This window comes from Gavia stellata, chromosome 13, assembly GCF_030936135.1.
Source record: "Gavia stellata isolate bGavSte3 chromosome 13, bGavSte3.hap2, whole genome shotgun sequence".
NCBI lineage: Eukaryota > Metazoa > Chordata > Aves > Gaviiformes > Gaviidae > Gavia > Gavia stellata.
The window spans coordinates 1,168,285-1,307,434 of NC_082606.1; the positions used below are offsets into that span (position 1 = coordinate 1,168,285).

The following is a 139,150-nucleotide window of genomic DNA, read 5'->3' on the forward strand; positions in this document are numbered from 1 at the left end:
GCAGAGCCGCGACGGCCTTCACCTCAGCGGTAGATCCGGCACCGTCTTCCCACCACATCCAGGCGGTGGGATGACACGGTTCGGGATGGGGTGGGGGACAAGCGGAGGAGCCTGTGGGGCTCCGAGGGCTGCGGTGAACGGGTCGCGCCTCACCGGGATGTGGGCGGCGAGCGGGGTCTGTCCCGGCCCTGGCAGCGGGCAGAGGGGCGTGCTCGGGGCTGAGGGAGCGGCGGCGCCTGAGGAAAGGGCGGGAAGCCCAGCGGCTGCCGGGGGGGCGGTGCGTGCCGCGGCCCCGCCCCTCGCGGGCTATAAGGCGGCGGGGCGGCAGCGGGCGGGAGCGGGTCCCGCCGGGGCGGCTATGGCGGCGCTGCGCTGCCTCCTGCTGCTCCTGTGCGGCGCCGCGCTGGGGCCCGCCGTCCACCTCGACTTCGCCGAGCACCGCAGCCAGGCGGCCAAGATCAAGGTCAACCCCCGCGGCAACCTCTGGGCCACAGGTACCGGCGCGGGGGGGGACGCCAGGGACACGGACACGCGTGTCGTGCGGCAGCCGTGGGACGCGGGCTGTGTGGGGCAGGGCTCCCGCCCGGCGCCCCTCTGCCTCCCTGTGGCCCCTGTCGCTGCCTGTGGGGAGCCCCCTGCTCCTCTCGGTACCCCACAGGGTGGAGGGGGTGCTGGGAGACTTGGGCTCGGCAGGACCTGTGGCGGGCAGGAGAAAACCAGGGCAGGGATGAGGCAACCTCCTCCCACGTCTCTTGGTGACAGGTCCAGCACCTCTTTCACCCCAGAGATCCCATCAGCGGGAGCGGGAAGTTTCCCCAAAGTCCCGTGTGGAACGAGGACCTGGGATTTCTGGGTTTCTCCTCGCTTTGCTGTACTCAGCTCATTTAGGCATTAGGTTTGCTCGGTGGTGCTGCTTGTTGAGTCGTGCTGGCATGAAGTAGCAGGTAACAGCTTAACCGGAGCCCCAGCCCCTCTCCCCTGGGGCGCTCGTGCAGACACACAAGTGCATTCTATCGCAGGTCACTTCATGGGGAAGAAGAGTGTCGCGGGCTCCCCTCACCTGGAGTCGCCGGAGGAGCCTGCAGTGCCCATGGTCTTCGGTCCCTCTCTGAGAGCCTTGCTGGAGGACATGATGGAACTGCTTACCCGTGAGCTCCTGAAAATCCTCTTGCAAGAGAGACTTTTGGATGAGAACCAAGGAAAATACGACCTCACTGACCAGGTGAATATTGACTAAGATGGAGGGAGATGCTCAGAGCAGGGAGGTGGTGGTGTGAATCTGCAACAGCCAGCCTTGCTGGAGATGGGAGCATCTGCACGGCTGCTAGAGGTGTATTCTCTCTCTTTTTGCTCCAGTTAACCCTCCTTAAACTACTTCTTAAGACCAGTCATAAAGGGGCAGAGGAGAAGTCTCCTTAGGCTTGTGTCTGGCTGCACAATAGCTAATAGTCCCAAATGCTTGGCTAGGGTGTGAGGACAAGCGACGGATGCTGCAATGGAGCTGTGGCAGTGGTTGATCTCCAGCCCAGGGGTTGTTAATAAGCATCTGGGTCTTCATCAGCCAGATACAGAAGAGGGCAGCTGGCCGCTGTTGCTGCCGTGAAGAAATGTCCCCTTTTCCAGCCATTGCAGGGACAGGGAAATCCTTTCTCCCTTCTGTTTCTGTAGAGAGAGGCCAAGAGGGACGTAGCTCCATACATGAAGGGAAAGGATTCTGTCCCGCAAAGGGGTCTTGGGCTTCTGATGCCCCCGTCTTGGGTCTGTGTCACTGTGGTCAGGATCCCTTGTTACTGAGGGGCACGTAGCTTTCTTAGCTTGCCTTGCAGAGAGGAGGTGTGTGTTAATCGTACTGCTGCCGAGCGGGTCTCGGGGAGCAGGCAGGAGCTCTGGTAGTCCCGCTGTGCATCAGCAGATCCTCACTCCTCGATGTGGCTTTTGCCTCAGAGCTTACCCAAGTCCTAGTGGAAAACCTGCCCCTGGGAGCGATGCATGCACACAGATCCTCACACAGGACGTGGAGGTGGAATTGCTCGGTCCGTGTGGCTCTGCTTGTCTGTTGCCTCATGCGTGCTTCCCTGGTGTCTCGCCCTTTCTAGTCACTGCAGGAAGTAACCGAGAGCCTAAAAGGGATGAAATCCTCTTAGGTGGGTCCTATGTGTGCTGTCGCACTGAGCTGCTGTGCTTGAGGAGCTATCCAGTAACACTGCACGCAGGTAAAGCTACTTCTGTTATCCAGGTTTAGGCAGTGCTTGCTCCTATTCTTTGCTTTTTTTGGGAAGGCACAGGTGGAGCAGAGTTGCAGGTATGTGAGCCTGAGTGGCACTGATTGTTCAAGCGCCTTCTTGACTCGGTTTCAGCAGACTAAGGTAAACTGAGGCTTTCCTAGAGAGCTGGTCCCATCAGGATAGAGGGCTTTCCACCATGAAGATACAGCTGGGCATGGCTGAAGACACCAGCCCACCCTGCTCCCCTTAAGATGCTGTGTGCTGTGACCACTGCGCTGCTGCAGCTTTTGCTTCTCAGATGCACCTGAAAGGGAGGAGAGGGCTGTGAAGGTCCTGGACCATTCTCCATCCTCCCTGGGGAGCCTTTGAGGAGGAGGGTATTTACTGCATTAACTGCCTGAGATGATGGGAGAGCTGGTGGATGTGATGCCCTCCCTTGTTTGCCAAGATGTTCGTGAGCGTGCGGTGTGAGTTCGATAAGTGATCCTTGTGGCTCTCTCTCCTCTGTGTAGGTAAGTTGCACGGTCACTGCTTGTGCCGCAGATGCGCTCAGGGCAGCCTCTGCCCAAGCACTGGTGCTGTGTCTTGGGCTGCCAGCCAGGTGCTGGTGCCCTGCCAGCACTGGACATCAGCCTTTGGCACGTGTGTGCTGGGTGTCAAAGCTCTGCTGCTGGAGGGCGATTTGGCTCATGGTCAAGCAGATGCTGGCCAGCTGTCTGCCTCACTGCCCCGATGCCTCTCTGGTGTGAGTTGGGATGCCCTGCACACGTGTGGCATCACACCTCACCTTCTCCCGAAGCCTCTCCCCTCTCCTTGGCCAGTGCCCTGGCGTGCCAGCTGTCCTCTTGGTGGCAGTGGAGACTTTGCTGCGTGACAGGTCTGGTTCTACCCTTCAGGCACCTCTGAGCACCTGACTAGACTTAACTCCTGCCTTCCAGCTCCTGTCTTTGACACCTGTCCCCCAGGGCATCCTTGCCTCTGAGCTGCTGGTTGATATTACAACACTACTTCTCCCTGGTGCCTTTGAGTGCTGCCGGTGTTATACTTTTCTGTGGGACCTTATTTTTTCCTGCTCTTGTGGGTGACATGGTGCCAATGCAAATTCCTGCCACCCTGACAGCTTTCTCCCTCAGTGTGACTGTTGTTGGACACCTGGGGTCAGCACCCAGCCTGTGCTTGAACCGATCCGTGTGCCATGTTTGCCACCTGCCTAACCAGCTGTTTAATAGCTCTGCTCTGTGAAACTCTGTCCACCCCCTGCTTAGGATCTGTCACTTCCATCTCAACTTGGTTTAGAAAAACTAAGGTGCTTGCTTCTCCCTTCCTTGGGACCCCCTGGTCAGCAAGGCAGGAATTAACGTGCTCTCTAAGTGCCGCTCTGCTGCTCCAGCACACGTGCTGTGCTTTGTGGCAGGATAAGTATTGAGGGAACTTGACTTTTATTGGAACAACCCAATGGGCTTTTCCTTTTCTGAGGGTGTCACTGATCATTCACAAACAGGTTCGTTCTTTCTGTGGGACCCCTCTAACCATTAAATATATCCCAGGGCTTAGTCTTTTTGCTTGCTTTCTGTTCACGTGGGTTAGTCCTGCCTGCTGCCGTTGGGTTTTGTCTCAAGAAGTTTCCCATCCCTTTGCAAAGCGGGAGCCCATGTGCTGCTCCATGCTTGTGATGGCAGAAGTCGTGCAGAGCAGAAGGGGTTTGCAAACAGGAATTTCTGTTTTGTCTTTTTAACCATGTGTGGCTGGCAGGGCTTGGCTCTCAGCACACTGGGGCTTCCTGGTCTCACCCTGTTGCTGTGTGTGACAAGGATTTGGCTGGCATAGGAGTATCATCCCCATCCTTTGTCATCTTCTTGGGTGTGTAGCCGTATTTCTCCAGGAGACAGACAAGGGTGAGACCAAGTGTGTGGAATGGCTCCAGGGGTGTGGGGAGAGCCCTTCTGCATGAAGGCAGATGCTGCCCTGCGTAGCTCTGGGACCTCTGGGCAGTATGCGATCCCACAAAATCCCTCTGTAACTCTTCCCTGCTGTGTTTTGTGTCTCTTTTTGCCTTCTCGCATAGCGCTTTGCTGAATCAGGCCCTGAGGCTGCTCTTGTTCCTGAAGCCCAACCCAGTGGCTGCTGTCTCAGTGGGCTGGTGAAGTTTGCCTCTGCTGTCTGTCAGCTGTGGTCCAGCTGTTGGAGCACAGGATGGGAGGCAGGAGCCAGGCTCCTGACTCTTCCCTTCTCGTGTGCTGTCGTAAGCCACCCCTGAAAGTGCCATCATGGTCCAGCATGGGACATTCTTCCCCGTGGTACCCAGCAGGTGATGTTGGTGGAGGCTGTGTATGGGACCCAGTGTCTCACCGTTGTGCCTTTTCTTATAGGAGACAGGGCTTTTAACAAAGGTGCTGGAGAAGTATTTTTCAAACTGAAGAAGCACAGCCATGGAGGATGAGGTCTGCAGGCTCGGCCATGCATGGCAAACGGAGAGCATCGTCCTTGTGGGTTACTGTAGCAACATCACTTTTATTTATTCTTTCTGTAATATTGTTAATAGTGATTACTTGTATGAAAAGCAGAACCTCCCTGTATATTTCCTGTATGTTTTCTGCTTTCTTGATGTCTGATGTGCCCCTGTGAATAAAACCGTCTCTTTGCACAGACTAGCTCAGACTTTTCTGTGGGGGTGGGAAGGCAGACCCCCAGGTCTTGTGCAGGAAGAATGGGGAGCAGGAGCAACTTGTTGGGGGATGGAGGGAAGCTCTTGACCCTCAGCAGGCAGGAGGGGCTTGGATTCAGTCCCTGCAGCCTCTGCTCACTGAAGGAGACCCTAACTGCTGCATGACAAAACTACAAGCTTGCATGAGCCGATCACACCATTCACTACTGGAGCATCTTTATAACCCTCTCTGCTGGAGAGATTACCAGCAAACCCTCCTGAAAACAAAAAGCATCTTGCTCATGGCATTGCTGGGTTTTCTGGTTCAAGCAGGGTCCCTGCCTCGTGGGACCCCAGGGTTTACTACAGGCTCATTGGCCTTGGCTGGACCACCTTCTGCTGTTCCTCCTGTGCAGGTGCTGACCATTAAACACTCAGCCTGTTTATGTGCCTACTTTGGGATGATTGCTTGGTGAACCTTCACCTTCTGTGTGTAGTTAAGTGCTCAGATAGGCAGAGGTACAGCCCTGGGGTCCTCTGTTGTGCAGGAGAGCTGAAGAGGGGCACAAACAGGGGTTGCCCAAAACGGGTGACGGAGCATAGCCCTATGAACAGGCTCTGGTTCTGCACCTTTTGAAAGTGCTGCTCATAGATACACCCTGCGTTCCCCAGCCACCCCTTGGGATGTCCCCAGGCAGAGCTAAACCCAGCAGCAGATCCCAGAGTGATGCCATAAATGAAACCATAAGCTTCCCACACCCTGCTTCCCCTGCTACTGATGTTGAATTCAACCTGAACCTTTGAGCTCCTGCAGGGAGGAAAGCCCTTCTCCCAAGAGTGACAGGAGCCCAGAGCCACGCCAAGCCAAGGGATGATCCAGCATCTCAGTGTGCTGATGACCAGTGGAGGGGAGAAAGCCATGGTAGGAGGCCTTCCCACCTGGCTCCCTATCACTTCAAGGATGGCTTGAAGCCCAGGTGGTGCTTTATGAATATGTTGCGCCTGCAGGAGCTTAACTCATGAGCACGGGAAAGGCAGTGGCAGCCCTAAACTCTTTTCTGGGGAGCTGCAGGAGAAAATGGCTGGTGTCCATCCCTGGGCAGATGTGGGACATGCAGGCGCAGATACCGTGGCCCGCTCACATTACAGCACAGTGCTGCCTCCTGCCCAGCCCCAGGCCTGGAGATGCTTCTGAGAAGATGGTATGGTGCTGCGAACCCACTGCCAGTGTCACAGGGTGTTCCAAGCCAGGTGAGAGCTGGAGCCACTGGTGTAGGGCACAGCTGGGGACATCACGGGATCCCCGGGTCCTGCTTGGGGCAGGCTGGCAACTCTGGGAGTTGCAAAAGAGATAGGTACTGCAGAAATATTGTGTGACGGGGTCACCACTCCTGCAAGCTTAACCTTGGGGTGCAGGCCTTGTTGCGGGCACAACCAGCATTCATACTGCTCATGTTTGCAAAAAAATGAGCCTGCAGGTTATTTGCAGAGTTCCCTGTCTGCCCAACTGCTCACCTGTCCCCCCTCTTGTTCCCTGCATGCCACTCCTGGGTTTGCTGGCAGCACTTACCCAGGTGTTGCCAGCTGGGAACGATGTGCTTCAGTAATAGAGACCCGGCATCCCCCGTAGAGCAAACGCAAACCCCATGCATTGGCCTCCCAAGCCTACAGATCTTAGACCAATAAATGAGCATTTGTTTTCCACTTACAGCCCGGCTTTTGAGCCTTTGGAGTTGGTGCTTTCTCAGCTATTCGAAGGTTGGTTTTGGTGGGTAAAACCCAAACGTCCTACAACTAGTTTGCCCCGAACATTGGCTTCAAAACCTGATGCTCCCCATCAAGTGCCCCAATGCTAGGGCCCTTCATCCTTCAGGAGAGCGGGACCAGGCTAGGAGGGAGTTTTCCAGGAGGCACGTGATGATGATTCAGATCATGCCAAACCTCCCCTGCCTCACTGGAGCAGTTGCATAGCTGCAGCCCCTGGGGAGAGCATCGCCTCACTACCGCTTGGAGCCCTCCCAGGTTCTCCAACCTGCCAGTGAACAACCCACCTTTAGCACCACAGCAGCCTCTATTCCCTTCTTGTGTGCTTCATGGTCTCCTACCCACCAGCTTTGCTCAAGAGGTGTCCCACTGTTCTTCTGCAGTCACTTGTGCCCAGGACTGCAGGAAGCCTTCCTCCAACCTGTATTTTTTTGCCCAGGCTTGCTGCTGTGCTCTGGGAGGTGGGTGACCCCCAGCTCGCCTTTCATTAGCTGTAGCAAAGCCTTGGCTTAAAACTAATTATAAGCAAGAAAAAATAATGACAGAGCGTATTGTGTTTGACACTGGAGCAGACCAGATGCCTCTCAGCCGGCAGTGTGATGGACTGACAGTCTAATGGTATTCCTGACCTGATGTCACGTCATGGGACCACCAGCTCATGTCCCAGGCAAGCCCATGGGAGGGAGAGCAGGTTCCTGAACATCACAGCAGAAACCTGCCATGAGATACCTAGGGGAGATCCTCATTCTCCCACCCACCCAGCAAGAACCTGTCCAACTGCCTGTCTGCCTGTCCCCCGTCTCCCCCCACCGCTATCTTGTGAGTCAAGATAAAGATGAGGAGGTCACTTGGTAATTACTGTCATGGGCAAAACAGACTCGACTTGGGGAATTTAACTTAATTTATTGTCAATTAACGTAATATAAACATTTAAGTACTGACTCATGTTTTGGAAACAAACAAAAGCCCCCAGGCATTTTCACACTTGGGGAAGTACCTCTCCTCCCCTTTGCCAGGCTCAACATCGCTCCCAGCAACTCTCCTCCTCCTTGTTATCACTGCAGGTTACACTCAGTCCCCTTGGTGAAGCAACAGGCAAGGGGTTGCAGTCAGGCCGTAGTCGTTTCCTCTCTGCTGCTTCTTCCTTCTTGCTCTTTTCCTGTGCTCTGCTGTGACTGCTCAACACTTATGTCTTCCTTTAGGGGTGTACCTGCTCTGTCATGGGCTCATCCACAGGCTGCAGTCCCTTTTGGGATGTATATGCTGCAGCGTGGGTCCTCCATGGGCAGCAGTCCATTCGAGGGGTGCCTGCTCCACCATGGAGCACCGCTTCATCCTCCTCCTCTGAACTGCTATGTAGACCACTGGAGCAATGTTGGCCCCGCCTGAGCCTGAGCCACATGCTGCTGAGAAGCAAGGTGTCCAGCACCTGCCTTGGACACCATCCTAGAAGCATAGGATAACTCAGGCTGGAGAGGACCTCAGCAGCTCTCCAGTCCAGCCATCTGCTCAAAGCAGGGCTCAGTTCAGGTTACTCAGGGCTTTGTCCCTGTCAGGTCTTGAAAACCTCCAGGTATGACAGGTAGGTGACCTGCTCCACTGCTTGACTGTTCCAATGTTTCTCCTTGTCCCACAGAGGCAAGCAACCACTTAAGCCCAAAACCCCCAGTCCTTCTTCAATTTAAATTACAAACTGAGAGGGTGAGGAAAACTTTTGAGGAATACTATTTTTTGGCAATTTGCCTGCTCTGCCCTAGCATCTGCCTTTCTGACATTTATCTGCTGGTCCACAGCATGCACAGTCTTTCAGCACAATGCCCTATCACTCACCAGGTCATATTCTTTAGGGGTTTCCAGGACCAAAGCTTTGTGTCCAGGCTAGGGAAATGAGCAAATTCTTCAGGTTTCTTTTTTTTTTTTTTCAGCTCTGCATTTGTTCCCCTTGCTGCTCTGGTTCAAGGCTGCCCCTCCATGCTGCTGCTTGGACTTAAGAACTTGCTCACAGCAGAGCTTACTGCTTCTGCACACCACAAGCGGAGATGCAACGAGGCCACTGACTCAACTGGGGTCACTGGGACGACTTCGCTGGGGCACACAGACCACTGCAGAGCAGAACTGTGGCACAGATCCTCAGAAACCATGACAGTTCAGAGCACGGACATCTGTGATCGTAGCTGGTCTCCTGGACTTCCCCCACAACCTGTGACCATGGTTTGACCCCAGTCACGGGAAAAGGATGTGAAGTGAGATGAGAGAAATGGAGACAAGCCACCTTCACCACTGACATTTGTTTCTGTTTAGTTGTGGGACTTCCCCATGAGGAGGAGCTGGCTCAGAGGGATGTTTGTGAAAGTTGACTGCCACCACTTGGTGTCATTGGTGTCCCAGGCTTAGTGAAGTGCTTCCTGTCATGCTCATTCACACAGGACTGGCTCTCCTGCTATGCCCTCAGCAAAGACATTGGGCCCCAGGTTGGTGTGCTCCTTCCTCTGAGGTGTCCTGAGACTTCTCTTCCATAGGAGACCAACAAACAAGGCAATGAGGAAGGGAGAGATGGAGGCAGAAAGGAAATCAGGTTGCCATCAGGAAGCAAAATAACCTTAGTCTCCTAAACACCTTTTCCAACCCCCCGTGCTCCTCCAGGGAAAGCTCTTCTTATCCTGATATGGACAGCAAAACCTGACCTGACTAAGGCAAACCCAACCAGCACAGAGGCTGAGACAGCCTGAGGAAGTGGGTCTCCAGAGCTTGGCACCCCTATTGTCTTGAAAATTAGTTCCAGGTTGCAGGGAGCAGGGCATCTTAGTGCAGAGGAGCCAAGATGAAATGCAATGTAGGGTTGCAAACCATCTGGATGCTCCATCAAGGATACAGAGACCTTTTCCCCACGACGGGACCCAACAGCTAACTGTAAAGCACTGGCAGCATGGAAAGAGGGAAGGGATACCAATGACACAGAAGGATCTCACATAATGGCAAACCGTGGGCGGAATGGATGTGTATCCTCAATCCAGCACTGGTGCCTTCAAAATAGTCAGGCCCCATCATATGTGCTCAGGTGGCCAGCTTGCTTTGTTCAGCTGTAGGTACTGAGGATGGGGTCTCCTGGGAGAGGAAGAGAAGGGAGATCTAAGCCATGTACCAACTCCCCTCCTTCCCCACCCCCCCCTGCCCTGAGCATGGCAGAAGCACTTTGGAAAACATGGATATGGGACCCTGTGGTGAAGCATTTCATTGCATCAGGGCCTTGCCTTCCGGCTGAGCCCCCCAAGAAGGGAGTCAGCTAAAGATGAGCAGGAGACATCCTCTGGTAGACAGTAAGAGGCCTGACAGAGATCTGGTACCTCCATGGGAACCTCAGAAGTTCAGAAGGAGCTGGCAACAGCTCCCCAGTTTCACCTGGAAATGAGAGGGAGCCGAACTCCCCTGGTGAGACCACACAGACCTTGTCATCCAACCTGTTCTCACTGCTCACCGTCTTTATGGGAAACTCTTCTCCTCACCCTCTTTCTCAGCCCAGGAGATGCCTTCTGCAGTATGAAATGACTCCCCAGTGTTTCTTGTCCCAAGCCAGGTCTTACCACAAGAGATGTGCTTACCCTGGCCCCAAGCAAATGCCTTGTTCTGGACTTGGGTGGACTGTGGAAGCAACTACGAGGACATCATGGAACATGTTGTCTTGAAATCCTGCGATTTCTCCTGCTGTGAATAACCTGGGGAAAGTGGCAAAAGTGCTTGACTGTGTTGGGAGAATCACAGTCTGTGAGGTCTCAGGGCTGTGCCTGACCCAAGGTCCCCAATGTGACCCCACTCAGAAGGAGATATTTTTACAGTGTATGCACACCGAATGCTGCTGCTTAAGTCTGGAGAAATGGACCATCCCAGCTACAGACCCACAAAGCCTTTTTTTATGGGCTTTCTTTGCAGCACCTGTTCCTGGCAGACATGAGATGTTGGTCTTCAATAGATGAAAACAGTTCTAGAGCAGCAGGGACGAAACCAGCCATGGGCTGGATGAGAGCTCTCCTGCAACAGAACCCACTAGACGGGACTCCAAAAATCATCAGGGTGATGGAGTGCAGGGAGAGGAGGTCTAACACAATCTCACTTCCATTTTGTATTAGTTATGATGCATTTTTAACCTCCATATGGTGCTGAGAACCAGCCAAGGACTGTAAGAGGAATAAGGTATTCATATATTAATTGGTTCTTCAAGCTTGTGGTGTATAAAATATATCGAGCGGGCTAAACGTGACATAGCACTGGGAAACTGCTTTGCACTGGTAACAGCTCCTGGAGCATGTGCTCCCGCTGCGCTGCAGAGAGGAAGGTGCCATAAACCAGCTGCTACCAAGTCCACCTGCCAACCTTTGGACTCCTTGTACAATGCTGAGACTGTGCTAGGAGTTGTAGAGCTGGCAGAATTGCTGTGTAATTGATGGTTTTTATAAAATGTATGTAGCTTGGTACTGCAACGCCAAGGTGTTTTCCCAGTGTGGGAAGACAATCAAAGCGGTAATTCAGGCAAGTCCCCTTCCTGAAGCAGTAGGCAGAGGTGGATACAGTAAGACCCCTTCCAACTCCAGGTAGGATCTAGAAAGAGTGAACTTAGGACATTCCTTTCTTTCCATTTCCAGCTCTCAGTGTGCCCGTGGTCTTGGTATCCCCCACTCTCTGATGCGCAGAGGAAGACCTTTGCCTCCAGGAGGAAATCTGTACCTGTTCTGGGTGTTTTCAAGCCAAAACCTGTTGCACAAATTGGTGCAGGGTGGAGGCACTGAGGAGGGAGCCACCAGCCTCCAGCATGCCCTCAGGGAGCAGCTCCAGCCTGGCCGTGCTGCTGCTGTGGACAGGAGCAACCTGCTCCAGGACCTGGATGCAAACGCAATGGGAAGGGAAGGGCTAAGAGAGCTCCCAGCAGGGCAGAAGGACTTGTGGGAATACATATCTGGGACTTGGGCCAAGGTGGACTCTATCTCTCTTGTCTGGGAACATCCAGGTGGCAGTGCTAGACCTCAAAGACCATGTCCTTCCATGAAGGGTCAGCTTCCCAGGTTCCTCACCTGCCATGTGCCCTTTCTCTGGAAGGATGGGAGACACATGCCCTGAAAGGTTGTAGCGAACCAGCTCTGCTGGGTGGTCTGTGAGGCTGTGGTAGGAGGAACAGAGATACCAGATTTGTATAAAAGCTAGTGGGAGGACCTCTGAAGGTCTCTAGTTCAACCTCTAACTCCCAGCAAGACTGTCAGCAACTGCAAGACACTATCCCAAGATGATGCTCGGTAGGACAGGACCACTGCTTGGGAAGACCTCAGCACCCCAACCCACAAGTCCTTGTGAAACCCAAAGCTGGTAGAGAACACGCACGGGAGACCCGGCCACCCTCAGATCTGCCTTGGGTGTGCCATCCACCACAATGTTTGTCCTCCTGCTCCAAGATCTGCAAGCTCATCCCCAGCAGGACGTGGTCCAAGTCCAAGTGGAGGGACTCTGAGTTTATAAGAGAACCTTGGAGGGCTCTGGGACAGCCAGGGGGTCTTGCAAGATCAAAACCGGTTAGAAGGTGGTTCCACACGCCCTACAGAAATCTGCGCTAGTTCTGGCTGGACTGAACTGTTTGTTGCACATAAGCTAAGGCAACCCCATCTCTGCTTGCAGATTACCTTGACTCTATGGATATTTTTTTTTTTTTTATATTAAGCAAGCAGTTCGTTGTAATTTATCTTACAATATTTCTGCCCACAGACTGTGGAGCAGCCCTTGGATCTTTCCACCGCTTTTCAGACAGATGCACGATTTCTCATTACACCATGTGCTCTTGGCACTTTTGCCTGGATGGAATAAACAGATCTTCAAATGATCTTCCACCCACAGCCAGGATACGGGGTGCAGAGTGCCTGTGTGACCTCAGACACAGGCCTGCATCGCAGTCCAAGGTGGGGTAGCATTAAGTCACAGAATCACAGAATCACTAAGGTTGGAAAAGACCTGTAAGATCATCAAGTCCAACCTAAAAAAAAAAACAAAACCAAAAAAAACCCCAACCAAACCAACCAACCAAACAAACAAAAAACACAACACACCAAAAACCAACCCACCCAACACCACACAGCACCATGCCCATCAAGCCACATCCCACAATGCCACATCCACACGCTCCTTGAATACCTCCAGGGAGGGTGACTCTACCACCTCCCTGGGCAGGCTATTCCAATGTTTCACTACGCTCTCAGTAAAGAACTTTTTCCTAATATCTAGCCTGAACCTCCCCTGGCACAATGCACATTGCTCTGTGCATTAATTTCAAGGCTGGCAGGGAGACACTAGACAGGAGCTCCATGGAAAAATGTGTATATCTCTTTAATTAGGCCTCTAATGACAGCGATTACAAGAGAAAGCTACTCTCTAAGTTGCAGCCTGAGATGAAAGTGCCAATTACCACGCAGTGCATCATTAACAAGCCCCAGCAAAGCCTGGAAAAGCTCAACTCGCTGATAGTTACGTCAAACTGGCAGGAATGGCTGTTATCTGCAGGGACAGGGTTTCCCAAGCTGGGATGGTAAAATCCCTGATGAGATTTGTCCCAAAGGCTAATGCACTTGCCAACACTCATGCTGGGGCAGGAGAGCTCTGTCAGATGGGCGGGACCCTCAGGGATGAGGCTGGAGAGGCAATCTGGGAGCTCTTTAGTGGAGAGGCAGCATCTCTGACATAGCTGCAAGATGGGAGGTGATGTCCTTCCCTTCTCCTCCGTTCTCCCAGGGCATCAGAGTACCCACCCAGACCCTCCCACACTCCGTCCCCATATCCCTCTGCTCCAGCAGCTGTTGCAGAGCTGCAACACTGGGATCAGGGCAGCCTGGAAGGGGCACTTGGGGTCTGTGAAACAGGAGAGAAAGGCTGGACCTGCAGCCCCTCAAACAGGCTGGGCAATCACAGCAAGGGGCACGATGCTTGGGAAGGAACAGGGACCAGCCCCAGCCCCACATCAGGGTGTCCCCTTCCCTGTCACAGGCACTGGTCTCAGTGCCCACGGGGTCAAACACGGAGTCTCTGGGTGGGATGGAGATACTCAGGAGGGCAATGGGGCAGCTGGGTTTCTGTCCCCTGGGTCTTTGAGAGCACATGGAAACCTGCAACAGCACTGGTAGGAGCTGAAAGCCTGTTTGGGGCTGGGAGCAAAGACCATCAAGCAGACCCAAGTAAGATGCTCTTCCTGGCATGTGCCTCTGAAGGTCTGGGCCACAGGAGACTTATTCCTCTCCTACCTGATGGGTCTTGGAAGGAGCAGAGGGCTGAACACTCAACACAGTTTCTGGATGAGGATTTGGCTAAAACCCTTCCTATTTTAATTCCCACTAGGATGATGGGCGGCTCCTGCTGAGCTCTGCCTCCATGTCCTGGCAGCCCTCTCAGTCAACCCTGAGCTGTATCGTCATGAGATATGAAACTTCCAAGCAGAGCTGGAAAAATAGATCCTTCTTGCAAATATATCTAGAGCCAAACCATGGCCACAGGACCATGAATGTCTCTGCTCAGCTAGGTGGAAACTGGCCAGAGCGGGTCCCTCCACCCTTCCTCCTGTCCCTCCCTTCAAGCTGCTCCATCATGGGTCATTCAGCTGTTGCGAAGAATCCTGGGCCAGGAGCGGCATCCAGGCGTTGGGATGGGACACTGGATGGGCTTCAGCACAACAGAGACCCAGCCTGAGCCCAGCTGCAGCATCCTCCACACCAGGCACCCGGACAGAGGGGTGATGGGGACAGCCAATGGGGCAGGGTGACACCTGGACACAAACACCACATCTGTCCCACGGGCACTGATGGATAAGGCAGAAATCCTCTGAGCAAAGGGCGGCCTCTCAGGGCTCCCGCTCCATCCCCAAAACTGCCTCCCTGCCCAGGCATGTCCCTGTGCCTTCCCCGCCTTGGCTCCCGGCACCAATAGAGACGGCGGCTGATCCAACACTGCGTGACTGTTTGCGCAAGAGGTGATGGGTGCTGCTCCCCTTGCCTCCACCTCCCTCAGGTGACCTGGATTGTGTGACTTATCCCATTGAGTGAAGCAGAAACTTCCCGATAAAAGAGGGCTGCCCAAGCGAGGGCAGGGTGCTGACAGTGGGAGCAGCATCCTGAGCATGAGGCTGTGAGCTCCTGGTGAGCAAGAACAAGTCCCCAGACCTGTTCCCTGGAAACTGTCCAATGAACTACACACCATTACTACCTGCAGAAATAGCCAGAAAGTTAAAAAGAGAGGAAAAAACCCCAAACCCCAGTTATCATCATGGCCTCAGGCTTTCTGTAGGACCTCTTTGTGGATGCAGAGTGCTTTGTGAGGGGTAAATCCAGCAGTTTTCCCACACTTGCCAGCCCACTACCCCATCAGCACCCCAGGGAAGTGGAGCATCCCCCCACCACCATCGTGCCCCATTTCCATCACTGCTGGGGACAGAGGAGGGAATCAGAGCAGCCCTGTGAGCTCCCCCGATGTCCTGGCACACAAACGCTGTGTTGCTGGGCACCTTCTTTACAGAAGGAGGCAAACTTCCTCCCCCCTGCTTTCATTTTTGGCAATAGGGCATCTCCCCGAAAGACATGTTTGTGATGCTCATTTGAACAGCACAAAAACAATGGTGCCTCCATCTCTTCCCCAGACAAACCCCATACATTGGTTTGGCCAAGCCAGTGCAGAGCCCATCCCTCCGCTGCCTCTCCCAGCTCCAGGGAGTGTAAGGAGTGATGGTCTAATCCCTAGTCAGACCACTCCTCATCCCACATACCACCTCACATCATTGCATCTTCCCCACCTTACTTAATCTCAGCGCACTAACCAGGCTCCTCTTCGGTTATCCCTTTCCCACACTGGAGGGAGAGGTATTTCCACCTTTCCAAGAGGTCCAAAGCCCCACATGTGTCCACATGATTGCCCCTGAGGAGCTGCACCATTTGCTGTGAAGTCCGTGCCTCCCTCCGCTTTGCAGACGCTGCCAGAGCTGGAGCTGACGCCACATGCCCGGCATTGCCTGCACCAGCAGACACCTCTGCAGCACAGCTCTGCACACACGTTTCCCAGCCACGTCACCCTTGTCACCCTTTATTTATTTTTTTTAAACAACCCCTGGGGAGGGATTCAGTGTTCAGACTGGGTAGCACCAGTCTGGGACTTGAGGGGAAATGGCAAAGTCTTTGCCCAGAAATGCTTTTCTTTCCTGCTAGGCATGAATTAAAACTTCTGTTTACCTCCCTCTGCCAAGGGGGTGGGAAGTACAACTTTTCGGGGCACCCAGCCAGACCATCCGCTGGAATGCAGAAAGAAATTCCCAGGGGATGGCAGTAGTTGTGCCAGCTTCAGAGGGAAGCCCCCAAACATAGGTCAGGAGAGTGTTTCTGACACTCTGGGACCTCTCAGCATCAATGCAACTTGCTTCAGGGAACCAAAATGCCAAACAATGAGAGCAAACCCCAAAAGCTTGAATTTCCATGATCTCCACACCATGGCCAGGTTAGTAACCTGAGCATCTTCTGCATAATGGGGCTGGGAGCCCCTCTAGATCTGTGCCTCTCCGCTGGTTCCCCCTTGCCAGCCAGTGTGTCACCTTGCCCAGTGACCGACAGGTCGGCTGGGACCTTCCCAGGGAACCTACCTGGGGGATGGCATCAGGAGCAGGGTCAGCAAGGAGACCGTGCAGCCACAACCCATGCTAGATGACCTCAGCTGGGATGTTTCCCTGGGCAGTGCAGGTGAGGGCTTTGAAGCCGTCTGCTGCTCTCCCCAGCAGGCTCCTGAGGAGCCTGGCAGACCCAGTGTCTTCGTGCCGTAAGGAACAGCTGGACTTTTCACCACTCTGCAGGAAAGTCGAGGAAAAGAAGGCAAAGCCCCCCGGGATCACTCACCTCTGCAACGCTGCACGGCACCTTGCCAGCCCGTACCTCCCTTGCCTGCCCTTGGGCCCAGCAGGAGTGCCGGAGGGGGCTGATCAGCTGTGGGTAAGGCTGCGCCATCCAGCCACCTCTGGAGGCGGGCACCATAAAAAACACTGGGAGAAATACAACCGTGACACGCTGGGTTGGCTTCTCGCCCGCAGCCCGGGAGGCAGCGTGGGCAGGGAGGCAGCATCCCAGAGCACGCCGCAAGTCTGCACAGCAGCCAGCCCTCAGGATCGGCCGTGGCACAGGTAGGCTCAGCGCGGGGAAGGGGGCATGGGTGTTTTCTGCAGCCACTACTGGGACAGTCCCTGCTCCTGAGGGATGCTGAGCAGCTCTTTCCTAGCATGGAAGTGCCTTGGCCCAGTGCCTTGGCAAAAACCACAGCCAGCTTCCTGAGCAGCATCCCTCCGCCCGCAGCGGCACAGCGTTGCCTCCAGACGGCTCCTGGGACAGAGGGTTGACAGGTGGTGATTGGCACCCTGCTGCCAGGGACAGGCAGTTTCTCTGTCCCCTCTGGGTTACTCCTGTTTCCTTGGACAGCAAGGAGTTTCCTCTGTCCAGGGCTCAGCGAGGAGCAGCCCAACAGGGCACAGCCCATGTTTGTGCAGTGATTCACCGAGCGCCCCGAGCACAACACCCACAAGTGAGCACAACACCCACAAGTGGGAGCCAGGCTGTTTGATAAAGAGCTGAACCAGGGAGGGTGGGAGCACAGGCAAGAGACCAGGGGTCAAGAACAGGCAGAGGAGGGGAGCGAGAGGCCCAGCGATGTGTGATGTCTTGCTGTTGCATCTTGGGGACAATCTGAGCATTGCAGTGGATGCCCCGGTGACTCCAAAACTGCTTTGCTCTGGGATGTACCCTGGGGAGATGGAGGGCTCCCGTGGGAGATGCCTGAGCGTAGGGCCAGATGCGAGACTGCAATGTGCACGGGCACTGGAGATGCACGCATAGCTGTGCCCGGGACAAGCAGCACACTGGCAAGTGGGCAGGAGATGGCTCTGCAGAGAAGGCTAGATGGGGTGGAAATGTGGAGGTGATTTTCTCCCTGATGTCTCTCTGAGTGCCAAATTCCAGCCCTCCTGGGCAGCAGAATGACGCTATGGAACGGCTCCTTCCCCTTCTACCCCGGCGCCAATGCATGCTTCCCCTTCGACACCGCCCTGGCCGTCATCATCTCCATCTTCCTCTCTGTGTTGGCCACTTTCATCATCATCCTGCCAGGGATCCGAGGCAGGGGGGTAAGTGGAGGGGCAGGGGAGCTCAGACCTCTGGTTCCTGCCCTGTTCATCCCACATGCCTCCTCCTTCCCAACCTCAAAAACAAACTTGGGGAGCAAACATGCCCACAGGTTCATGGCCAGGGCTCCAGGATCTCTAGCAAACCATGGGGGTGAGCTCCAGCCCAACCCAGCATGTACCCCCATACTGGAGACACCAAACTCCACCATCCCAAATTTATGAGGCGCCCAGATCTGAGCTTGGCTGGATTTCGCCGTGAGCAAGCCCAAGCGATTTCGCAGTAGTGGAAAAACAGGGCGAGGCTCAAAGAGCTCGCTCCACCTTCCCCGAAACCCCAATAATAGAAGGAGGTGTGCACTATGCGTGTCCCAGCACTGCTCACGGGGGTCTGCATGGCCCACAGACCTCGCTGTGAGCCCACCGCTCGCACGCTGTGTGCTTGTTGCATGTTTGGCTTTGCAGTGAGGCTGGCCGAGAGGCGTCTCCCCACCAAGGGTCACACTGCGAACGTCTGGCCGATGCTTTTGTCTCCACCTGTGGCCAGCTGCCAATAGGTCCAAACACGTGAGGTTTGGATAAGTGTTGGAATCCCAGCTCAGGACTATTAAAGGGAGTGTCTCCATCCTCCTTCCCAGAAAGGGCATGGCATGGCTTTCCCAAATGGGCTGTCTTGACCTTCTTGCTCTGGCTGGATCTCCCTTCTGCCTCCCCCACCCCATGGCAGGGATGACCCAGCCACGTGTTCCCCCCCCATGTCACCCACCTGCAGAGCCCATGGGGTGACTCCCAGGGGAGACAGGCCTGTTTCTCATCGACTGTCATTTCTAAATGACATGCTTGGTGCTGAGGTCCCCATGGCAAAATCTGACTGAGACATGGACCCCCCTCTGCTCACCCCTCACAGAGACTCTTCTGGTTCCTGCGGCTGGTGATGGGCCTCTTCGTGGGAGTGGTGGTCCTCAGTGAGTACTGGGGTCCTGAGGGGGGAAGCTCAAGGATGCCCAAGACACAGGGGATGGAGAGCCAAGGTGAGGGAGGGTGAACAGAGCAGCCAAGCACCAAGTCCAGCCCGCAGGATGAGTGGGGAAGACCAACGCCTGTCTTTGTCTAGGACCTGGTTCCAGCAAGTGGTGGGAGGTGCAAGTACCCATCTATCTCCTCTCTGAAGGCTGGCAGTCATATGTGCAGACCACCTCCAGGCCCATCACCGAAAGCCCACCGCCAACTGCCAGGGGACTCAGACAAATTGGCAGGTGCTTAGATGAGGACCAGTGCCTAGGCAGTGCCAACACATCAGCCCCATTGCCTCTAGGGCTAGGGACAGCGCTGGGTCTGGGGAGAAACCAACCCAAGTGGGGCTTTCAGGGTCATGGGTCGGGGTTGATGTTGGGAAGGACATACAAGACTTCTGCTCCTTGGGGCTCACAACCCAGGCCTTGCCCTTGGGATGGGGTAGATGATGCTGAGGCCATGGTGACCATCATGACTAACCTTTGAAGTCTTCACAGCCATACAGTTCACCAGGGACTGGGAGACCGGCTGGGTCACAGCAAACACCTCCTACAAGTCCTTCAGCCGTGCCCTGGTGAAAGCAGACATTGGGCTGCACATTGGCCTGGCGGGGGTGAATGTCACACTGGTGGGTGAGTGCGTATCATGACAGGAGGGGATTGGGTGCAAGTTTGGCACAAGTTTGGCAGCTGTGCACCTGGGTACTGAGGCTGTGGGCCCTTGAGCCCCCACACCAGGAAGTCTTGGAGCTGCCTCCAAGGCTGAGAAAGGTTCTTAGTCTTCATCATCTGGCAGGAAACCCAGTGAATCAGGTCAATGAGACCATCAACTACAACGAGCACTTTGCCTGGAGCTTCGATGCAGACTATGACCACAGCTATGGTGAAAGCCTGGAGAAGGGGCTGCCCAGCCCCATCCTCTATGTGGCAGAGAAGTTCACCACGCAAAGCCCCTGCGGCATGCACAGGCAGTATCGCATCTCTGGCCACTACGCATCCCTCACACTGTGGTAAGTTAGAGCAAGAGGTCAGCCCTATCTCTGCTCAGTGGGGAGGTGGAAAGAACCAGGTAGAGCAGAGGGAGCTTGATGGAGCCACCCTCTTCCCTGTAAGGCCATGCCAAAGCCTTGGCTGGTCTCTGGCACCTGCCCTTCTGCCAAACCAAGGATGTTCATGCTTCCTGGCCTGCCCGTCTCCCCAGAGTCCTCTTCTGTGTCCTCTGCCCTGATGTGCAAAATTGCAGAATTATTCTTCATTTAAAGGAAAGCAGATGCAACTGTGTGGGGCTTATGGTGCAAGGTCTTTTCCCAAGCAAGATGCGGAGCCCCAATAAGACCAGCGGTGTGTGGGGGTTCCTCTTGCATGCCCAAAAGGACATGAGACCTGCTGGTGGGGAGTGGGAGGGACTGTCAAAAGGGTGCTCAAAGACCGTCTTGCGGTGTAAAGATGAGAGCCTTTGTGTGTGTTGTGATCATGGAGGCTCAGAGCATCCCCACGCGTCTCAGAGATCATGGGAAAGGCACTGCAGGGAAGAGTAAGTCTTGCGATTCCCCCTATGGGTGTAGGCTCCAGGTCCCTGCTCACATCTCCTTTTTTATTTTCAGGAAAAATAACTAGCCCTGTCCAAACCTTCCTGCTATTGAGAAGGAGTATTTCAAGGCAGGGATGTTGATGTAAACTTATTTTTTGTTACTATTCTTGGAATCAGAACAATTTGTTAGGCTTACCTCCCCAGCAAGCTAAACCCAAACCCCAAGCACAGGGCAGGGCTGGCAGCTGGGTTCACTCCAGGTGCTGAATCAGATGTGGGCACGGCTTGTGGTGTGGTTCTCCAAAAAAAGGTCCCCCTTGTTGCCATTCTCCCTTTGAACTAGTGGGAACTGCCGGGGCAGGGGGTGGGGAGGGGGTGGGGGGCAGTTGTGGAGGACCGCAAGAGTCAGAGAAAGAGTTAATCTGGAGGCACCTCCAGAGGTTTCTACTCCAGTCCCCGGCACAGAGCAGGGCAGACATCAAAGCCATATCAAGGTGCTAGGGGTTTGTGACGTTCAACACTCAATGTCCTCAGGCATGGATATCCCTCTCCACCACTGCAGGACCGGTCCCACAGCTCCACCATTCATGCAGTTACAGAATCGTTTGGGTTGGAAGGGACATTCTTAGACCAGCCCACCTGGACAAGCAAGGCCAGAGAGAGCACGTTGCCTAGGGCTGTATCCCTCCAGTGGGATGTGGAGAGGAGACCCTGAGAAGAGGCTCCAAGCATGACACTTTCTGTTCAGTTTTGTGGTCCTTTCGCAGGATGGCCTTTTGCACGTGGCTCATTTCCATCCTGTTGTTCTCCATGCCTATCCTGCTCTACGGTGGCTACATGCTCCTGCTCACTGCTACGCTGATGCTCTTCTCACTGCTCTTCTTCTTCACTGCGAGGAACACCCCAAAGTGCCCTATCCAGTTTGGCCCAGCTTCTTTGAAAACAGACTATGGTGGATCCTTTTGGCTGACATTAGCAACAGGTGAGTGCTCAGCTTGCTCCTGGGGCTTTTGTTCTCCATCCCCGTGGCGATGATGCTCAGTGATGCCCCAACAGTGCCTCATCCCTTCTGTCTCCATGGCTGGTGACAGAAAATGATTTTTTTTTTTTTTTTAATGGCATACGAGAATTTAGGATAGCATCATCGAGATTGGGCAAAAAAGAGCTGAGCAGCCAGGAGATCTGAATGGCCAAAGTTATCTGCATGGAGGTGTGCCCAGAGGAGTGCCATGAAAGTCATGAACCGCAGAGTCGGGGAAAGACCAGACCTGGAAGGACCCTCAGGGAGGTTCTCTCTCCAAGCCCTTGCCCAGAGCAGGGCTAACCTCAAAGCCACATCAGCCTTGTTCAGTCTGGTGGTGGCTGTCCCCATGGCTAGAGATCCCCTCTGCCTTTCAGGACCTGCCCCACAACTGTCCCACTCTTGGGCAGCAATTATTTTCTTTTATCCAACCAGAATTTCCCATGTTACAACTGTGCACCTCCGAGAAGAGACTGGGTCTTTTTCAGTAGCAGATGATGGCAATTAAGTCCCCCTGAAGACTCCTCTTTTTCAGGCTAAACAAGCCCAGCTCCTCCAGCCTTTCCCCATACATAGTGGGCTCCAGCCCCAACTCTCTTGGCCATCTGCCCCAGTTCATTGACTTCTCTTTTGTACTGGGGAGCCCGAACTGATGGCAGAGTCCAGATGTGGAGAAGGAAACAACACCTTCCCTTGACCTCCTGGGTGATGCCATGTGCCGTTGGCCTCCAAACCCAGACCTGGGTCTGTCTGGGTCTAGGACACAGCGGAGAAGAGGTGCTAACGTGTCTCCCCATGCTGTGCATTGCAGGGCTGCTGTGCCTGCTGCTGGGGCTGGGCGTCATCATCCTGAACTCCGTGCAGCCGGAGAAGCTGAAGCTTGTCTTTAACCTGGACGAGGGAAAGGGAGAAGAAGAGAAGGTGTGGGACAAGTCCTACCCACCAGCTGAGCCCAACTCCTCTGCACACGATGTGCTGATGGTCCCCCTGGGTGAGCTTTGTGAGGTGACAGCCACCCAGCTGTAAGGCACTGGAGGGAGGCAGGGCAAAGCACGAGGACATCCCTCCTGAATTCACGTTCCGGTCCAACCCCCCTCAGGGACCCAGGTGGGAAGAGACACGGCAAGAGCCGGGTAACAAGAACATCCAAGTCTGAAAAGGTGTCTCAAACACAACAGTTTGCCCCCATTTTTTTTTTTTGCTGCTGTTGTACTCACCAGCAGCTGGAAGAACTTTTTCGGTGAACAGAACCCATGCCCCATCCCTGGCTGTCCAGTTACAGGCACCGGGCTACTGCCCTTCCCCTTAGTCCATCCCCAACAAACCCTGAGAGTCCTCCCTAAGATGCAGAGACTAAACCAGAACAAAATGGAGAGAAACTAAATAAATGCAGAAGCATGGATATGAACTAAAGGAGAAGCAGAGCCCCCCCAAAAGGTACCCCCACCCCAAAGGCCTCTGAGAAGTCCCCTCTGCCTGGGGATGCTCTTCCCATCAGTGGTCAGGAAGACGGAGCACAGCTGTGTCACCGGGGTGCCCTGTATCCAGCACCATGTCTTGGTCAGGGGTGAAGAGCAGGCTGACAAAGAGGCCCACAGTGGTTGGAGGTACCGGACTTTGGAGACATCCTGGATTTCAGACCCATCCTGGCACCCCACAGCTCAGGTTCGATGTGGGTCTGAGGTGCACTGGGCTGTACATTGGGCTGGAAACGTCACGGTCAGGGACCTGGCTGGTTTGCCCCTGCTTCTTAAAGTGCTTAGAAACACCCCAAACCACAGCCACCAGCCTGTGAGTTACTGGTGCTCTCACAGCCCTCTGAAAGGAAGACAAAACATTTCGGTGGGAGGGAAGCAGAAGAGTAGATGGGAACGGGGGTGCTGCAGTGCCCCGGAGAGCGGCTGTAATCAATAAGCAAGAGGTGAGCCTCACACCCAGTCCGTGAGGCTTGGTTTCCTCCTGCTCAGCCATGGAAATACACGTGTCGTGGGGCACATGGCGCTGAAATCCTGAACGCCCAAGGTGGATGCAGCTGCCCACTCCCAGTTGCTCACATCTAGCAGGTACCTTGCCCACGCAGGGAGGGAGGGAGCATGTTTCAGGTTTTCACCCCTTTACCTCTGTGCAGGTTTTGCAACATTTTTTTTTTGTTTTGTGCTCTCTCATTTTCCCCTCTATCTCAATAAAATAAGTTGGACCTGGTCTTTCTTGTGTCTGTCGATAGAGGCATGCCTTTGAGGGCTGGCAGGCTGGGGATGCTCTGTTGCTGCGACATGGCGGCCACAGGGAAGGGAAGAAGGCAAAGGCAGAGCCCTTTTGTGGTCCCGTATGGGGCATCTTACCACAGCTAGTCGGCGCAGGGCGATAAAGGCAAATCAACACGCACTAAATAGGATATCGGAGCACCCCCAGGCAAACAAGCAGGGGGGATATGGGAGGACTTTAGCTCCTGGAGTGACCCTGGGCATGTGGAAAGTTTGATGGGAGCAATTCCCCAGCCCAGGAAAGAGGTTTGCAGAGGGACCACCATGGGGCAGGCCCTCTGGGGAGGGTGTGCTCAGACATGGCATCCTGCCTCATCCCATTCAGGATGGAAGAGCCTTCAATGAGGACCTGGAGGACCCAACAGGCATTTAAAAATAGGTTGGAGCTGAACTCCTTGGGCTTGGGAGACCTCATCCAGGATGTTCCCAATGGCATCGACCAGGAGATGCTTCAGCCTACAGATGAACTAGACCCAAGGTGCAACAAACTCCTATTTATTGACTTGAAATTCAGCCCTCATAAACCTCTGCCTCTCCCTGGTGTGTTCCCCCTTGCAGCCCAACCTGGGGAGCAGGGGAGTGGGCAGCTCTGCTGCCTGCTAGATGGTATGGTGGCTGCATGCCCTGGTGCAATGAGTCCCTCCAGGCATGGGGACCAAGGTCCTTGCAGAGCCCCGGGCTGTGCTCTCCGAGAAGCTTCCAGTGTTTGCTCCATTGCTGGCGCTGACTCTCTGGTTAGATGCCAGATTCCCTGGGTAGCGTGGGACCAGAAGCAGCCTGGGCCGAGAGCCAGGGATTTAATGGCAATTATTTTATGTCTTGTTGTCCAGCAACGGATCAGTCCAGCGAGGAAACTGAGCCGGGAGCTGTGGTGGACAGAGGAGGTAGGACCTGCAGCAGCACAACGTGGAGGATGGTCAGCCACAGCTCTTTTAGTGCATGTGAAGGAGGTGCTATGACAACATGTAGTGAGGCAAAGTGATCACTCAGGAGCAATGGCCCTCGTGTGTGCACCTCCCTGTGGTGGCAAGGGAAGAAGTCCTCCACCTGCAAATCTCCTTGCAGGTGGCCAGCCCCTGTGACGCAGCCAGCCCCTCTTGTCCTGACTCCCTGCTCTGCATAAGACACAATGCGTGAAGGGGTCTCTGCATCCCCCATCATGCCATTGCCACTGCCTAGTTGGCCCCATGCAAGCCCTGCTGCAGAAATCCTGGCCGTCCTATGTTCGCTAGGAAGCGGGCAAGACACACAGAGATCTGGTGTCTTTGTGCTTCAAACAGATCGAATTTTATGTTTTGTTTATTATTTGGGCTCACGGCCCTGTATATCTGGTGCAACAGGCCAAAGCTTTTCTTCTGGTGAGGATGTGACTGGGGCGCAATCGTGCCCAAAAGCAGGAGATGAGGCTGGAGAGTGCCAGATGCAGTGGCAGAAAGGGTGGGAAACCTCCCAGCCTCCTATGCTTTCAGCGCACTGGATCTGTCCCACACCAGCCCCAAAAACTTGTGGTGGGTTGTAGCATGTTCCCATGGTGGCTCCTGACCTGACACGTCTGGGTGCAAGGAAGACTCGAGAAAGGGATTCTCCTTTTCCTGAGGGAGTTTTGTTGGTTTAATCTTATGGCTTTTGTCCTGCCGCTTGGCTAGTTAAAGTCCTTTTGAGGCTCTCCTACATCCCTAGTCCCCATAACAAGGGTTTCTCAAGGACTCACCTTGACACATGCCAATGAGCCGCATCCTTCCTTGGGGGCACCTCTGCCAGGGCAGCTTCCCCCATGGGAAGGATGCATCTGCTGGGGGCTTGCAAGCAGTCACCTGCGGATAAGCCTCACAGCCCCTGCTTAAGAAACTAGCCCCCCAAAATGCCCAAAGTGTTTCAAAGGAGCATGTTTTTAATAAAGTTTTATTGAAAATAATAGTTCTTGCCCATATCAAATCACATTAGTGCAACACAAATATCATATGAAAGAAATAAGTAACTTAACAGCGAGGGTCTTTTCTCAGAAAGAAAAGAGCCAAAATACTGAAATTATGTCCTTTACAATTAATTGGGCTGAAGATGCCCACGTCTCCAGCATTCAGATATGGCAATCTCCTTGGGCCAGCCCATGGAGACTTCATCAGGCTGGTGGGTTTGGTGCCAGAGCCCATCTTCTGTTTGTAATAATGCAGCTTGATGCACTTCATTTCTCACCTTGGCTGGGTCTGGCTCCCGGCCTCAGGCTTGCGTTTTGTGGTGAGCCCAGCCAGCCCAAGCGTGCTCCAGCTGGACAGGGGTAACTTCATTCTTCCCTCTCCTTCCTTTCCTGTGGCATCTTTTTGGCCCACACTAGGCTACAAGTCTTATCTAATAAATCCCAAGTTTGAAAGTGAAAATAATCACATCACCACATTCCCCGCCAGCAAACTCCATCGCATGTTTATTCAGTCTTTATTTCTGGAGCAGCTTTTCTACTCTAGCTCATGCAGTATCCAGCCCGATGGAGTTTGGGGTCTGTGCCTGGCCTTCCTAGGTAAGCCTAAAGGTCTACACTAAACATCAGTGCTTGAGAAAGAAATGAGCTGGTTTAACCACTGGCTTTTTGGAGTCATGGGTACTCCCCATGAGAAATCTCACTAGTGAGCTCAGTTTCTGGTGTGGGAACTGGCTGTCGGAGACTCACTGCACCAAGCTGTGCCGGGGCATGGAGCAGGAAGGGCATTTCTCCTGGGACAGAGATCCCCAGGTGAGTGTGCAGCTCAAGTCACTGGAGCTGTGAGCTGCTCTGATTGCAGCCTGCCAGCTCTCTGCAAAGCCTGCCCTTTTTAAGAGGGCACGGTCAGGGAGATACAGTCTGCAAAGGTATTTCTCAGCAAGTACTTATCCCAACATGGACTCATGCACTCTTCAAAGGCAGTTGGATGGGGAAATGGGTCTCCGGGGACATCAAGAAGGGTTTGTCCTCTGCCCTTTCGGGCCCACCTTCAGGGACGGAGTGGGAAAAGCTTTCTTCTAGATGCTGTTGGGGTTGAGTGTGGAGGGCTGAAAAGGAGTCAGTCCTTTGTTCACAAAATGAGGGTTGACATACACTTCAGTCATCTCCTGGTACTCCTCTGCTTTGTCCTCACGAAGATCAAAGAAAGTTTTCAGTAGGTCCAAGTTGAAGTAGTGCAGTGCGACAACAGTGATCCCAGCCACAAAACAGAGCAAGCCTGGAAGACAACGTGCTCTCTGAGAGCATTCCTGTAAACACCAGCACACTTCCCTCCCCACACCCCTCCTCTGATGGCCCCTGCCAGGGGACAATGCCTTCTCTTATGGAAGATGGCCTTCTACTGTATGAGGTGGCTTCAGTTGCTGTGCTGAGCATCTTAAAACCCTGGCAAGTGATCCCCATCTCCTTGCATTACTGCACCTCAGGGAATAAAAATCCCTCCATCACCCTTCAGATGGGGATGGTGCTCCCCCTTCTGCCAGCCCTCTCCACGTCTCTGCCAGGATCTGCTTTGCCAAGGCACAGACGGGGGCTCTGGTGGGCTCCACTCCCCGAGCTCTCTCACTTGCACTTCTGGGGGAGAAGCCCTGGGACTCCTGCACACCCACAGGGACAAGGTGGTGTGCCCTGATGTAGCTTGGTGTCCTTACCAATCGCTAGCGTGAGCCAGAAAGATCCCCCATAGCCTGTGTGCAGGATTCTGGTCCCAAACTGGATCGGGCACACCAGGCAGTTCCTCACGGTGGAGAACGAGAGCAACGAAAAGATCATGAAGGCCCCTGTGACCAGCAGCATGTAGCCTCCATAGACTAGGACGGGCATGGAGAAGAGTATGTTGGAGATGAGCCAAGTGCAAAAGGCCACCCTGGGGACAAGAGAAGACCAACGGATGAGTTGTGCAAGTGCCACAGACTAGGGCGCTCTATGTGAGGCTCTCCATGTGGGAGGAGGAATCTGGGGTCCAGGTTGCATTGCATGAGGCCAAGAAGCTCAGTGGGGAGGCTGGAGTGACCCCGGGCCACCCAGGCTGAGCGAGCAGATGTGCAATGCTCACACTACTACATCCAGAGGCCAGAAACCCAGATTTTCTCTTCCCTTTGCTCAGTCCATAGACCGTACCAGCCTCAAGGAGGCCACGGCAGCCCTCAGTGTATCTAGACTATCTCAGCTCCCTGCCCTTCCACGTGTGGGGCAGTGTGGACCCCAGAGAGCAGCACACAGGACTGGGATAATTGCAGAAGCAGGCATAAGTCATTTGGAGCAGCTCTGAACTTGTCTCAGGAGCTGGGTGACAGGGCAAGCTTTCAGCTATGGACCAGGAGCTCTTGCTCCATGGTACCACCAGGCCCCTCTCCTGACTCCTGCATCCCTGCTCTCAAACCCAGCCCAGGGGGAAGAGCGCTGCAATGATCCTTGCCCTCCACAACGCATGGTAGAGGGGAGCATCTCCTGACAGCCATGGACCAGCTCTCCCTCAGCCCAAATGAGCAGTAACATGTCACTGCCCAGCAGATCCAACTAAAGAGTCGAGATTGACCACACAATAGCAGCAGCATCAGTTTCTCTTCATCTGGTCCCACTCCCAAACATTAAATACCCTCACAGATGGGGATGGGAGAATTCTGCACATACCCGTGGGCCTCTCTGGCCACCAAGGACAGCAGCTCCAATTCCCTCCATGCGGATGGACCCCTGCCGTCATCACCACCTCACGGCAGGGTTCTGTATGATATTCCTCTCTCCCGTGCCCAGCCCTGGTGATGTTGCCCAGCAGAGAGAACCAGGACCATCCCTCTTATCTGCTCACCCCAAGGTGCCTACAGGGCCACTGGTTTGACCACAGACCTTGCAGAGGCCCCTCCACACACATGGCTTTCCTCCTGGGAAGGGCAGCAGAGCCTCTCCCATGTCCTTGCATCTCCCCTGCCTGCACCAGGAGATAAAGGCTCACCAGAGAGTGGCTGATGCGTAGTGGCTGGAGATGCGGTACTGCCTGTGCACGCTGCAGGGGCTTTGCGTGGTGAACTTCTCCGCCACGTAGAGGATGGGGCTGGGCAGCCCTTTCTCCAGGCCTTCACTGTAGCTGTGGTCGTAGTCTGCATCAAAGCTCCAGGCAAAGTGCTCATTGTAGTTGATGGTCTCGTTGACCTGATTCACTGGGTTTCCTGCCAGAGGGAGAAGACTGAGGTCCTGCTGTGTCCCAGCAGCCTGGGCACTGCCAGCCAGGAGCACGGGCACCCCAGGGACAGCAGGGTCCCAGGAGCCTCCACGCAGACCAAGGCCACCCACAGAGCACTTGGAGGCCTCCTGGGGCCATGGACACTGCAGAGCTGCAGATGGGGACATCAGACTCACCCAAGAGTGTGACGTTCACCCCCGCCAGACCGACATGCAGCCCGATGTCCGCGTTGACCAGGGCACGGCTGAAGGACTTGTAGGAGGTGTTTGCTGTGACCCAGCCAGTCTCCCAGTCCCCCGTGAACTGGACAGCTGCCAGGAAAAGTAAAGCTGGGGTTAAAGAGGGGCCAGTCTCAGGCTTTGCTGTGCTCAAGGGGGATCACAGGCGAGCACAAAGAGCACCGTTCCCACCGTGACACTGCAAGGGAGTGTAAGGAGGGCAGGAGAGCTGACTCAGCCACCAGGACGTGCCTCAACCAGCTCCCACGCCCTGGCAGAGCTCATGTCCTCTCCTCGCTGAGCATCCACTCCCTGGATCCAGGAGCGGGGGAGCTCAGATCCCCAGGGACCAACCCCGCGACCTGATTCCTCCTTGGGCATCCTCTCCGGGACTTCCCTGCAAGCTCCCCACCACGGCACACACTGCAGCCTCCGGGGACAGGACTCAGTAATGAGCTTGTCCCTCAGCCTCAGGAACAGGGGTGAGTTTCATTGCCAAATATTAAGCTGCCTAGATCGCACTATTAGTGAATAGTGAAGACGACTGTGAAATGGAGGCGGTGGAGAGGAGTGGCAAGTGCCATCACAGCTCTGCCAGCCATTTCAGCTGGGGTAAAAATTTGAAACATTTCCGGTATATGCTTTTTGGAACAAAGTATCCTTTCCAAAGTCCGAAGACTTTCACTTTGTGGTGGGCTTAATTTTTCAGCACTGAGACAAGCTGAAAGTGAAGGTGATGATTTAACCTCAGGCTGAACAAGACCTTTTAAACCTGCTCGAAAATAAGTTCAGCTGCTGAATCAACTTGTGAGGGCACTGATCCAGTAGCAGCTCTGCAGGAATGTTATCTAGCTGCAGGGTCGAGTGTGCCCCACTGCCGCTAGACAGGAACCCTGATGCTGACTTTAAAACAATTAATTCCTCCTGTGTGCCCAAGCAGCATCGTTAGGAGAGCAGTGCTGGATGGCTTTCCAGGGCTGAGCTGGTTAAGGCTGTGGAGCAAGCCCTGACCTCCACCCCTCTGCCATCTCCATCCTAGTACCATGTTCCTGGGCAGCTCTGGTGGCTTCTCCCAGGACCTGGACATCCCCAGGTGGAGGATGACCACCGCAGGCCAGACTAGCCCTTGTGTCAGCCGGCAGAGTCCCACGGCTGATCACAGCCTAGATATCTACTTCTATCGCCTGGTCGAATCGGGGTTTGAGTCATTTAGGTTGTGCTTCACCGTCCCTCTCCAAGCAGTCTTGTAATCTGCCCTGTCCTTTGCAGCAGGAGAGTTTCTTTGATTTAGGGTCAGGGCTGGTTGCTCTCCCCGTGTAGTGTCTTCTATCCCCTCAGTTCATCTTTTGCTTACACATCCTGTTGCCCTGTCCGAGTTGGAAATCCCACAGCCTGGTTTCCACCTCTAGTCCCATTTATTACAGAAGATAACCTGGTTTCTACTAAATCAAATCCTCTCCTTCATCTCGTCCTGCCTTGCTCCTTGGAAGGTTTTTACCCCGACACACACACTTCCCTGCCTATGTTTTATTTTGACCTGCTCTCTACGTCACTGCAAGTCTCCTCTCACCCTCCAAACATGCCTGGCTTCAGCCCGAGCTGCTCAGCTGTGCGGCGGGCAGCTCGGGAGGGCTTGCACGGCTGGAGGAGCGTGGGGCTGAGCAGCCCACCGGAGCTGGAGGTGTTCAGCCTCTGTGGTGCAGTTATAGCCAGCAAAGCTCACTCTCGATTCAGAAGTGACCACGGGCACCTCCAGGTGCTCTCAGCCCCCATGCCAGGGATGTGGGGGCCCTTTTGGGAAGCTGTGTGACTGCTTTGCAGAGCAGGGGTCGGGCAGACCCTGCAGTCAGCCTCAGCCAGGCCAGAGCTGTGACCACCAGTTCACATTTCCCAGAAATAGACCCTACCCCGGGGTTTAATCCTGCCCCTAGACCCACCCTCCAAGGGCTGTGCAGCACCTACCGACGATCACCACTCCCACGACGAGGCTGAGGAGAACCCGGAGCATCCAGTACAGCCTCTGCAGGGAGAGAAGTGGGACATCAGGCAGGGCGGAACAGCTCTGGCTGTCCTCCCGCCTCACCCCAAACCAGCCTGGAGCGTCCCAGCATCCAAAACATGGCGATCAGATGCTTATCCCCAGGGAGAGGGGTCACGCACCGCCCGTCCACGGATGCCCGGGATGATGAGCAGGAAGCTGCAAGCAAACGTTAGGAAGACCACGATCACTATGATGGTGCTGACATCGAACACGTAGGCCTTCCTCTGCTGCGGGTAGAAGGGGTAGACGCCGTCAAAGAGAGTCATCCTGTACCTCTGGCAGCCTGCGGGAGAGAAGCGGTCACAGCGGGGACCCTGCACTGCCCTGCCTGGCTGCCTCAAGCCCGTGGTGGCCAGCCCCAGCTCAGCTCTGGAATAACCAGCTGCAGGAGGTTCACCTCAAAACTCCCCAGAGGCACAAGGAAATGTGATGCTGCAAGGAAACGGGCAGGTCAAAATACTCCCCAGCAGGGAAACACATCAACCAAAAAGCCCTCGGTGGAGGAGAGGAGGTGCCTGGGGCAGGGCTCCACCAGCTTGGAGGGTTTGTGGCAGCCCAGGAAACCACGACCTGCTGTCCAGCTGCAGCTTGAGGAGCAGCCCAGACCCAGAAACCTGTCGAGCAGCTTCCCCAGGACAGAGCTGGGTCTTTCCCTCCAGAAAAAGCAGCCAGGGCTTTCCACTTTGTGGCACACTCTTAGAGGAAGCCCACAAGCCGTCCACCACTGGCAGATGAAGCCTTCCTCCAAAATAACAAGGAACCACTGAGAACATCGATTTCATAGTAGCAAAATTATCCCCAGGCAGGGGCCATCGTTGCCAAGTGGAACAAAGCCCACCACCCCTATTTCCACCCCCTCTCCTCGAAGAGGCTTTTCCCCAGGAGCTGCAAAGTACAATCTGGGTCCAAGGAGCACATCTCAAACATCAGGAGCACATCTCAAAGCTAAAGGAAACTGAGTTACATGAGACAATGAAGTGTGTAATTCCAATAGACAGCTTTGAATTCCCACTGACACTTTTGTTCTAGCAATTACAGAGCTTCCCCCATTCCTGGGTTAGATCTTTTCTACCAAAACTGATTACATGCTTAGTCTTTTTATTTTGCTTATTTAATAGCATCTCTGCATGTAACTACCCCGGGAAGTCTTCTAAAGTCAGGGAACGCCAGAGCTAATATGACTCATGACCAAATACAATTTCATTCTGTCCCTGCATGGAAGAGTTGATTTTATTCTCATTTTCTGAAAACAGTATTAATGGTATTTTTTAGGTAAGATCCAACCCAGAGCAATTCAGCCACAAAAATGTGGGTCCCAAATCCCTAAAAGTGGGTGGGGATTACAATAAGTATCATAAACAGTTTTCCTGGGCAGCTGAAGTCACTTTTCAATGCATAAAGCAATATCTGGTTTCAGAATAATTCTCCTTCCAGTAACCCAGGTCATTACAGCAAACAGTTTAATGGAGACCAGGTTTTTACCACTGGCTGACAACTGATCTGGACCTGACCTTATCTTGACTCTCTGCTCCGGACTAACAGATCTATCATGTGTCCTTACAAATCTTGTTTTGGGCTATTTCCCCGGAAAGCCCAGCCCAGAGAAGGGCAGCCTTCAAGCACCATTCCTGCTGTGATTACCTGGCAAGCAAGAGCTGTAATTGAGTCCTGATGCTACAACGTCAGACTCAAGTCCAGCTGCAGGGTCCCCAGTCCAGCAAGCGTGCCCACAAACAGTCTGAGCGGCTGGAAGAGAAGAAATGAATAAACAGTTTAGCCTAGGACAAGTTAAATCCTGCTCGCTTGAATTCTACTGGTTTCATTATATCTTTGCCCAAATTTCATATGAGATGCGACGAGGGAAGGAATGATTTCCAAGTCTCTATTCACCGAAAAGCAACTCTTCACAGCTTAAAACAAATCAACAATACATAACAATTTAAAACCCAGAATATAACATGAAAAATGTTGCCTTTTAAAATAGAAATTTAACTTTCAAACAATATCAAGGGATGTTTGCATTTCTCCTACACTTTGCAACTTCTGGGAATAGTTTTATAGAGAATTTCCAGGGAAACAACTCTTTCTGTTGCGGTCTGCCCAATCTTGCTCACTTGATTACCCTGCACAGAAGATCAGCTCCTTGGCATTTTTGCAGCTTTGAAACAGAAAACTGGTGCCTGCAGCTCAGGGCAGGAGAAACTGAAGTTATTGCACTTTGGAAAACATCCTCTATGCAGAAGCATGGCTGTGGCCCTAGAGCCCCTGTGGTTTCCTCTGTCACAGTGTATGGAGAGGGAAAAAGACTAGAGACATCTTCAAGGAAAGATCAGTAATTTAGCAGAAATGGACAACTTATGTTTTGTTTAAAATATTCTGGACTGGCAGGGGAGAAGGGCAAAGGAGGCAGAAAGTGTGCCCAAACCTCAGCAGTTTCTGAATCACAGAATCATTAAGGTTGGAAAAGACCTGTAAGATCATCAAGTCCAAATCTGTTTACAGAAATCCCATTTTCCTGCCCCAGAATGAATCAAGCTGGAAGGGACCTTTTGGAAGTGCCCAGCCAAAACCTCCTTACGGCAGAGCCAACAGCAATCCTAGACTGGGTTGCTCAGGGATGTGGATTGGTATTTTCCATTGAAAGAAGGGAAATCCTGTCCCCTGGAAACTGAACGATCAGAGCTGCAATTCAGGGATGGGGGGGACTCCCTGAGTTTTCCTTCCGCTGTCAAAGGGTCAAATCAGGATGGGAAAAATCACTGGGTTAACTCAGGATGGAGATTTACCCCCCTTGCCTGGCCGGGACCACTTGCGCAGGTTAGGCAGCCTCCGGGGGCTGCTCCCCGGAGCGCGCCAAGGGCCGGGGCAGGAGCGGGGCGCCCCGCCGGGGGGCGCGGCAGGCGGGCAGCGGGGCGCGGGTGGGGCGGCGTGGGGGGCGGCGGGCCTTTCTGACCTACCGACCTACCTACCTGCCGGCGGTGGTGGTGGCGGTGGCGGCGGCAGCGGCGGCGGGGCTCGGGCGGCACCGGCCCGCGCTGCGCTCTTATAGGCGCCGGCGGGCGCGGAGCCCTATGTAAATGCCGGCGCGGCCCGCCCCGCCGCACTGCCCGCCGCACCGCCGCGCAGGTGAGCGCCGCGACGGGGGGCCGCGGACACGCGAGTCCTCGCCTGCGGGGGGTGGGATTGTCGGGGCACCGGGGCCACGTGTGTCCCCGCTTGCGTGGAGGTTGGGGGATCGGGGCCACGCGTGTCTCCTCTTGCATGGAGGCTGGGGGACGGGAGCCACGCGTGTTCCTGCTCCCCCCGCCCTGGGGACGGGGACCCAGGGCCATGCGCGCTGCTACCTGCGGGGGGTCGGGCTACGCGCGTTGTCGCCAGCGGAGGGGGCAGAGGGTCGTGCTACTCCTGCCTCCTCCTGCCTGGGGGACAAGTTGGGATGGGGCCATGCGTGGGGAGATGGAAGGGGTCGGGCCACACTTTTCTGTGTGATGGGCAGCGTGGGAGGGGACCATGTACCCCCCACACACACCTGTACCCCCCCCCCCCACCTGCATGGGAACCAGGGTGCTGGGCTACTGGTGTCCCCATCTGCTTGGGGGACAGGGCACAGGGTGAGGTGGGGGTACACGTCCCCATCTGCATTGGGGACCAAGGGGCCGGGGCCACTTGTGTCCTTGCCTGCTTGGGGCACACACCCCCATGGGGCACTAGGAGGTTGGGGCCACCCATGTCCCTGCCTGCACGGAGGACTGGGGGGGTGTCCAGATCATGTGTGAGGACAGGGTGGGATGGGGTCATGCATGTCCTCACCTGCAGGGTGCAATGGAGCCACGCACATCCCTGCCCGTGAGGGAGCAGGGCCACAGGACGGAGTGGGTTGGGACTATGCATGTCCCTGCCTGCATGGGCACAGGACATCGTGGGGACAGGCTGGGACCCCTTATGTCCCATCAGGGGAGGGAGTCCCTGCTGTGCACTGTGGTGGCACGGGGGCATCTGGCCCCAGGGGTGTCCCCAGGTGGGAAAGCTGGGGACACCACTGATCTGTGTGTGCATGCTGTCCATAGCGTATGCACATGTTTAGGATTTTCTGGATGACGTCCAAGGCTGGAAAGATGCAGCCTGTTCTGAAAATCCAGGACTGGCTGGCTGGTGGGGTAAGGTGGCAGTCCCCGAGTCTGTCCCACCAGCACTGGGCAGAGCTAGAAATAAGCTGTGACTAACAAGGACCATAGGGCTCAGGGTCCAGGCTTCTTGAATGCCTTGAAACTGCTCTTCTCTACCTGTATGGTCACACTAAGTTCTGCAGTGGGGCTGCTGCTCTGTCAGGATGCTAATGTGTCCCACAGTGCCAGCTGACATGTGGCTCTGGGGAGAGCTCAGGAGACATTTGGAGGCTGAAGCTCTAACTTTAGGAGAGCCAAATCTGCTGAGATCAGGTGGAGCGGGGGATCCTTGCTCTGGGGGAAGTTATTTGTTTGCACTCTCTGCAGCATCATTTTTGGAGGGGTGCGAAACTCCAGGCCTCAATAGGGCACAGGGAGAAGACAAGGCTGGGGAAGCAGGTGCTTGATTTCACTAGGTGCAGAGGGAGGGAATGACTTTCCAAACGTGGCACAGGGAATCTGTGGAAAAACAGAGACTGGAGGGCTCATCAGACCTTACAAAATTCCTGGAAAGCTTGACAACTAATCCAAGCTTGCGAAGCTTTCCCTCAGCAAGCTGCACTATGGGCTTCCAAGGTCAGTCTGGTTTCATTACGTCAAGGAACACCCTGGGTGGTTTGTGAGATTTGGGAGGCAGGTGTGAGAGCAGGGGGCTCTTTCTGGAGAAGCCTGGCAACTGGTCCTCAACGCTCAACATGGGAGAGCACACTGGGGAGTGTGAAGCTGGACCTCTCAGGTGAAGCATGGGAAAGAAGCTTGTGGGACAGCTGAGTGCTGCTCACGAGATGCCCGTCTTCCTTGAGCATGAGGTCCCTAGCCCAGATCTGTATGTTCCTCTTCTTGAGTGCATCCTGTAAGGACTGTTGAGACTCAGCCTTGCCTGTGAGGAGGTTCCCAGCAATAGCTGGAGAAGGTTTGATAGGCAGGGGAGACATGGCGTCAATGTCTCCTCATGCCTTTACAGACCAAGTTCTGCCAGGGAGAGCTGCTCCTGGGGAAAGGAAATGGGTCTTGAGGTTTGGCTGGGAGAGACAAACTGCTGATGTGCCCAGTAAGTTGTAGGAAGACATAAACGCAGTGTAGAGGCATGGAAGAGAAGTCTGTGGTCCAACCTACTGCTTCGAGCAAGACCACGCTGTCACTGTATCTTGTTGGCCACAGTCAAGGCTGGAAAGCCTCTGGAGACCCCCCACAGTCTTGGATTGACTAGGCAGTAAGTGGGTTTTCAGTGCAGGGCCATGGAGAGTTGAAAAGTGCATGAGAACTGGCATGTCATGGCTTGGGTCAAGAGCAATTCCCATATCTGAGGAAATGGTAGGTTTGCTCAGTGGCAGAAGGGATTTTAAAACACATTTTCTGCTGGAGGCCTGCGAGAAGACCCAAAGGGAAGGGGGTGACATGCTATGCTGTGACTGTGGTGATGTGCTTTGAGCCTTGGCTTTGCCCCACATTTCCTGAGCGACCTTGGTAAATCTTCTGCAGCACCTTCAGGCCTCAGCTCTAGATGGGGGTTGCAACTCTGTACATTTTGAGTCAGCTGGAGATAAATCTAGCTGTGCCTGTGGGGACTCCCTTCCTACAGTGCGGGAGGTCGCATGGACCTCTGTGCGCAAGAAAACCACAACTGCTGAAGGTTGCTCGGGGTATCTCCAGCCACCCAGCCCTCCACATTGGTTTCAGCAGGGAACAGGCTCTTTCAATGGAGAGAGCTTTCTTGTAGGAGAGTCCCATGTGGTGACAGTGACTGTGCTCTGATGCTCCTGGCAGAGGTCCTAGGCATCTCCATGCTTCACCCATTGGCCAAACTTTTGTGTTCCTCCTATGGAATGGGGCCTTCGGAGCCTCTGGCTCCCACCAGCTGCACAATCCAAATCTCGTATTCACAAGACCATGCTCAGCAGAGGGCTGTGGGATGGAAGACCTCTGGGGCCCCTTCCACAGGAGCATGCTCCAGGAGGACAGGAATGGCACTGGGTGACCAGGGACACCACCCAATGCTCCTTTCGACAGTTCTGAGGCTTTCAGCAGCCCCAACTCCCATGTGCATGGAGGTGAGGCCAGAACCAAAAATGTAATCAGTGAGAGGCGTTTCAACAGCGGTTTAATGTTAAATCCATGTTACGGAAAGCTAACAAAGCGGTTTGCCTGTAATAATGTTTTGTGAGGTGTAGAGTGCAGGTGAGCTGTTATGACGGAAGAGGAACATGGAAATGTCACTTCTGAGAAACAGCTTGTTTTCTAATGCGAAAGGCCAAAAGTACAGAAATCTCTGGCGGAAGGGAAGTAACACAGGTTACATGCTATGCTCACAAGCTGGCAATGAGTGTTCAGTTTTATGAACACAACTAATGTGAGCGCAAATGACAATATTTAAATCTCAAACCACTTCATTTGCCAAGTGGATAGTGTATTTAGTGACTCACATTTTACAATTTGTGCCACTGGTAGTTATAAAGTGAAAAATGCCCGCTGCAATTCCCAGTACATCAGAAATAAAACCTACAGAGCTGCTGGCAATGTGTAAGCCTTTGTGAAATGATACTTTCTTTAAGTTTTGATTAAAACAATGAAAAAAAGAAACTAAAAGCATCATTCTGGCTTGCAACTGAGCGATGGAGGAAAACCTGAAACCTGTGCAACGCCGCATCTCTTGGCAACACAGCTCCTCTGAAATGATGCTAGTCTTTGGATACACACCCACAGTGCTGGAACAAGGGACAAAGAGCCATACTTAGTGGAAAACCCTATCTTGGATTTAAATCCAAGTTTGGCATTCCTGTGCACGGCAAGCCAGCGGCAGCATTGTATCATTTATGACCAAAAAATGCAGCCTTCGCTGTTCATGGCTGGGAATCCCTCTCTTCAGTCAGGTGTTGGCTGGGGTTTTAAAGGTTCAGGTCCCACTGATGAAATTTGCTGTGGATCCAGGATCTTTGTAGAAAGTGAGATGGCAAAGCATCATGAGAAAGGCTGGTCATGAGAGAGTGTCGTTGAGTTAGGCCAGAGGTGATCAAGAGGTCTTGATCTGCAGCATTAGCATACTTTGGGGCACCTGACTGCATGCTGAGGCTGTTCCCATCATGTTCACAGCTGGATTTTGCTTGGATGGGACAATGCGCGTGCAAAGAAATTGCCAGCTGAAGTGTGTCTGTTTCTGTAATGAAGAACGTGTTTCTATAACGGAGCTGGCACAGCTTAACATCTTCCTGCTGTGGATCGTGAGTTGTGAACCTACAGCTAGGGTACCCCGAGGCAGGGGTACTGGTTCTGCTCCAGCAGAAAGGTCTTCTCAGGCCAGTTGGCACCTCCTGACAGAGTTTTCCCCAGGGTGATGGGGTCTCACGTGTCCCCTGCCACCTTCTCACAGCCCAAATCAGGAGATACTGCTGATGGATGAGGATGGCAGCAGGGTTTTACCAGGCAGCAGAAATCACAAGAAGGAGCTGAGATTATGGTCTATGCATGTTCGAAGCCTGCAGGAGCAGCCCAGCTCCAGCTCCCTCCTTATCCTCTCCGTTTGCAGGTCACTGCTTCCAAAGACCCAGTGGCCAATGCAACCCGTGGAGATGATGTTGAGTTTGACTGTGGTTCTGCTGGTGACGTGGACCTCGGGGAGTAAGTACAGTTTCAGGGAAGGGGATCCAAGGGGAGATCCTGGAAGTTTCTGTCCCTCAGAGGAGTTTCCTCTAACTCATGGGCATCATATCAGAGGTGGGGATGATTCAGTTTCTGATAAGATAAGAAAAAAATGGTTCAAAATGCTGAACTTGCAGAGCCTGCAGGTTGGGAGACTCACCTAATGATCTTTTTATGTGTACACAGCTTGTAACCAGGAACTGGAGCTTCTTGCTAGTATTATAATAAAAGCAATAAAAATTAAAACAAAGGAAACAAATTATATATTTATTGACAAAGGCTAATGCTGATAATCAATGCATGGAGGAGAGCACAACTGCAGTGTCAAGGCCTTTGCTTGACTCACGTGGACTTTGTGGGGGTCAGAACTAAGGAGAGGCTTCTTCTGATACAATGAGACAGAAGGAGGAAATGAAGATCCTTTGGGAGTAGACTGGTGGGGGTGAGAAATTGGTTTGGGGACATCAGGATCACAAGCATGAATTTCTAATTTTAGACATTGCTTATACCTCAAAAGGAGTGCAAAACTTGTCTAAAAAACTGTACAGAAAGTTTCAAAAAGAATATGGGAAAACATCACAGTATAAATATAATTCTGTAATGGAGATGCTCTTTTCATGCATTTTTTTTTTTTTGCTGCTCACCAAGTGGGTCTGGTCTATTCCAGGAGCCCAGGAGAGCATCTCCTGGGAGGTCCAGCGCTACGACGGCTGGTACAACAACCTGCTGCACCACAGCCGCGGATCGGTGGGTGAGTGCCAGGCCTGGGGATGGGGATGGTGGGCCAGGGTGAGCTGGCACTTGGGCATCTGGCTCGTTTTACAACTGAGAGAGAAACGCTTTCTGACTTCAGCCTGAACCAGGCAGGTGACCAGGCAATGCCACCTCCAGTGGCCCTGAGAGGTGGCTGTTTGCACTGAAGGTAGGTTCCTAGATGCACCCAAGGGCCCCGTTAGAGCAGTCTGGAGGGGCCAAGCAGCCCAGCTTTGTCTCCCATGTCCTGGCTTTGCCACTTTTACCTGTTGCCCAGGCACCGTCTGCAGGTCGCCCTGGTGTTGGATCAGTCGCAGAGCAGAGCTGTGCCTTTGCAGGGCCATTCAAAATATCCAAGGTAGGGAGGACCCAGCTCTTCCCAGCAGGCATTTCAGTGATAGTCAGGGATCCCAGAGCTGGGAAAAGGCATCTTTAGCCAAAATCAGCATGCCGTTCAAGCAGCATTCAACACATGACCAGAGACAGAAGAGTTCATGGTCCAGGCATGCTGGACCTACTCCTTTTCTGCTCTGCACAGGACAGATATTGTGCTGTTGGGCTGCTGTGCAGCATGTACTGGTCTGTACTGGGACAGGCATGTGGGATTTCCCTGTGCCAGTGGTGAGCTGCTTTCTTATGCCTACAACCAGCCCATGGGCCCACCTCTGGGAGATGTCCCCGAGCCAGGGACCAGGGCAGATCAGGCAGGATCTTATCTAAAATATTAAATATTACAAATCCTCTTATTTCCTGCAGCCTAGATTGGTCGCCTACACGGTGACACAAGGCGCAGTGGCAATTACACATCTTCCTCTGAGTCCAAATGGCTCTCCAACATGACATGTCTCATCAGCTCTTTGGTTACACCAAAGCCTGTCAGGGAGATCCAGCAGGTCCCTGGCAGACAAGATCTCCCTCTTCCAGAGAAGACGGCTCAGACCTTAACATTTGGAAACAAATCTATGGAAACTAAGCTCAAAACTAAGTCAGTAATTCAGGATTTCCCCCAGCTCTGGGGAGCTCCAGCAAATGAAGCCCTCAACACTGGTGAAGAGCCTTTTGAAACCAACTCGCTCATCAGTGAGAAAGAATCTCCTGCCTCTGGGCTTTTCAATTATGGGACAGGCAGTGTGTGTGAAGGCAGGGTGTTTCTCTCTCATCTTCTCCCTTGTCTCTCTGCCTCTTTGGCTGTTCCCTCTCCTGTTTCCTATGGTGTTGGCAATCACCATGCTTGTGTAGGATTGCATAGTCAACATGGACAGCTTAACATCAGTTACCCATGAGAGCACACCACCCCAGACCTCCAGGACGCAACAGGAATGCACATGGACCAGAGAAGGACAACTGGAAGGGAACATGCCCATGGAGGATCCCTCCTAGTTTTAAGAGGACTGATCCCAGTGTTGCAAGAAGTTTTGGGTGTTGGTACCAAAACTTGCATGTTCTTGGCCACTATAAGCATCTATGCCATCCTCTTGCTCTCTTCTGGGACACTCACACACGACGGTGTACCACACTATCTCTGTGTCTCCCATCTGTTGGGTGCTGCTGGACCCATGCTGTGTCACTTTGGTGCCACAGGTGCCAGGCTGCTGCGTCTCCTGCCGGCCAACTATGCGGACGGCGTCTACCAAGCGCTGCAGGAGCCCCACGTGCCCAACGCTCGCCAGCTCAGCAATGCGGTGGCACGGGGATCCTCTGGGCTGCCCTCCCGCAGGAATACAACTGTGCTGGCTGTCTTCTTCGGTAAGAGCTGGGGCCTGGCACTGGGTGGGAAAATGTTGGTTTGGGTGGAAAAATGTTGGTTTCTCGTACCCCAAGGCCGTGTGTTGGAGCAGTCCTCACCCACTGCTTCATAGCAGACCCACACCCAAAAGATAAAGCCTTGGGTATCGCCATACCAAAGTACTGTCCAGCCAAGAGAGTTTGCATGAATTTTTGATGACCTTTGGCAGTTGCCGCAAATGCTGATATTTGTCATTTGGGAACTTCCTCATTTGTTTTAGCAGTAGCATTACCTCGTTGCAAAACACCTGACAGGTGTGATAAGAGCCACACCATGAGTGATTGCTGGGCAGAATAGCTGCAAGTCGGAGCAGGTTTTGCTGTCACTCAGGAGCTCAGCAGGGTCTTGGGTCTCCAAGCCCAGGGATGTCTGTCTCTGGGAAATACCCTTGGCTCATTGAGAAAACTGGCTGAACTTGTCAAAGAAGTGGAGACAATTAGCTCCCTGTACAGCTTAAGGTTCATACACATCCCCAGACACCCAAGCCAGGGTGCTCGGCCACAAGATGGGCCACCGGAGGGGCGGACACTAGTGCGGTACCATTTAGCTTCTCCCTGGAAGTATTTTTTCCCATTACACCAAAGCTCAAATGGGCCCACAGCATCGGCAGCCACTGGGCCTAGCATCAGCAGGAACGCTTGGCCTTGAGGGCCATAGGCAAGGAGGAACTCAGGGAAATAGTGGCTAAATGCAGAGCCTTGATCTTGGTGAAGTTGTGGCCAGCGGATGGTCCAGCTGCCAGTGGTCTCTGAACATCTGCTGGCTGAGTTTCTCCACCCTGGTCCCTGAATGACCCTATTCTACTCATGAGGTCTGGCCAGGGGCACCTGGAGCCCTGTTCCTGTGGACTGGAGCTCAGCACATCTGGGCTTCAGCCCAAAGTGACTTTTTCAAAGTCATGGAGCAAACCAGCAGTGAAGGCAGGAAGGAAACCACTCATGATGCACAGGGTGATTCCCTCAGCCCACGTACAGCTCAGCTGCTTACCATCACGTCCTGCTCCAGGTGCTGGTGGTAGTCCTCCCAGCTGCTGACCATGCTTGGGTCTCTGGCAGGTTTCCATGTGCTCTCAGACATCCTGGGGATGGAGAAACCCGGCTGCCCTGCTGAGTTCCTGAATATCCACATCCCATCCGGAGACGTCGTGTTTGACCCTGCAGGCACTGGAGACGTGGTCCTGCCCTTCCAGCGCATCCACTGGGCAACAGAGACGGGGCAGAGCCCCAACAGCCCCCGGGAACAGGTAGGTAGCGTTTCCTTTGCTCTTTGCCTTTTGGCTAAGTTCCTCTTCACCCAACACTGGGGTCTGTAGCAGCCAAGACAGTGTTTGCAAAAATAAAAGGAGAGCACTGCTGTTTCCTTAAAAATATATGTCTCTCAAGTGTTTGAACCAATTGCAAATGAACCCAAAACACAACCTCCAAGGTAGTGGTTCACATGGAGCCACATTTGTTGTTGCTCAAGGTCAGTGCTTTTCTTGGCCAAAGAAAATGTAATTACTCTAGATCTGCCTGTGTCATCTATTTTAATGCAAATTGAGTATCTTGCATGGTTTATGGAGGGAAGAAAAGGAAAGGGTAAAGCACGAACATTTGCAAACATTGGCTGCCAAAGTTTTTATCACTTCAGTCAAATGAGCAAAGGTAGGGCTGTCTGTATCTGGTGAAACAAGTGATAACTGGAGCCTTTTTGGTACAAGTGTAATGAACTTCCACAACCAATTTATACACTTGTGCCGCTCTAGAAGGTCAGTAACTATGACACATTTTTTTAGGCACCAACTCTTATCTTTAATAATGCATCACAAAAATGAGCCGGTACTGTCATAAAGTTGTAAACTTGTAAAGCTTCTCTGAATTTCAGTCATCTTGGAAAAAATCCAGATTTTCCCCCATTTTCTCCGTATATTGCTGTGCTGAGGCTGGATGTGTTCCCAAGCCCATGTGCTTTTTCCTTCGTGCTGGAAAGCTTCCCAGTCAAAATCGCCAAAGCAAAATACCCCCCTGAACCTTTCATGTTACAAACCATGATGAGACCAGATTAGCAAGTCATGTTTTTAGCAGCATTTCAAACCTTAGGAAAATGAAAACTCCAGCATGTTTTCAGATTAAAAAGGATGTTTTCATTAAAACATTTGGCAGCGGAGATATTCAACATGCTGCCAGGGCAGTGGGACTCCCTGCTGTGAGGACAGCGGTCCCCAGAGGGGAAAGCTCCAGCGTTTCCAGTTTCCCCAGAGATGGGTTTAGTCCCCTTCTAGCTTCGTCTTGCCCACATAGGATTCACAGATGTCTGCTTCTGGGCATAGCTGAAAATAATTGGGAAAAAAACCCCAAAATGTACTTTTGAAAAATCTGTACCTGGTCTTTTTCTGTACCTGGCACTAATTCCTGCAGTTTGCATAGAGATTGTCAGTATATATTTTCATGCTGATAGCTCTTGTTAAAACAGGGGATGGGATGGCTGCTTTGCAAGACCAGAAGGGCCGAGTTGGGGTTTTTCAGACCTTTTTTTTGCACCTTTCTGACAAGACCCCAGTGCCTCTGAATGCCTGTTCTCTGTGCCTGCCCTAGACGAACGAGGTGACGGGCTGGCTGGATGGCAGCTCCATCTACGGCCCCTCGCACTCCTGGAGCGATGCCCTGAGGAGCTTCTCGAGGGGACAGTTGGCTTCAGGGCCCAGCGGGCACCTCCCGAGGGAGACGGATGGGAGGGTCCCCATGTGGAAGGCACTGGATCCGTCCACAGGACAGGGTGGTCCCCAGGGGATCTATGGTAATGGTGGCATCCTCAATGGGTTTTCATATGCTTGGGTCCATACCTTGACCGCGAGCAGGGGGAGCAGGAGGTCCCTGGAGCTGAGCCCAGAAGGGACCCCGGGAAAGGGCAGGGGGGGTGCAGTGAGCTGGGACACGTGGGTCAGGAGTCCTGTGGGAGAGCAGGCAGTTTCCCAGCCCGAGGGGGAGGAAGAAGCGTGCCCCAGCAAAGGCTTCCCAGCAAAGACATGCTGTGAACTTAAGGTGCCGCAGCCCCGGAAGGCAGCGGGTCATTTCCCACCCAACACACAGAGACCAGCGGGTGCTGGTCCCTCTGATCTGAGGCGATCTCCTCTGGGGAAAGGGGCTGCTGCCAATAAAAACTTGCTCAGCTTGTTTTGAATTCCTCACCTGCCCAACCTTTGGTCCGTGCTGGGGGCCCAGTGCTGCTTCTCACTCGCTCAGGCTGCTTGTCTCCCTGGGGAGGAAGGAAGGGCAAGGGGACAAGGGGATGCTGGGCTGCAGCCACAGGGCTGGGGATGCTCCTCCAGCCACCAGCAAAGCTAGACCCAGTGGCGGCATCCCCCACTGATGGTCCTGGTTGCTCTTGCAGACCTGGGGAGTGCCTGGGGGAACGAGAACCCCTTCCTGCAGGCTGAGAGCATTGCCTGGTTTCGGTACCACAACCACCTGGCCGCGGTGCTGGCGCAGGTACACCCCACCTGGTCTGATGAGGACATCTTCCAGCATGCTCGCAAGCGGGTCATCGCCACCTTCCAGGTGAGGGATGGGACCCCCCGCCCCGGCTCTGTCAGGACCCCCAATACGCTCCCCGGCAATGTCCCTGACCCAGCTCCCCTGTGCCCTAGAACATCGTGCTGTACGAGTGGCTGCCAACCCTGCTGGGGAGACCCGTCCCGGAGTACAATGGTGAGGGGCATGGCGTGTGATGGAGCTGCGGGGTGTGCGGGGAGCAGGGGTGGGGGGACCAGGGGAGCCAAAGGATGGAGCAGGAGAAGGGGCTTCGCCCACTTTCTCTCCAGCTTGGGTGCTGGACTGTGGCTGCTGCCCCGCAGGTTACCAGCAGCACCTGGACCCCAGCCTCTCGCCAGAGTTCGTGGCAGCTGCGGGGCAATTCCTGGCCACCATGGTGCCACCAGGCGTCTACAAGAGGTAGGAGCAGCCCAGCAGGGCTGTAGGAGAGCAGTGCCCATGCCAGGGAAGGAGATGCAAAAGATGGGGATGGTCCCTGTCCCTTCCCCGGCATCCTGCCCCTCACTGGGACAGCCGAGCCCTGCCAGCTCGGGACAGCCCTGGCCGGGAGCTGTGGGTCCAGCCCTTCTCTGCTGTTCCAGAGACCCCAAGTGCCAGTTCCAGAAAGTGTCCGTCCCCGGTGGCTCATTCCCAGCAGTGCGGCTCTGCAACAACTACTGGAGCAGAAAGGTAGGGGGAAGGGAGCGTGGGGGTCCTGAGGGTGTGGCAGGCTGGATGGAGGGGCTGTTGCGAATCCTGATTTAGTATCCTGCTGAGTACACCAGTTTCTCATGAATCCTGATTTTGGATCCTGCTGACTATGCCAATTGTCATGAATTTAGATCACTTAAAAAATCATCATCAAAGCTATCAGCGAAAGTGGTTTTAATATGATGTCATAAAAGTGTGACTTAAAGTTCGGTGACAAGGTTCACTCTATTAGTCACTGCATGGAAGAAACATACAAACGAAAATTGAGTTACACTCGAGTTAGAATGATTCGCAGAGAGACCACGGACACAAAAGGGTAAGGAGGACCCTCCCGTTGAGTCACGAGGTTCAGGGTGGACCCCCTTGCTTTCTAAACTCCTTCTCAGAGAGGAGTCTAGGTGTGGCTAGGTCCAAACCTAGTCTCAGACTTGGTCAACGGTTTATGTCTAAAGGAATATATATGCAAAGTTTATGTAAAGTTTCATTAGCATCATTTCAACATGCAATAAAAGTTGCCAAGGCAAAATCAAAGTTACCATACTACAAGGTTTTGCACAATATTGGTCGCTTACCAAAGATCTGCCACTGGTAAAAGGTCTGTATGCCTCAAGAAGCAACCTTGAGAGGTGTCCCAGCTCAAGGGGAGATCGTCACCATGCAACCACGCTGCCTAGCAGGGAGAGCTCAAAGAATGCTCACTTAGGCCACTTTATTTATGGAATAAAGTGGTTGGCTCGTAGTCAAATTACATGCAACGGGAAAGGTATGCATGAGGTTCCTTGTACCCACAACTTTCTTTGTTCCTGGATAAATGAGTCTTGGAAAAGCCACACGTTAATCATGTGTTAATTGCATGATCGGTGTTCCAAGCTCATATGCATCGATGCTCACTGTGTCGCTCTGCTTCTTTGTGGGTTTTCAGAGAACAGACTGAAACCAGAGGAGTTCATGGCCTGGCTACGGCTCAGGCCTTTACCTCTTCTGGAGCCTGCACCAAACCACCACCAGTCTGATCAAGGGGTTGAGCACACCCCTCACACTCCACCCTGTGACTACAGTCAATCCACTTCATTGACTCATAGAGTGGTAGTACGATTACCTCTTGCCTCTATGTCATAAATACGTGGCATATTGCAGATCAGTGGTAAGAGTCTAATTATTTGATAAGCTGTTTAGTTTAAGTGTCACAATTAATGTTAGTTATATACCATTTCACGTACAGAATCAGTTGATTGTATACATTTTACATGCTGGATTGATGTCATTTGTTTGAAGTTTTGCCAAACTTTGATATACAGAATTATTGTAAGCAATAAACATAATAAGGTCAAAACGAACAAAACTGCAACTGGATGTAGCATCAAATTCAAAATTCCAGTTGCTGTTGGTGACCATCCAAAAAGAGTTTTTTAGTTAGGATACTAAATCAGGGATTCACGACAGGGGCTTCATTCCTTGCTTTACATTACGGAGGACCCCACAGGGAGGTGAAAGGGAAATTGGGCGCACAGCAGGACAGCCAACCAAGGGTTGTGAGATCCTCCCCATCCAGACATCCTCAGATGCTACCTTGAGCCACGGCAGGCTCAGAGCTCAAGGTTAAGCTGACGTGGAGAAAATGAGCGTGGAAGAAATCCCTGGTACCCCTATGCCCAGGGTCTGCACCCCTGTGGGCACCAGTTCAGGGGTGTGGGGCTGCCCCATGTCATCAGACCTGCGAGGCATTGCCTGCTCTTCCCTTCTCCCCTCAGAGCACCAGGCTGCAGCAGGCAGAGGATGTGGACGTAGACAACCTCCTGCTGGGGATGAGCTCACAGATTGCAGAGCGGGAGGACAACATTGTGGTGGAAGATCTCCAAGGTCTGCACTTCCCTGCACTGCAGCTGGCGCGTCAGTGGGGGACCCTCTCTCCTGTGGCTGTGTGGGGGCCAAGGTGGGGAGACAGATCCCATTGCCACCACCATCAGCACCCAACATCATGCTCAAACCAGCTTCAACCTTGTTAATGGAGATGCAGAGAAGCTGCAGGGCATGTTAAGCATTTTCCTGGGACAGTCCTGGCAAGGTCATGGGGATGATCTCCATGTTCAGCGTGGCCCACGGCAGAGGCGTGAGGCCAGCCTGGCAGTCAGGGTGGTTGGGGTTGCTTCTCTGTCTCTGCCTTGCCATCACCACGGCTTCAAATCCATTCACAGATTACTGGTACGGGCCCCTGAAGTACTCCCGCACTGACTACGTGGCCAGCTGGCTCCAACGCGGACGAGACCTTGGCCTGCCTACCTATAACCAAGCCCGTGAGCGATTTGGGTTGGACCCTCTCCAGAACTGGTCAGACCTTGCCCCACACCTGGAGCAACAGGTAACAGGGAACTGATCTGGGCATGGAAAGTGTGTGGGTCAAAGGACATTGGGGCAGTCCAGGGAGTAACCGGCTTCTCCAGCAATGTAGGAGAGGGACATCAGTGCGTATCCTGCCCTAGCTGATTTTCATGCCTGCGGGGCTGTTGCATTGGGGTAACTGTATAATTACATGGCATGAATAAATATATCCTGCCCCAGTGCTAAGCTCCTGTGCTGCTGGGTACTCTGCTCCTCCTGGAGCTGAGATGCTCTGGGAGTGAGGCTTAGTTGCTCGAGTCCAAACCATGAACTCAAGGCTGCATGGGGCTGAGCAGCCTCCCAGACTAGAGACATGTGATGCCTGGGAAATGCACCTTCCTCGCTCCTCCTGAGGCTTGCCAAGACTTTCTGAGGCCCTGGCAGAATTCCCTCTGCTTATATGTATGCGGTGGGGGTTTCTGGCCAGGTCCTGAAGAATGTCGCTGCTCTGTATGCCAACAACACGGCTGGGCTGGAGCTGCTCCCCGGAGGCATGCTGGAGGTTGATGGGTCCCTCTTCAGTTCCATCATCCTCGACCAGTTTGTGCGCCTGCGCGATGGCGATAGATTTTGGTTCGAAAACACCAAGAACGGGTAAATACCTCTTCCCTGTATGGCACACCGAGCAGGCTGCGCACTGCTCTGCCAGCCCCAGTAAGACGTAACAACTGGGGCTGGAGGAAAAACCATCCTCCATCTTCCTCTGTTCCTAAAACTGCGTGGGGAGCGAATCCCTCCCGCTGCCAGACAGTGACACCCAGGGCCACCGCTTGGCCCCACATCTCTTTCCCCAGGCTGTTCACAGCAGAGGAAACCAGGGACATCCGTAACACCACCTTCCGCGATGTCCTGGCTGCCGTCACCCACGCAGACCCCACAGACCTCCAGCCCCACGTGTTTGTCTGGAGCGAGGGTGAGTGCAAACAGCAAGGCTCAGGGAGCAAACAGCACCAACGAGTTAGGGAGGAAAGCAGACCCATCTCGGTGACACAGCTGGTGACTCAGTGACACAGGGAAAGCATCCAGCTGGCAGTTTCTCAAGCCTGACACCTGCTATGCCCCTAAGCCAGCAAAATGCATGCAAAATGCAAGGGTTGCTTGTAAGCAAGGTGGGCAGCGCTGATGTTGAAAGTGGGCTGAAGACCAGGCATGTGCGTTGCATGAGTCTTGGAAAGATTTCTGGGTACAAAAATTCAACTGATGCCCTGAAAGGTCGTGCTGGGGTTAGAACTTGGCCTCTGCCTACTCCATGGTGTGTCACGCTCCTCAGTGACATGTCCTCTAGCTCCTTTTATATACAAGCACACACAGGTCTGCAGGTTAAACTGATGACTCAAAAGTGATGAAGTTTGCAGATGGGTTGAGCTTTGCATACTGTAACTGTGTAATGTTTCCTACTTTTGCCTTTAATTGCATCAACCCCTGAATGTGCCCTGGGTGCTGTACCACAATGCACACTCCTGCCTGGCTGCTCCGCCAACGGGGCTGTTGGTTAACCAGGGCTGCTAGAAGGGCTGCCCAGGCTTTCCTGCAGATGTGGTTGCAACGGCAGCATGAACTGCACCAGCCAGATTTCAGCCCAGGGAGAGCTCAGGGCTTGCGTCCCAGCATGTTTTGGGTTCCCAGCAGGCTAGGAGCAGCCTAGTCCTGTGCTGACATGCACCCCTCACCCTGGTGCCCTCCTGTGCCGTCCTTGAAATGAGCTTTCCTCTCCCCACCGAGACCCCAAAAGAGTCCTGCTGCCATGCTCAGGGTGAGGTATGGCCAAACACACCAGTATGCCTTTTCCTCTCGTGATCTTGCCACACCCTTCCCATTTACCAACATCATTTTATGTGGCATACATTCCAGCCTTTGCAAGGTGTTTTTGTTCCCTTGGCATACACTCCATGCAATTGCACCAGGAGGACTCCCTGGATTTGCAGCATACGGATGAGCAGACGCTGTAAGCCCCAATTTGCCATGGACCAGGGTGCTTCTTGCTCAGCCCATCCCATTGGGAGAGGTGATGGTGCTGAACTCCCAGAGTGCTTGAGTCCAGCTCTGCACTTGGTTTGCTGTGGCAGGCAAAGGTTCAACCCGAAAATAAGGGTTGTCCCCTAAGGTCCTGAGTTTAACTCAAGCATCCCAGTTTTGCAGTGCTCCCTGCCTCACTCCGCAATGAACCCCACCAGCACCTTAATGCAGAGGTAGCTGGGGATGGTGGAGATGAGAGGGGTAAAAGGTCTGTGACGCTCACTGCCTGTCTCCCGCCATGCAGGGGACCCGTGCCCCCAGCCCCAGCAGCTGACAGCTCAACACCTGGCCAACTGCACGCCCATGACCGTGCTGGACTACTTCGAAGGCAGCGGCGCAGGCTTCGGGATCATCATCGTTGTCCTCTGCTGCCTGCCTTTAGGTTTGCTGCTCCATTTCTTTGCACATCTCCTCTTCCACCAGAGAAAGTGGCTGAGTGCCCATGGACCAAGCACCTCCCAGCAGGAGCTGCTGAGACTTGGCCACTCTTGAGGTCCTTGAGGTGGCAGGGTCCTTGGGCATCAGGTGGCAGCAGGGCTTTCATGGTGCAGCCCTGCATTAAATAAAACCATGTAGCATTGAACTGGGGGTGATGGGGAAGAAATAAACCCCTATTTGCCCCAGTCATACAGGTGATGCTGCCAAAGTGGGAAGGAGCTTTGTGATATCTCATGCTTTCTTCTGCCATGTTTTCCCAGTGACTCTGTTTGTTGCCTGGATTGTTGCCTTTCTCCGCAAGAGAGATTTCAAGGAGCTGCAGAAGAAGCAGGGCTCCAGCGTGCGGAGGGAGGTGACCAGCGAGGCGATACAGGGTGAGGCAGCACTGTTGGTCCTGCGATGGTGTCTGGTGATGCTGCTGAAGTCAGGGCACATACTGAGGCAGGGCTGGACTTGGAGCTTATATCCAAACTGTATATAAGGGGAAACTATTTCTCCAGGAGGATACTCAAGCAGTGGAGCAGGTAGCCCAGAGAGGTTGTGTAGTCTCCATCCTGTCCAAGACCTGACTGGATAACACCTTGAGCAGACTGGCCTGACCCTGTAGCTGGTCCTACTTCAGGCAGGAGGCTGGGCGAGGGACCCTTCCAACCTGAGTCATCCTATGACCCTCTAATTACAACCCTCTCCAGATCACACTTTATCTGAAGGAAACCTGTGTAGAGCAATTGCACCAGTAACTCCAGGACAGGGACTGTATCTCCTTGTCCTGGACATGGAAAAGTCCTGCCTCCCTGCTCCATGGGCTGTACTCCTCCACTGTCCATATGCTTGAGCTCTGCAGTTGGGAGATTGTTGTTTTTCCCTTAACATGTGTCTGGTCATGCAATCCCTCCCAAGCTGCATCTCAGTGAAGGAGGTGCTGGGATGACTAGGAGCACAGATGTGCCTTTCCAGCTGAGTCCTGTGCTCTCTCCCACCAGCCATGGAGTGGCACGGTCCCAAGACAGACACCTCTCCCGTCTACATTCAGCTCCAAGCTGACAAAGTGCTCAAAGTGCTGGATGGGAGAGGGTCTGTGCTCCGGAGCATCAGCCTGAAAGCCCATCAAAGGGTGGAGGTGATCCTCTCTAGCAACAAAGGGAACAAAGCTCTGCTCCTGAAGAGCCCCAAGGAGTACGACCTGGTGAGTACCATGATGCCTGGAGTATGATACCTTCCCCCAGACCCTCCACCATCCTCTGCCACTGGTCGCGTACACACTGCACCACTTAGTCCTGGGCACTGGGAGCAGCGTAGGTCCCTGAAGGTGGCTGTGGCCTCAGGAGAACCACCAGGTCCAGCTCGTACCATGGAGCGACCACTGTGGTGAAGAGCAGCAGCACTCGCATCCCAGCTGAGCCTCTGCTGCTCACAGCCATTCGATGGGGTCTTTTGCAGGTGCTGCTTTTCAGCGAGGAGGCAGAGAGGAGCAACTTCATTGGGAAGCTACGAGGCTACTTGGAGGAGAGCAGCCTTGATCTGCATATGTCTGAGATGAAGGAGCAGAGCCTGATGAAACAGGCAGTCACCCAAGAGCAGAGAAAACAAATTCTGGAGACTTTCTTCAGGCACCTGTTTGCTCAGGTATATAGAGGTGTGGCAGGCTCTGATGCATGGAGGAAGGTATTTCTGTATTGATTAAGCAATGAATGTTGCCGCTGTTGCTCTCCGTAAGAGGTGGTAAGCCATGCACAAGGATGTCGATACTTTCAGGACCACGGGACATTTTCCCTTGCAGAAGACAAAGGGAGTTCTGCCGTGGTGATATAAGCGTCTAAAGTTGCAAAGAGACTTTTGGATGATGTAACCGAGGTCTCCATATGGTCAGTGGTGTTTAGTGTGAAAGTCACATTGTGTAGGAGAGACACGGGACTTCCCCATGGTATCTGCTGTGTGTTTTGTGCCAGGGGAGCCACCGGTCTCTGTGCAATAGGTCAGGCAACCGAACACTAGCCTTCTGCTCTGCCAGCACTCATAGGATTTCTTTTGTGGGACACAACCTGCAGGTGCTGGAAATCAACAGGTCCGATGCTGGCGAGCTCAACTTCGAATCTTCAGAGAAGGCAAAGGAGTCTCTGACATGTGAGCTGAGCAGGGCTGAGTTTGCCGAGGCCCTGGGGCTCAAAGCCAACTCCATGTTTGTGGACTCCATGTTCTCCCTGGCTGACAAAGACAGCAATGGCTACATCTCCTTCCGGGAGTTCCTGGACATTTTGGTGGTCTTCATGAAAGGTGGGAGCTGGAGCTGGTCTTCATCTGTTGCCCTAAGTCCTGTTTCTAGGCCCTGGCAATGCCAACAGCAGAGTGAAGGACAAGATCCATCCAGCAGGTCAATCTGTAGGCACTTCTACAGATTAAAATTCCCACCATTTAGGACAGCTTCAACCTGAGTTGTGGGGCAGTGACAATGTAATTATGTTTTCTGTAAGACTGTCCATGAGGGGAGCTATCTCAGAGCAGTGATTTGCTGATCTGTCACCACCATAGATAACTCTGCCCTGTCTTCTGAACGGACCATGCATCCTGTCCTTGATGATAACAGCCATATCACGTATCATATCTGATCCGCCCTAAATGAGCACTGGAAAGGTAGATTCATAGATGGAGGTGGTGAATGCCAGATTCAGTCAAAGCCATTCCCAGAAAAATCACTGCTGTGCAAAAGCACATTTTGAGTTTGCAAAATAATGCACAAGAAAGAATGTGTATCATCTACCTGATTTTTTACCTTGCACTTGAGAAAGTCAAGCAGAAGGGCAGCACGCTGTTCACATTCGGTCACTATTCAAGCTGCTATCAGTATGCTTTCAGCCTTTTCAGAGCTGGGTGAGACTTCACTGCTGCAGGTCCAGACTCTCAAAGACAATGTTTGAAAGCACTTTTGCTGATGAAAATAGGATCTTGTTCTTACTTCGTGTCTCTCCCTCCCCACCAGGGTCCCCAGAGGAGAAGTCCAAGGTGATGTTCAGGATGTATGACATTGATGAGAATGGGTTCCTCTCCAAGGAGGAGTTTCTGAGGATGCTCAGGTACTTCTCCTCATCTCTCTAGATGTTTTCACAATGTCTGGAAACATAGATGTCTTCAAAAGCAGCTCCCAGTTTCTGTGCTTTACTCACCAAGGGTGCTATGTGAGAGCCCATGGGCTCAACACTTGCAACCAAGAGCCCATTTCTCCTGTGAAACTGGCCTGGGGCTCTGCCCTGAGTTATTTGAAGGACTCAGTCTGAGGTCCTCTGAAGTTCCCATCTCCCCTCCTTGCTCCAGGTCCTTCATCGAGATCTCCAACAACTGCCTGTCAAGAGACCAGGCAGAGCAGGTGACTGAGTCCATGTTTCGGGCCTCAGGATTTCAGGACAGGGATGAGCTGACATGGGAGGATTTCCACTACATGCTGCGGGACCATGACAGTGAGCTTCGTCTCACCCAGCTCTGTATCAAAGGTGAGTGGGCAGGAGCACTGGGTCACCCCAGGCCCTGCAGGTCTGGAGGCAATGGGCAGCACCCAATGCATAGCTCCCAAATCTTGTCCCATCAGTCTCTCCAGCCCAACTGCAGTAATGGGGCTTCAGCTGTCGCTCCGTGTGCGATGTGTTTGGGTCAGCTCAGAGCCTCTCCTCACCCCAGCCCTGCCCAGGGGAGATGCTTAAACTCTGTCCACCACATCTCACACACTCTAAACAGCTGTTTGTCCTTTTGGCTCCTGAAAGGTGTCCCCGAGGTGCTCAAGCAAAACCTGCACAACCGCGTCTCCTTCATAAAAAAGAAAGAGCCAAGAGGGTAAGCTCTCCTCCTTAGTCTTGCTGCTGCTGCTATTTCTTATTCTCTTTCTGACTGGATGCACATCCATCTTTCACCTCAGCCCCCTCCAACAAATGGTCCCACCAGGTGTTTGCACACCCAGTGCTGGGGAAGGGGGATGACCACGCTGGGACATGCCCATGAGCAAGCTGGACGCTGCGGTGGGGCTGTTGCCCCCCTCCCCTGGCCCCCAGACAGGCAGAGGGGAGCAACCGCCTCCTACAGAGCTCCCGTTGCATCCACTATGTGGGGATGGGAGTCCTACCTTGCTTTTCAGAAGGGTTATCTTGAGTAAATCCAGCCTGTGTACTATGCAATTAAAGTTAAAGCAAGCAGGCTTGTAAGCAAGAGCTGGATACCTTCTCAGCTGAGCCTGAGATGTAAAGTCAGGAAATGGGTACAATTTCGGCAAGCCCTTCATGAAAGTACGGCTTTGGGCTAGACATAGCCAAAGCTCTATTCCCAACAGTACCATCTCAGAGGAGGAGAAAGACCCAAACCAGGACACTGTGAGTCACTATGTGGAGCGAGAAGGGCAAGAGCTGAGGAAGAGACCAGGCAGAAAGTGAGTACACCCTCTCCTCGCCAGGCACACTTCTCGAGTTTGGGTTCAGCCTGTTTGCTGTTTCTCATGTCTCTGTGTCAGACTGGGTAGCCCTCTGGTCAAATGGCACTGCTGCAAGGAGCCAGCACCCCCGTGACGGTGGTGCAATGTAGGGAGGGGAGGCGAGACGGTCCCTGCAAGAGATGTCCCAGCCCAGGCAGGCACATCACAGCCTCTCGCTAGCTGAGGAGCTACGGGAACAGCCCTGTCTTGGTGGGGACGGTGCTGTAGCTGGGTCTGGGTGATGTGCCTCTATAAAAAAAATGAAGCGGCCAACTCCAGAGACCGGGATAGTGGGGTTTGGAGGGTGTGTCTTGCCTGCAGAGAGGGGCTTTGCTGGCAGGTCCTGCCTGTGCTCCTCTGCCCCTGGGGATGCTGCTGGTTCACCTGTGGACTGCCTGCAAGAGCTGCAGGAGAGACTTTGGTCCTCGCTGCTGTGGCAGCAGCAAATATTTCTACAAGGAAGCAGTTAAGTGGTTGTTATTCATGGCCAGAATATCCTGATTTGCCTTAATAACTCCCAGGTCCTTCCCCTACCCTGGGATCAGTTTGGAGGTGTCATGGTTTAACCCTAGCCAGCAACTAAGCACCACACAACCACTTGCTCACTCCCCCCACAGTGGGACGGGGAGAGAATCAGAAGGGTAAAAGTGAGAAGTCTCGTGGTTTGAGATAAAGACAGTTTAATAGGTAAAGCAAAAGCCGCACATGCAAGAAAATCAAAACAAGGAATTCATTCACTGCTTCCCATCGGCAGTCAGGTGTTCAACCATCTCCAGGAAAGCAGGGCTCCATCATGCGTAACGGTTACTTGGGAAGACAAACGCCATCACTCCAAATGTCCCCCCCCCTTCCTTCTTCTTCCCCCAGCTTTATATGGTGAGCATGACATCATATGGTGTGGAATAAGCCTTTGGTCAGCTGGGGTCAGCTGTCCCAGCTGTGTCCCCTCCCAACTTATTGTGCACCCCCAGCGTACTCACTGGTGGGGTGGGGTGAGGAGCAGAAAAGGCCTTGACTCTGTGTAAGCACTGCTCAGCAGTAACAAAAACATCCCCGCATCATCAACACTGTTTTCAGCACAAATCCAAAACATAGCCCCATACTAGCTACTGTGAAGAAAATTAACTCCATCCCAGCTGAAACCAGCACCAGAGGGTTGAATATTACTGTGAAAATTATCTTTTACAGTTCTTATCTATGGTTTCATTTATGAGTCACTATCTGCACATTTGTTATCAGCTTTCAAAAAGGTGTAGACTGCAGGAAGACCTGAGATCAACTGCTGGCGCTGTGCTCTCAGGCCACTGCTGTCACTAGTGTGCAGAGGTGGTTGCAGTGCTGTACAGGGAGGAAGACCCAAATCTGGGCAGCATGGCCCTGAGACATACCTTGCCAGCTAAACCTTGAAATGGCACCATCCCTCCTCCTTTTGTCAGGGTCAATCAGTACCAACTGCATTTATACACTGAAGCGCAGCGGAAGAAGTACGAGCGGAACAAAGTTCAGCAGAAGATCCAGGAGTTCAAACGCTTCATTGAGAATTACCGGCGCCATATCGTCTGTGTGGTCCTCTTCTCCGCCATCACCGCTGGTGTGTTCGTGGAGAGAGCCTACTGTGAGTGCCCGTCCAGCCCTGCTGCCCCAAATGTGGAGGGGTGTGTGTGCTTGGCTCCTCAAAGCTGCTGGTTGCATGGGGCTTGCTGGGGTATGAAAGGTCCCGGCACAGCTTTGGGCAACAGTGTTGGTCCTCCCTTGGAATAACCAAAGGATTACTGAGGTTGGAAGGGACCTCTGGAAGGAACTGGTCCCATGCCCTGCTCAGAGCAAGGCCAATTTCAAAGCTGAATCAGGCCGCTGAACGCCTTGTCTGGGAGAGCTTGAAGAGCTCCGAATCTGGAGATCCCCCACCTCATTGGGCCTGTGCTAATTTTGACCATCCTCCCTGTGAAGAGTTTTTATTTTACAACAAACCTGAGTTTCCTTCAGTGAAACTCGTGCTGTTGCCTCTCATGCTTTCACTGTGCATCTCTGAGAAAGAGTTTGGCTCTCTTTCTGCTGTAACACCCATTAAGTGGTTGCAGACAGCCACAAGGTCTTCCCTGACCCATCTCCTCCAGCCTGAACAAGCCCATTTCCTTCAGCCTTTCCCCTGCGTGATGTCCTCCAGCTCCCATCCACCCTGGTGGCCTCCGCTGGACTTGTTCCAGTTTGTTGATGCCTCTCGTATTGGGATGCCCAACAGAGGACACAGTACCAAGTGCAGTTTCACAGTGCCTGGTAGAGGAGGACAATCCCCTGCCTTGACCTCCATGGAGATCCTGTCACCCAGCAGCTCTGGGGGGGTCTGACACCGAGAATCGTGTCCCGTCCCCACACAGCCCCATCCCTGGTGACCTTTTCTTGGTGAAGCTACACAGCTGCCTGTCCCGTTGTTTCGGGAAGGGTCATGGCCCTCAGCACCGGGCACGTTGACGGCCCCTCTGCTCTTTCTCCCCAGACTACGCCTTCGCATCCCCCAGCACTGGAATCGCACAGACCACCTTTGTAGGGATCATCATCTCCCGAGGATCAGCTGCCTGCATCTCCTTCATGTACTCCTACATCCTGCTTACCATGTGCCGCAACCTCATCACCGTCCTTCGGGAGACCTTCCTCAATCACTACATCCCCTTCGATGCCGCCGTGGACTTCCACCGCTGGGTTGCCATGGCAGCCCTGATTTTCTCAGGTAGGTGGGCTGCTGGGGCATGTGTCACCCACGAACCACAGCTAAAGCAGGAGGACCAGCCCATCATGGCACAGCAGGACCAGGCAGAAGCTTGAAGACCCATATGGAGCCCGGAGAGACATAGATGCTTTGCACCCGAGAAGAAGAGGAATTGCCAGGTCCCTGGGCACATCAACAGGGTCTGCCGCATCTCCATCCACAGCAACAGTGATGCTTTTCTCTCCTGGTTTCTGTCTCTTACAGTGCTCCACACTGCAGGTCACGTAGTGAATGTCTACATCTTCTCAGTCATGCCTCTCAGCGTGTTGTCCTGCCTCTTTTCCAGTGTCTTTATGGATGATGGGTAGGTGAAATTTAAAATATAATCCAGACAGAGTGTCCTGGGCATGGCCGGGGATGAAAGTGCCACTCCATGGTGCAATCTCTTGTCCCTCTTCAGGTCACAGCTCCCACAGAAGTATTACTGGTGGTTCTTCCAGACTATTCCAGGTGAGACCACCCAGCAGGCAGACCACCTGCACACCTGTCCCCAGGATGGGTAGCCCTCTGCCCAGCCAAGGTGGAACCCATGTGGGGCTGCCCTGATCCCCACTGGGACCTCCCAACCTCTTCACTCACAGGCATGACAGGAGTGCTGCTGCTCGTAATCCTGGCCGTGATGTATGTGTTCGCCACCCACCACTTCCGACGCGTCAGCTTCCAGGGCTTCTGGATCACCCACCATCTCTACGTGCTACTCTACATCCTGGTAAAGCATTTGGGCTGGGAGGATGGGGTGGTGCTGATGCATCGCAAGCCCGTGGGTCAGCCTAGCCAACAAGGTGAAATAGCTGGGGAGGTCCCAAAGGAGCTGGTGGCCGCAATCCTGGCTCCCCGCTGCTGCTGAACTGCCACCAAATCAGACACGGGGTGATGGCTTACTGTGCCGAGTGCTGTGCTGACGGGGGCTGCTCCCTGCCCAGGTCATCATACATGGCAGCTACGCGCTGATCCAGCAGCCCCGCTTCCACATCTACTTCATCATCCCAGCTCTCATCTATGGCGCGGACAAATTGCTCAGCCTGAGCAGGAAGAAGGTGGAGATCAGCGTGGTGAAAGCTGAGCTCCTGCCCTCAGGTACCTCATCCTCCCCAGCCATGCATCCGGGGCTGCAGCAATGGAAGAAATGCAGCTACCAGCCTTGCCAGCACTGAGATGGCAGCAGTTCCCAACCCAGGTGGCACATAGGTGACTCTGGCCCCAGGAAATATCCCACTGGCTGTCACACGTGCTGGTGGCTCAGGCGGGCACCTCCAAGAGTTAGCTGCATTCCATTACACATGTTGCCCTGATGCCTTTGCAGCACCCCTGCATGGCAAGGATCTCCTGTGCCACCCCCCCACGCACACAGGCAGGGAAACTGAGGCACAGAGCTCGGGCCATCACACCCTGGGATCAGTTATTTACCCAAGAAGAACCGGTTGGCCCCAGGGCTGTGCCCCAGCATGGCCTCTCGAGCATCCTGAGCTCTGTGCCTGGCTCCATGGTTTGTCCCCAAGACCCCTCCCAGGCACCCTGTGCACGCTCTAATGCTCCATCTTTCCTCGAGCCCACTCATCTCCCCCAGCCTTTCCTGTCTAACGCTCAATGTCTCCACCTTAATGAAGTCCCCATCCCCACCCCACTTAGGCGTCACACACCTCCGGTTCCAGCGGCCACAGGACTTTGACTACAAGTCTGGGCAGTGGGTGCGCATCGCCTGTGTGGCCCTGGGCACCACCGAGTACCACCCCTTCACCCTGACCTCGGCGCCACACGAGGACACGCTGAGCCTGCACATCCGGGCCGTGGGGCCCTGGACCACCCGCCTGCGGGAGCTGTACTCCCCAGAGAGCCTGGCCTTCATTGGCAAGCTGCCCAAGGTGAGCCCCATGCCATTTCTCTGGGGACAGGGACATCCGAGCCCAAGAGCATCTCAGCAATGGGTTGTGCCCAGCCCAAGGCACTTCTCCAGCCTTGAAGGTGGCCAAGACCTGGGCAAGTGGAGGAGGGAGATGCTCTGCTGATGGCTGGCTCCCTTCCAGCTCTATCTGGATGGGCCCTTTGGGGAGGGCCACCAGGAGTGGAACAAGTTCGAGGTGTCGGTGCTGGTGGGAGGAGGCATCGGGGTGACGCCCTTTGCGTCCATCCTCAAGGACCTGGTCTTCAAGTCATCCATCAGCTCCAAGCTGCTATGTAAAAAGGTAAGAGGAAGCATCTGGAGGACAAGAGCCTTCCCGAGATGCCTCCTGCTGCTGGTGCCCTCTTTGGGGGCAAAATCCCCCATGACCCGGCTGGGAAGGAGCCCCATGGACGTGCATGGGGTGCCGGCCCCATGCTGAGCCTCATCTCTGTGCGCCACAGATCTACTTCATCTGGGTGACGCGCACGCAGCGGCAGTTTGAGTGGCTGGCAGACATTATCCGCGAGGTGGAGGAGGCGGACAGGAACGACCTGGTTTCCGTGCACATCTACATCACGCAGCTGGCCGAGAAGTTCGACCTGCGCACCACCATGCTGGTGAGCCTGGCCACCCACCAGGGAGAATGCCATGCCATGCTGGGCCATGCTGGGCCATCTGACGTTCACTGATCTCTCTTCCAGTACATCTGTGAGCGGCACTTCCAGAAGGTGCTGAACAGGAGCTTGTTCACGGGCCTGCGCTCCATCACCCATTTCGGGCGCCCTCCCTTTGTACCCTTCTTCAGCTCGCTGCAGGAGGTGCACCCTGAGGTCAGTGCCTGCCTGGGGACAGGAGGGGGGCACCCACCGGCCAGTGTGGAGGACTAGTCCCAGCCTGTCCCCAAGGTCCTGAAGACCTTGATGGCATCTGCACCAAGGGGAGGGCAGAAGGGGAATGAACCCACTTTCCCTCTGGAGCGTGGATGAGGGTCACCAATGCCCCGCACCAGCCAAATGCCCCCCACTATGGTGAGGCGCCGGCTGCAGCCACTGCCACGAGCTGGCAGAGACCCCGGGGGATCCCATCCTTCCTCCATGGCCCCAGTGGGTCCAAAGGGAGGTGATAACCTCCCCGAAAGACTCCTCAGGCTGGGACAGACTGCTCGGCTGGTGTCTGTGCCCAAAGCTGCCAGAGTGGGGCTGGGCTGAGGGGAGAGCTGATGCTGCTGGGTTTGACCCCTTTGGCTTCCTCCTTCCCCAGGTGCAGAAGATCGGTGTGTTCAGCTGTGGCCCGCCCGGGATGACGAAGAACGTGGAAAAGGCTTGTCGGCAGCTGAACAAGAAGGACCAGACCTACTTTGCACATCACTATGAGAATTTCTGACCCTACCCCATGCTGTTTCACCACCGGGCTGCAATCTTCATTGGAAATGTGTGTTCAACCCCAGCACGTGTGCAGCAGTGCTTCGAGTGGTCATTGCCCTGGGCTCCCACCCACCACCATCCCCAGGAGAAAGCCACCTGTGGCCAAGAGCACAGATGCTGAGACCTGCAGAGCTGAGACCAGCACACAGTGCACCAGTAAAGCATTGCCATCCCAGCATCGCCCCATGCAGCCCCAATGTGAGCCCCTTCCCTGGGCATTCTGCTACCATCCATGCACTCCTGCAGTGCTGCGCCTAGGGTCGGGCTGGTGTGTCCCAATCCAGAAAACCCAGCGTTTGAGTCAAGCCTGGCTCTGCCACCTTAATCCTGCAAGACAGACCCCGTGCGGTGCCGGGTCGCACAGGGAACGGCTCTGAACAGCTCGGTGCCTGCACAACCTGAATTCACAGCACTTTGTCCCAGGACCTGGGCATCACTCACATGGGGTGAGGAACCAGAGAGCTCTCCACCATCCCTCTCCTTGAAACAGGCTCAGCTTTCCTGACGCACTTGTTTATGCGTGCTCATTAGCACTCTGAGACTTCCCTGGGTTTGCATAGGGCTGTAGTTGTGTTTGCGTTGGCTTCTTTCAGCAGTATCACCATCCTTTGATCAGGGATAATTTGTGGTTGTTTGTTTAACTAATGCCTGCCTTTGCATTGCTGGGCTGCTGTTCTCACAGGCTGTGATTGAGCTTAAATAAAGCTGATTGATTGAAGTTTTAAGTCATTTTCTTGCCTCCTGTAGTTGAGTCTCCGTCACCTAGAGACTTGCAACAGTTGTGGCATAGTGCTGGCTTTGCTCCTATTACAGAGTATTTGCAACAGCCCACTGGGAAATAGGTTAAACAGGAGTGAATTTCCCCTGCACTGGTGATGCACGTGGGGTGGGATACGGATCTGAGCCCAGGCACAGCCCCTTAGACTGTGTCCTACTACACTCAGCACCCCCAGCAATGTCCCTGCAGTGGCAATGCCCCACAGCAAGACTTGGCGTGGGAGCAAATTACAGCCAAGGCCCCAAAGGCGCTGAGCCTCAGGAATAGCTTCAGCCCTTGGGGTGTTAAACAGCCCCCCCTCCAAGACCACAGGGACTAGCTTTACATTTCACGGTAGTAACGGGGTCTGTGATGACCAGTGGTCCACCAGCCATGCCACTGGGGCCTGCACAGCCCTGGGACCCCCCAGCAGGGGAGGTGGGGGCTAGGAGAGTCCCAGGGCTCAGCAAGAAGCCCCAGCTCACACCCACTGCTGACAGCTGGGCAGCCTTCCCTTCCCCAGCCATCACACACCCTTCAGCAAGGTGCATTTTAGCAATTCCTGGACAGGCTCTGCTAACACCACATCTGACTACAGGGTCAGGCTCCCGGCTAAGTTTTACCTACTCAGGCTGACACATTAACAACCCAGTTTACTCTAAGCAGTACTTTGACCACTTCTCCTTCTGGCTACGGGAAGTTCCCCTGGGTTATGTCTTAGCCTTGTAAAACACAGCATGGACTTGCAGGCTTCTACCTCTGCCAAGATTAACTTAGCCACCGCTGCAATAAACACAAGCTTTGATTTACAAGCGGTTGGGTCATTTAAGTTTTCATGGTCCTGCCAGCACCCAGCTCACCTGCAGTTTGGAGAAACCCAGCAGTTCAACAGCCCAGGGGTCTTCCCAGTCCCCGGGGCCCAAAGTCACAGACCACTTCAAACCACCCACCCAACGCTTTAATGGACACAGACACATCAGGTAGGTAGGTAGCATTTATTGAGGGAAGTTCAGTACCGGCCCAAGAAAGGGACTGATCTCTCAGTAGTAAAATTAGCATGACTGTAATCAAAGACTAGATTTTGTTACCTGCAACCTACTACCTCATTAGTACCTCATTCATGGCTCACAAACTCAGCAGGAAGGCCTGATATCCCCAAAAAGTTATGATTCATTCGCAGTGGTAAAACCCTTGAGTGATGCTGTCCCCTTACTTCTCACCTGCGCTCCCCTCCATGCTAAAACCGAGCTGTGCACCCCAACAGCAGCAGCCCCTCCTTGGGAGTCACATAAGGAGAGGGCTCTCTGCGGTCCCAGCCAGAGACAGGGCAGTTTCCCTGCAAACACACTGCAGCCTGCTCTGCAGTGAGCCTTCTGCCCCAGGGGAGCTGCTGGGGGGGAAGACACAGCAGATACGGTCCCAGCTGGCCTCCAGACCAGCTCCTTCAAAAAAGCCCCGGGCTCTGAGCTTTGGACCCACAGTTCGCTATTTGCAAAGAGCATGGCGAGAATGACTTAAATGTGCGGATGCTTCCCACAGAGGTGGGCTGGCCAGGCTTTGTTCCACAGGCTGTTACAGTCCCCAGGTGTCCCCGAGAGAAGGTGTGTCTGAAAGGCGAATTATTGACATAGGGCTATCCCGCGCCCAGGGATTGCCAAGCTGCAAGAGCTGCGGCAAGCACAGCCCTAGGGCAGCGCTGGGGCGAGAAGGTGGAGCGCTGGCATCTCCATCCTCGCTTCACCCATGCAGCTGGTGACACTCTCCCCCAGCACGCCCACAAACCCCGTGGCCACGCAGGCGGCTCTGCCGGACACATGCAGAGAGACCCAGGACCTTCTGCGCGTGGGGCCTGCTGGAGAAGAGCCAACTGTATGAACCATCGTCTCTAACCAAACAGCAGCGTTCTGATTTAAACTATTGCCTATTGGTTCTCCATTTGTAGTTACCTGTAATACTCTAATAGTGTATCCCTCAGTGCCATTCACCATCATTATCATTTGATTTTCTAGCTCTATTACAAAGCAGCGCCTGCATAAGGTGCCTGTGTAAATATGCAACAGCCATATATCAGCCTCCTGCGGCCTCATGCTTCGCATCTCAGGCAGGCGGTGTACCGGGGGAGAGGGCCGGGCACCACGGCATCTCAGGGGTTGTAGTCGGTGGGGTCACACTTCAGCATGACCTTGACCCCCTCGCCCCTTTTGGTGGTCTCAAACGCCTCAAGAGCCTTTTCCAGGGGGAAGCGGTGCGTCACCAAGGGCTTGACGTTGATCCGCTTGGATGCGAGCAGAGCAATTGCCACAGGCCACCTGCAAGGGAAACGGAGAGCAGGAGATGAGAGCAGTCACCAGTCTGGAGCCACAAGGAAAGAGCACAGAGGAGCCTGTTTCATTACAGTAATTTCCTTAGCCCAGGCAACCAAGAGGAGTTTTGCCCGCAAACAATCTTCCGGAGGGGGAACCTCAAGCATCAGGCATGGGAGATGGGACAAGCCAACCACTTCGGGCTGTTGAGCACCGAAAAGGCAGGTGCTGCTATACACAGACAGTTGACTGTGCTTCACCCACAAGAGGCTGGGTAGGTGAAAATCACAGGAAACAACTGTACTTCTGAAGCACCAAATGAAAACCAAAACTGCTGTGCGCCGCTCTCCTCTCTCCTGGTTTCCTTGCTTGCAGACTGATCACCGTGGAGTTCAAACTCACCGACTCGGTGCAGGGAGAAGAAAGGAGAAGCCTCATTCAGCTTCCACCCTCTTCTTTGGCAGAGACTCACTCCATTTGATTGCCCTGCCACTCCATTTGAATGGGCCAAATTAGAGTGATGGGGATACAAAGGGATGCAGCAGCTAATCTAATTCCCTAACTGCCTACTTAAAAGACATTTCTCATTTTAAGAAGGAGCTTGGCTACATCTCATAAATCCCTCCTGGAAAACAACCTCTACAGACTATGCAAAGATTCTTGCTCCACTAGCAAGAAACTACAGCTCTAACAGAGGAGAAACCAGGCTGCAAACATGCAACGCTGGGTCTCAAGCCCTGCCCAAGGAGTGCAAGATCAAAGACAGGACAGATGAGCTTCTCCTGCCTACTGGGCGAGGCCAGCTTTCAGTACACTCAAAGACCTGCCTGTCTACGAGCCGTGCAGCTCAGTTCTCTGTAGAGAGCACATATGCCTTCAGACTGGCTCCAAATGTATCTTCAGTGCCAGTAAAATGATGAAAACTAAACAAGGCTCTTGCTCATCCCAGCATTCGCTGATCTCCAACAAGACTGACAATGTGATTTCCTTCCATGACAAGCAAGGAGAGCAGAGCCGGGCACCAGCAACAAGGCTGGGTATGCATGGCTTGGCATAGGATGTGGCGCTCGGGATTTTGACTCTTTGCCCAGAATTAAGATTGCCCATATCCTTTGCCTCAAAATGGACAATATAACAGTTAGGAAGGTGGATGCCAGCAGGCAGCCAGCTTTTCACAACGCAGTGTGTAGGGTCAGGGCCAGGCCAAGCTGCTGCTTAGAGATCTCCCAGCACAAAGGGCTGAAGCAGCTACAAGCTGTGTGTTAGCTGTGTGTTCCTCCCTGCCATGCCATGAGCCAGCACACTTGTGGACAAGGCAGTCTCTTCCAAAACATGCCCAGCACCTGGCCTTCCCTTTCTGCAGGGCATAAGAGTTGAAGGCACAAATGTTTTGGTTTTTTTCATTTTGGCCTGCTTGCTTGCAGCAGAGTAAGGGTTTATTGGGTCTCTTCCTTTCTTTGCACCAAATGCTGCGTGAAATGGGACAGTGGGACAACCCAGCTGGGCTGCTTTGTTGTGGTCAATTTTGCAGTGCAGGGCTCATCCAGTCACCAAGGCATAAAATGCAGGACACATCAGTCAGACTGCACTGCAGCGCTGGCATTTCAGAGTGGCATGAGGTTTAACCAACTGTAAGGAAAAACAGCCTTTTCCACGTCCTCTCTCCTTGTGGAAAGCAAGAATTTCTTATGGACAGACTTGGAGACACATCAGCCCATGCTGCATGAGACTCACGTGTTGCAGTAGCGGAATATCCCCCGGATATCCACCTCCCGCACTGCGGCGTTCACGATGGGCACAGTGACCATCTCAGGCCCCAGCCCCACCAGCACCAGGGTCCCACCAGAACGAGTGGCCTGGAGAACAAACACAGAAATATGTTATATTTTGCAAAACACTGTCACCAGAGCCTGTGCAGCAGTCTGTAAAAAAATAAAGCCACACTTTGTGGCTGTAACGGACTGCCCAGGGCACAGCGGAGAAGCCAGGGGAGAGGCAGGATGCTGTCAGGAGCCCGTAAGCGTGAAACACGCAATAAACAAGGCTTAAAAAGCAATCTTTCAAAAATCTCTGAAGGATTTTGGTATCTAAATCTCATTCTGAAAAATGACTGGCACTTAGGACTACGAAAAGTACTTTTTAAAACTAAGAGCCTGATGCTCCACTGGATTTTCTCTTTTTGCAGCTTGTCCCATTTGTCTCCTGTCCTTTCATTGTGAAGTTCTGCACTACCTTCTCCACATCCTTCCATTAAGCAGCTCATGACAGCAAAACATCCCCTCTTTAACTGCTTTCTTCACCTGCTGGAATTAATTTTCTTAATTATTCTCCTTATTTGGACATAACTTCAACTTAATGGAAGATGCTGTCCTACTTGTATCAGCTCCCTGACACTGCTAGGTAGCCATGCTTGGGTTTTGGAGTCTTACTGTAGTCTCTTTGGTAAGTGGTAAAGCACCTGAGCATCAAATCAGACAATTACGCCCCTGCTGCCTGCAAAGACATTAACTCTTTAATTGTCTCTCTTAGTTTGTTGTCTAATGAGCACCTTCTCTCCCACACACCAAGCCCACTGAAATTAAGCACTATGGGAGTGAAATAACTGTCATTCACTGCGGTGTCCCAGAAGAAGAAAAGCCAATGCCATCACTGCTCTATCCTGGGGACAAGTGGTACTCACATAAATGCCAGCCTGGATGCAGGCTTGCACTCCTGTACACTCCACAGTTATCTCGGGCATGCAGCCAAGCAGACTTTCCACTTTGGACGCCACCTCCTGTGGGGTCTCATTCTTCACCTGAATGGTGAAATCTGCCCCCACCTCCTTGGCTTTTTGCAGGCGAGAGGCAGATAAATCTGGGGAAAGACAAAACAAGTCAAGAACCGGAGCATTGTGTGAAGCAGAAGGGGAGAAAGAACCTGAGCCTGCAATCTGCTTCCTACCCCCATCTGACATCTCAACAGAGCCACCTTATTTGGTGACCAGCTGTCAACTCTCTCAGGAAAGAAGACAGCATTTGTTATGTGGTAGGACAAGGTGGGAAACTGCAGCCCACTAGTACCTTCTCAAGAATTTATGTAGACCACCCAGACCAAAGGGCTTCCCACCCTTGATGCAAGTAGGGCACCATCAAGGAACCCTGATGGAAGCACACAGGTCTGCAGTCTGGACATGTGTTCACAAGACAGCACACAACCAGGAGAGGAAAGGGTCTACATTCCCTCCCTCAAATTCACACAGCCTTCGGTGAGGAGGCAGGGATGAGACCTGCTCACTCTTCTGGGCAGGCGAAGAAGGATGAGCAATGAGGACAACTTAAAGACACAGAAGATGCCAAAGGCTTTCCATCTGCAGAAGAGGGTGTGCTTCAAAGAGGCTAAAGGACAAACTCACAGATGAAATCCATACCCTGCAAAGCAATGTTCAAGTGAAGGAACAGCTGCCACCGCTAGACTCAAGTGGTATCTTCTAAGATGGTCAGTTTGTAGATCTCCCAATTTCTCTTTCGTACTGCAGGAACACTGAGAGTGTGCTAAGACAAACTACAAGGCCAAGCTTAACTTCAACGGGCATGCACATCGATGCCGCAAGCAGAAACCACAGCAGGAACAGCCGTGGCCAAGCATTGGTGTGTTGCTGTCCCAACACCGCAGAGCAGAGGAACCTCAGTACAGGCAAAGGCAAAAGGCAGCAGGAGGGCAGGACAGACAGGGCAGTGCTGAGCTACACTTGCCCTGTTTGAACAGTGCAGTTGTGTCTTATCAAAGCTGCCACTAAGACTGCACTGCCCTGTGTCTCTCTGGCAATGACTCTTCCATGAAGCAGCTTCACTAATTCACGCGGGACCTTAATCCACTAGTGGAAACGGACTGTAAAAAACCACGTTATACACACACTCAGCAAGTCAACCTAGGGAGGAGCCTATAATGAGGCAAAAAACCACCACTCACTTTTGCATTTTCCTTCCCTGGATCTCAAGATTATTTGGTATTGCTCACACCCTCAAGGATACCTCTCAAAGGGCACCAGGCAGAAGCAAGGTTGCTCTGACCTTGCTCCCTGATGGCCCAGAAATCACCTGGCTATGGACAGCACAGCACCGAGAAGCCTTTCTGACAGGAGATGCCAGGCTCAGAGGATCATTAGTGCGGCCATTTCACTTCTAATGGTACCAAATGAGAGCAGATCATGAGCTCTCCGAGGGCTTCCTCAATGAACCACCAGCAGATGCCTTCAGCTGAGTGAACTGCAGAATGCATTAGTTGTCAAGACTAAGTGCGTCCCTGCTGTTACAGACCTCTCCCATCCTTTTACCCTCTTTGTAACAGCACTGGAGGCTGCTGAGCATCTCTCAAGCAGTTTCTGTCACAGATGAATGGCAAGCCCATAAAAAAAAAAAAGGGAGTGGATCTGGTAATATGGTAGACCTCAGATACTCCATTAACACAGAGCAACAAATACGGTGATGATAAACGTCTGCGAGGGCATAGCTGTAGTCTGTTATTCTGTCTAGAGGGATCTTGACAGCGCTGCAAATATCTTTTGAAGATCCATAAAATGGTTTGTACCCTGGAGCGAGCTGCCCTGGTGGGTAGCCACACAGTTTGTCTCTTCCATTCCATGTCCCCTGGAAGTAAGTCACCCATCCCTCTCCAGGCACCACTGGCGACCAGGACATCTCTGGAGATAGGGAGGTGGATAGCAGAGCAGAAGAGTGGCATTTCCCAGGCAGAAACAACCTTTGCCTTACACTGAAGCATTGGTCTAGAGGGGCCTGTGTGGTGGCACTGGAAAAGATGTCCAGATCAAAGGTGGAAACTGAGCTGTAACAGCCAAGACTTCCTAGACCCAAAATTGAGCGGTAAGCAATGTCTCCTGCCAGAGGTCCTAGGCTTGAAGACTCAGAAAATGATGCCTTTGCCAGGCGCACACTCCTCTCCAGGACACACAGCGCATCCACCCACCACAAAGAGGAAAATACCCCTCTCACCAGGGCACAGTCTTCAGAGAAGTCGGAGATGGGGGTGGGAAATACCAAGGGAAAAGAGAAGGCGGATGAGGCCACTGCTCCGACATGAGCCACTCTGACTCAGCCCCAGCACTGGGAGGAAGCCAGGCCAGAGGACCTACCCTCCCATCACACGGCAAACATGATGTTACTTACTGCCAGGACAGGTGACGAACATGCCCCCATCAGCAGCAGGAGGGCTTGGGATGCCGGGTGCGGGCACACCCACTGAGATAAGCACCTGGGAGACCTGTGGAGGGAGTTTCAAGAAGGGATAACAAAGGGTAATACAATGCAGACGAAGGAGGAAAAGCCAAGGCTGAAAAGTAATGGCAGCATCATCCTGGAAGCCCTGACATGGGCTCTCGTTCTTGTGGCTGCAGGAGGCATTAGTCACGTCTATCCCTCCCAAACTCTGAGCATTGGGCCTCAGGCCACATGTACAGTCATACTTAACCCTCTGCTAGCTGAGCTGCATTCCCACGCAGCAAGAGCATGCGCATGGGCATTTCTGAGGCACCTGAAGTGCTAAGAAACACTTCTGCCTGGCACGGCTGGTGTCTCCCGAATCTCAGTGTATGGCAAGGAGACACAGGGGCTCAACAGTGCTCCCAGTAATGGACCAAACTCCCCAAGAAGTTTGGTCTCGAAACACCAGCTTGCAGCAGACACAGCTGGATTCAGCCATTTACAGTATCTACCCAGTCACTAATATATTTTATACTGTGTCTTTGGCAGAAATACATCCAGAGACAGCGTCCTGGAGCAACAGGCCCTGCCAGCCAGTGCATTGCAAAGTGGCCACAAAAGTCACTCTCAAGCAGCAAAAAACACCCACATCTTTCCTATAGTTGGCCTCTGGTTTGCTGACCTGCTCAGGAAGGAAGTCCTCACATCAGAGAGGCATAGAGGACGCAGCAGCAATACCATCAGACCTGGTCAGGGCTGTGATAACATCTCGGTACACCTGGCCTAAGTGAATCACCACTAAGCACTTACTGAAGCTGACAGATCTGCGGGTTATCAAATGAGAAGGTTACCATATTGTTTAGAGTTCCAGACACTTGTGAGTCTTGAAAAAGACCAAGTCGTTTGGATTTTAAACCCTTCCGTGGCTGAACCTCACACAACTCTCAGGAAACTGGTCAATTGTACAACTAAAGGTTTGCACCTTGCCTCTAGTCAGAAATTTGTTTTCACTTCCCGGCCACTGAAGCTAAAGTTTTGGCTGCCAGACTAAGAATAGCCTGTTCTTGTATCTCTGCTCCCACGGAAGTTATCGAATTACACTTAAGATTCCCGTGATGGTTTATGAACCAACTTAACAAGCAAATATACTTGAAGCTCTCACACTTTCTATGTTGATCTTCTCCCACAAAGGAGTTGAACTCTGTCCAGTTATTGCTCTTCCCTGGCCTTGACTTCCAGGGTTTCTGGAGGCACCAGCACCCAGGACTTCAGATTTAGATAGCACAAGGGGAATAGTTTCCCTTAAGTAGGAATTACTAAGTGTACCTTTAGTGACAGACAGAGTAAGGCAAGACAGCCCAACACCGCCATACAATTACCCAAACTGTCACTTCACTTGCTGGGGAATAAGGCTGCTCTTTTACATGCCTCTAAGGAGAAAAGCAGCTTTTCAGAGCAACAGCAATGTCCACAGCAAGGCAGTAGGACAGAAGAAGGTTGCCCATAAGTATCAATCACACCCACTCAGCAGTGGAGTGGACAAAGCCATAGACCTTAGGGAAGAGTAGATGAGGACCCATGAAACAAACCAATCTTCTGCACCCAACTGTAGTCCATTAAATACATCAACCCTGCCCTCTCAAAAGGGAGAACACTAGTCTGCCAGGAATAAAGCACTTCAGGGTGAAGAGCAAAGGTTATCAGAAGCACTAACACCTTTTATCAGCCAAGCTGCCGTATCTGGGAGGAGAAGCAAGCTTTCGTGTACACAAGCCTTTGGAAGGGTAGGGCTGAGCATTAGTCTCTAGCTACAGGGCCAGCTGCTCTCCGGGAGTCCCAGAGAAGGGACCCGACCCCTCAGCAGAGATGTAACTTTCCAAAATTTGTTGACTCCAGGTGTGCCAAAGACACTCACCACAGAAGCTCTAGGAGGCGAGTTCTCCCCAGGTCAGGAAAAAGCTCTTCTAGGTATTTCTGTATTTGTGTGTGGCTTGTCAAAATAAACACAAACATTTAAAGCCTTAAGTGCTGTGCAGACAAAGCTCTTCGCAGACAAACACATCATAAACACTCCGGGAAATGAATTCAAAGAATCTGGTAGCAAAGTACAAGAGGGCTTTTGTGGGCAGACAGTCACCTCACAGGTGTTGGCTCCTAAAGCCGATGCAAAAAGCAGTTCCTTGAGAAGGGCAGCAAAATCCCCAGCGGCAATGAGCCAAACTAAACCCATTCCTCAGCTTATGTCACATACAAATATTTGATTAGGGACAGCACCTCCACGGGTGTCTCTGAGCATCTCAGCCTAACACCTCTCAGACGGGAGATGTCTGCAAGTCAGGATTGTTACCTAGGCCAAGGCGTAAAGATAAGAAGGGGTTAATTCCGTGTAGCCAAGCTGGCTGACCCCACAAACCAGGTACCAACAACTTCCTATGGCTACCTGGAGCCCTATGGCACATGCTATACAGACCTGCTTGCCAAAGGTCCCCAGGAGCAGTCTATAGGCAGAGGGAACAGCAACTCACAGTGTTACAGGGAAGAATACACCCAGGCAGGACCAGGGATGGGGCAGCAGGCTGAACCAGCTGCCTCAGGCCCACCAACCCCTGCCAGCTCACCAAGCCCTTCCCCACCCAAAGGCCAGATCACCCACCAGCCCCTGCACCAGCTCGGTTTGGCAGCAAGGTTCCTCATATGTGATGCAAGAAGCAGAGTTGCTTTTCCTGCTATAGCAACCATTATCCTCAAATGATAACACTTCACAAAATCTAAGGCCTGGATTGATCATGTTGACCAAGCACACGCCTGCAGGGTGGAGCCAGCAGAGCAAAAAGTGCCCTGGACTCGGCAGCAAGAGAATTTAGGGAGGAACAAGCAATAATCTGCCTTAGGTTTTGACATGAGCTACTACTGAAGAATGCTTCCACAAAGGCAAGAGGGTGGGACCTGAATTTTGTCTCTCAACCCGAAGGTGGAAACACAGCAATAGAGAGGTCAAAAATACACCCAGCCTGAAGTGTGGGAGGTGGAGTAACAGCCTTCTGAAAGGTCCATGTTGGGTCTTTGGCCCAAAAAGGCTGCAGCAACCTGTGCCTGTTGCCTAGTCATACCTGCAACTGCTCCTCCCAGCCACCACTGCTCAGAAGGATCAGAGAGTAGTGGCAACACCAGTTCCAGGCCCTGCCCAAACCCCAGCTGGAAATTTCAACCAGGGAACCTCCTGAGGTTACTCCAGCTCTCAATTCTTCTGGGCAAGCTATACAGAGAAGAGCCTGACCTTTGAGGAGAGATGGAGGGAGCTGGGCTGGGTTAGCAGGGCAAAGAGAAGCGGGGATCGAACGGCTGTTTGGAACAACCAGAAGGGCAGCTGCAAACATGATGGAGACTCATTTCAGTTGTTGCAGACAGTACAAGGGGAAATACCCGCAAATGACAGTTTGTGAGTGGACCCTAGAAAAACCTTCTTCATTAGGAGGTGGTGCAATCCTGGAGTAGGTACTCAGAAAGGTGTGACCTCCATCCTCAGCAGTTTTCCAGGCATAGTGAGACAAAAACATGGCTGCAAGCAGCAGTGGACTAGAAACCTCCAGGACACAGTTATGCAAGGAAGGCCCATTTCTGAAATGCAGGGACCCTGAAAAGGTCTTTTCAGTCATTGCGGTGGAAAATGAACCCCCCAGCAGAACAGCAAAAAGAAGGGCAGCAAAAGAGAACTAGAGAGGGACAATGTGTCTGGACACAGAAAGCACTGTGAAAACACATGTCCAGGTCATCACCTACACTACAAGAGGAAGGAAAAAAACCTGCTCAGAGCAAACCTCCAAAAATAGCTCCAAACAGGGTATTAAATATGCTGTGTTGCCTGGTCTGTGTGCCTAGGTGAAGACTAGAAGCAGATATACTCAAGGTCTATAAGCACGACAGCGAAGACGAAACCTGATCCTCAAGGCTTGGTCTATAAGCCAAAGGCAAAACACAAAGTTGAGGTCAGAGGAGCTCAAAATGGAAAAAAAAAAGAAAACAGTCAGTGATCAGAGGCACCAGGAGCAACCAGAGCTTCTGTAACTCGGAGCCTTGTCATACAGATACATTGCCTTTTCCCAGAACACCTGCTCAAAGTCTGAAAAAGGTCTCTAGGCTTGATCCAAGGACCACTCATTAGCCCCTGGTTTATTCTCCTTGAAGCACTGTAGCTACTCCACCTGCACAACTTCTCTGTGCTAGGAAGGAGAAACTATTACCCTGGTCCGCTAACCTAGCAGAGAAGCACCAGTTGTAACCTGCACCTTCTTACAGATCCCAATTAGTGCAAAGATCAAAGCTTTGTCCTGGGGAATGAGGCATTTATTCGGATTCCCTCCAGACAGGCACACTACTATTCCGTTCATGAACAGACTTTCCATTGTGCTTGGGCTGCCTTTGCCAGAAGTTACCTTGGAGGAATAACGTGGAACTAGTCAAAGTGTTGCACTGTGGGAAATAGGCACACTCTTAATGGTTGAAAGCACTTACCTGTAATTACCACAGCCGCTGCACCCATCATCTTAGCCACAAGCACGTTAACAAGGCCAATTGGTCCTGGGGACAAAGGGGAGAAAAAGAACACATACAACTGCCAGACAGCACCAGTCACAGGCTCCGAACATGCCCAGAGCTCAGCATGTTCTAGGCTAAAGGAGGCTCCAGCTGTGTTTCCAGACAGGCAGCTCTGGGATCACAGTATCACCACGATCCCAGGGCAGTGAGACCAGCTGCTGGGAGAGCAGCTATTGCTACATGAGGGACTCCGCAAGGAAAACACCACCCGCTCCTCTGCTCCCTCGAGCTGGTAGGCTCAGCACGCCCAGACACTGCACTTTGCATTTGGGCTGCTCAAAATGCAGCACTGTAGTGCAGCATGGGCAAGGACAGCCTCAACGTCCCCCTTGGCATCCCTGTAACTCTGCCATGACCCACACTTACAGCAGAGCCTAGAAGCACAGCTTGCACTCCATCCATCCCCCTCCATGCCACGGCAGGCAGAGAACCCAAGGACTGAGTATGTTCACCATACCAGAGCCAGACACGAAGACTTTGCTTCCCAAAGTGACTCCTGCCCTTTTGCAGGCATGGATTCCCACTGAAAGGGGCTCGATAAGGGCTCCTTCTTCAAAGGTGACATTATCTGGAAGCCTGCAAGAACCAGACACCAGCAACAGTCACCAAAGAGGTTTATGAGGGTGATGGGGAAAGCCATGACATTCGAAGACCAAACATGGTTCTAAATCACAGTCGCAAAATACACTCTCACCCTTGGTCTGAGAAATGCAGGGCTGGAAGGTGTTTCAAGAGGTTGTATTGCCTCCTTCCCTCCTCTGAAGCAGCATCAAGTACACCTAAACCATTTAGCAGTGAGGTTTGCCTAACCACCAAACACAGGGATCCACAAACTTCCCCACACCATCTCTCCAGTACTTGCTGAGTCAACCCTAAAACTCCTTTGCCACTCATTCCCTTTGGAATAAATCCCACAGTTGCGTACGCACCACCTCGAAGGCTGCCCTATGGCTGAGACCCATCAGTGAGCTCCCAGACCCCTCATCTGGGTTGAATCGTTCAGCTCCACACTTTTAGAAAACATCTTGCTGCCAATGGTGATGCCACATAAAGCAAAGGCAGCCAGATCCAGGTCTCCCCATCACACCCTGGATGTCCTCCCCTGATGCACCAAGTGGACTGGCCCCAGCACGCACTCTCCCAGCAGTCAGGGAAAATGTGTACAGTGGGTATCAAACACCTTTTGACAGAAACAGAAACAGCACCATAATGCAGCTAGTGTTAGTGATGGAAAAAAGCAGAGGGGGGCAAAACCCTTCTGAACTGCTGACAGAAATAAATAAATCCCAGCCCCACAATGCAGCCCTCCAGAAAGCATGGGCTCTCACACAGTGGGTGCCAGGAGCTGTGTCTGCAAGGGAAGTCTTTCTGACAGTCCTGGGAAGCCTGAGGTCAGATCTCAGCCAGGCCAACATGAAGACAAAGTAACGGAAATGACAGTTGTGGGAAGGCAGCTGTAAGATGTCTATATGTCCCTTATCTCCAGGAGGCACTGAAGGGCTGACTCCAAAAGTTCGGTTGCCTGAGAGTATGGCATCACATTTGCTCCTACTGGGTCTGGGTACTGTCCCGTCAATGGGGAGGGCAGTTTTGCGACACGATCCCACCTCCATCAAATTACTGCAGTACCCAACACAGAGTCTGTCTGCCTGCAGAAGGACAGACAACACCTGCCCAAATATGCAAGAACCGACTGAGCTCAGCCATCATCTCTTCTTAGGAAATCTGTGCTGGCAGAGTGACTGCATGCTAGGGAACCTGCTCTGCATCAGATGGCCACAGCATTGCTGATTTGAACCCGGGAGCACCAGATCCAGGCTTTGCATTTCACAGCTTAAAAAAAAAAAAAAATAGCCAAAGTAGTATTTACTCAAATTGGAGAAAAAAGCAGATCTCTCCCTGGAAGAAGACAGCTACAAACCAGTCGCTTCCTCCCAAGCAAAAACTTGTGATGTTGTCAGAAAATGTTATTTTAACAACACACAGGAAATCAGTGACAGCGGGTCTGGACAGTGAGAAGTGAGTCCCATCCCGACCAGCATCTGATCCTGACAGCAGCTGCTTCGAATCTGCTTTGAAAGGAGCTTCCTGCCTGAGGACTCCCATGAGAAGAGCATTCAAGTGCCTCCTCCTGACTGATTTGATCCTGAACGCTTCCTCTGCAGACACCAAAGATCAATCCTGAGGACGTTCCTGCTCATGGAAGTACCAGCTCCACACAGACTGAGAAAGAACAAGCTCCACAGGTAGACCAGTCTCAGGGGGCCACTACCTTAGACTATTTTTAACTCCTTGTGTAAATGCACTTACGTGGGTATAGTGTTGCAGAGGTTTATTCGGGTTTCCAGCCTATTTGCCAGAGTACTTAAGCAAATGCGTCAGCCCTGCCACAAGTAAGAATATATTCAAGTTTGCTGAACTGGATATGAAAACAGATGTGTAATGCTGGCAGCTTAGTGGGGCCACTCAGCGCCACACAAAAAAGCAGCTTAGCAGGGACACTGCTTTCTGTTCCTGTTCTGGTCTAAGTAGGATCACTTTGTTTCAAATGACAGAGCGAGGTGTCAGCAGTCAATGTGGTGCCTCCTGAAAAGCAACAGCAAAGCTAGCTCAGCTCAAAGAATCAGACAAAGACCTTCAGGCACTGTCCTAAGAAGGCAAGGATATAAAAAGACAGCAAAAAAGAAACCAAGAGCAGGGAGCAAATGGGAAAAGGAAAATAATTAAAGGGTAAAGCAGTGGTGACATTCCAGGAAACGTGCAAAAAATGTTTATGTCTGGCACCAGAGGGGATAAACCACACCTGCCTGACAAACTCTTTGCAAAGTGGCTGCCATCCAAGCCATATACATGTTATTTATGGATCAGAAAGCAATAAAACCTGTTGTGTTCCACTAAAGAGTGCTCACTGCAGTACTCAAAAGGGCCAAGAGGCAATTGCTTCAGCTAATCCTCCCCAGGGAGTATCTATTTCTCTGCAGAGGGAGCACCGACTAACTTGTAGCAGTAGCTGGCACTGTGCTTGTAGTAGCGGCACAAGTTCCCATCATCAGGAGGCGTCGCGCAGAAGAAGATGGTTGGAGACAGGTTATAGCGGCCAGTTTTGCAGAACTCATCCATTTCTCTTGGGACTCCAGGCTCGATGGCCACTCGATCACCTGCCAGGGTGAAAGCAGACTGTGTTACGTGGAAAGAAGGTGGGCACATAGGTACGAGTAGCACCAAACAACCACGGAAGACAGCATGAAACCCTGGCACAAGAGAAGCATGAGGTACATCTGCTAACTGAGAGAGATCACGCTGCACACACCAGGCAAGTTCCTAACACTTCCTTCACGGTGGCCTCATCACCAAGATCTTCACAGTTACTTGAAAAGAGACGGTGTTTCAGAGGCACAGACACAGAGCAGATGGAAGCTCAATCACATACAAACATCTCTCCAGCTGCCTTGCACTCAACCTTAGCAGATGAAAAGGCAGCCCTCACCCCAGGTAATCATGGGGTAATCAGATTTTTTTTTTTCAGAATCTGTAGTAACTGGAAGAGGAAGTAATTAGGACAAAGCAGGTGAGCTCTGCTGGCCACCATGCTGCCAGATGGAAAGGGCTGTTCCTTGGGAAGGGAGCTCACGGTGCAGAAGCACACCCAGGAGTGAGGCAGGACTTATCGGGGAACAGAGACATCTTGATGCTACGATGGAGTAGCCCAGACTGCTGGAAGGACACATGCTGCAGGACAAAGAGTAATTATTTAATTGCAATCACAAGGCAGGATGGACTAAAGAAAACAACTGCGTGACCACAGTACAACTTGCAAGTACAGAAGGGACACAAGACAGCCCTTTTTATTTGACAGAGGAAGCCAACCAAAGCCAAATCTCTCAGCGAAGCTCTCCACCAACAGGCTTTCAGTCAGACATAGCGACAAGCAGGAGGACGGACCAAAGTAAAGAGCCGTCTAGCCCACTACACCACCTGTGATATGGCCAACGGGGGATGTCTCGGGTGAGAAGAGCAGGACAAGCACATACTGAATGTTCTCCCAGCCTCTCATTATATTCAGCTGTGGGGCCTCCCAAGCTGCACATGGTTTCTTTGTATTTAGTAACCCTCGGCAATTTCTCCTCCACCTTCCACCATGTAAACTTCTGGCATCCACGTCATCCTTTGCCAAGGAGGTGTGCAGGTCTGCTACATCTTAGATGAATGCTGCACCTGGCTTCCACTGTCCCTTGCTCTTGTATTGGAGGAACCAGAGAACAGGCAACCTTATGTGTGCCCTCTCCCTGCCCTCCATGAGCCTTCAGACCTGTGTCACACGTCCTTCAGTGGTCTCTCCAGCGCCTAGCTCAAGTTCCTAACTTAGTCATTCATCATAGAGACACTGCTCCGCATCTCATCATCTCCTTATCCTCCTCTGAAACTTCTTCACTTCTTTTATATCCCTTTGGAAAGGAGGAGACCAAAACTGCACAGAGAGCTCCAGATGTGCAGTGATGTCCTCTGATGGAGTCTCTGTCCCTCTCCTAACAGTGACTTGCATTTTTCAACATTTCACGTTACTGAGCTAACATTCCCATGCACTGTGTCAGCGCCAGAAGTCACACTCTTCAGCAGTGATAGTCAGCCCATCACTTTAGATATGAAGCTGGTTTTGTTTCCTCTGTCATGGACACCACTTTATCTGCATTAAATTTCACCTGCATCTTATGGCCCAGGCACCCTTAAGGTCTCTCTGTAACTCTTGCTAGCTCTCCCGTGTCCTCTCTGCCCTGCCTAAGTTGCTATCATCCGCAAATTTTGCAAAATTCACTGCTCAGCCCATTTTTTAGGACATTCATGAGCACAGCGAACTGTAGAGGTCACACCATGGAGCCTGGTACAGTTGCTCCAGTGACCTCTCTCCACTGCAGGAAGCCATTTGCTCCTTCAAGAACACACACAGTGAAGAAACATGAACAGCAGGCTGTTGGCAAGAGCAATGCACATGGTTTCTGAAGCTTTATCTAGCTTCTTCAAAAGGCACCTTGTATCAGCATATGCTCTGCTCTGCATTAAAATAGTCAGACCTGCTCAAGATATCCCAGGATAAAGCATACCCAAAAAATACCATAAACTACAGTGGCCAAGCTGGATTAATAGCAGCACAGTGACACTATGAAGGAGAAAGTCACACTGTGCAAATCACAGCTCAGAACATCAGATAAATTTACCTAGCAAGAAAGCACAGACTGTTATCAACATATTCTCAGGAACTGATTAGCAGGAAGACAAATAAAAAGTTTTGATTCCAATTACCTGGTTTCAGATGAGTCACTCCTGATCCCACTTTGATGACAGTCCCGGAAGCTTCGTGCCCCAGCACCATGGGGTCCTTCACGACAAAATCCCCGATTCGACCGTGCTGCCAGTAGTGAACGTCAGACCCACAGATCCCAACAGAATGCATTCGCAGCAGGACCTCTGCCAGAAAAGGAAGAAAGGCTGTAGAAAAACTTACCTTCTCAGGCAGTGGCAGAGCAGCACGTGTGCTGTCCCTGTGCCCCACAACAAAGGCCAAGCCAGCACTGAAAAGTCCGAATTTACTAGCGTTAAATAAATGTACCAGAACTGCACATGCACACATTAGGATGGATGGTATATTCATGAGACACCTGCTGAAATACAAAACTATACAAGGATTTACAAATCAGGAAGTCTTAAAAGATGGTAAGACCCCTGTCAACAAAAGCTAATACAATCTAAGAGGGGTGTGACTACTACTGGAGCAAGAATAAAAGAGCAAGTCCATTTAATTTTCCTTCTCCCTAAGCTACGCTTTCAGCCCTGGAGAGTTAGTGAACCAAATTTCTATCAGCCCATATGCCTAACCTATTAATATTTAGTCCTGCAATAAGATCATCTGACGTGTCCCAAGAGCTGTTTAATGTGAAATACATGAACTGATGAAACAGGAAGCAAAAAAAGCCAGATAAAGGGGTGTATCTGTGACAGCACCAGCTCTTCTTTTCAAGTGGAAATGCAGCACTATCTGTTTCAGCCACACAATCTTTTTTGGATTATTTTATACTTTATCAGAAATATTTTATCTCTTTATAATATCAAGGAGTGACAAAAGAGAATGAGAAAAGAAAGAGATTAGTAAAGAAAGCAGACAGAAGCAGTCATCTCTAGACCTACCATTGGGACCCGGTTCCGGGATTGGACGGTTTTCCTATGGACAAAAAGAAAAAAAAAAAAAAGCATTCAGCTGCTTGTGCTTAGCTGTGGGAATACCTTGTGGAAGGTCAGTCCAGGTTAGCTCAGGTAAATCCGTAAGCAGATCAGGTTTTTGGTTCTGTCTGCTCAATAAGACATTGCTGTGCAACGAGGAGGGATGTAAATGTGCAGTCCACACTTCCTCCCTAAGCTCATCTCATTTTGCTTGCACGGTGGAGTAATGTGGGCATCTGTTACAAGTGAGCACACAGCCACCTTGTAAATCCACTCTCCAAATTATTTTGCAGTAATTTCCCCTTCCCTGCCCAGACAAGAGCCACATACTAAACTTTCCTGCCCTGGAACAGCCTCAAGTTTCATCTGAATCCTTCATCCCACTGGCTGACAAAAAAAATCCACCTTCTGTAACCAGGAAGATCCTGAACCACCTATTTCTATAAAGCGTTAATATTGCAGTGTTTATATTATTATTATAAATAATAGGAAACATTTTTACTACATAATAATAACTCAATGTATAAATCAATTGTAAACATTACTGTAAATCACATTTAAAGTCACTTCCTCTTGTAATTGGCATGACACCTCTTTATGGGATGAGTTATAAAACCAGAATTGTAAAAGTAGTCACCTGGCCTCAAGTCACCCTTCCACCCAAAAGGTCTGCAGGCCTTTTGCCTTCACTGAACTCCCTCAGCTGCCTCAAAAGACAGAGGAATAATTTGGTTGGGTTTTACAACATCAAGACAGTACGATACCCACCTAGCACCCACCTCTAGGATCATGTCTCTAAGAAAAGCCCCACCAAAGTAGTTAGGGCTAACAATGAACTCTTCATAATCCATTTGCTGCTAAATTGTCATGCATCTTAGACCCCTTTATCCACAGCGCAACACTGGGCACAAGACCTTTGAACAGACCTCCTATTCACACAGTTCCTCTTCAAAAATTTGGTGTATATACACCAGTGAGCCCACAGTCGGTTATTTCTCCTTGCAAAAGCATCTTCAGTTAGCAAGAAAATTGATCTCTGGATTTGAAAGATGAGCAATCACTTTACAGCAGTCCTCCACGTATTAGCTTCACCAGTTAGAAGCTGCTCATTAGAACGAACACGAGATTTCCTACTGCCCTACTGCAGAGAAAGCCGGGTATCCCTTCCTGCTTTCAGGAAGCACTGTTTTGCATTTTAGCTAAATAAACACATTCTCAATCCCAGCGTATTCCTCAACTCGTACTTTGTATTTCACCAGTCTAAACCTCACGAAAAGAAAAATTCTGGGAACACATTCTCAAAGCGCTGCTCTGTTAAAATACCTGCGAAGAATCAGTGCTGTAAGCGGGCAGGATAGCCCCAATTCTGTTGACTGGAGTGCAAATCAAAGTACAACTCAACCTACTGAAATTTTCAATGTTCAGAACAGTATCCGCATTTTTTCTACATGGGGTGTTTCTTTTGTCCCACTAAGGACACAGCCCAGAGCATTATTTTTAAAAGAAGTTGATCTAGATGTAACCTCTTATATAGAAAATATTCAATAAGCACACAATCTGGTAACACATCAGACGTACAGACCCCCTCAGCTATCTCAAAGGGACTGAACAGAACCGACCATGGTGAGAGATAAAGCAAGCCAACTTCTAGCTGAAAATGTGTATGTGACATTCCTCAGTCCAGAAAAAGAGACTTTTTTTTCAATAACAGCTGTGCCAAAAAACAGACATCTTGGTGGAAAGTGAATCCTCCAGCCTGGTTTCCCTGTAGAAAACAGGGAGTGACCAAACTGGAAGACCCCAAAGTATTTCAGGACGCGTGTTCTGCTCGCTGTCCATTGTTCGCTGAGAAGTTCAGAGACAGCAACTGGTGTAACTGAGGATGTGAAGGAAATGCAGCAAATGTTTTCTGTGAAAGGGGACATATAAAGAAAGGATATGGTACATGCATAACAAACAACAAATCCTCAAGGGGCAGCAAATGCGAACCTGTGACAACCACCTAAGGTCAAGGGGAGAGTCAACAAAAACGAAGCCAACACATTTTCGCGTAACACACATCAGCTATTGAAGTCATGGTGACTTTCGCCATGGGAAACACATCCACAAGAATCAAAAAGGGTGTGGGAATTACTGGGAAGATGATCTCACCTAACTTTAGGTATCAATAATGCAGATAACAAGTTCAGAGTTCACTGCCTAGACTCCTTACGTAATCAGTGGGGCAATGCAATGAGTGCCGTTCACATCTTAGAGAAGCCCAGGAGGACCGCACCCCAAGGAGCTGCCAGTAAGGCCAGGGGAGCACCGACAACCACCTCCAATGTCTCCAGCAGTACAAATATCCCAAGGAAAACTTACGCATCTGGGTGTAAGCCAGTTTAGAGACCAGCAACATAGGCAGGATGGAGCCAGCATCCACCCTCACAAGTCTCATACACCTTTCTAAATCCCAGGGTTTTGGAAACAAGTTCTTGAACTAGAGGGACCATCTCAATTCTCACTCACTGTGGCGATGCGTTTTATTTCTAGTACAAGTCAGGCTGCACATGCTTCTATGGAAGTTGCAGTTATATCAAAGGTGGCTGGGAACCACGCAGGAACTACCCACACGAACCCCGCTTAGCCTTTGGCACGTGTTGCTTGAGCTGTGCACGAACGGTAAAAAATCAACTGCTTCCCTGATAATCAGCCCCCAAACAAGCTGCTGCAGGTGTCCAAAGTCTGCATGTCCATAAGAGCCCTCCTGCCAGAACTGTTTGTACAGAAAACTGCCTGTCAATGTTTGCCCATGTAAATCTTCCTTCCCTGGCTTGGCACTTGCCAAACTGGCAAACGCAAATCTCCAGCAGCGCCGCAATGATTCGGCACCCAACAGCATCCAAGTGTTCGCAGTCAGAGAAGCAGAACCAGCCTGGAGCACCGACCGAAAATAAAGGCCCCCCTCTCCACGAGGGTGCTCCGGCACAAGTTCAGGTGTGACCTGTGCGGCCACTCCCTTTGAACCCTCCTTCGTGCTTCTCACTTGGGCTCTCACGAGGCGGAAGCAGCAACGCATCACCCTCCACTTCTACCATCTGGGAACGCCGCGTTGACGGGGCTCTCTGCCTAACGGCACCCGCTCCCCATCCTTCCGCACCCTGTTCCCTCCTTCCCCCAGCGCGACCCAGAGAGGGGTGGGGCGGCCCTTAGCCATGGGGCTGCCCCGAGCTTCGGGCTCCCCGCGCCCCCCGAGCATGGGGGCGGCCGCTGCCCCTCCCCGCTCCCAGCCCGGGGCCAGTTCAGCTCACTGACCCGGCACTGGTCAGGGGGACCGGGGGGGGACGGACGCCCCTCCCGCGCCCCCGGTGCCCGGCGCTCAGCCCCAGCGGGCTCCCGGCCCCGCGGGGAGCTGCCTGCCGGCGGCCCGCCCCGGCCTGGCCCGGCTCCCCCCCACCCCCGCCCGGGCCGCGCTGCGGGGCCGCCCCCGCCGCCATCCGGCCTGGCCGCCCCGGGTCCGCAGCCCCGCCGAGTGCGGCCTCGCTGCCGGCCCCCTCCGCTTGGGCCCCGCCGAGCCGAGCCGAGCCGAGCCGCGGCGGTCCCGGGGCGACCCGCTCCCCCCAGCCCGTACCAGGCGCAGGTCCCCGGCTCGGTGCACCACCACGGCCAGGTTCTGCCCCGGTGCCGCCATGGCTCGCGGCGGCGCGGCTGGGCTCGGCGCGGCGCGGCTCCCGGGTCCAAGGGCCGGCGGCGGGGCCTCCCGCCGTGGGGCCGCCCCTCTGCCCCCGGCCGCCCTCCGCGCCAGGCCCGGCGCCGCCTCCGCGGCACGGAGCGGGCAGGCCCGGCCCCAGACCCCGGCCGCTGGCCCTAGGCCCCGACCGCTGGTCCTAGGCCCCAGGCCCCGGCCCTAGGCCCCAGGCCCTGGCCTCAGGCCCCGGCCCGGCTGGGCTTCCCCCACAGGGCTCCCGGAGCCCGGCAGGCCGCAGCGTCGGGCCCCCTCAGCCCCGCCGCCTCCCCCGGGCACTCGCAAGCGCCTGGGGAGCAGCTTCAGCTGCGGGCCCGCTGGCTGCCCTCCCTGCACCTCCACCCCGGCCAGAGGCAGCGTGGGCACAGACACAGTGATCCCGGTGTTTCAGAGCGTAACTGGGTGCCGCCGGGCCCTGTCACCTCGCACGTCGTGCCCGCCCGGGTGCGTGCTGCTTCTGTGCGAAATGGAGTGGCTTGGTTCGTCCCGCCGCTGGTGTGAAGCCAGCGTCAACGCGGCGCTGTGCGCTTTGGCTAAAATTTGGCAATATGCGGGCCCGTGGGCTTGCCTGGACCCAACCAGACACAGCATCGATGAAATGTGGGTATCTCGGCTGGGAGAATGGCTTATTGGGAAAAAACTTGAGATCAGAAGGGTTCAGGGTTTCGGGGATAAGAGGTTTTCTGCCCGAGATCCTTGGCTAATGGAGTTGGCAAAGATCTCAAGAAGGTTATCCTCTCTCCAGTGCTCCCTAAGAGCAGTCTGAAGCTGAAAGTTTTCCGAGCGTGACTTCCTTGGAAAAACAGAAAATATACAGGATATGTCATGCGAAGTTGCCAGAACCAGCTAAAAATAGCCTGCACTTCTAATATTATTGCTTCCTCATGCTTGCATGAATGGGAGTATCTATGAATTTGCTTTCCTTCTTGCAAAAATTTTTCACCTTTCAGGCAGACCAGGGCTGATGCATTTCTTTTCTCCCTTATCAGTGTCATTCCCTGTAATGCTTATCTGAGTCTGAGTCGGCATCAAATTAGTGGCCGTGAGCCACCCCTGTTGTTAATCTGAGGGCTGGGGAAGGAGCGTGTGTGCGAGGGAAGCTGTGATGAAACGCCTTACTCAGTGTTTACACAGCAATGCAATTCCTGCCACGTCCACTGCCTCAGTGGATGAAGCAGGAATACTTACATTTCTGCAAATTACAAAAAGATGGGGAATGGTCGTCTGTTCCTGGGCACGCTCATTTTCTCAAGGCACCCGTTTGCGCCTCCCCTCTTTGGGACATACTTGCAGCTAGCCTCCAAACTTGACTTGCTGTGCAAATGGTCTGCATTGTTCTGTCTGCATCCCAGCTTGGAAATTGTTGCAAAATCCCACAGCTCTACCAGCAACATGCAGCCTGGCCCTTTGGCTCCGTAAATCTGAAGAAAAGCTGGAGGCACGTACTTGGGGTTCAGCTGAGAACTTGGGGCTCCTGCTACAATAGAAGTCCTTTGGGTCACAGGAGTCATCATCAGCTCCCACAACACTAAATCTCGCTCTCCTGATGGACTCTCTTCCCCAATATTGCTGATTTTCATATAAAACCCTGAATAAGTGGAGTTGCCCAGAATTAAGCATGTCTGGGGATGTCCAGGAAGCTGGTCATTCCCATGTGGTCTTATCCCTTCTTTTCTCAAGGGAAGTTTTTCACAGGCTCAATGTTTGCCCCGGATAATTTCTCTCCATTTGAAATGACCTCCATTTCTTGGGGCACAGTTGCAGACTGCCGTTGCAAAAGCAATGCTGGCTCCTTGCACGCTGCAAGCGCACACCGAGGTTTCCTCTGTGTGCATCAAACAGACCAGGCCAACGGCAGGTGCGTTGGGCAAGCCAAAAGAAATGTGTGCTTCAATTGCCGTGGGCTTTGTCTTGCTGCGAAAGTGGCTTCTGTGCAGCTTTGATCTGCTTTTGCACACCAGGAGATGCTCGACGAACCCAGCCTCTGGCTGCTGCTGTGCCCAGGGTGTCACTGCCTTGATGGGGTGGGGTGGCAGATTTAAAGTTCTGTCATCTTCTGTCCCAGAAGGAACTGATGGTGCTGGCTCTTCTTCTCAAGGCACAGTGATGCCCTCAGCCAACACGGTCCTGTGGCCAGACAGCCTCTGCTCCTGCCCTGCAGCAAGATAGGGAGGAAGGTGGTTCCTTGCCAGCATTTGGGCAGACAAGTGGCTTTTTGTTGGGGCAGGAGAACTGGTTCCTTCAGCTCTTCTGCTCCTCCCTGCCATGACTGTCAGCACTGTGTCTTCAGTTTCCTCCCCTTCTCTTTCCCACTTTCCTTCTGGACCAGATCCACTTCATATACATCTGTGTTTTCTCTGCCAATATTTGCTGCCTGGCAGCTAGCTCCAGCGTGCAGCCTGGGTCTGCTCTTGCTTCAAGATCACAAGGACTTTTCCAGCTGCTACAAGTCCTCCGAGATCCTCATTTAAAAGAAGTTTTGAAGCTCTTGCCATCGTCCATTTCTCTTTGTTTGCCTTCAACGCTGCCTGACAAGCTCTTTTGACTGCCAACCAAAGAAAGCTCTAAACAAAACATACATAGAACTTAGTTGCACATTCATTTCTTTTTCATCTATATTTATGGGCATCCAACTTTTACTGACCACATTCCTTCAAGCACGCAATAGCGGTACTATAAAGATCATGTCAAAACCATAAGTTGACCTTGCAAAACAATCCTTAGCGCCAGAACAGTTTCACTTCGCATTAGCTCAACAAAAATATATGTTTGCCTTTTTAGTCAATAATCAGGATCATTGTTGCCTTGCTAGGTAAGAAGATAGGTGCTTTGTTGACATGACTATAACTCAGTTCACTTATAGCAGTCAAACTCGGCATGTATTTTCCTTGTTTGCAAATTATGAAACACCCCTATGGACCATCTCAGGTGAGGAGGGGGGGTGACATGACCTCAGAGAGACTCATCTCCGCATCCCAAAGGAGGGCAGCATCACAGGTCGCACACCCGCCAGTTCTCCATGGAGGCTGAGGACAGTGTTTTGGACCCCAGGCTCCTTGCAGTGATGCTTCAGCAGTCCCATGTGTTGGGGCAGCCTCAGGTGTAGTGTTGGCTTGGGGGCCCTTTGTGGAGCAGCCATGTACCTGCTGTAAGCATCAGGTGTCAGTGCAAGCCTCTGCCTGGTCCAAAATGTAACCAAAGGGCTGTAGCCTGAGCCCGATCTCTCCACCTTTCTAATTTCTCCATCTCCATGCACAGCTCAGGCAGGCCCCTTACATACCCTAGAAAGGATTTCCATGAAGTCCTTCTGAAGCTTCTTGCACAACCCAGCATACCAATTCTATTTCTGACCAGCTAGAGCAAATGTTTTGTCCCAAGTTCATACAGAAAATACTAAGATGTCTGTCCAGATCTACCAGCACCTTTGACAACAGTTAGAAAATGAAATCAATTAAAAAAATACAGTAATAACTTCTTTTGCCCAAAGAGAAGAAATGTCATGATAGCACCTCAGCCATAAAGCCACCATCTTGGGACAGTCTTATTTCACCTTTAGATCAAAGTAATCATGAGTGTTAGGGCTGCGTATGGTAGGTCATGGCCACTGGACCTAGATTCAGATTAAGTCTGTGTATGCAGGTCAATGATCCTATGGAATAGCTCCAAGTGTGGGCAATTACATTCTGAAATAATAACACCAGGTTCTATTTTCAGATATTAACTCCCTGCAGAGATAAGCCCTCAGATAATACTAATTTGAGAGGATTTGTTCAAAAAAAAAGAGCCTGCGTTGCTGAACATGCCAACAGGGCTGCAGCTCAAAATATCTATCAGCAGTCCTTATTTTTAAAGATTCACACACATGCATACCCCCCAAAGCAGTTCCTTTGCTGTTTTGGGTTTTCGAGTGCACCATCACAGCGCTTACTCCTGCTCCTTGTCCTCTGAGCATTTCACCAAATGCTCCACTGGGAATACAGATAGAGGAATATATTGGGATCCAACGTTTCCAACCACCCAGCCAGCTGGGTAAGGGCAGAAGAAGATCCTGGGAGCCTTTGTGGCTGCTGGTTATAAATTTTTGCAGCATTGTTCTGTTCTAGGTCAAGACCTTCAGCCATCCCTGCATGTACGTGCCACCACTCACTCTGCCTTTTCTATGGATGGCATGGCTGATCAGTCAGGTATTTTCTAAACATGTAGTTATTTGCATAGCTCGGATTTATAGTTTCCTCAGAAGCCATCCTCAACTGCTGACTTCCTTGTCCACACCTGCTTGCATCCTTGCATGCTGATAAGACATCACACTTCAGATCATCCCACTAATTAATATTTAATTTTCCCCAGAAGAGTACAGCTAAGCCATTGGACATTAGCAGAGCTCTATACCTTTATGTAAGTGCCTAGTGGTTAAAGCCCTGGCTCCAGTGCAAGCCCTGGGCTCTGGTCCTGCTCTTGAGAGTTTCTAAGGACAAACCGTTCTCCCAGACATCTGCAGTTATAAAACAGCTTTACAAACAGCAAGATCTTCTTGCAAACCTATTTTGAAGTCTCCTGCTTCCTTCCTTGCTCTGACATTGCCACCCCAAGAGCAGGTAAATCCCACCCTACCATATCCATGCAACAGCATTGTTCTGTTAACAGTGTTGCTGTGCCCCCATCCGCTTGCTCTGATCCCCTTCTGTTTGAAGTATAATTTTACTGACTTTATGGCCACTTTTCACTCAAGAGACTGCCAAATCTCCTCTGACAACTACCTCCCCAGCCTTACCACCATCCCTGGGAGCCAAGTACTAGTATCAGTTCCCTAGGCTAGTAGTTTGCCTGCCTGTGCTCATGCTGCACGTTGGTGGACTATAACCAGATCTGCTTCTTAGTCCAAACCAACAGAACATGGCACTTGGGCAGCACGTGTTTAGTTCAGGAGACTTGCCTGGATTAATCATTAATGTTTAAACCACGACCCCGTATATGCCACAGCCATGCAATACCCTACTGAAATTCCTGCCTGAATTCAAATCTGGTATTAACCCTGCACAGCTGAGCAAAAGACAGCAGCAGTCGTGTTTTAAATGCCCCTAAAAGCCCAATGTCCTCTGCCCATATCCTCTCTCTAGCTGTGCCTAATCTGCAATGCATCACAGCAGCAAAATAAAACCCAACTATCTGACCCTTTCTGGCCCCACAGGAGCTTTATGCATGAATTAACACAAGATAAGTGGGACAAAGAAACGCAGTCATCAGAACCTGTCACCATATAATCACAGAGAGATTTAGCCTACAAGGACCTGCTGGGGGTCTCTCACCCAACTCCTGGCCAAAGCAAGGTTAACTTCAAAGCCACATGAGGTTGCTCAGGGCCTTGTCCAGTCTGGTGGTGATGTTTTTATGGTTGGTGATCCCTTTCCAAATCTTTGTGCCTGCCCCACAGCCGCACCATGCTTATGGTGAGCAATTTTTTCCTTTCCTGGAATGTCCCTACTGCAATTTGAGCTGTTGCCTCTTGTCCTTTCTCTGGGCATCTCTGAGAAAGGACTGCATCTGTCTTCTCTATATCCTCCCTCTAGGTAACTGAAGGCAGCAGTTATATTCCCCAGAAACCTTCTCTTCTCCTGTGAGACATGGCCAGCTCCTTCAGCATCTCCTCATATGCCATGTACTCCAGCCTCAGCCATCTTAGTGACCGTCCACTGGACTTCGCAGTCAACCAACCTTTCTAACACCTCGCTGGAAGGATATCCTCAAACTCCTGCTTCCACAAACACAGGCGAAATCAAGTGGTCAGTGATGTTACTTCCCCTCCATTGCAGCATCCCTTTCTCCATGCACCACCTTGAAGTTATCTATCTGCATAAATGTGATTATCTTGTTTGTGTCTTTGGCTTTTTTCTGTTTTTTTTCTGCTAGTTGTCACACACCGTTGACTCCAGAATGATTTAAGACCCAGGCACATGGTACTCACATTCAACCCGAGAGAAATGGCTCAGTACAGACTCACCAGTGCATTCAACAGCCTATGTTTTGGGCTTCTATTATTTCTATTTTTCCATAAGAAAGGACAATGACTTTTGATGAAGGAAGGACAGAGAAGCTGCCTGGAAGCTTTTCAGAGTTTTTCACAAGTTCATGTTACAGCCCTGTCTGAAACCATCATTAAGTCCTCATGGGCAGCTGGAACCTGATAGATCCATGTGGAAGAGATGAGGCCAGTTTTGGGGGAGCTGTTTCATACCTGGGGGACCGTCTGAAAGAGCAGAAAGCTCCCTGTGAGTGAAGCAGAAAAATGCGACAACAGAGCACAAGACAAGTGGGGCTTGGTGAGAGATGCGGATCGGTAACTGGAGAAGGACTAGCTACAAGGAGGCTTGAAGGCAGAGAGGGGACCCCGGACCATGATGTTATAGAGACAAGGAGGGTAGTGAGGAGCAGCAACAGAGCTTGGATAATGCACAAGGAAGCTATTACATATTTCACACAGGAATCAGGCTATGCGGAAGGTCCAGCGACTTCTCAGCAGGGATCAGTACTCCAACGTAGACTCTGGGTGATATGAGATTTTTGCACTTTGTCTCTCTCTTGTGCTGGGTCATTCCCCAGGGTGTGTTTCCTGGAAGAGCCTGGCCTTTTTTAGCGCTAGCAGCACTGGGCTGGAGACAGTTGTTTGCTTTCTTTTGTAGCCATATCTAATCCATGCCTCCGCCATCCACCACTGAGTTCAACACCAGCAGTACGAAGGAGTTCTATAAAAACCCCACATGTCTTTAAACACATCTCAAATAACTAAGTGCTGTGGAATGAATCATAAACCACACTCCCTCGACAGATGAGGAAACACGGGGAAACAAAAACATTAAGTGCAGCAAGGAAGCTAGGTACTAGTTTGTTGCCCTACCCTTCAAGGTTTGTTTGGGAGGTTAATAAAAATGTATTGACGTTCTTTCTTGTTAAACAAGGTGACCTATTTACAATAAATTCAACCACCCAGGGCTAGAAATGCATGCTAGATCTCACAGGGGATTGAGTAACTTCCTCTTCTCAGGGGGTGAAGCTCTTGTTTATGATGTGGTGTGGACCCCATTTCTGAGACAGGTATGAGCAGGAGGGCAAGTATTGGCCCCAGTGGAATCTTGACCCTTGGATAGCATTAATAGCCCATATGGGCAAAAGAGGTTGAGATTTCAACAAAAACGTTTTTGGGTATCTGAGTAAATGCCCAGGGGGAAGATGCTGGGAGAAGAAACAAGCTCTGCCCCATGAGCAGATGACAAGCAGGGACTTGGATACAGCAGGAGCAGGGACAGGCTCCTGAATGCCTCCTGGGTCCAGTGGAGATTGGACGTCAGCAGGGTAGGATGCCACTGACGTAAAAATCTACCCAGACAGCAGGAGCTCTGCTTGGAGTGTAAAACCCAAAGACAGACAGAAGACATGTTGTGAGTCCAGTGATAACCTGGGGAGCTGCAGCATCCAGGTTTTTCTTCCTCTGGCAGCACCAGACACCTCGAGAGCTTGCCCGGTGTCACCAAAAAGGCCTTGAACAGCCCAGCAGTTCCCTGTTCAGTGGTCTTCCCAGCAATGTGGAGAGCCTAGCAGTGATGTCTCCCAGGAGGGTTCTCTTCCTTGTTTAGTCTCATCCTGAGTACATAGAGGTGTGAGATTCTTGTCCTTCTCTGCACTCCTCCCAAGGAGAGAAAAGATTAACCAAACGTCATCGACAGTAACCATTGGGGTGGATTGTGGCAATACTAGTCTGTGTTCTAAGCCAGATGGATGTCAAGAGCAAAGAGCACCTCATGACATACATTTCTGCAGAAAGTAACCAGAAATTGCTCTAAAATTAAACAAACATGGACAAACCCTGGTGCCACCTTATGTCTGGCCAATTGCTGCACAAATCCAGTTCCTGAAGCATCAGAAAGGCTCAGAGAAATGTCTCTTACTGATGAGAACAGCAGGATTTGGGGCCAAATAAACTCCTCCTTTACAAAGGCTGTAGATCTTCTAACAACAGATGTTTATGTGGGTCTTCCTTGCTGGCCAAACTGCTGATGACTCGAGGAGCACCTCTGCCAAGGGGAGGGAGCAACCCAATGAGATCACAAAATCACTGCCCAGCCTGAAATCTTCAGCCACAGAGGAAACATGGTTCCCATTCAGTCCCTCTCTTGTCTACTGCTAAATGGCCATTCCCATTTATAAGCCTGGGATGATATCCTAGGGACAGGAATGCCCTATCCTACATACCTTTCATAAAAGTAATACATAGTCTCTGCCACCTTCTAATGCAAACACCTTAGAAAAAAAGTTGGTGTTAGATGGAACAAATGCATAACAAAGCCAATATGTGAGTGTTCAGCAGCTTCTCACCTCCAGAGGTGTCCAGAGAACAATGTAGGAACACTAGGAACATCCCACCCTTCCAGATCTCATCCTTGGAGAAGTTCTTCCCCTTTCCAGTCAACCCCAAATGTCCTTGGCAACCTCCTCTTCTCCTGCAAGGCCTCCTCCTCTCTTTCCTCTCAACCCTTTTGCCCCTTTGGGGTCTTGTACAGAGTCACAGGCAGCCCTGCTCCTTTCCCTCAAGGCTAACACCCACACAGTAAACATCTCTCCTTGCAATCACCCACTCCCTCATTCCCCACTCCTCCCACACTTCTCCCTTGGCTTGCCCTTTTGTTTCCTCCTGGTCTTGTTGTCACCTACAGATATTGGGGAGGCTTCCTGGTCTCCTCTGCAAGAGGTGGGGAGTCCCCAGACCTCAGTGGCTCTTCTATGCTGCTCAACATGGCTGAGGGCTACAAAAGAACCTGTGCTGTTTCAATCTTGGGTGGTTCTTCACCAGTTTGTAGGGACCATTGATTAAATTTTCTCCATCCAAGTGTTGTTCAACAGTGTCATTTCAGACAGTCTTGGGGTAGCTCCAGTTTCTGGAAACCACCATGACAAGGTGTTCTGATGTTCCTAGTGTTCCCACGTTCTTCTCTGAACACCTCTGGAGGTTAGAAGCTGCTGAATTCTCACATATTGGCTTTGTTATGCATTTGCTCCATCTAACGCTGACTTTTTTTCTAAGGTGTTTGTATTAGGAGGTAGAGACTATGTATTACTTTTATGAAAGGTATGTAGGAGATGCATACTCACCCTCACACTGTGAGCAGCAGGAGTGATCTGGAGCATCCTTTTGGGGCCAAATAACTAAGAGCTGGGTGTGGTTGGAAAGGCGTGCTGGGCTTGGCACGACCAGCCCACTGTCCACGTAGAAATGGCATTCCTTCAGAAATGCAATGGAAAAGCAACCGCTGAAGGAGGAGGCTGAGCACAGAAAGCTGGCTTGAGTTGAGCTGGGGAAAAAGCCTAGCATGCCAGAATGTTAGAGCAAGAACTCTCCCAATGCTGGGAGTGGGCTGGAGCCCATTGAGCCATAAGCCAGAGATGTTGGGCTGCCAGCTGGAATATGAGGTAGCTCTTCTGCACCTGCCTGAAGACCAGTGGGCCTGCAGCTGATGAACACTCAGCTTTTTTCAGCATGTGGACTACAAACCTTCTCCCAGTGGCAGAAGACACTCATGGGATGTGAGTTCTCTGCTGCTGCATGGCTGAACTGACCGGCACATGCATGGTGATACATCCTATTCCAAAACTTGCTCTGGAGACCAGTCTAACAGCTCATCTGCAAGGCTTCCTTCAGACAACTCTCAGCCCTGTGTGATTTGCTTGTTCTAATTTTGCACATCATGTTAATTTTGGAAAACAGTGACTTGTTGGCTCCTTCCCTGAAGAGCAGCTAAGCCCGGCTGGGGAGAAAGCCCAGGAGTAATAGCCACAAGGAGATGGGAAGGTGCATCTCCAGAAGAAGCTGCAAGGAGGAGCAGGGAGCAGGCATTGGGGTGATGGGGAAGGACCAATGGCCTCACACAGAGTTGCACTCAAGCTGTGGAGCTGACTAAATCCAAGTCTGGAAGCAACAACAGCTCCAAGGACACAATGCTGAAGGAAAATTTTTATAAACTTCTTGTTTTTCTATTCCAGCCTGCTGCTTTGAGTTCCTTTTAGTTGAAAAGTGATCTGTTCTAGTTTATACCTGGGTTTGTTATGCTAGCAGTCTTTGTGGAGTGTTGGGAAGTCTGAGATCCACGCCAAGGGTTTGGCTAACTCAGGGTCGCAACATGCCGTGGCAAGAAGTAGAAGCCCAGGACTGAGAAACAGGATGATGCCTTCAGAAAGCCCGTAAAGGCTACATCAGACTTGCCTGGTGGATTGGTGACACAGGACGGCAACTGCTCGTTTAACCCTTGGCAGGTGGCCATCCTTTACGTCCCTGGGCTAAGATGGAAAGAGGCCAGGAAGGTGTCAAGTCTGGCCTTAACTTGCAGGCTATAGATAATTAATTGGTCTTTAGGATGGCGAGTACAGCCTGTTCATTCCCTTCTTCTTTGCAGCATACCAGCTGGCTTACACATGAGATTTCAGAATTGACTCACTCCTGCATTTTCTTCTCTTCCAAAGCAGTGATTGAGTTGGAAGTTGCTGGTCCTATTAGAGAAGCTGTTTTGTAGTTGAATACTAAGCCCGTCTCTTGCAAGCTTGTGCACTCCCGCAGCTGAGTCCATTTCTTCTGCTTATCACCATCACATCTGCATGTCACAGCAAAGTAATTAGCAGTCATTACCTATTTCTCACATGCGTATTGGTGGACACAGCTGTTAAAAAGCTAATCATCACTAACACACTGGCAGCCGCCCGTGAAGTCTGAGCCACCGGGTGCCTTTGTTCACCTGCTCACCACTTACTCCACAAAATGAACTTGACAGAGCACTTTGGCTCTTGCCTGTAGTTTTCATTGCCAACCCATTTTGGCAGAGCCACACCACTCCTTCCCAAGACCTGCTAATTTCTGCACACAGGTATTCTTATGATGTTGGCCATGACCACCTCTGCCTACAATTCAGGGAGAGAGAATTTGTTTTTCATTATGGTTGTCAGGTTTTGCAAAAGACTGGTTAAAAGTGCACTTTCAGTTCCTTTGAACTGGATATTTACAAGTGGTTTGTGCAGCTAGCACTGTGCTAAGTAGCCTTAGAGTCAGGGAAAACCATTACATTAAGAACTTTGATGCAATTAGCTCAACTCAGAAATAGAACAGCAAGTATGATATCACTAATTTTCTTATTTTCAGGTGCAAACCTATTTCTCTCAATTATGCCTGGCTGGTGATTTAGAACTGCACAAAAGCCGTAACGTAATGGTGATAGAGAAAATGCAGCTTTAGACTTGAGTCCAGTAGGATTCAAATCTGTCAAACCGAGCATATGTCCACATTCAGCTGTCCTCCAAAGCCTTCATGATCTTGCCAGTGGTTCCTTCCACACAGTACTTTCGGCAGTTAGCTTTAAAAGCCCACAGTGAGCCTCTGAAGGTATTGTAGCTTGAGTTTTTCTAATGTTTTTCCCCCAGCCCTGCCGGGAACCCATTTGGTAAGCATGCCTGTGTACTCATCACCAGCTGAGGGGTGGGAGAAGATTTCAACAAGACAGTAAAGGTGATTTCACAGCTGTTTGTTACCACAGGACCTGGCATTCAATAGGACAATCCTTTGTTTGCTGTCTGGGACTTCAGCAGAGTTTTTCATACACAGATGCTTCTTCCCTGAGCCTTGGGGCAATTCTCTAGTTAAGAAACTGAGTTTGCTGTACCAACTTCTCCAGCAAGAAGTCCTGCAGGATTAGTGTACTTAGGACATGTGGAGACTCCATGCCCCAGGTGCAGCATGGAAGCACTGCTGGCACCCATGATAGCTCCTATCCCATCAGCACAGCTGCAGCTCTGAGAAAGGTCAAGTCCACGTTATGTCCAACTCCTGGACATAACCAGGATTGTGTTTCTTAGCTGGGAAACAGCCGTTGGGGAAAGGGAAGCATGTGGTTTTGGAGGAGCAAGGCTGAGGAGAACCTCAGGATGCAAAAGAGTTGCTGTTGGAAGAAAATGGTTTCTCGGAGCTGTGAATCAGGCTAGAGCCCTCCCCCATTGCTGGAGTACTCCAAAAGACTTCAGCAGAGGAAGACAAGAAGATCCCAGTCTTGCTGCAGGCAAGGATGACTCAAAGGGAAAGGCATGGTGTGGCTCCATGGGTGGAGGAGGGTGCTCCCTTCCAAGAAGGCAGCAGAGGTATTTTTCGTTGCTACTGTGAGCTGGGCTGAGTTGCCTGTTGTTTTTGTCGGACTGAAGCAGGAAGGTTGCTTTGAGATATCTAACAGGCAAGGCGGCGGCTGGGAGGCAGCACCAACCTAACAATTATCTGCCGTTCCACATCACCATCCAAGTGCTTTTTGCCTCCGTCAGGTCCCACCTCCTCTAGTTCCTACAGCTCTTCTAAAACCTCCTGCTCCTGCAGGCTGCCACCATTGGCACTGGGATGAGCATCTCCAGGGCAGAGCTTTCAGTCTGGTGCTTGAGGCTCACTCAGGAGGGTTGGTTCTGGACTGCCAGGGCAAGCAAGGAGCAATGAGAGCAAGGCATGAGACAGCATGAGTCACAGAGACATACTGAATTGCCCACAGCAGTCTGAGAGTGCTCACCTGTGGCAAATGAAACCCAGTTCTTTAGTTTTGTATTTTTTTCACACTGGAAAATATCTAGAGTGGCCACTTCTGTGTAAGTCAAGCATGACCTAGGTCCTGTGCAATGTGCCTGACTCACCAGCTCAGCTTCTTCTCTCTGCTGGAGATCTTTGTGCAGTTATTAAGAGAAATTTGATTTAAACACATAATGGCACAGAGAGGGGTTTTGTCCTAAAATGAGGAAAACACATTCTATGTATTTGCTTTTACTTTTCTGTATTCATCTTCTTATGAGATTATTTTCAGTGACCTTATTTAGAACCAAATTGTCCGTGTAGCATTTCCCTGCCAAAATACATGTTTTCCTGCACAACACTTTGTCATTTCTTAGCCCAAGCTTTGCTCCTAACAGCCTCATTCACGCAAACATCAATGCTGGTATAAAGTCTATATTTGCTCTTCCCTAAAAGAACATTTTCAAAAATATTTAATATTTTTGAATTATCACCATTTTTCACCATTTTGAATATCACCATTTTTCCCTACAAAGAGTTAATCCACATTTTAATAGTCACCAGAAATATCCACAGTAGCAGGAGATCCTAGAAAAAGAACGAAAGAGTGGGATGCAGGTGGTGGAGAGAAAGGTTGTGGAAATCTGTCCAAAATCCGTGGGAAGGAGAGGTACAGAGGAAGGCGTACGTAACAGCACTTTCAGGTGCTGGAGATGAGTGTGCGCATTTCTCTAGCCCCATAATCTTCACAGAGCAGGTTGGTTTTGCCCATGTTTACTCTAAGGCTCTGCTTTAAGCAGCAGTGGGATTTCTGTGGGCAAGTCAGGACACCTCAAGGTACATCTCTGTAAGTAGAAACGAAGACTGTCAAATGCTTTCTTGACACCACTTGCATTTCTGAGGATTGTCTGCCGTTGAGATCTGTTACCAGGTGAGAATCGGGCCACACACGGCTTGCTAGGTTTACATGGAGCTGGTTTCCCCCAGTCGGTTCCTCTGTTCTTTCTGGAACGGTTTTGTGGACCATCTTGTCCAAGGAAGGGCATGTATCCCTGCTCCATTATCTCAGGAAGAGAGATGTCTTCTCTCCTAGTATCTCTCCTTCATCACAGGCTCTGAAGATTGTGTTCCTCACTAGATCTTGGCAGTGCTCTATCACTTGGATTTTCTCCTGCGACTGTCCCAAAACACTGCCTCGCATCCTGCCTTGTCCATGCAAGAAGGTTATACAAAGAGGAAGAAACATGAATTTAAATGGAAGTAGTTATAACAATATTGTATTCCACAGTTCACTGCAAAAAGCATTAGATGTGGTGGCTCGGGGATGTTTTTACCCTGAACAGCTCAGCCCAACTCTCCCCTTTCTCATCTTGACTATGACTTTGGCCAGTTCCTCTCTGTCCTTTGGAGCTGCAAATGCTTCAGATCTAACATTCATGCCTAAGACTTTCCCCAGAAACGAAAGATCCATATCTCTGACTATTACCACTCAGAAAAAACATGAGAAAACACATCTTGTTTTTTCCAGGGCTCACCCAACTCCGCTGTCTGTGAGTGTCACCAGTGTTTGCTTCCACTTTCTAGTTCACGAACCCCCCGTGCATCGCAGCTTTACTCTGATCCGATACACAAACACACACCTCTGGGAGATCGCCTTTCTCTTAACCACAATATATTTTCTTTAGATACTCAAGGTTTACTTACTGGCTTTGGATTTGTGTGTGTTTGTAATAATCTTTTTTAAGAATATAAACAGTTTAAAAAGCTGTTAGCTTCCAGTTTTCTTTTATACAGTGCTTTTTTAAAGGGCAGGTGTGATGAGAAGTGAACACCAAGAAGTGCTTGAAGACTAGGAAATGCTTAGACCCTCTGGAAAACTTTGGCTGCAGTAGGTATAATAAATTTAATCCCTAAAACAATAGGTATTTTTTGTTCTGCGCTAGAAACTTACTTTTTTATTAAGCAAAAATCTGTTCACCCACATGTATTAAGTGATAAATTACTTCCTACTGAATGTGGCCAGAGAGACCTGCTTAGCCAGAGTTATTCCCTCTCCCATGCAACATTCCCATAAATTGCAAGAATCTGAGGGAACTCTGGAGGTCTCGGTCCACCAGCTATGCACTGAAGGTCTCCAAGGATGGAGAACTCCCTCCACTTCTCTGTCCCCTGTTCAGCAGCTCCACCGGTCTCAATGTGATTTTTTTCCCTTGTATTCAACTGGAATTTCCCCCCTTTCCCAAGAGGGGTGGTTGGTTGTTCCCCTGCCACAGGACCTCTCCATCAGAAATAAAAAGTAATAATTTTGAACTGTTAAATGTTAAGAAAGGATTTTTAGCCTTGGTTAAATACTAAAATAGTTTTTAAGGTTCCATCACCAAAATTTTTTACATATATTGGGTATAAGCTTTCCTGTGTCTGTTTAATAAAGCCAAATCCATCACATGAACTCAGCGCATCTTCCCAAGAGATGCCCTTGTAGCCTTTCAATCTGTAACAAGGGCAAATTTTTCAGAACCAGCATTTTTTTGAGAAAAGAAACCAAGACACAGGCCCAGTGGTCCCTGGGATTTCCAGGTAAGCCTGTTTTTGTAAATATTAAGAAAAGAGGTCCATGTCAAAGCACTCAGTTCAAGCCAAGAAGGGGTCATTTTAGGACGCATCTGTTGAAATCCAGTTGTTGCATTTCAGAAAGATACTGGCACAGCCAGGCTGATCCACAAACAAGAAATATTTCTCTCCAGTTCCCCCAAACTGCCCCAAAAGAGGCGATGTACCTACAGGTGTCAACTTCCATGGAAAAGTGATATTTTCTTAATGATTCCCAGCCCACATCTAAGTGCCTACACTAGAGGGGTAACCCAAAAATATGGGTATTTAATTAAACTTTAATCAAATTTTACCCTATTTGGTCCTCATCAGCATTTTTATGTGCTCAGGACACAAATGCAAGGGGTGGTTCAGGAACAGGATAGTCATGACTTGAGGTCAGTGATTCATTTGGGAGTGGTCTTCTTGCAGAAACGAGCCCCTGGGATTGGAGGTGCTCTTCTCAATTAATATCCCCGTAAAGACTGAGCTGTGGGGCGCAGGGCGGTGGTGGTGAGGCTAATAAAGGCATTTGTTTCTAGAGGAACAACTTGCTCTATTTTCAGAGAAAGACATACATTTGTGGCTAAAGCCAAACAGACCAGTTAGCACAGCTGGAAAAAAAATAAACCATTACAGCTGCAGCAGCATGGCCAAATATTGTAACTGTGGCATCCAGACCCTTTCTGAGCCTGGGCTGTGTTTCTGAAAGCATGGCGTCTGGCAATTAGGCCGAGTAGTAATTCCCATTCCCAAAGGTCTCAGCGGCTTCATCTGTGAAGCCCTCGTCACGGCTGGTCTTCATTCATCCAAGAGTGAGGATGAAAACCAAAAGGATTTTGTTGAGTGGTCTGGCCTCACAGACAAAGCGGTGGAGATCTTCTGCAGGGGTGATCAGTTCCCAACAGCGGGTCAGGGAGCTGGAGTGCATTTCTCCAAGTGGAGGTGACACTGGGGGTGACACCTGCTTCCCAAACCCACGGGCATCTCCTGGACAGCACAAGGGCCACATGCTCACATCCTCATGCTACAACATCTTGGAAAGGAAGAACAATCCCAGAGAGCTGTTTCCACCCAGGTCCCACTGCCTCTGTTTCACCTCTGTTTTTTCGGGAAGTGGTCCTCTGGAACAGAAGCCATATTTCCTCATGGCAGCCGGGTCTGGGTTTGGAAAGCAAAAACGCTAGCTGCAGGTGACTGGCAGGAAGGCAGGTGAAGGCACAAAGCTTCCTGCAATGCGGGGATGTCTTATCAGGCTGTCTATCAACCCATCAGGCGCCCTATTGAGCCAAGCACGCAGAAGCAGTGCTGAATGCTGTTGACTTTGGCCAATGATGGCACCCATGGCCCAGACTGTCTGCATTAGCAGAACCTGTTCCCACGACAATGTGCTGGGATGAATTGGTTGTCATCCACCTGCACCAGCAGGCACCTTGTAAAATGCCACACGTGGCCACCCGCCAGCGCAGAGACCTCCTGGGAGCATTGGCAGAGATGAACCAGCCCCTGGCCCCTGGCAGGGAGGAGGTGGCAGCTACTTGGTCTTTCTGGAGCTGGGTAGTGCTGATGCTTCTTGCTAGAGGAAGCAGGGCATGATCCAGCTCAGGCTGAAACGAGGGATGCTGTGGACAGAGTAGAGCTGATAGCCTCTCCCAGCCATTTGCAAGGTTCAGGCTCTTCTGCCAAAACCCCTCTAAGCTCACTTGCTCCCTTCAGCCTGCTCTCCCAGAAGGCCATATGCAAGTCGTGGCCACTGCTGCTGGTGCTGAGAACTCACAGTAACCTGAAAGTCAATGACAACCCTAAGATGTAAGTGCTTTCTCCATGCAGGGCAACCCCGTACCACCTCCGGAGAGGCAGCACTAAGCTCTGTGGTCCAGACCTCTGTGCTTTTCCCCCGCAGCCTTGGGGATACATCCAGAAAAGCCAGTTGCAGGAGGTCTTCCAGCACTTGTTATCAATATCCATTGGTTTCCAAGCTGGAAACACCCAACAGGCAGTAGCATGGACTGAGGCCTTGCTTATGAACCCCCACAGGACCAGTCCCTAAGGCTGGCAGGTCCCATGAGAGCCTCTGCCTTTTGGTGGGGCTGGCAGATCTCCTGAGAAGCTCTGGCACACCATGCATGAGTTCAACCCATCATTGGTGGTGGACAGAGGACTGTCTTTTTGCCGTCTTTGCCAGCAGAGAAGGGAAGGGCCCTGCAGAGGACAGCAGGTACGTACCTCACCAAGAGAGCAGGAGGGGGACCATGCTGTCACCCACAGACCCTTGAGCAACCAACCCAGTCCTTGGCAGGATGCCAAGGACAGCAAGAGGACAAAAGGTAGATGGAAATACATTGGTTGTGGTACCAGCATGCCCTGAGAGTCAGTAATTGCTGTACCAGCCATTTGATTTGACATGTTGGCACAAGCTAGCATCCTCCCTTTGCCTGTTGAAACTCCTGGGTGAGCAGCATGGAGATTTGGTCCCCAAGAGCAGTTCAGGAGTTCCCACACACTCCCGTGACCCAGAGGAGGATGAAAGGAGTGTGTCAATCACAATGAAGCCGAGCAGGTGAAGCCCACCGGATGAAGTCCAGTGGATGAAGCCCACCAGATAAAGTGTGCTTGGGCTGCTGTGCCTAGAGAGCGTGGGAAGGGGAGAACTGTGGATTCCTGTAGCAGGACAAACACCCAGAGACTCCAATCCATCTGCATCACAGAGGAAAATCTAGGATTTCTCCTGTTTTGAGTGCCCCAGGCCATGGGAGCAGGACATTTTGGATGTATTTGGAGACACTTCTAGGTTTTTATCGGGGGCTGGTGTTTCCCTGCTTTCCCTGTCCCAGGGGCCTGGATTGCTGCAGCTGTTTCTTTCCTCTTGGTCTCCTGCCCAGCAGCTATACAGTCTGTGCAGGGCTGAGATCTACAAGCCCAGCGGTGGCCTCTGCTCCCTCCAGGCACCCCGACTCGCTCAGTCCTTCCTGAGCTGATCTCCCAGTGCCATCTGCTGTCTGACCCAACACCGTCCTAGGGTGCTGGTGATGCTCCCGGCCACCTCAATCCTCAGCCTCACTTGCAAAAATGAGCTGGACCAAGTAGCCCGCTGCCAGGCGCAGGTGGCCCCCTCTGCCCCATGCCTGAATGTGTCATCTCTGTGTCATCAGATAAGACGGTTATATTTTCTTCTTTTTTAGTTAAATGAGTAATACCAGAAGCTATATATTGGCAGAGGCACCCAGAGGAGGGAGTTCTCCAGCCTCAGGGGTTTCCCGGGCTCAGCTGGACCAAGCCACAACTGGCCTGAGTCAGTGCTGGTGATGGTCCCACCACAGCCAGGTTGGTCTATGGACACCCCCCCCCCCCAGCAAGCCCACTGAGATTCATTTTTGGTAACAATGCTATAACTGACCAGAAAAGTCAAAAGATTTTCCTCTATTTATACAGAGATTCTTTGCCTAAAGTACCTACACTCTCCGCATCCCAAAGGGGAGAGGAAGGTGCAGGACAAAATCTATGCACGTTTTCGCCACTGACCAAGCTGCAACCTCCTGTTAAGTTCCTGCTTGGGAAAGTGTCCTGGTTTTGTGTGCTCAGGTCTCGGATGCCACCTCCTGGCTTTCCCACTGTACTGTGCATCTCCTTAACGTGCGGTGTGACTCAAGGCAGACCAGGAGGACCTTTCCCATCACACTATCAGAAACAACAAAGCCGTGTAAAGCCTTACTGGTTCAGAGTAGCTTTTATTCTTTGGGGATCTGGATTGATCCCACGTATTTTTGAATCAGGATGCAGTCTAACCATCCAACTAATGACCCCCCAGCCACCCACTCACTGTTACGATATTAAAGTCTTTTGTGCAGGATCACATCACAGCGGCACCTGGACTCCCAAAGCCCCTCTGGGCTGTGATCCATCGCTTTCGGAGTGTGCCTGGGTACCTCTTGCCTTTCACCAGCAGATATTGTGCAGGGTGTATTTTGTCCCTACAAACTTATATGACCCCTGTGCCGTCTCTTATGTATCACCTGTGTCTTTCTGTGCTCGCCGTTTGTGGTTTTGGGATGCTGTTTCCAGGTCTCTACAGACTTCTTGCTGGGTTGGGGAATAATATAAATGGGTGGTTGGCAGCGGGATAGCAAAGATATTTTTGGAACTGTAAGACAGTGTGGCGATATCCGAGCCCAGCAGGTAAATGAAACTCATGAGAGGGGGCACTGTGCAATAAGGAACCGCAAGATAAGGAGCAGACAGTGTGTTCTCTCCGCCCTGCTTGTTCTCCATTATTTCCCAGCTCTTTCTGCCCTCCTGGTGACATTTCTGGCCTGGGTAGGCCTACTTGTACACCCGCCAGCCAAGCCTGCCTCTTCCAGAGGTGCGCTACCAAGTTCATCCATAATCAAGCAATTTAGCCATTCATTTTATTTGGCCACGTGCTGCGGCCAGGCTGGGGCTCCACAGAGCCAGTACATGTGATGCTCCTGGCCACAGCAGGCTTGCTCCTCATCCCCACGGGGCTGGTCCATGCATATTTGCCAGGGAAATCCCAGCAACATTACGTGAGCTGCAGCTTCTTGGAAGTCAGCTGGGAGCGGTAGCTGCTAAAGCCAGAAATTTTGGTGGTTCCTGATGCAGCATGGATCTGGGGCCATCTGAGACATCTCCTCATGGTTGTGGCCATTGATGTCCACCAAACATACGAATAACTGGGAGGACATCAGTGGTCCTGTGGAGTTTGGCTTTCTGACCAGCTGGGTAGAGTTTAACTGCAGGAAGGAAGCCACCGACGGGACTGGAAATAAAAGCGGAGAAACAGCACTGAAGGCAGAGCTCAGGTTTGGAGACACCCCTGCCTCTGTCCTTGGAGACTCATGAGAGTTGTCCTCCAGCCTGATGTCAAAACAGTCTTCAACCATGAAAGGCTTCAGCCCGAGCGAGGAGGGGTGCCTTGGGGAAAGGAGATGGAGACAGAGGCTCTTCTCCCTGTGCTGCCGATGCAGACCAGCAGATGGAAGTTGCTGGGGTTTGCAGGAGCCATTTTGATCATTTGCAGAAGCCGTTTGAATCACTCTTCATCAGCATTTGCTACAAAAATGGGGTGAAGGCACCAGATCATGCAACCTGCACGACTGGGCTGCGTCTGGGTACTCTTAACCGTCAGGAAAGGTACGCAGGGCCACAAGAAGAGCATCAGTGCTGCGAGACACTCCTGACCTCAGAGGCAGGAGCCCTGCAGCCCCTTGCGACCAGCAGGTCCCTGGATGAATGCAGGGGTTAAATGGCCTGTCTCCTTTCCTACGTCCCTGGTTTGCAGCTGGGCTTCTCACTGGCCTCCCTGAAGAAGCCCTGGGCTGCTGCAAGCATGTCTAGTTGGTTCATATGGGAGCCTGGGCCAGCTCCACGGGAGCTTGTTCAGCACAGCCATGCCAAGAGGCCTTTCTGCATCAGAGCAGCTGGATTTTCTGTTTCCAAAGTGCTCCTTGCTGTAGCGCCTGGACCATATGCCATGGTGGGGCACAGCGCTTTATGGAGAACGTGGTCCGAAAACTCCCAGATTTATTTATTTACTGTCCCACCTTCAAAATGAGGAAAAGAAGAGAGGGAGTTTCCAGTAAAATGTAAAAGGAAGGTGTGCCTAAACCAGCCTTTTTCCCTATTCCTTCTTCTCCCAGCCCCAACGTGCCCATCTCCTCTCTGGCTGCTTTCTCCTATGGCCGCTGCCCAACAGGTCCAGGCAGTGCCAGGGACCAAAGGACCTGGGTGCCAGCAACCTGCGCCCATTTTCCCAGTGCTGCCATCAGGCTGTGCCCCATCCAGAGCTGCTCTCCACCCACCAGAGCTTCACCTGTGCCCCATCCAGAGCTTCATCCCACCCACCGGCTGGGGACATTCCCTGTCCCCACATCACTGCCCAGAGAGTGTCCCTTTGAGTAGGACAAAAGTGGGAGCAGCCCGGGAGGGGCAGGGGCATTGCACACACGCGCGAGCAGTCACGGATGGAGAGAGGCAGCAAGCACGCGGACACGTGTGTGCACACACGCCTGCGCCGTGCTCGCACCGGCCCGGGAGGGGGACGCCTGGGGACCCTCGGAGCAGACGTGACCTACTTTAGCTCCGAGGCGAGCCGTGCTGCAAGGGTCCCAGTGTAAAAGCTTAATAGAACCGGGCGTAAATTATTCATTGCCTGGCCATGTTAATGCATGTGCTAAAGGCTTTTTTTTTAAAAAAAAAAAGAGAAATCTCCTCTATAATTTAAAGCCTTGCACGCTCCCATCACCAGGCCCCGACTGCTCTCCAGGGTGTTTCCGCTTAGGTGAGCAGAGCTGCAAGATAAGAACGGACCCGGTAGGGGAGAGCCAGCCCAGGAGGAGCTGGGATGCAGGCAGGAGCCGGGATGCAGGCAGGAGCAAGCTTTCCCTGGACCGTAGGTGGGGGGATCCTGCAGGGAAGGGGCTGACAGCACTGCTCTGGCTCGGGCAGCCCACAGCGAGTCACTTCCCAGAGCAGCAGAGCTCAGCCGAGCCCGTTCCCAGGCACGGTGGCCAGCGGGCCTATTTTTAGACCTGCCTTTTGCTTTTTCTTATTTTTTTTTCCCCTGCTCCTCGCCTTTGCTCAGCACTGCCCTCAAAGCCCTGGGGAGAGAGGAAAACACTGATCCCTGGGGTGGGAAGCTGTGTGGGAGGGCTTTAGGAGCACCCAAGTCCAGCCACAGGGACCCCTTCGGCACAACAGGGAGATCCCCCAGGCCACCCCCCTGGGATGTAAGCAAGCTGCCTCCAGGGCATCTGCAGGCAGCTCCCGCTGTAACACATCCAGTCCTGCTTTCATCCCGCCAAGATAACCAGCTCCTGTCCCAGGGCTCCAGTTCCCACGGCTGTTCTAGCAGGTACAGATAAGGCCACAAGAAGTCGGCCGCCCCGGCCAGGGCGCCCTGCAGCAGAGGAGGAGCTGGGCAGGCGTGGGGCGATGCTGCAGCTGCAGAGGACGTTTGCCTTCTATGGACATCTCTCCTCGCTGCACTGCTGGCAGGGAGGAACGGCGCTGGCACAGAGGAGAGTCCCTCAGCCTCTGCAGACAGGGGGGGGGGGGGAAAAAACAAAAACACCCAGAAAAGCTCACGGTTGCCCTCTCAGAGGCCTCCAGAAGAGCTCAGCATCAACAGCCCCTTCAACGGGCACCCACGCAGGCAAGGACTCACCCTTCTCCTAGCAGGGAAGGATGCCCCAAATACACTCGTGGTCTTCAGCAGCATCCCAGACCAGCCTGCATCCCTCAGGGCAGGGCTGGGGACCTGGGCAGGGAAGGGGTGCAGGTACCACTGAGCCTGAAGCATCCCAACCCAGCCCCAGAAGAAAACACAGACCACAGAAAAAGAGTCACAGCAGCCTCTGGGTATATTTTTTTTTTTTTGTTGCATTTCATATATTATCCAGTTTCACATTCTCATAGGATCAGCAATTATATAGCAACTTATTCTCAAATCTTTTAATACAAGCGAGACAGCCATGGTCGTATAATACTTAAAGCACTTCAATACCAAGCAATAAGATGCTAAAACAAAAATTGCACAATTTCTTGTTTACTATGCCTGACTGAATCATTGTTACAGAAGACAACCCTTCTCTTTCAAGCTTTTAACTAAACATTAACTTATCTTACAGGATTACAGTTTCTCTTTAATAATAATAATTAATTGCACACAAACACACAAGAAATTCTTTATGATGCATAAATATTTCCTTATTACACATGGTACAAAAATACTCGTAACTTTTTTTTGTTCGGTATTCCCATAAGGATGGCTGATTATTTGGCAGGACTGGATGCTCTCCAATCAGAAAGATGTGGAAAAAAAAGTTAGATATTTTACAGCCGTTCTATATATAGAAGTCTGAAGAAAGAAAAAATATAATAACCCTGACTTTAAAACCGGAGAAGAATGGATGAGAACAGAAACCCAGTGCATCGTACTTGGAAAAAAAAAAAACGAAACATTTTTCAAATTCTTCTGGTCATACTGGGAAAGGGAGGGCAGAGGTGGGAGAGGGGTGAGACAAGGACAGTTAGTATTTCTCAAAGCCAAGTCTTCACTGAAGCAAGATGAAAACCTTGATGGATCAATCCATTGGGCCAAGACCTGTTGCTAACGGTTACACAAACGCTAGAACAAACAAACTTACACTCACACATACACAAGTTAAGTGTTTTAATTCATGCCAGAAAACATGCAAAACCCATTGCCTTTCGTTTCCTTCAACCGAGCTGCCGGGGCAGGGCAAGCCCGGGGAAGCCCAGGACCGAGCCCCCCCAGCTGGGTTTCGGCACAGCCAGACAGCAAAGCTCAGTTGGGGAAGATGTCCTGGGGATGGAGGGAGGGATGGAGGCAGTGCACGGCCTGCGGCAGGGAGGGCTGCGGCGGCTTCACAGTCCAGGGAGGGGGGATGCTGGCAGCCCCGGGGGGGTGGGGAGGTGGGGAGCATGCCGGGGCCGGGTGCCTTGTCCGCTGGCAAACCAAACTGAGAGGAGTCTGAGCGACCGTCCCTGGCACATCCCTCCGCAGAGAGGCAGGGAGGAGGAACACAAGCCGAGGAGAGACGCTGTGGGAGAGGAGCGGCGGTGAGCGGGGCTGGCCTGATCTACTCCCCAAGCAGCACCCGCAGCCCTTTCCCCACCACAGGGCTTGGTGGGTCTCCCTGCTCCCACCTGGGTGGATTTGGCCCCATCATCCATCAATGTAACCCAACCACATCCTCGGGTGGATGCAGGGGGCTGAGCCCAAACTCCCATCCCTCCTCCCCAGAAGAGCCCAGGGATGAGCAAGACAAGGACCCGGCTCCAAGAGTAATCAATTACTTACTAACAAACTAACAAAACTGACGAGACTTCCATCCTTGCTGGGTAGCTTCAGAGGGAGGATACCAGCGCATCTGGAAAAGAAAGCCAAGCCAGAGGTCCGTGATCCAGGATTATCTCAACCCAAACCTTCAGCTCCTTCAGGCCACATATGAGGTACACGGAGTAGAGGTGTCTTCAGCATGGAAAAGGAGGCGCCAGGGTGAGCCCCAAATACGACTCAAGAAGCATCCCAACCTGGGGCCGCACTGTGCCGGCACTACCCGGCATGTCAGCCCCACGCTGGCCAGCTCTGGTGGCTCATGCAAGGACAGGCTCAGGCTCACCAGGCACTGGGACCCAGCCAGGCCCTCCCTTAAGGAGCACGGCATGATCCCACATGTCTAAGAAAGAAGCTAGCACCCCATCTTAGGTGCCTCAACATCAAGTACTTTCTGCCTATAGGCATAACTAGAAGACAGCCCCCAAATTCACACCTATGCCTGGCCCCAGCTCACTACAACACAGAGAATGCCACCATTCAAGCCAGGAAATCTCCTCACCACCAAGCTATCTATGAAGTTTACCACTGCAGAAGACTGCGCAAGGAGGGGCTGTTCCCTCCCAGCACACACACCTCAAGTTTACATCTTTCCCCCTGTTCAAGCTCACGCAGGGCAGAAGAGGCTCACTTTGGGCATGCATCACCCCAAGGTGGTGGCCGCTCTGCTCTCAGCCAGCAGAAGGAGGCATCTCAAGACCACACATTTAAACCAGACCACCTCTACGTAACACGAACAGGGTAAGAACTGCTCATCCATCACAGAAGAGACCCACGAAGTTTCCTAAGCCACAACCCAGCCATCAGAAGAGGTTCCAGGCAGACCACATCATGGGAAGAACTTGCTAGAGCTGCAATCCAGCAAGACTTGGAGGCTTCCCTAGCAGGTTGCTGCTGCCACATCTACTGCTCAGGCCTGCTCCTTGCCAAGGAAGGACTGCTGGATAGGGACCCAAGGAGCAGACACGGGAACAGTAACTGAACAGACACTTTTCCACCTGTCAGTAGATGCAGCAAGCTGGCAACATCCAGTAGAATAGCATCAGACACCCAGATGCTCCCGTTTGGTCTGAAAGACCGATACGTCAGGCTGGGCCGAGTTAGCAGCTTCATGCCTGAGAGCAGCGGGAGATGAGTCTGTGCCACTTGACTGAGCACAGATCCAGCGGCAGGAGCAGCTAGTAGAACTTGGTCCTGCTGTTTGCGAAGGGAGCTGAAACACAGCAGCCAGCCCCCCTCTCCTCCCTCCCCAGCTGGTGGGAGGAGACCACGGCCCCAGTGCAGACAGGCATCAAGAACAGCAGGTATGTTCAGGGCTCTGGGTACCAGCAGAACGATGGACTTTGCTTTAAGATGGGTAGATAAGAAGCAGAAAACCCCCTAGAGCCCAGCATGAACTGTTCCCCTTGCCAGACAATACTGGCAAGGTTATCCCCTTGCCTGAACAAGCCTGGCTAGATGCTCCCCTCCCAAGCACATGCACCACTCCAGGGCCAGAGGGAAAAAACAGTATTCCCAAACCAGCTCCAACCCCCGTGCATGGCACTCTCCCACTAAGATGAACCCTTGGCCAAGGACAGACAATTTCTTGAAGCAAGGTCCCAGGTCAATTGGGCAAAGGAATAGTTGCAGACACAGCCAAAGCATCTAGTTTGGCTGTGGAGCTCATCTTGGCTTTGGAGCTCACTACTGTCACGCTGGCAAGGGCAATTCTGCCACCCTCTTTCTAACAGGGCTCCTGCCAGAGTCAGATCTCCCCTGCGGGCTGTAAGCTTTGCAAGAGACATCAAGAAAGCCAATCCAGGTTGAGACGACAGCTGGCAATGCGGGGGAACAGGAGGCAGGTGTCTTCTAGCTACCTAGCAGCCAGCAGGCTGCCTGACCGATGCATTGGGTGGCACATGCAACACAAGTCTTGCTGCAAAGTTATCCAGGAGCAGAGATGCAGACCTGTGTCCCCAACCCCAGCTGGGTGAGACCTCCAGAGGCTGCACACAGGTCTTCTGAAGAGACAGAGCTGAAGACCAGGACACCCAGAGACTCAGTGACCACCCTTGGATTATTCTGCAAGCTAGGCACATCCTCCATGGGTCCCTTCAAACCCATTTTACCCCTGTAAGAAGCAGCAGTCTGACGCCTGATGGAGGTGCAAAGCCAGAGGCTTTGCATTCATTCCTTTATACAGAGACATGCAGCAAATGACCCAGACCTTGACACTGCAGCCTCCTTACAGGAGCTGGAGGGGACAACAAGCAAGCCTCCCAAAAAACACAGCTGCCTGGGATGGCTAAGTCCTCCCTCCACCATCACAAGCGCTGTGATGCCAGTAACTGAGATCCCTGAGCTTGGTGCTGTTCAAATCCCTCCTCTTGTGATGCTTCCTACAGGGAGGAAGGCCTGCAAGTTTCCAGAGGCTCTGTCCTAGCAGGAACCTCTTATCAGCTAGCTTAGATCTGCTGCATCCCAGGCTCCTGTTCAGGCACCAGCTCCATGCTCAAGGCAGCTGCCTGTAGGCAGATGCCTTCATGAGGCAAACGGATGCTACCAACTCAGCTCCCAGCTGGCACCATAGCTTGCTCCATGACCCAGCAGGCAGGTCCATCCCAGTCAGTCCAGCCTTGGGTGGAGGGAAGCAAGGGCATGGACATTACAAAGACCCTCTTAGCCAGTGAGGGGTCCCATCTAGTGCCGTGACCGAAGTGCTGTCTTGGTGCCACGCACACCATGCCTTCACTTCTCCATTGGCCTGTGAGAGGGGCCCAGCTCAGCTGCACCCTTGTCCCCCAGCCTGGGGCCACCACACTGCTCTGGAGCATGGTTATCTCCTTGCACTGACACAGGCCAGGCAGGCTTGCAGCCTGGTGCAGGCACCAGCATCACCGACACCTTATGGGGCCACCACAGCAGCTGCCAGGGCAAGGACCAGCACTACTTGCTCCCCCCCAGCCCTGTCACCAGGAAGTGCTTGCTCAGCAGAGCCACATCTCCTCAGCAACCAGCGGTCCTCCTCCCTGGCCAAGGACTCCCACTCCAGCACCCCTCCCCTCCACAGCTGGAAGAAGTTTCCTCCTGCCCAGCAGCAACAGGAAACTCCCCCTGTGTTCACAAGGCTGCGAGAGCTGCCTGCATCCCACGCCAGGCTCGGCATGAGCAGCGCGGCTTTACGTAAGCAGGCACAGCATCTGCGCACATGCAAGACAGCCATCCCCCACCCTGCTCCCCAAGCCTCCTGGCTCTTGATCCCCTCCTCAGGGGAACCTCTGCCCCACGTGCACACCCCAGCCCAAGCCTGGCCAGAGCCTCCAGCACCTCCAGTTTCGACAGAAATCCTGCTTTTCTCCCGAAACACGCACTGTTTGTAGCTCTAGCGCTAATAAGCCTCCACTTCTGATGGACCACCTCTCCTTGCCTTGCTCCCGTAGGTCTCTGATGCTCACACCCACAACCCAACCAGCCTGACTTGCAGTGGCCCCACTTGCCAGCAGCACAGCCCTGCAGCCAGAGGGGCTCAGGCTGTAGGCTGGCAGGAGCTCCTGTGGATGCTATGATCCTGGGTACAAACCAAGGCTCTGACATGCTGGCAGGGTGAGGGAATGACCTGCCAGGTCTTTCAGCCCACAGAAAGATTATGGGCTTGATAGGATGAGGCAGGAACACCCCCTCACTAGGAGGGATGTTTCTGAAACCAGCAGAACGTGCTGGAAGAACCAGATCGGAGGCAGCAGCTAGGCCAAGAGAACATGCTCTTTAGCATCTCAGGCACCTTGCTTTTGCCAGGGAGTAGAGAGGCTCTGCAAAAGGAGGGCTCATGGAGCCATCTGGAAGAGGAGACCAGCACCACAAGAGACAGCATAGGGTTGTCCCAAGAGGATTGCAACCCAAGCCACAGCACTTCCTTTTAGGGAGCAAATTTCTCTGAGGGCTTTCGGAAGATCTGTCATCTCACAAAATACTACGTCTGTCAAGGAGGAAGCTGAGAAATAGTGAATGGAGATATCCAACACTGGGCAAGGAAAGCAGAGCAAGGGAGGCTTTTACTGGAAGAGATGCAGTTGTTTCTGGAGCTGCATTAGCTCACAGTTGGAAAGGAGTCTGGCTACGCCACTGCAAACATCTTCTGCTCGCCTGCCCATAGGGACAAGACAGACACCGCCAGGCAACTGCGGCCAGCCTTGTGCTGCCGCGTTCAACATCTGTCCCAGAAAACAGCCAGAGAAGATAAATTTGTGCTTCTGCCTTCCACCTTCCAGAGGCCAGGTGAAACATCCAGCAGTGAAGAGCCTCTCCCTTGCTGCAGCACAAGACCAGCGCTACCTAAAAATCGCAAAGAAATTATAAATGGGGCAGATAAACACCCCATGAGGGCTTCACTCTCCTTGTCAAGTCCTCCATTGTCTCTCCCAATTGCCCTCAGAATTTAAGTTTCCTATCCTGCCCACTGTCCTTATGGAGAGCAATTCCTTCAGCAGGAAGAGGAGGGGGGTAAGGGAAGACTGAATACACAGACCCATCCTCAAGCCACCTTTAGCTTGGATGGTCTGCCTTTCCTCCTTAGTTACTTTTAGGTCTGCTTATCTTTGCCCTGCAGTCAGCCCCAGTATCTTGCAGGGCTCAGAGCTATCCCTACAACTGGAAGGGACCCAGCCACCTCCCCAGGTACCAGAAAGGCTCCCTGTGCCCGCAGGGATGGAAGGACTCCATTGTGCTGCTGGGAGCTGGTAGGTCCCCAACGAGCATGTCCAAGAGCTCCATCTAGTTACCAGCTGCTGACATGCAGAGTGACATCTTCAGTTGCGCTGCTGAGACAGCCTCACCCCAGCAAGCCACGAGCACTTCATGGTCACTGCTTCCCCCAGGCTGCAGGTCATTAGGTGCAAGCCTTGGGCAGACTACATTGGTGGCCAGCAAGAGCTGCTGTGCTCCAGCTGGAAACACAGCTGATAGGAACATGACCCAGGGCAGGTAAGGACAGCCTGCAAAGGTGCACCCACAAGGCACTAACGTCATCCATTAGTGCTCTCTGGACACACACTTCCAGCCTCAGCAGCAGGCGCTTCACCCAAGCCACCCGCTTCCAGGGTCCTTCAGGGGGCTGGGTTGAGGAGAGAAGCATCCAAACGCTTGCATGCTGTGTAAGACCCAAGCAACTCAGCCCACCACGAAGAAAACCTTACTGCAGTCGAATCGAGCATGCACATCCCCCCAGGCAGCTACGGTGAGGGAGAGCTGGAGGGCCAGCACATCATCTCACACCACGTTGAGGAGCATGCAGAAGACAACAGGCACTGATCCATCCTGTTGCCTCGAAGGAGTGTTTTAACAGTCATCCATCCAATGCCTTGTACTCCTCTGGGCCTTCAGGCAGCTTATGCTACAGCTCATGGATCCATACCCATCTTGCAGACTGCAGCAAACAAGCATTTCTCCTTTTCCCAGAGTGGAAGCAAGTTGTGCTGCTTTCCTTTGGGCTGAGCTAGCCAGGGAAAGCCAGTGCTGGCCACAGGTCAGGAAGTCACTTCGGATGGCATCTCAGTCCAGTTCACTCATCAGGTGTGATTTAGCAAGAATGGCTGCTCAGCAGGTACCTGGAGGAGCTAAGAGCATCTCCCGCCTGCTTTTCTCTGGCTCAGAGGAAACGGCTGACTTGGGGAGAGCTTGCCCAGGGCTGCTTGGCCAGCTATGCCAGCACTAAGTCACAGGAGCTTAGGAAGACACCATAACCATGAAGGTCCTGAAGAGTGTTTCACACCTCCGGGAAGCATGAAGATGGCCCAGAAAAAAAATTATCCTGGGAAATCCTACACAACAGCCCCCACAAACAGGCATCAAGTTACCAGGCACAGAAAATCCATCGCTGTCTCTAGCCTCCCATCTCAGGGAGGCTCTATCAGAGGTTAGCTGCCACAACATGAAGTTCAGGAGACTTTGCTGACGGGACCATGAAGTGAGTCCAGAGGTCAGTGGTGCACAAAGGCAGGATCCCTGTTGTCCAGCAGATCCACCATGGTGGCCATTGCTTGGTGCCCCAAGGGCTCAGCCAGGCTGGTGGCACCCAGGTGGTCACACGCCCAGCAAACAGCAGCACAGATTCCAAACAGGAGGCAGTACTTGAGGAAGAGCACCGCACCTGAGCCCACCCCAGCACATCTTCCCCATGCTCCCAGTTCTCTAGGGCCAGCACCAGATCACAGCCCCTGGGATCTGCCTCATGTCCATCTACAACAGCAGCCACCACTTAGGAGATCCAGCTTGCTCTGAGCCAGCCCAGGCAGCAAACAAGAGGCAAAGGGTTTTTTGGAGCACTGACCTCCCCTTCCATCAATGGGCTCTGCCTCAACTCAGTGCTGGGAAGCCTCAGGGTCCTGCTGGGCTCTTGCTGTGCCACCACCACCACATAGCTGTGATCCAGGACTGCTCCTTCCACCCACCACTTGCTTGGGCAGGTCTCAGCTTCAGAGGCCCACCTCCACCATCACCTCAAAGCCCCTAGACAAGGCTGCTGCTAGCAGCAGCAACATGGATGCTCTGAGGTCACCTTGGTCAGCCCACCCCCAAAAGGATTGGCATCTGTGAGCTCTCAGTCCATGACCTGCTCCCTGCCTTGGAAGCATCTACCACAGATGATGTGCTGGGCTCTGGGTACCCAACACATCAGCCTAGTCTCCAACAAGCATCATGTGGTAACCACCACCAGCCTCACCCATGTTCTTATGAAACAATCCTGCATCCAGCCCCTGCTTTCCAGGGTAAGTCCTGCCCATAGCAGAGTCCTGCCCTCAGGGCTGCTGCCACAGCTGGAAGCATCTCTTTGCAGAAGAGCTCCAGGAGCACTGATAGCCCCTGGTGTCTCCTACTGCCCATTCAGAGCCTGGCTTAGAGGCACTCCAAAACAAGTGGTTTCACATCAGAGACGCAATGCAGCCCAACTCCATCACACAGGCAATAGATAAAACCGTTCTCCAGGTCCAAGCAGAACAAGACAAGCTGTATCATTGTCTCTATGCTTGTGTCAAGTTATCCCCATCTTCCCAGGAGATCAGCTCTGCACATCTTTGCACCTCGCAGTCTTGCGAGGGCAAAGGCAGACCTGGGCCCCCATCTTTGATGACTTCTTTCCCCAACATCACTACCACAGAGGAAAAAAGTCTACCCAGAACCACTGCAAGGAGAAGTGAGCCAGGACTCTGTTCCTTCAGTTAGAGCTGACCACAGCAACGATCCTCCCTGCCAACCAGTCCCAGGCCAGGCCATCTTCCCAAGCTCCCGGTTTCTATGCCGCTCCCATCTCTCCCAGGCTGCTGACTCCTTTTGTTATGGCTCACAAGACCTGCGTCCTGCCTGTGATTTCAGGTTGCAAGAGAGAAGCCAAGCTCCAGGTAGGAACTTGCTCCATTTCCAGTAACTGGGAAGGAAAGAGGTGAGATTAAACCCATGATTAAGGGCAGGGTCTGTCCCGGTATGCAATTCTGGAACAAAGTGACTGGCAAGTGCTGTTGTCTAACGTGCCCGCTAGAATTTAGTCGTGTGCTATCGCTATCACGTCACTCACCTCCCCCACCGTGTGCCAGGAGTGAGGTCAAGGTGTATTTCTACTTGCCCTTGAAGGGTTGTGGTTGGGGAGAAACCAGGTTTCTTCATGCCAAGGGGCAGGGTTGTCTCTGCCCCGGCTCTACCAGGCTGCTCCCCTCCCACCAGCGGGACCTGGCTGAGCCTGGCTCAGCTGGGAGGAGTTGATGTAAGATGGTGCCATGCTGTGTGCGCCATGTCATGTGCTGCCAAGTTGGAGATGTGGGTTAGAAAGAAGGCCTGGTATCTCATTCCCCAGGCTCTGGTGGGTGGGTAGCGTGAGGCCCATGCACTGGGTTGCCAAGGAGATACGGGCTACAGAGATGGGCAGAAGCTTGCAAATCCCATGGTGCACCTTGGAGGAGAGATGGTTACCTTACCAGTCTTTCCAGACGTGGCTGCCATCATGCTTAACACTTCTAGGAATGGAGCTGTAGTACAGCCACTCCACTAGCTGCAATAAGGCATCACTAGGGGGTCCCAGCTCCAGGGACAGCTCTGAGCTTCAGGGCTAGCCTGCGCTGGCATCATGGCTGGAGTTCACTAGGGACATCAAAGGAGGGATTTGAGAGAGGGTGGGAGGGAAGAAAGGCAGATGGGACAGTCTTAAAGTCAGTGGAGTTCCCACAGGTAGAGGCTCTTAGTGGCGCAGGGTCAGGCCACAGTCACATCTACAGCAGCCTGGTGCCTTGCCGGGAGCTTCACGGTGGCACCGCGGTGCCAGGAGCAGCAGCCAGTCGTCTCATCTGCGAGCAGCTTACCGACAGCTCCCAGTGCACGAGCCGAGGCCAGGCCAGCCTCGTGCCACCTCCTGCCCCTTGTCATTCCTGCCAGCCCTCTAGGCAGCTCTTCAGGAGGTTGCATATGTGCATTGCAGAGGGCAGCCACCTCCTCTCCAGCTTGCTACCAGACTTGAACACAGAGCTGCGAGAGGACAAGCACTTCAGGTTTAAACCTTTTGCGACAAGCTCTCAGTTTAGCTACAGCCTCCAACTTCATGCCTGCTTCAGGACTGATTGCTATGGAGCTGCTACAACTCTGGGCATCCCCATGAATGTCCTCCAGCCAACACCAGTCTCAGGAGGAAGAACTGCAGCTGTCCTGGAGAACAACCCACGTGCCCACCACCCCACCAGCAAGGCAAACCATCCCCTACCAGTGAGAGCAGAAGGCTCAGCACATCAAGACTAAGGTCACAGCTTTTAGCCCAGTTTGTGAGCAAAAGTCATCTCACTGACTCGCTCCACCCTGCCTCAGCTCTGCAAGGGAAAGGGCTCCAGCCTAGAGACCGGGCAGCTCAGAGCTGCCAGCCTGAATAATGTTTAACCCCATAAAACTTTATTGGTAACATATACTGCGCCAGAATGTCTCCCTGCGAGGTCACCGCCGGCTCAAGCACAACGCAGCAAGGAGCAGCTGTAACTGCTCGGCCAGTCCTTCTTCAGAAGAGAGCTGGGTCCAGCCATGGCCACGGCCTGGAGGGGCTACACTGGCTCCCTAAGGCTTAGGGGCACATCACCACTTATGGACCTCCTTGGGCAGGGAGTTCTACCTGTACAGGGAGCTCCCTAGAGCCTCAGGGTCATTCTTCAGGCCAAAAGGCCTCTTTGAAAGCCAGTAGCTTGCCAACTGGAGGGCAGGAACTAAGATCCCAGAGGGAAAAGATCTGGCTGAAGGCCTCCTTGATACCCTCCACTTTAGGAGAGCAGAGGTTTTCTCCCCCACCATGCACCATCAAGTTTTGGTGTCTAACCCCTACACTCAGGGTCCCCATACAGTCACTGATGATCATCCTTGAAGGAACTGCAGTAATGGTTTCACCTCCCTCAACCACCTCAGCCAGGCCAGAGGGGTTTTTGCCTGGTCCTCCCTGCCAGTAGCAATTCAACCGGCAACAGCCCTTGGCTCCACCACCCTACACACAAGGGGATGGAAAGGAAGACATCTGCTCTCCTGGGCTACCCAGGAGCAGAGCACATTCCTGTAGCTGTGGGCACCATCAATAACTTGGAGAACACCAGCAAGCACAACCCTCCCAGTGAAGGACCAGCCTGGCTCTGGAGGCCCTTGGAAGAACAAGGCAGTGCCCTGGGCCCCACGTACTTCTTGCCTACCCTGCAGGAGCTTCAGCCCAACACTAGCTCACCGGTAGAAGGGCAAAAGCAGCAGAGGCCTGAGGACAGACAAGCCTACACAGGCCAGGAGCTTCCATCCCCTCCACTGCCTCCATATTGCATTTGGGACACAAGCTTGGGTTGAAGCTGGGCAGTTACAGTCAACACACTTGCGGGAAGCAAGAGGATGCCAAAGGGCCAACTGAGCTGGCTGTCAGCCAGGTGGACAAGGTAAGGGAACACAGCTCTTCTTCCTCTCAATTTAAGCAGGGAAGAGTGGAGCTAAACACCTCGCTTGGCAGGGCAGAGAGCAGAGGTTAAGCCCCAATGCTCTGAGGTCTAAGCCCAGAGCTCCACTGCCCTAGTCCCCCATGGCACTACCACAGGAGCAGAGACCAAAGCAGGCAGAGCACAGCTGGCTGGTAACACCAAGCAGGGCAGGGACAGGGGCTCCAGGTTGCCCTGTACAAGTAAGTGCTCCAAACCAAGCACCTTAACCTGGAATTAGGACACTACTTCTCTGTTTTGGCTTCTCCTTTGCATTTCCATGCTTTCAGGGACTTCATGCTCAGCAGGGGTGCTGGTCTCAGTACATTAAAGCATTCCCGTTTCAGACCAGTACAGGCATCCCTACACCTCCAGCTGTCAGCAAGCATACCCTGGGACACCAGGCAGCTGGTTGCACCACCACCAGCATCTCCAGAGGCTCGTACACAAAGTGACCCTCTCTAGCCTGCATTCAGGGTGGCTAACACCACTGTCCCATTAGAGTTCCTCGTTGTGGCAAGGGTCTGATCACTCATCTTCTGCAGGACAGCCTCCTCCAGCTTCAAAAGTATTTGAGTCGCTTGGCCCAAGGGGGTTCCAGCTGAGACCCTCAGCTTCAACACCAAACTAAGCCTGTTGCCTTCACTGTGACTTCAAGGAGGACATTTCATAGCTATTTTACTTGCTGGCAGGTAGCGTTTCCTCCCAGCAGTCCCACAACACAGTTATCTGGCCACTGCGACCAGCAAAGCCAGCCAGAAATTGAGCCCTGACTTTCTCCCATCTGCCTGCCTCTCACAGGGAAGCAGGCTGGACCTGCAGGGTCAGAAATCATCATCCGGCTCTGACTGCTCTCGGCCACGTAGACCTCTTCCCTATGGTTTGCTCAGGACTGGAGAGCCCCCCCATGCACTTTAGCTGGGAGGAGGCTTTGCCTAGGAGCCAAGGTGCAAAGGCCAGGGTCAAACCAGCCAAGCAGAGACCCACAGGAGCGAGCACCAGGGCAGGGGAGAGAGAAGAGCCCAGTTACTGGCATGGGACACAGGGAGCAACTCACCTGAGCGTGAAGAGCAGCGGCTGCAGCAGCGGCTGCCGGGTATGTGAAGGCGGCATGGGGGATGGCAGGGGTTAGCTCCGTGGTGTACAGTGGGTAGGGAGCCCATGCTTCTGGGGACGCTGGAATAAGAGCCGCTCCAGTCAGGTCATCTAGGCAGGAGGAGATAAGGTGACAGCATCTCAGTAGCTGGCCCCAATAACCTGCTTCAGGGACAGGCTCTGGATTTCCAACCCCAAACTAAAGCTTTGCACTGCCATCTGAGTGAGGTATAAAATAGAGCACACCTGCAGCATCTCTGTGACCAGCTGCTCCTCTGGCCTCCCAGCCTTGCCAAAAGAGGCCAGGAACATGTTCCGTCACTGCTCAGCACCTTACACGGGCTTTGGGCTGGCTGGTTCACACACGCAGCACAGGGCTGGTGCCACAGGATGGCAGGACAGAAGAAAGGGCTCTCAGCACCGCGTTACAGGCTGCCCAACAAGCCTCAACGGGGCTGCTCGCCCCACCAGGCTAGGCTGAGGGTGCATGGCGCAGGACTCATCCTTTCTGCTTCACATCTAGAGATGGTTTAAAGGACTTATGGTATCACTTGAGCTACCAAAACCAACTCTGCTCTCCCAACACTTCTGGTGTTGGCCAGAAACCTTACTAGATGCCTGTTACTCCCCTGCAACCCTAATATGCTGGCCTTCCTGCACCAGGCAGATTTCAGCCATAGCATACGGGGGTATGGTTTCTTTTCTACCCTGGCAGCATTCCCAGGGTTGGGCATCTCCCAGGTTGGACCAGCCATGACCTCAAAGTCCCTCCCAGCATACTCACAGGGGTCCCGTGCAATGAAGTGTGCGCCCAAGGCAGGGTGGATATTGGTGGGGTTTGGAGTGGCCATCAGCTTGCTCTTGGCCATCTTTGTGTTGGCTTTAGCAAACTCTAACCGCAAGGTCTGGGGGTTCTCTGGGTCGAAGCGGATGCCCTGTCACAGAAGAAAGCACAGAAATATCTCAGAGGCGAGGTTTCCAGTCCAAGCACAGGCTGTATCTATTCACGGAGCAAAGCCCAATGGGGGAAACCAAGGCCATCACACTGCAGTCACATGCCTGGATTTTTGGTCACCTCACTGCAACACTCAAGCTCCCACATGCTTGTATTTCTGTGTTTCGCTGGCCTAGGACCACTGCTTCCAACATGAGGGACACAGTTTTGCTCCTATGTGCAGTTCACTAACCAGATTAGCAGTGATGGCTACCAACACTGGTCCAAAAAAGTCTGTCTGCTGGAGCTGGGATAGGACCTCCAGTATAGATGGGACTACCTGTAGCGCTGCTACATCTACTTGCCAGTCTGGGCAGAGACACTAGCACATGCCCCAGTGCCCAAGGCAAGGTCTACAGCAGAGCAGAACCAGATCAGCATGTCTTGCTGCTTAGAGCCCACTAAATTCTGCAGGCCCACATGCAATGGGGATAGTTTTGGATGTGCCTGCCACATTGACCATCCTCAAGTCTTTCTTGAGCTGCAGCAGTTTGAAAATGCTGTGAATGTGCTAAAGAGCCTGTACCAGACAGCTTTGGCCCTGCCTCATGCCCTGCCATGGAAACAGCACCACAGGAAGGCTGGTTTCCTTCCTTTCTGAAGGAAGTACCTTCTGGCCACAGAGGTCCTGGCAGGCCAGAGTCCAGGACAAGGACCTGCTCTGCTGAACTGCCACACGCTTTTCATCAAGGCATTTGGTAAGCAAGGCTTTAACCAGGCCACTAGCGCCAAGCGAGTCCTACAGCCACATGACAGACCAGCTTTGCAATGAGCCTGCTTCACTACCCTCGTACCCTGGTAAGCTCAACCTAGAGCCTCAAAAAGCTGATGCTAAACACACATTGAGCTCCACATGCCTCATTAAAGCATTACAGGGTGTTAACTGGGTATCACCCCGTGCCTGTATATGCCTGGGCACCACCTATGCCCCCAACACCTCTCTTCTCACCTGTTTGCTAAGGATTGGTTCCTCAGAGAAGACCTGCTTGCTTCAGGTGCTCCAAGCCAAGCTCAAGTCAAGCAGTCAAGCTAGGATGAGCTCCCACCTCAGTGCAGACAGCAGGAGGAAAAGCTCCTTGAAAAGTACCTCTGGCCAGCATCGACACACACAGGTAATCCATGCTGATTTGAGCAAGGGGGAGGTCTCTCAGTCCACGACTCTCCCCCATCCAGGGAGGAGCACTTAATAGATAAGCAACAGGATTCACAGCCTGGATCCTGTTATCAGAGGCCAACTGTTGAGTAAGGAGGCATGCCAACTCAAGAAAAGTAGTAGCTGTTCTTTCCCCACACCCTCAGAGGCCCTGGAGCACTCTTCCAGCGGTCAGAAACTACACCTACACCAAGTGTGGGATAGTTTGCATCCATTTGCTCAGGCTGATGTCAGCCTTAAACAGCTCTCCTGCTTCCCTGGTGGAATGCTGCAGGACCATTTAGCTTCCATACTCAAGGGCACAGCTGAGACACCCTGCCCCTTCCTATGGGCAAGCCAAGCATCACTCTAGCCCAGAGCTCCAGGTCTAGATACAGCAGCTCTTACGGCCCCCAGCCCTCCCCAGAGCCTCCCGGCACATCGGGTACTCACATTCAAGGCATTCTTTGCTGCTTCAGCACCAGCCCGGCTGTCAAAGGTCACAAAGCCAACTGGCTAAAAGAAATAACACTGATTTGAGTTCAGAAGCCTCTTCCAGCTCCTCAGGCTACCGTGCCACCCCCTCTGCCCCAGACAGCTTACAGCAAGCAGAAGAGACCATCTAAAGCTGCAGAGGGCCTTCAAGCAGAGCTTGAGGTGTTTTGGGTCATCGGCCCAAGATTCCTGCTCTGTGTCTGCTCTCACCACACCAAAATGCTTTGGCATTCCTACATGTGGGGGCACTGCTCACCCTGGTAGCCCCCACCAAGGATACCCCTTGCCCACAAGGGAAACTACTGCCTTGATTAGGATGGGAATGGGGAAGGTTTCTGGCAGCACAGGGTTTTAGGCTGAAGCATCAGATCTCACCCAGCCCATATGGCCCTGGGCAGCAATAGAAAATACGGAGCCATTCAGCATATGCTGAGAGCTTGGGTCCACCAGGACAGTGGGGGTGGGCAGAACCCAGCTGTATACATGGTGCTGAACATACCATTTCACTATGTAAAGCATTGTGTATCTGTCCCCCCTCCCAGCATGTCTGGTTTTCTAGCAAAAGTCAAAAATACCCAAGCTGGAAGAACAAGGTACCTGCTTTGAAGTTAGCTTGATCAGCGACCCTTCATAACCCTGCAGAAGGGAAGAAAGCAAGTCAGTGTCAGGTTCCTGAAGGAGCCAAGCTACAACTGAGACATGATATGACAGCTCCAGGAGTTCCTGTAGCACCAAACCCTTCATAAGGCAGGGTTTGCAGCAGGAGTAGGTACGTTAACACTTTTCTTCTTTCCCACCAAAAGAGAAGACTGAGATGAGATTAAGGGCAGAGCAGGTATCTCAGCTAGTCCATTCTAGCCCTTTGGGAAGAAATCCCATTTTCTAGCTCTTCATCAAGCTACTAAGATGAGCACCCAGCCTGGCTAGTGCCTAGAGAGCACAGAGCACCCTGTGCTAGAAGAGTGCAAACAAGGAAACCCCACTTCACCCAAGGACAGCCTATGTGGCAATCTAGTGAAGGATGGACAGTGGGGGATCAGGACACATCCTCAAGGAAGGGCTGGTCCAGTTGGGCAGCAAGGCTGACCAAGCAGCCTTCATCAAACTTGGAGACAGCATGATTCCAACAACAGCTCCAGGGGAGGTTACCCAGCTGAGCGCAAGCCATGGGATACCATGCTGGTTTCATACCAGGTTCCCCAAGCTTTCACAGAAGGCCCACCTTCCCACTTCATCCCTGCTTCCCCTCTGACAGAGATCTTTGCTGCAAGGTTGGCCACAAGACAGCATCTTTCCCACAAAGACCAGATTTGAAGACCTTCTTACCTTGAATGGTCGGAAGAGTAGGTAGAGCTCTCTGGGCTTGATATCCACAGGAAGGCCACTGACAAACAGCGTCCGTACCTAGGAGAGAGGTCAACAAGGTCTACTGAAGGGAGATGCTTAGTACCAAAGTGGGAGTACAGAGCACAGTTCACAAGCTAGGTGCAATAAGAGTAGAACACCTGGCACCAAAGGTGGCCTTGCAGGCATTAAGCCTTTTCTACATTAGGGGGGCACTGTCCAGGATAAAACACACCCAGTCCTTCTCCTCCCTGCCACAAAGGACTTAAACCTTTACAAAAATTCAGTCTCTAGTAGAATAGTCTGGGTTGATTAGGGCATGGACACCAGCCCCACAGTCTGACTGGACCTTGATGACTAAAACTTGACAAGACTGCTAGAAGACCATATACTGCCAAAAGCGCTAACATAGAGTTTGGCACATAGCAAAGGTCCAGAAGAGACCAGTACAAACCCCAGTTGTCTCTCTAGCTCTTTCTACAGATCAGACACTAGATCTCCTTTCCTTGGCCTATTCTGGCACTTTACTTCAGCCACTGATTCAAAGACAGCCCTCAATTTTGAAAAATACCTCACTGCTCTACTCGCATCTTTTTGACTTCTGCGAAAGCCTCAGAACATCACTGGGAGGATGATTTTTGGGTCCATCCCAGCTCCTTCAACACACATCAGACCTTTCAGAAGCTGCTACCAAACCATCTCTTAGAGTGTTTGTTCTATTATGCCCAGCCAAAAGCCAGCTGTGCTGCACCAAGTCCATGTAGGCTGCTGCTCTTTCCAAGCTGTAGAAATCATGTACCAAGTCCAAATGCACTCAGCATGTATAAGCAAAAATACAGTACCAGAGGAAGATTTCAATAGATAGTGTGTTGAAATTACCTATAATAGTTCACATGAATAGCCAGGAAGAAGAAACAGTGCTGAAGGCTCATGGCCTGAGAGAAGTCTGATCAACAGTCAGACCATCACGGCCACCTTCTCCCTGCACAGGGAGATGTTGGCTGGCAGCCTATTTCCATAGGAAGCAGCATAATGAAGCTGCCAAGATTTCTTGTAAATCAGCACAGAGCTGGAAAGGGAAGTTATGCACAACAGAGGTCACCAGGACACTAGTCATCACTAACGAGGACTAGGAGACTGCAAGCACAGCTTGGCCAGCACTGACAGGTGAAGGAAGACAGAAGACTATGGGAATGAGATGGAGCTCTGCGTTCCTCACTTTTCACTGCATGGGGGTGCCACCCACCAAGCCAGTCCCAAACAAGCCACGAGGTGGTCACGGGACAGCACTGATGCCCAAATGCTCAGAATGACACCAAACAGTGCCAGATGCTTTTGAACTGCAAAATATGCAGCAGGTCCAGGAGCCCTAAGGCAGAGCCCATCTCCTGGCCTGTTCCCAGTCTGGAGTGACCCCATTACATTTCCAGGGCAGAAGCACTCTGCTCCCACATTTTAGTTTTTGCTCAGACATTTCTCCTTCCCCAAAGTGGGTATCTGACACCTCATTAAACCACTTTTGCCACTGAAGTGAGCAGCATACACTTGCCCTGCTCCTGGGCTGGAGACAGCAGCCACCTGAAAACACGGGAGGATGCAGTAGAGCCTCTGCACCCTGTAACTCTTTGAGGGCAGCCAGATTCAGACTCCTCCAAGTAGGGAAGTTTCTCCTATTTACAGGAGAAAACACACACCTCCCTGACTGTCTTGTGCCCAAGACAGTCCTGCCAGGGCAGAGATACCCTTTACATCAACTCAGGAGGCAGCTTAAGCCCTCCAGGATGGACAGTGATCATGAAAGTCTTGGGGTCCTCCGCCCCTCTTGCTCTCCATGTATGCTGAGACTAAGGGTTGCCACCACCCAGTGAACACACCAGTGGGCTGCTACCACCCCCCATTAGTGTGAGGAGCCTTTCTCCAGCCTGGCATATCTCAAGACTGATGCAGAATGCAACCACTGAGCATCCTTTCCTCCAACATTGGCATCCTTCCCATCCCCTCCCCTGATCCCTCAGTATGGATGGCCCTACCCCACACCCCAGCTTTTGCTTTGCCCTGACTAGGGAAGCAGGATGCTATCTAGAGCACTCTAGAAACACTTTATATGCCCAGGCTCAGTCCTACAGTCTCCCTAAGCAGCCCAGCCCCTCATTTGATGCTTCAATGCATCACCCCAGGGCCACCTCATGCCTAGACAGAGCGGGCAATGGCACCGTCTCTCAGCTTGCTGGCTGCCTAGAAGACTTTGGCGCTTGCACTTCAGTGTGAGCTACATGGAGCGCCTGTGGTGCATTCCCAAAAGACACATGGCCATCTCTTGCAGGGGAGGACTGGGCAGAGTGTGGTGGCACACATGTGCCTCAGCCATGTGAAAGCACCATCCCTTTTCAATATTTCAGGATCTGAGTGTGCTCAGACCCCAGAATGGATGTTTCTTCCAAGCAGATAGAAATCTGCATCCCTTTTGGGTCTCTAAGTGGTCCCGTGATGTGTCGCTTGGTAAGTCCTTGCGACAGGCGTGACAGAATGGAAGATGCACGGTTGCTCAGGGAAGGGGAAGTCAGCTACTCAGAGCCCTTACAACAGCCTGAACAGAGCAACGCAGGTGCCTAGAAAAGCTCAAAGGTAACAAGCTCCTAATGCCAGCCCCATAAGTTGCTGCCAAGGACAGGAGCGAGAGTCCTTCTCTCACAGGCCAAAAGCTTCCCTTGGCCTCCGGGTCCAGCCTGCCACCATACACGGCATTGGAAAGGGGAACCCAGCCAACCCACAGCACCCGCCAAGGGCTGGCATTGTCCCAAAGAAAGCTTGGGCAATCCCAAATGCCACCAGCTAACATCTTCAAACAAGGTTTCCCCAAGGGTCTCAAGACAGACTAAGGAAGGTCCGTGCTCAGAAGAGCTTGTTAGAAGTAATGAGACCAAGTGGTTGGTTTTCCGAGATCATTGCAGTTCAGCACATCCATAAGTGACTGAGGAAAGGGTAAGAGGAAACTAAGACCAAATTATTCAGTGAAGGGAGATTGAGGTTGGTGAGAGACCTGAACAATACATTCAAGGGACAGAGCAAGGTAAGCCTGAGGAAGATCATTTCTGATACCACGTGAAACATAGCATCAGCAGCAATCAGAAAGCAAAGGAGATCTGGGTTATCCCACAGGAGAAAAGCAGAAGGCAACTTGTCAGTCTGAGCATCTTGTGCACTGCAGGCAGCCCTGGTCCAGCCTCCTCCCCCTGCTCCCAAGAAGAGGAAACCTTAGATGAGAGCAACAGGGTCTGGACAAGCATCTTCCAGTGGATCAAGCAAACTGGGACTCTCCAGTCACCCCTTTGCAGCCCTCCAGGCTTTGAGAGGCCACTAGGACCACCCAGGGCTAATGAATCCAGGCTTCCAGCCCTTGCACTGAACATGCCAAGACAGGGTAGGCTTCTGTTTAAATATATTTGCCATACTTCAACTCCCTGCCCCTGAACACCCAATCCATGTAGCTATTCAGCCTCCCCACAGAGCAGCTGGAAAAGCCACAGGACAAAAAAATCCATCCCGAGCTAGATCAGGAACTGCCTGGGCCAAACTGTATGTTCAGCAGGAACTTGGAGAAGATACAGCAGAAGCAGATCTCCAGGAATACCTTGTTCTTATACTCGCTCTTAGACTGCTACCAGCCCCTCAATACGAGATACCAGGTGAGAGCAACCCCATCTCACCCAGGACAACTGATCTTGACTGGACACACATACACAGAGAGAAGCAGGGCAATGAGCAGCTCTTCCCTAGGACAGCCCAGTGGGGTCACGCTGCTGGAGGCCCTGCAGAAATTGCTTTCCCTTCCCCATCCCTGCCCCCTCTGGGGATGCCCCCAGTCCAAACACCCAGCACAGATGGAGGAGAGCCATGGAAAACAGAATTTGTGCCAGGAGGGACAAGACCATCTAGGCCATCTCTTAGAGGGAGGATCCCAGCACAGCTTCCCACGCAGGAAGAGGGAGGGACAAGAACAAACCCATTTAGTACTCAAGTCCTCAGTGGCTCTAAAGCAGTCCTTACACAGCTGTGTCTCCCAGAAGAGACACACACCTAGTGCGAGCACAGCCAGGTACTTAGCACCAAGGCTTTAAAGAAGCCAAGCAGCAACACCTGCCTCTTCCTACCACAGCTCCAGCACTGCCAGGAGGTCAGCATGGGTCTTGCAACATCCACATCTCCTGGCCATGTCTGCTTTTAAATAAGAGCTCTTGAAAGGAGTCCCAAGCAGAGCCAGACACTGCCCTGCAGCCCAGCAAGGGTCAACTTATGGTCAGAAGCATTAGATGCAAAGGCACAAGTACCCACCTCCAGCGAGGCTGTTCTGGTAGGTCTCCAGCACTGGGCTTTTGTTAAGAGACTGCTCTGAATCCTCCCAGAAGCCAGCAAGGCTGACCCTCCCCTTCTGCAGGATCAGCCCTTTAGCTGCATTACCCACAGCCCTGCTTTTGCACAGCTGTGGACACTCCAGCCCCCCAAGACTGGCCAGGTGCTGGGGCCACGCTCCCAGCACCTGGAGCACACAAGCCTTTACCACCAGTGGTTAGGAGACATCCAAGGACAGCTGCAGCAGGAACATGCCCTAGTGCCTCATCCATGCTGCACCACTGGACATCCCCCCTCTCCAGGAAGCCACCCCCAGGTACATGCCATTTTTTCCTGGAGACAAGCCATCTCCCACACGTCCACATCAATATGTCCACCGAGCCTTCTTCCCATGCCAACAGCAGTAGGGAGCCCCGTACCATTCCGCTGAGGACAGGGACAAGCTCTGCCACAGCATCCCAAAGGCAGTCCCTGCTCCAGGCAGCCACCCCGACATTCCAGCAGCTCAGGCACATGGGCTACAGCTCTTCCCATGGGAGAGCATCCCAGTGGGGTGCCTCTCAGGCACACAGGGCCACCGGCAGAGCCACAGCAGGGATACAGAGCCCCAGCCCTGGCCACCATGATGCAGCTAGGGCCACTTGACGCAAGGCCGCTGGAATGCGGAGAGGCTGCTGGCTGCCCCGGGAGCCGGGACTTATAAGGCACAGCAAAGAAAGGCAGGGAGACAAGCTTGCAAAACAGGGCTGCAGGGAGGGAAACACTCGGGAGCCAGCCGCGGGGCTTAAAAAGAAATGGGACAGCACTCTCTTCTCACTGCCCCATATGGAACATGGGGCTGCAGGGTTCCTGCCACTGCACTGAGTGGACCCAGCCCTGGGTAGTTTTGCTCCTCAGCACATCAAACTCCCAAGAAACACAGGGGAGGGGAAGACTTGGTAGACCGACGGCTGGGACAGCTTAGCAGGAAAGCAGGGCAGCCCCAACACCCTGGAGCGTACCTCCCAATGTGAAGGGGCTTGCTAACAGGCTTCTTCACTGCTCTGTGCCTCAGTTCCCCCACACCAGCAGGGCTCAAAAGCAGAGACGCTGCAAGAGCTGGCTGCCTGATTGCTATTCCAGCACTGGAAGAGCTCTGATGTCCTCAGGCAGCTCACAGGGCCAACAGACAGGGTAGCACTGAGCCCCAGTGCAGGATCAGACCAGGAGCTGCTCCAGCCAGGAAGTCCGGAGCAGCCACAGCCGCAGGGCACACACCCCCCACCACCACCACCCCCGCCACCGGAAAGATGTTCACCCATCCCCGGCAGAGGAAGAGGACCTTGAACCTCCCCCAGCACTTGAAGCAAGGGGGGCTTCAGGCATTTCCCTCCGAAATCAGCCTTTTGCACGAAAGGCACCCAAGGACCAACATCCTGCTTGCCCGGAGGGGATGAAGGCATGCTGACCACAAGCAAGCCCAAGTGCACAGGCATTTTGTCCCCAAGGCTGGGGCGTTTCACATGTGGCACTGCTTAGAGCTGGATCAGCCCCTCCCCAGCATTGCTCTTCCCCCATGTCAGGCAGGGGGATATCAACAAGGCTCTGCCACCCCTGCGGTCAGGGCAGGAAGGCATTCAAGCGAGGGGGAAGCAGGGGGAGGCACCAGCCCCTGCCCGGGGGAGCAGGAAGCACATGGGAGCAGATAAGTCCAGGCACAAAGGGGCAGCACCCAAGAATAGTCCACAGCCCCGGCGCAGGAAGTGCTGCTGGTGCAGGTCTGCAATGGATACTCCCCCATGCTCGCGCTATTGAGTCCCATTCCCTGTGTCTCTGCAGCATCTCATGGCAAGGATGGCACCCAGGAGGACTTGGGCCACAGCAGGGGTTCAAAGCTGTTGAAACATTTGGGGAGGCCAGCCCCACAACTCCCAAGAGATTACTGTCCCAATGGGGCAGCTCCCCAGCTCAGGGAGATGCTGGTTGAGCATCCTCAGGATGCCATGGCAGCCTTCCACCTTTCCAAGAGGTCTGCTAAGTTAGAGGAGACATGCACAAATATCACAGCCAACATGCTAAAGGATGCTCACATCCATGCTTGCACTACCCAGCCCACTGCACTAAACCCCTGGCTCCAGAGACCCAGCAGCACATCTACCACCCTCTGATGTGGCTGGAGCCATGGACCTTACCCACAGGGACAGCTCTCGCACCAGGGAAACCTGCTGCAGAGCAGCTCCTCCCGCCCGCACCCAGGCATTTGTTCTCCTGGCAGGAGACTGAGATGAGAAGAGTTTCTGCCAGCCTCTGCCCTGAGCAGAAGACATTGGACTGGATGCAGGACCCTCACAAGGTACATTCTCACCTCAGGTCCTTAAGCAAGTACATCTGTCTCTGCTCTGCCCCACCACAAGGCAATTCCTGGGCACTTTTCAGTCCTATGCCTCCTCTGCCCATAGAGGCAGGACATATCCAGAGAGGCACATGAGTCTCTCCTCAAATCAACCCGATTCAGGGCAGTACACTAATGGCCATGCCCCAGCCCCATGGAGCATGCCTGGTATCTCCATGGTCCAACAGCAAGCAAGTCTTCCACAAAACCCAAGCAATGGCGAGCTGAAAGTTTGCAGCAGCTCTCTGCTGTTGACAGTGGTTAGTGGAGCATCACCCCAATCACAAGGAGACCTTTGGGGACACCAGTGGGATGACAAGCACCCACAGAACTAAGCCACCATTGCATCAGTCCAGCTCTTGGCAAGACAGGGCCACTAGGCAGTGGGGAGGGACTGTGCTACCCAAAAATGGACCAGAAATGCCAACCCTAACCAGCATCATGCCCTGATCTCCCTCTGCACCACAGGGCACTCTTCCCCACAAGACCCCGGGCAGGCACCCAGTCCATACAATGTAGAGGGCAAGGCAGAGGTAAGACCACAAGCCCAGAAGGAGAGCCTGCGGAGCACGGCAGAACGCGTAGCAAGAATGGATACAACACACAGCCCAAGCTTTAAGGCCCTTGCTAAAAAACAGGTCACGTGCCTACTGCAGGCAGGGAAACCCTGGGAGCTGAAGTTTCCTTCCCTCCTCTAGTAGCTCCCAGAGGAGCTCAGTGCTCTCTCGAAGTTCGTAGCTCGCTCTGCACTTCAAGCCACTGCTATAGGTGACCCAGGGGAGACACACTTTCAGATAGACACTGGCCTCCTGCACTTGAAAGAAGATGGGAGGGACACACATCTCCAGGCCCACAGCTTCCGACACACAGCCACTTACCAAGACCAGACCCCACACCAATGCAAGAACCCATCACCATGACCTTTGCAGCACAGGAGGGAATATACCATCGCAAACCAGGAGGTGCAACATTTCCATAGCTTCTTCTGGTCTGTGCAGCAGGGCTGGAGATCCTCCGCACAGGTAAGACTGCCATACTGGGTCCTTGGGTTTCCAGCAACCACAGCCTGCGACCAGGTAAACTTGGGCTCGGTGATGAAAGAGAGCAACGTTCAAGGCCAGCATATGTGGTCCCATGCAACTGTCCTCTAGAGAAACCCACCCCAGCAGCCACTGGGCTGGCTGGAGGCAGGATCTCATGTCTACACTCTGCCACCCTGCCCTACCACGGGATAACAATTGGCCAGTTGGGCTTGAGACTGTTCCTTCCCATAGGGCACACAGCAGAAGTCAACAGGTCACCAGGTCCAACTTCACAGCGCTGGGCACACAGGAGGAATTTTAGTTTCAGCCATCCTGCATGGTACATGGGTCTTTTAAAGCACAAATTAATTCTTTCCACTTACAGCCTCTGCCACGTGAGCCTGCCTCACGTAATGGTGGCTGTTGATGCAGAAGGTACTTTCCTGCTCCAGGGGTGGCCGATGATGTACAGGCATCCCTGGGAACACACTTTTGAGACTAATCACCTCCAGATCTGAGAAGGCTACTGGGTGTCAGCTAATGCCTGGTACTCCTGGAGAGAAGGTGCTGAGCACTGTAGGTGAGGTGCTGACCACCTCGCTACCACACTCATGCCCTGGTGAGGCTTCAAGCTGAAGCCTTTACTTTAGGCACTCAGAGGTCCAGGACAGGCAGAAGCACGGCTCCGTGCAAGTAGCAAAGTCTTCATGACTTGGCATGGCCAAGACCAAAGGATCTTTTGGCTCCAAAAGCCTTCCTTACCAGTTCCAGCAAGAGTCATACTTGACAGTGCCAGTTCCTCTAGCAGAGGCATGAGAAAGGACAGCAAAGCCTGAACCACTCTTAGCTACCTTCCAGACACCTCCAAGGGCATCCTTCCTACTTTGGTGAGGGGAAAGCAGAGTCCTTCACTAGCAAGGGAGCCTTTGGGTTCGGCCCTTTATGACTTCTGCAGGCACCACCAGAAACCCCTTCATTTTGAGGCCAAGTAGGGAAAAGCTCTGCTCAGCAACTCCTCAGATTAGCCAAGGACGAAGACTCATTTCTTAAGCTGGGTCTCATTTACTAGACCAGCTACACAGCCAGGTAGCAGGAGGAAGAACAGTTACCGCATCATGGGAACTAGTTGGGATATTGATGCTCAGAACAACATAGACTCATGTCTAAGAAACTTAGATTTGAAAGAGCAAGAAAGGAAAAGGAAGCTCCTTTACAGGGTATTTACAAAGGCACCAGGACATGAGGACATAACATGGAGATTCCCCCATTCCTTCCTCAATAAGAGCAACTCATTGATAGACCACGAAGAGGTCTGGGAACACACCAGTTCCCAGAACCTTTGCATGCATGGTGACTTCAGGGTTATTTGCTCAGCCAACAATCTGTCACTAACAGAAAGCTGCATCTAACATTGAGGGGACTTTTATGATGCATGAAAACAGCTCTGAAGCACCATCCTGATTCAGCCAGACCAAGTACAAGAAGATTAGCAAGTGGTGACCATAACTACTACACCCTCAAGTTCTTTGCAGCAAAGAGCAGCATCACAAAGTCATTTGACTTCAGAAGTTATATTAACCTTATTTGTTTCAAGTCAGAGAGCTAGAATCCATGCATGCAAGAGGTATCTAGGTCCACTCAAGCAGAGACGAAAGAAATCAAGAGATGCCTGGCACCAGTCCATGAAGCGCTACAGACATCCAGCACGTAACACAAGCTGCTCACCAGTGGCATTCCTGGGTGGTTCTGGCAGCTCCAGAGTGCAACAGCTAAGAAAGGCCAGGGATGAAGTACTTACTGCCAAGGAGGCTGTCTGGGAGCTGAGAGCTTTCTGCCTCCCCTAACAGGGGATTTTCTAACTCTGATGGGTAACACCGCAGTCTTGCTGTGGACCAACAGGGAAGATGATCCTCTCCTAGCAGAGCTTAGCCAGGTAGCTTCTCCTGGTCCTCATCTGGGCTCTGCCCACCCAGCACAACCTCATGTTTGATGCTTTCCACATTCAGCAGTCCACAATGTCCAAGCTCTACCACAACAGCAGCAGCCACCACCCATGGAGCTGCAAGCAGGCCCTTGACACCAGTCACTCTGTCATTCAGAGGGAAGGGGCCAAGAGGACACATGAGATAACCGCAGACTACAGCCACATGTTTTGGGCATCTAAACAGCCAGCTCCAGCTCTCCCCATGGACCTACAACTTTCCAGTGACCTCCTGGGAGAGCAAGGATGAACTTCCAGAGTAGAAGCAACACTTCTGCATCAGACACCCAAGACAGCAGGGTGAACACACGGGGTCCTTATTGCAATGCAGCCACAAACACAACACGCAGTGTTCACGGGAAGCAAGCAAGCAAGCTCCTCCAGCTGCCGGAAAAAGCTCTGCCTGCAAGAGGCATGTGCAGCACCTAGGCAGCTGCCTGTCCTGGCGCTCCTGAGGGGCAGTGCGAGACATATGCTGTCACGCAGATTGGCAGCTGCCTGGAAAACTAAACAGAAGATAGCAGCAAGTGGGGAGGGATCGAGTTTGGGGAGGTGTCTGGTGAGGAACAGCAGGGACTGACATTAGGGCCTGTTTGTTTAACATTCCCGTTAACGACCTCGAGAGGAGCGAGAGGCATTCCTGTCCTCCGCATGTCACCGGGCAGGAAGGGGCTGCAAGATCCAGGGGCTTGCAGATAAGATAAAGGGAAAGGCTGAATTTGGGAGCTTCGCCCCGCCGTATCTGGGGCACACGGCGCCCTTCTGCAAACGCTCAGGGAGGCAGCGAAGGAGGCTCACGGAGGGGGGGGGAAATGGAGGAGTGTACGCAACGCCAGGATCTGGCGGCGTTATCCACGCAGTGTGGGAAGATACTCCAGCACACCCTCCTGCGTATGTTGGGACTGAAGGATTCTACTTTGCACTAAACATATTTATTGCTCTGTATCAAGGGAAGCTCTAGGCAAGAATTTGGGCGGTATGTGGGATTAAGCCCCCCCAGACCACGCCAGGACCCTGAACACAAGGTCATTCCTTGTGCCACCATTAGCTGCTTCTACTGTGAGGAGCGGCTCCTGGTCAGCCAGGAGGATGTATGGGAAAAACAAGCGTTCAGAGGGCTCCCACAGGCTCAGAGCGGCCACTGTGGAGCCCAACCAGCATCTCATCAGCCACAGCATTATTTGTGATGGATCCAGCAGAGAGAGGGCTTTCCAACAGCAACCCCACCAGGGATGGGGACACCCCCCCGCCAGTCCCAGCCCACCATCTCCCAAGCATCCTCAGCCACCCCCAGGGTGGTCAGTCCTTTGCTGTACCCCTGGGTGCAGGGTGACAAATGCACCCAGCGAGGCTGCAGACCATCTAGCAGGGTAGACCGGACTATCCCCCTCCCTGCACACACCCGGAGGTGGCACGATGGAGAGCAGGGGCCGCTTCTGTTCAACCCCTGCCCCGTTCCCCAGGGATGCAATCTAACTTGGTTTTCCAGCCACCAAGCATCACCCAGGGGAGGACCAGCCTCCCCAAAGGGCTTGGATTTCCACACTCCCAAAATGCAATAGCTTCCAGCACCCACTTCGCCAAACCAGCACCCACTTCGCCAAACCAGCACCTGGCAGCAGGGAGCAGGCCAGCTCTGCCCCAGCACCAAGAGCTCACCTGGCCACCACCTGCGAGGCACCAGCCCAGCCAGAGCAATGCCATGGGGACGTGCCAAGCAGCATCGACCTCGGGGAGCTTTGCAGGCCAGTGAATAATTGGATCAAGGAGCCGCACTGAGCCTTCTGCGCACGCGTGGACAGCCCGCAAAACCCCCTGGTACCAACCCTCCCCGCACCAGGGAGGCAGCACAGGGCCCCAGGTGCTCTGTCTCTCTACCCACCCATACCAGTGCCACCCAGTGAGGCTGGGACGTGTCACCAGCAGCATCACATCCATGTCCCATTGCATCACTTAAGCCCTGCTCCGCACAGGGGAGAGAAACGCTACGGCCACCGCCTGCCAATCCATTCCACCCCATTACCCAGGTCCCCCCACACCAGGGTTGAAGACCAGTGGGCACGATGGCCCCAAGACAGCTGGTGCACAGGGACCATCCAGCCCCGGTGGGTGGCAGAGCAAGCCAGGCGCCATGTTGCGGCGGCGTGAGCGCACGGCACGCTGGAGGAGAGCGAGGGGAGGGGGCAGAGCACCTCCCCAGTCCCAAGGGCCGGGCGCGGAAGACTGCAGCAAAACGCTACCAAGGCCAGGCATTTTCCAGCACCCTCTCCAAGATGGAGGGCAGCTGGCGACCCACTGCACCGACACCTGCTCAAGGGGTGCGACAAGATGGGTGCTGCACTAGCAGCAATGCTACCACCCAGCCAGCGGCTTCAACAGCCGGAGGACAAACGTGCAGGGCTGCAAGCTCAGCTTCGGCATGTGGCTATGGACAAGCAACCCTTGCAAGCCCTCCCAGCACAGAGTCCAGTAGCATCCAGGCTCTGGCTTGCAATGGCCATCCAGGGAAAAAGGACTGCTGGCAGGGTGGCTCACAGCGCTCAAGCTCCAGCCAGACTGCCAGCACATGAGGAGCAGGGCAAGGTCTCCGCAGCATGGTCCAAGCGTGTCCCTAGCAGCCCACATGGGCAGAGCGGTCCCTGGATGCAGGAGCCTGGTGCCCTCCAGCCGCAGGGGCTTGGAGACAGGACACCATGCCCGTGGGCACTGGCTAGGCTGGAGGGAGCGGGGACGTGCCAGTCCCCTGTCCCGCAGGGTTAGAGGGACACTGGGCTGACGAGGGGGCTCCCAGCCGGAGCTCACCCCGCCCAGCCCCAATCCAGCCCCTACGCCCTCCCCGGTACGGCCCGCGGGGCTCCAGCCCCGAGAGCCGCTCCCGGCGCCCTGCCCAGGGTGCTCCAGCCCCGGCTCCCCGACGCCTCCGTACTCCGTCTCCCACGGTCCGGCCACGGCTTCCCAGCCCGGGGCAGCCCCGGAATCCCGTCTCTGGTTCCCCGACGCCCCGGGGGCCCAGCCCCGACGCCGTGTCCTCGGTTCCCCGACCACGGCACTGAGCTCCGTCCCCGGCTCCCCGACGCCCCGCTGCCGCGTCCGCACCGCCCCATACCCAGTTCCCCGATGCCGCCGTGCTCCATCCCCAGTCCCCCGACGTCCCGGTGCTCCATCCCCGTCGCCCCACCCCAGTTCGCCGCCGCGCTCCATCCCCGGCTCCCCGGTACTTCAGCCCCGCCGTGCCCCGTCCCCGGTGCCCCATCCCGCTGCCCACCTCCTCCTCGACGTTGCCGCTACCGTTGGTGTGCTCGGTGTCCTTGTTGAGGTTGCTCATGGTGGGGTGCCGGGGTAGGGGGGTGGCGGCGGCTGCTCCGGAGCTCCGCGGGGCCGGTCCGGGAGCGGGGTGCCGGTGCGCGGGGGCGGTGCGGGGCGGTGCGGGGCGGCGCTGCCCTCCCGGCTCACATGCGGCGTCCCGGGACCGCGCCGCTGTTAAGGGCCGGGCCGGGCGTAGCGGGGCCGAGCGGAGCGCAACGAGCCGCAGCTGCGGGGCCGACGCGCCCCAGCCCCAGCCCCCGCCGCCGCTCCCGGTGCCGCCGCCGCCGCGCACCGAGCAGCGGGGCCGGGACCCGCCCGCCCCCGCCCCGCCTGCCCGGGGCCGCCCCCGGGCCGCCCGCCGCCAATCCCGGCCCGGCCCGCCCCCTCCGAAGGGGTGCGGGGCTTTTTTTTTTTTGTTGTTGGGCTCGAGTTATTTTAATTATTTTTTTTTTCCCTCCTTTCCACGAAAAACTTTCTCAACTTTGATGAACTTTCGGGCTTCGACTTTCTTAAAGGGCCCGCCGGCCTCTCCGCCCGCAGCGGGGCCGGGCTGCTCCCTCCCGGGCATCCCTGGGGCGAGGGGGCCGTGGCTGAACCCCGAGCACCCCGGGACTGCAGCCCCACAGCCCTGGGACGGCAACTCTGTAACCCCCCCGATGAAAGCCCCGAGCCCCAGGCACAGCAGCCCCAGGAGCACGGGACATGGGTCCCATAACCCTGGGACAGTGGCCCCACATCCCCCGGGACAGTGGCCCCATATACCCCAGGATAGCAGCCCCATATCCCCCAGGACAGCAGCCTTGAGACCCCAGGAGAGCAGCCCAAAATCCCCCACCACAGCAGCCCCCGGTTCCCTGGGACAGCAGCCCAAGCGCCCAGAGAAGCCCCGTGTCCCTGCAGACAGCCGGTGGGTGCCAGGAGCACAGCCCTGCTCTCAGGCCTGGGAGGAGGAGTAGGGTTGAGGCATGTCTGTCTTCTTGCCCTTCTCCCTGCCTGCACCAGCACCTAACCAACCTCATCCTCACAAAACAGGCAGGGAGGTTGGCACAGGTCAGAGCCAGGCTCTAGCAGAGCCCCGGGCTCCCCAACGTGGCAGTGTGCCAGCCCGCACCAAGATCCCCACCGTGCCCAGGGAGCAGCCAGACCCATTCCCATCTGGCAGTTGGAGAGGATGAAGAGGGTCCTGCCTTCTTTCAGGCCTTTGTGCAAAAGGGCAGCCCGCAGTTGGGGATGTGTAATGGGAGCAGAAAATGGGGCACACAGCTTGTTGCTGCATGCTGCGTCCCAGAGTTTTGTCCCTATGTGAGGCAAACGTGTAAAACCCCAAGCATTCGGGGTCAACCCGCCAAATGGGAGATGTTCAGGGGATCTGAGCCACGTTAGCCTAACCAGCATTGCTTGTACCCAGTCCTCGCTGCCTCCTCGGTGCCAAGGCTGGGTGAAAGTGAGGGGGAAAATCAGCCCTACCCTGCCCGGGCAGTCCCATAACGCCCCTGAGCTGCAAAGGTAATGTGTGCTCCCAGTCCTTGGCTTGTCAGGGTTAGCCCTGGCTGGAGATGTTCTAAGGCACCCGTGGCCTGCGCTGTCCCACTGCATTGAATGTCATTTCAAAATCAAACTGAGTCCACAGCTGGCTCTGAGAGACCATTTGCTTCCAGCGAATCCAGCTCAGGGATACCATTTTGCTCATGTGCATCTTGTGAAGAGGTGTGAGCCTGGCTGGGGGCAATCACAGCTGATTTCTCCACCGACACCTGGGTTTACTGCCCTGTTCAAGCCCCAGCCTCTGACTTGCTTTGCCACCTGGTTATGCAGAGGCTTGCCATGAAAATTTAACCCTACACTCAGCCGTCCCCATGCACAAGCATCATACAGGATGACCCAAGGAGCTCCAGGTCCAGCACCAGAGAGGACGCGCAGGCAGCACCATGACTGAGGTGGTTCCCATACCATAGTCAAGCAAGTGCCTGTGGGGCCGTGCGGTTTCATCACAGGAGGTGTTGGAGGGGAGGAAACGTCCTCCTGGGAGCATCAGCTTTGCATTTTGTTGCTTTCTAGGTTAGGGCTTTTAGCAGCAGCAGCTGTTTGCATGCGGCACCATGGATTTGTGTATTGAGTTCTCATATAGACAGCGGCAAAGCGACTATTTCTTTTCGAAAGGCTGTGTAACAAGCCGCTAAGCCAGGGAGCTCAATCCCTGCCAGGTCGTGCAAAAGGGGAGGAAAAACCCTGTTTTTTAATTGAAAAAAACCAATTTTTGTATTTACAATGTTGTCCCACAGGGTGGTTTTTTGGGAGACTTTTCACACAAAGAATACACCCAGCCCTGCTGAACCACAGTGACAGCCCCCAGTCCACCCATGGAGTTCGGCACGGACAGATCCTCAGCAGCTTTCTCCGGTCTTCAGAGATGCTGCGCTTCACCATAACTTCATCCCCAGCGTAAGGCTGTGCAGGAATAACTCCCAGGAATAGCGTTGCCTGCCATGCCGAAAAGACTCGAAGCCAGCCCACTCTGACGAAGACCAGGAATATTTGCTTCCTGTGCTAATTAAGCAAAAACCAGAGTAACCTCACAGAGCTTTCTTGGTGTTTAGGTTTGGGGTTTTTTTTACTTTCTACAGACTTTGAGTCAGGAGACGCAGAGCCTGTGGCAAGCGGAGGAAGACACAAATGGGTGGAAGTCAGAAGCAGCAGCAGGTTTTCATCAGACCCCCAAGGAAGCCACGCTGCACACACATGCGGAGGAAACGCGCCGCCTTTTCCACAGCAGGAAAAACACCCGCCACAAGCGGAACAGCTGCTGCATCCATCACACTGGGGCAATGACGGCAGGTCCACCACATTGCTGCCAAACTCATGGTCCGTAACCTGTGGTTCATTCCGTAGGCAAGTTCATCATGTCGCTGTTGGGCAAGAGAGACGCATACTGCTTGCACAACCACACCTCAGAGCTGTACGTGGTGGCAGCACCCCTACATCCCAGCGTTTTGTGGCTCATAAGTCCCTTTGATGTCCCCATAAACATCACACCCAGGCAGCCTCTCCCCTCCCAAAGCAGTGCACCAAAGCAGCATGTGCTTCAGCACATGGAGCCCTTGATGGTCCAACCAACCGCACAGGGAGGAGATGTCTCCTGCTCCCAGGAGCTTACAAGGGTGGACAAAAGGTGGGACTAATGAAGCGGTCTCTGCTACCAGCTTGTGCAGGTGAGCCAGTCCAGCAGGAAATTGTGATGTCTCTGCAATGGTTTTGGCTGAGGATTTTTTCTTCGGGTAGTTCTTCACTTCCACATGGAGATGCTCAGCTTTAACTGTGTGATCTGTCAC

General features: G+C 52.7%; 6 protein-coding genes across 8 annotated transcripts; 3 read left to right on the forward strand and 3 right to left on the reverse strand.

Moving 5' to 3' along the window:
• Positions 1-358: 358 nt before the first annotated feature.
• NMB (neuromedin B) lies at positions 359-4,793 on the forward strand. Its single transcript, XM_059824171.1, has 3 exons — positions 359-494; positions 1,020-1,222; positions 4,595-4,793. The coding sequence occupies exons 1-3, from the start codon at positions 359-361 to the stop codon at positions 4,640-4,642; spliced, it is 387 nt and encodes a 128-aa protein (XP_059680154.1). The 3' UTR covers positions 4,643-4,793.
• Positions 4,794-17,653: 12,860 nt separating this feature from the next.
• On the forward strand, positions 17,654-22,388 carry DUOXA1 (dual oxidase maturation factor 1). Its single transcript, XM_009808814.2, has 6 exons — positions 17,654-17,800; positions 18,705-18,762; positions 19,309-19,443; positions 19,607-19,820; positions 21,109-21,323; positions 22,174-22,388. Exons 1-6 carry the CDS (start codon positions 17,654-17,656, stop codon positions 22,386-22,388), a joined length of 984 nt encoding a protein of 327 aa, XP_009807116.2.
• Positions 22,389-26,617: 4,229 nt separating this feature from the next.
• DUOXA2 (dual oxidase maturation factor 2) lies at positions 26,618-31,304 on the reverse strand. Its single transcript, XM_009808815.2, has 6 exons — positions 31,158-31,304; positions 30,960-31,017; positions 28,956-29,090; positions 28,552-28,765; positions 27,251-27,465; positions 26,618-26,817 (listed from the first exon to the last, which is right to left on the reverse strand). Exons 1-6 carry the CDS (start codon positions 31,302-31,304, stop codon positions 26,618-26,620), a joined length of 969 nt encoding a protein of 322 aa, XP_009807117.2.
• Positions 31,305-38,755: 7,451 nt separating this feature from the next.
• Positions 38,756-60,914, forward strand: DUOX2 (dual oxidase 2). Of its 2 annotated transcripts, none has more exons than XM_059823761.1 (33): positions 38,756-38,819; positions 39,508-39,591; positions 41,175-41,339; positions 42,435-42,622; positions 43,953-44,154; positions 44,749-44,915; positions 45,005-45,065; positions 45,212-45,308; positions 45,491-45,578; positions 47,351-47,459; positions 47,795-47,958; positions 48,406-48,572; positions 48,773-48,891; positions 50,239-50,376; positions 50,693-50,806; positions 51,416-51,618; positions 51,873-52,058; positions 52,481-52,706; positions 53,410-53,503; positions 53,742-53,917; positions 54,185-54,254; positions 54,745-54,840; positions 56,319-56,497; positions 57,380-57,610; positions 57,854-57,953; positions 58,050-58,099; positions 58,231-58,358; positions 58,573-58,726; positions 59,279-59,511; positions 59,674-59,832; positions 59,993-60,148; positions 60,233-60,361; positions 60,792-60,914. In XM_059823761.1, exons 1-33 carry the CDS (start codon positions 38,756-38,758, stop codon positions 60,912-60,914), a joined length of 4,620 nt encoding a protein of 1,539 aa, XP_059679744.1. The 2 variants fall into 2 exon arrangements, with proteins under 2 accessions (XP_059679744.1, XP_059679745.1); XM_059823762.1 differs by having other exon boundaries at positions 38,771-38,819; positions 54,185-54,245.
• Positions 60,915-63,384: 2,470 nt separating this feature from the next.
• Positions 63,385-83,692, reverse strand: SORD (sorbitol dehydrogenase). The gene is made up of 9 exons (XM_059823961.1): positions 83,633-83,692; positions 79,990-80,023; positions 79,108-79,272; positions 76,808-76,967; positions 74,267-74,385; positions 73,726-73,791; positions 66,696-66,871; positions 65,750-65,871; positions 63,385-64,021 (listed from the first exon to the last, which is right to left on the reverse strand). The coding sequence occupies exons 1-9, from the start codon at positions 83,690-83,692 to the stop codon at positions 63,856-63,858; spliced, it is 1,068 nt and encodes a 355-aa protein (XP_059679944.1). The 3' UTR covers positions 63,385-63,855.
• Positions 83,693-106,262: 22,570 nt separating this feature from the next.
• RBPMS2 (RNA binding protein, mRNA processing factor 2) lies at positions 106,263-135,909 on the reverse strand. Of its 2 annotated transcripts, none has more exons than XM_059823657.1 (8): positions 135,781-135,909; positions 122,774-122,851; positions 122,045-122,083; positions 121,406-121,468; positions 119,611-119,761; positions 118,789-118,937; positions 107,749-107,818; positions 106,263-107,488 (listed from the first exon to the last, which is right to left on the reverse strand). In XM_059823657.1, the coding sequence occupies exons 1-7, from the start codon at positions 135,838-135,840 to the stop codon at positions 107,756-107,758; spliced, it is 603 nt and encodes a 200-aa protein (XP_059679640.1). In that variant the 5' UTR covers positions 135,841-135,909; the 3' UTR covers positions 106,263-107,488; positions 107,749-107,755. The 2 variants fall into 2 exon arrangements, 1 of the variants encoding a protein (XP_059679640.1); XR_009484260.1 differs by lacking the exon at positions 106,263-107,488 and adding an exon at positions 115,731-115,893 and having other exon boundaries at positions 107,786-107,818.
• Positions 135,910-139,150: the final 3,241 nt, after the last annotated feature.

What these genes read in the sequence shown, in the direction of transcription:
- DUOXA2 (XM_009808815.2), bottom strand. Translation starts at nt 31,304, where the DNA reads ATGACTCTCTTTGACGGCGTCTACCCCTTCTACCCGCAGCAGAGGAAG. An exon ending in TACGCATCAGCCACTCTCTG is followed by an intron (nt 27,466 to 28,551) that starts GTGAGCCTTTAT and finishes TCTTGTCCCCAG; the next exon opens with GGTGGCCTTTTGCACTTGGC. An exon ending in CTGGCTCACGCTAGCGATTG is followed by an intron (nt 26,818 to 27,250) that starts GTAAGGACACCA and finishes GTTGTCTTCCAG; the next exon opens with GCTTGCTCTGTTTTGTGGCT.
- DUOXA1 (XM_009808814.2), top strand. Translation starts at nt 17,654, where the DNA reads ATGACGCTATGGAACGGCTCCTTCCCCTTCTACCCCGGCGCCAATGCA. An exon ending in CGTGGGAGTGGTGGTCCTCA is followed by an intron (nt 18,763 to 19,308) that starts GTGAGTACTGGG and finishes AAGTCTTCACAG; the next exon opens with CCATACAGTTCACCAGGGAC. An exon ending in GGTGAATGTCACACTGGTGG is followed by an intron (nt 19,444 to 19,606) that starts GTGAGTGCGTAT and finishes ATCATCTGGCAG; the next exon opens with GAAACCCAGTGAATCAGGTC.
- DUOX2 (XM_059823761.1), top strand. Translation starts at nt 38,756, where the DNA reads ATGCAACCCGTGGAGATGATGTTGAGTTTGACTGTGGTTCTGCTGGTG. An exon ending in TGTGCTGGCTGTCTTCTTCG is followed by an intron (nt 41,340 to 42,434) that starts GTAAGAGCTGGG and finishes GGTCTCTGGCAG; the next exon opens with GTTTCCATGTGCTCTCAGAC. An exon ending in TTCGAAAACACCAAGAACGG is followed by an intron (nt 48,573 to 48,772) that starts GTAAATACCTCT and finishes CTCTTTCCCCAG; the next exon opens with GCTGTTCACAGCAGAGGAAA.
- NMB (XM_059824171.1), top strand. Translation starts at nt 359, where the DNA reads ATGGCGGCGCTGCGCTGCCTCCTGCTGCTCCTGTGCGGCGCCGCGCTG. An exon ending in CGGCAACCTCTGGGCCACAG is followed by an intron (nt 495 to 1,019) that starts GTACCGGCGCGG and finishes ATTCTATCGCAG; the next exon opens with GTCACTTCATGGGGAAGAAG. An exon ending in AATACGACCTCACTGACCAG is followed by an intron (nt 1,223 to 4,594) that starts GTGAATATTGAC and finishes CTTTTCTTATAG; the next exon opens with GAGACAGGGCTTTTAACAAA.
- SORD (XM_059823961.1), bottom strand. Translation starts at nt 83,692, where the DNA reads ATGGCGGCACCGGGGCAGAACCTGGCCGTGGTGGTGCACCGAGCCGGG. An exon ending in GAGCCGGGGACCTGCGCCTG is followed by an intron (nt 80,024 to 83,632) that starts GTACGGGCTGGG and finishes TTTTGTCCATAG; the next exon opens with GAAAACCGTCCAATCCCGGA. An exon ending in AGCGGCTGTGGTAATTACAG is followed by an intron (nt 66,872 to 73,725) that starts GTAAGTGCTTTC and finishes GTCTTTCCCCAG; the next exon opens with ATTTATCTGCCTCTCGCCTG.
- RBPMS2 (XM_059823657.1), bottom strand. Translation starts at nt 135,840, where the DNA reads ATGAGCAACCTCAACAAGGACACCGAGCACACCAACGGTAGCGGCAAC. An exon ending in CAGCAAAGAATGCCTTGAAT is followed by an intron (nt 119,762 to 121,405) that starts GTGAGTACCCGA and finishes CTTCTGTGACAG; the next exon opens with GGCATCCGCTTCGACCCAGA. An exon ending in CTTCATTGCACGGGACCCCT is followed by an intron (nt 118,938 to 119,610) that starts GTGAGTATGCTG and finishes CCTCCTGCCTAG; the next exon opens with ATGACCTGACTGGAGCGGCT.